The sequence below is a fragment of the Tursiops truncatus genome, chromosome 21 (genome assembly GCF_011762595.2).
Source record: "Tursiops truncatus isolate mTurTru1 chromosome 21, mTurTru1.mat.Y, whole genome shotgun sequence".
Classification (NCBI taxonomy): domain Eukaryota; kingdom Metazoa; phylum Chordata; class Mammalia; order Artiodactyla; family Delphinidae; genus Tursiops; species Tursiops truncatus.
The window spans coordinates 10,672,020-10,816,198 of NC_047054.1; the positions used below are offsets into that span (position 1 = coordinate 10,672,020).

Here is a 144,179-nt window from a genome sequence, read left to right on the forward strand (position 1 = left end):
CGTGGAAACATCTAGAAGCGCTTGCCATCAAAGCCAGAAGACATGGAGAAAGGCCCCCGGTAGTTCTCCATTTCCAGGCCTTCACGGAGCTCCTGGCAGCCTCCCGCCGAGCCCAGACAGCCCTCTCAGGAGGGGACCGCTGCGTCTGGTGGTCCTGACCATCTCTGAGATGCTCAGGAAGTGACTTGACCTCCGCAAGCATCCGCCACACAGAAGGGGGCCGTGGGCATGGGCTTTATCAAGAACAGACACTTTCACACCTGATTCCAAGGAGCTCGGAGGACGTGAATGTCATCAGTCTTCACAAAATGTCTGTGAGGGCGACGGGGATGGGAGAAAACTGAGACGCGGGGTCAAGAGAAGTTGCGGCTGATGTAGGAACAGAAGCCGGGCTTCTCATTCGACTCCAGAACCCTCTGCAGCCACTCTGTGCTAAAGGGCGTTTCCTTAAACTGTAAAAGGGCACCTTTCCCAGCATTGCGTCCACTGCCCACACTTACTACAACTGTCAACTTAGTAAAGGGACCAGGTGGACCCTTGCTGTGAAGGCACAGGGCTCTGACGGGACCTGATGCCGCGAGCTTTATGACAAATGGTGCAGGGGGTGCTGACGAAGCCGCTTCCACGGCTCCAGCCTGGTGGTGAAACGTACCTACTACCAGCAGCTGCTACAGTCTTGGTTACTTACGCTTGAGGTTTTCTATTTTATTTTCAAATTCTGGAACCCTGTATTCAACCAAAACTTTCAAACGAGTGTAAGCAAGTATGCAGATAAAAACAAAGGAGGACCTCAGGGGCTAGTGTATGAAACCACTGTCTTCAACTACCTGATTAGTATGTTAAATTTGCAGTAAAAGGAAAAAAAAAATCAGCGGTTCAGGCTCTGAGAAGCAAGGAGGTGCCTGGGAAACGTGCACAGGTGAAAGATGCGGGATGGAGCCATTGGGTCCATCTGGGAGACGCGACAGGAATGTCCCACTTTTCAGAAAGGCAGGGAGATGCGGCATCCACGTGCCCTCCCCAGGCTGAACCGTTGGGGCTGCCCTTCTCCATCCGAGGTGGGCACGTCCCTGCCTCACTGGCCGAAGTTCTTGGAGGCCTCCACTGCCCTGGACCAGGTGCTGGTGACTCTGGCCAGCCTGGGGGCCCACACGTTCCCCAGCTGATTCCAGATGAGGCACGTGGGACCTTCTGGGAACCCGACAGAACCCTGAAGGAGGCTGATGGCTCTGCCAGCAAAAAGCAGCTCAGGCCTTGGCCACGTCTCCCTTGAGATGCCCCAGTGGCCTCCAGATCCTCAGGGCGCTCGAGGTCTGTGCGATTTGACCCAGTTACTGCCGACGGGAAAAGGCTTTCTGATGAGGACCGTTCCTCCTTTCTTCTGCTCCCTACTCGCCACTGAAAGCTTTGGCCCAAATCAGGCAGCTGCTTTGAAGAGTCCACATTCAGAGTCACTCCAGGCACTTGGACCAAACGTCTGCAACATGACTTTTCTTTCCAGGCAGAGTCCATCCCGGATCGGGCCGTGGATTTGAGTGAATATGCGACGCGGGATCTTTGAACTAAAGTGACGGATACAGTGGTTGCTCCACATGGTATTGGGAAAGGCAAACGGGAGCACAGACCCCAAAAGAAATGTTCAAAGCCCATGCATCTGTGGAATCGTGTTGTCTTCTGGTCATAAATTTGGCCACTTCTACAGGATCTAGCAGGGAGAGTCCCTCTACTTTTAGGGCCACTGACTTGCTGGTTACTTTTTTTTAAGAGGGAATCTTAAATGTAATCTGTTATTTTCCCTAATACACTTTTCTACTATTTACTGCTGGAAGTCTTTAGTATCGATCTTGAGGTGCAAACATCAACAACATTTCCTTTTAAACAAAAACGTAATTTTTTGGTATCACACAACAGTTCGATTCTCCATACCCCATTCTAGGATGGTTCTATAAATTTGCTGAGAAAAAAATGGTAATGATGGTCACTGAGAACAACTACTTTTAAGTTAAAGACAACAATAACAAATGAAGATGTATGAGATGACTTACATCGAAAGCGCACTTGTGAACAAGTGACATTTGCCTTGTTTGGGTTTTGTTAAACTTTAGGACCCTGTTTATCATACTTGTGTTCTGATTTGGAAAGTTAAGTAGGGCCTTCAGCATGGCAACATCAACTTGTTGGCTGTGAGGAAAATGATTTCTAATGGGGTACCTGGGTTATAACGGTTATGGGCTGTATCTTCAGGGAATACAAGTCTGTGATCACAGAGAACATGGCGCTTCCCAGCACAATGTTCCTAGAACATCGTGCACTATCATTTTCAACCATATTCTCAAATTTACGTATCATCTTTCAGTAAAGTTATATCCACGACGTGGTGAAACGATCACAGGATAGTTCTGTGTCTGTAGAAGTGACTGCAATAAGTTAGTGTGAGGGACTAACACAGTATTATAAACAGTTTTATTTTTCTTTACAGGTACAATGTGTAAACATGGCTTATCGTCTGCATTTCATGATGGGATGTCACCATGAGAACGGATATATTGCACTTGGTCGTGTCACACAAACGGGTACCATTCCATCAGACCCAGCTGCAAGCATCCCCCCTGCCCCCCGTCACACGACCTTCTTTGGAACAACGTGGACCAAACAGGGGTTCGTACACGTTCCCCACTTCGCATCAACAACTGATGTCAAATTTAGTTGTAGGTGAATTTGCTCACCAAGGGATGGTTTAGGCCAAGACTTTTGGGGATTTTAAGATAAAAATAAGACTACAAAACAAAGAAAATTAATCCAAATCCAGTGAGTACTTTGGTTTAAGTCAGCATCAGAGAATCTGGGATCTAAAATCATTATTGTCTAATTTTATAATTTGTTGGTATATGTTTTGTACAGGTTCAAGGAAATGAGATAAAACCCATCAGCTTCCAGGCGAGGCACACGTGAGTAGGTTGGCAAACACGTATGCAGTTTACATTTCCCCATGTGAATGAGTGCACACCGAGTTTTCCGTGGTTATTCCTAAAGAACTGTTCGTCTTAATAATACATCATGTTTAGAGTCTAAAATGCCAATGCTTGCAGATACATTTGTCTTTAACATAGTATACTGACTATAGGAAGAAGCATCATTATCGTATGCTACTCAGGATTTAGGTATTTATTTAGGTAGAAAAAATGTTTAGAATACTCTGGGGGAAATAGGATTCATTTATAGAAGAATATTTCAGGGGATTTTTTTTTTTTGCATTTTTCAAGGATATACATTCGTACTGATTTTTGCTTCCAAATATATTTTAAGGCTGTTTGGTAAAATATATACCAGATATGAGGTTCCATGTACAGGGTTTTGTCCTTACAGGGAATTCTTAACTACTCCACTTTAAAAAAGTAAAACTTTGAAGCTAAACATGCTTTAATATCATCTGTGCTCCTACGAACCCCATGCTTCGTGAAATGTAGAATACGAGGAAAAAGAGAAGCTGCAGGCGTTAAGGCGCGCCCCAGCTGTGCAAGGACCTCACCAAAGGCTCTCGTACATTATCAGGCTGCAGGGAGAGCTGGGTGCGTCTTAAAGTGCGAGTCAAGGTAGGAATACAAAGTGCTATGGGGGAGGGTCTGTGCTGCTGGGCTGGGGGCACAGCACTCGGGGGGCCACAGGGGACCCGGCGTTCGGGCGGAAACGCCGCGTCACCTGCTTTTACCTGGAGTCACAGCGAGGACTCTAGTATGGGCTCAAATGGATCAATCCACAGGCGCTTCCTCTGAAGTGATGTCTGAACAGACACACACACCGTCGGATTGGAACAACGGTCACGGCATCTAAATTTCATGAGACGAATGGGAAACCTTCCGTTAGAGACCTTCCTATTTTTCTCTGGTGCCAATCAGAACCACGAAAACGAAGGACTTTTGCTGAAGTGCACAGGTGGAAATCACAATGTGCCCTTTTTCTTTTTGTCTAAAACAGGCAAGAAATGTATTCTTGACTTTAGCCATACTGCATAGGACAAACGAACTCTGGAAAGATACAAATGTAAACTACGTTTCTTCTTTACCATTTAAATTGAGAGACACTTACCACTCACATTCATGTTTCTTAAACTTTTTACAACATCACGACTGTCATTTTAAACAAGCAAACGTTTTGTTTTGTTTTGTTCTGTTTTTTAAGGATACCCTGGAAAGTCAACTGACAGAGCATTTGAGAATATATATACATCTATAAAGAAAAAAATCACATGGTGCCTAAAGGGTGAAACTTAAAGACAGAACCATGTGTGACATTTTAAGTGACAAAGGAATAAAAAATAAATGACTCTTCTATCTGAGTGAGGACAACTCTTTGCTCCTTTCTACTCCTGCTACAGGACTGCCAGCCTTTCTTAAGACTCTGCTCTGTTTCCGTCTGTCTCTCCCTGCGTGAATGAACATTCAGCTGACTTTCTGACTGTGGAGATGCTGCGCTGAATATCTGTGGCGGGGGCGGACTTCTCACCCCCCAGGTTTCTGGAGAAGCACACGGCGGGGAGATTGGTGGCTGGAGAGATGACTTCTCATCACCATAGACTCGGCACAGAGAACCACGTGAGGGGTCAGCTGGGTTCAGGGCGCGGTGACCCCAGGCCACGGTGGGGTCTTTCTTTCCCGCACTCAAGCTGTAGCACCTTCCTCTTGGGTGTCTAATGCCTCGAGTGAGTGGGGAGATGCACCCATTCATAGTTTTTTTTGTTATTCTTGCCTCTAATATCACACAATTTATAAAAATATAAATAACAAAGTGTGAACTGGGTTCCATCTCGAGAGGTGTTCCTCGTACCCCTCTGAGAACAGAGTGGGTATGTCAGGTGTCCCCACGCCTCTCCCTCCCTGCTGACGGGAAGCCAGGCCATCCGGGGAGAAGTCGTCGTGGCCGTGAGCTCGCAAACGTGGACGTCAGGGTGTTCCAGGGTGTTTACGGCACAAACACAGCAGCCGGGGCGAGCTCGCTGGAGGAGTGACACAGGAGTGACCAGGGATGGGATGCGCGGCGCGGGTGATGGGAAGCAGGGGAGGGAGGGGCGGGCCCGGAGCCCTAGAGCCGGGTCTGGGCCTCGGGGATGTAGATCTCGATGCTGTCGGCCCGCTCGCTGGCCGAGCTCTGGCGGAAGGACGCTGCCCTCTTGGCGGCCGCCAGACGCCTCCGGGCCTCCTGGCGCTGTCTGTCCGGCAGGTCCAGAGACTTCTCTCTGGTGATGGGAAGTTTCCCTTTGGGGGGCTTCTTTGGTATTGGAGGGGGGACCTTTCTTTCTTCCTGAAAAGCATCACAAGTCAAAATTGGGGCAGTCAGAGGAGCCCGGCCGCCCCTCCAGCTCACAGCCCCGCGCCCACCCGATGCCGCGTGACCCTGCCCGGGGTGGGCCTGCTGTGCCTGCCCCCAGATCCCCGGGGGGGGGGGGAAGTGTTTACACACGAGGACATCCATCCTGCATGTGTGCGTGGGACGCCGCCCTAGTCTTAGAGTTATTTTGACCCTGTTGCTGGGCGAACACTTGACAAGTGCTCACAGGCTCACGTTCTTGAGTTTCCCAGGGGTCTCGGAAGATGCCGCCTGACAGCCCTGTCCTACGCGACAGTCTTTTCAACAGACTCCAAGGTCCAAGGACATGGAAACCTTCTCGCAGGGTGTCCCAGGGAACCGATGTCCAGATTCTCTACTATGGGCCTTAAGCCCTTTGACATGAACTACATATGATGTTTCGCTTCCTTGGTAAAAGGATGCAAACAACTATTTCTGACCCTTAGCTCGTGTTCTCAAACAAGTCACCCCAAGATACGTGTATGCCTCTTCCAGAAAGAGAAATGGCACAATTCTGCAGCAAAGGAACACACAATGCTTGCAAGGGTCCTGTTGGAAGGCCTGTGTCCCACACTGTGTTCTCTATTTGCTGTGGCCCCTCGCTAACAAGGCCGGACCTTCCCAGTGGATGGAGGGCGGGAACTCCGCAACCAGTATCCTTGTCAGGAAAGGGGATGTTACATACGGGGCCCGGATGCTGCCTTTTCTGAGAAGATAGTTGTTGAGGGGGGGCACCCACTCCTCTCTTTCCCTTCAGCCTCCAAAAGAATCCGAAGGGCACGAGATGGGCCCGGGCTTGGCCATTAGCACAGGTTCAGGTGAACACATGGCAGAATCTTGATGTTGTGTGCTATTGTTTTTGGCAGGAAGATCGTTTTGGTGTCTGAAACTTTGTTCCCATGACTTATTTTAAAATGACTTGGACCAGAAGCAACGTCCCTCCCGGCTTTTTGGCAGGGGTACAATCAGGGGTAATTAATTTGTGAAGACTTGCAGCTGTTTCAAAATTTAACCCCTGCCTTACGTGCTGGACTGTGATTATCTCTCTCCTCTCCTTTCGCAGCCTCTGAACTATGGGACTGTAAGAAATCAACCATTCTTGTGAGTCTCCGTTTTCAAGAGGCTCACAGCCTTCCTGCAGTGGAAGCGGGGGGGGCAGGTGGCCGAGCAGATCTATGAGGCAGAGCGTCAGGACTTGTGTCCCGAGTGCAGGACACAGAGCCTCGGCCGCGTTCAAGGGCTGCTCGCCTTCTGGACGGGGTGCTGTACCCTCAGCAGGAACCGTGTTCATTTTGAGGACTACTCTCTGTGTACAGTTGAGGTGGAAGGGATTATATTAGCTGTCAATTACCGAAGAATGCAAAATAGGGAGGATTTTTGCATATCATCGGACTAGTTTAATAAGTTGTATTTTTAGTGATTTCTTTGAAGAACTTTTTCATTTGGAATCATTACTTATGATTTCCTTCACTTCAAAACCAAACCATAGATTTCCTGGACTTGCTTATGTACAACCCGATGGTTTGCGGGCCCCTCAGCCCCGTTATCTGCGGTGAGGACTTTTTCAGCCGCCCGCAATGGAGCGATGGCCTCCAGCCTGGAGCCCCACAACGATGGTGGCAGCACGTTTCTGGGAAAATGGACGATGATGCTTTCATTCTAACTATCTAGATATACACCCTGAACTACATATTAAACACCACTGTCCCAAGTATGTTGGATTAATTTTCTTTATCACTTTAATTGATAATGTCTGTCCAGAAACATCAGATTATGATTACGTAGAACTTCTCTAAAATGTGTTAGGAAGTCAATGTCTTTATGGCTAATTCACACTTATCTATCAGCCCCAGTAAAGATGATCTCTAGAGTGAAGAGGTGAAACCATAGGTTCAAACTTAATGGACATTTTCAGCCTATTTCAGGGCCAGGAAGTTTACATCCTCAAATTGTTCAGGGAAGTTTCAAGGGTTCCCTGTCTTCAACTGCAGATGCGCAACTGGAAAGTTTATCTCCACAGGAGGCATTGTAACTGAACTGAAACTTCCCCGGTGGGAAACCGTCTCAGTACAATCCAAACAGAGGTTTGATGGCGATAACACAGGGGACAGACCCTACCGGAAACGAGACCGCGGCAGACAACGTGAGTTTTGTTGGTGTCTTCCGGGAATTGTCAGCAAGAAAGGGTCTCATTACACATGCTGACGACTTTAGCTCCACCCCGATCACGCACACATGGGTTTATCCCTGAAAATCGGATCCCATACTGTTAATCAAAGACCGAGACACACATAATAACGTGGCATTTGAAGCACGTGGCCTGAACGCCGGGAGGTGGCAGCGGCAGGTGGGGGGTTACCTTCATCTCCGGGGACGCCAACTCCTTCCAGTCACTGAGCTTCAGCTGGTGCAGCTCGTCAAACTTCATGCTGACGTCCTGGACGGACAGCTGCAGCATGTCCCAGTACCCGGCCAGGTCCTGCGAGGTGGGCCTGGGCATGGCGCTGGGGTCCTGCCGACACATAGGCGCAGTTAGAGCTGCTGAGAACTCGGAGGGCGGGGGCGGGGCTGCTCTTCCCAAGGAAGCGGGTTAGGGAGAAGCCCCACGAGTTCAGAATCGGGTGCAGATATTCCCAAGGGCCCACGAGGATTCAGGAAGAGTTCCCTTAAGTATCTGCTGACAGTTAAAAAGTCTGAAGAGGCTACATTCTGTATGGTTCCAACTCTAGGACCTGCTGGAAAAGGCAAAACTATGGAGACAGTAAAAGACCAGCGGCCATGGGGGTTGGGGGGAGGAGGGGTGACCAGGTGGAGCACAGAGGATTTTTAGGGCAGTGAACCTACTCTGTGGGATGCTGTAATGGTGGATAGGTGTCATGATAACTTTGTCCAAACCCGCAGAATGTCCAACACTGAGAGTGAGCTCTGATGGGAACCACGGACCCTGGGTGGTGACGTGTCACTGGAGGTCCATCAGTTGTAATAAAGGACCACCTGGTGGGGATGCTCATGGTGGGGAAGCTGTGGTGTGTGCGGGCAGGGGGTGTATGGGAATTTTCTCTGTATTTTTCTGTATTTTCACTCAATTCTGTTGTGAACCTAAAACTGCTCTAAAAAATAAAGTCTATTAACCTGATTAAGAAAATGGGCAGAGGATCTGTCTTCCAAGGAAGACATACAGATGGCCAACAGGTGCATGAAAAGATGCCCAACATCACTAATCATCAGGGAAGTGCAAACTGAAACCACAATGAGCTGTCACCTCACACCTGTCAGAATGGCTACCAACGAAAAGATAAGAGATGACAAGGTTAGTGAGAACGTGGAGAAAAGGAAGCCCTCGTGCACCGCTGGTGGGAATGTAAATTTGTGCAGCCGTGATGGAAAACAGTATGGAGTTTCCTCAAAAAATTAAAAATAGAACTAGCACACAATCCAGCAGTTCCACGTCTGGGTATTATGTGAAGAAAACAAGAACACTAATTCTAAAAGATATATGCACCCCAACATTCATAGCAGCATTATTTATCAATACAATAGCCAAGACGTGGAAACAACCTAAATGTCCATCAACAGATGAATGGATAAAGGAGATAGATATATATATACACACAATGGAATACTACTCAGCTGTAAAAAAGAATGAAATCTTGCCATTTGAAACAACATGTCAGTCAGTCAGAAAAAGAAAGATACTGTATGATTTAACTGATATGTGGAATCTAAAAATCAAAACGAGTGAACAAAAATCAAATGAGTGAAATAGAGTCATAGATACAGAGAAGAAACGGCTGGTTGCAGAGGGAAGGGGGTGGGCGGAAGAGAGAAATAGGTGAGGGAGATTAAGGGCTACGAGCTTCCAGTTGCAAAATAAATGAAATGTACAGTGTGGGGGATACAGTCAATAATTAGTAATGCCTTTGTGTGATGACATACCGTGACTAGACTGACTGTGGTGATCAGCTTGAAACATCAAATCACTATGTTGTTAACAGGAACTAACAGTGTTGTAGGTCAGTTGTATTTCAAAAACAAAGAAACAAACTCTTAGAAAAAGAGATGAGACTTGTGGTTACTGGAGATGGGGTGGGGAGTGGCAGAAGGGGGTCAAAAGGTACAAACTTCCAGTTACAGGATAAACAGGTGCTAGGGACACGATACCCAACACGATAAATACCACCAACGCTGCTGTGTGTCGTACAGGTAAGCGGTTAGGACAGTAAATCCTAAAAGTTCTCACTGCAAGGGAAAATATATTTTTTCTATTTCTTTACCTTTGTACCCATAGGAGATGATGGACGTTCACTAAGCTTATAGTGATAATTATTTCATGATGTATGTAAGTCACATCGTTATGTGGTACCCCTCACATTTATTCAGTGCTGTATGTTAATTATATCACAACACAACTGGAGGAAATGAGAAGAAGAAAAATAAAGTCTACTGAAGAATACACGTGTAGTTACATTGCTTCACTGTTTCATTTTGAAAACGCTTTCTTGGAACCTGGGATGGTGGTACATGTTAAGGCTCCAGCCGCTTGACAGTTCATTCAGGCCCCAGGGTTCTGGTCGCCTGTGGGGTTACTGGGAAGCTGGTGCCCAGGAAGGGTCTGCAGTGGTGCTGGTGGTCATAGGCGCTGGGGAGATGGGCCTGGAGCCACGGCCATTTCTGTTTGTTCTCTGAGCAGTCTCAGCCCTGCTTCTGAAGGTCAGGGACGCCCTACAAATGTACCATGTATATTTCGTCGCTCCCACGTGGAGGGAGGGCAGGCATGTCGATCTCCTGAAGGGTCAGAACTGTCTCGGGGACAGGTCCTCGCCCTTGGAACATGCAGGTGATGTCACGGAGCGGCACACGGGCAGCCATGGGCGCATGTGGTCCCAAGGTGGGTTTGCTTCTGCACACGGCGCCTGATGTATGTGTAGTTTCAGTGAGTTGTCTCTACTTAAAGCTGGGTGACTCCACAGGAGCAGAGGGGGGCCCTACAGTGGCCTGGCCACGCCCCTGGCGCCCAGCGCTGGCTGGTGACCATGGCCTCGAGTTCCCCGGGCCGCGTGACCTGCCTGCAGGCACCTGAGTTTGCCACCCTCGGGTTAAGGGTGTGAATTTTTCTGGTGTGGTTCCCTTGATTCAGTGTGGGGCTATCTCAGGTTAAACAGACAGAGAAATTTCTGATAGGTAAACATTTATCTGAATTTGCTTAAAATGTGCCATTTCCCGCTTGTTCATAAGTCCTTCCCATGAAGCACATCAGGAACTTCTATTTGGTTGGCTTTAAACTTCCTTTAACCTTTGTCTTAGTCCATCTGGGCTGAGAGAACAAGAAAACCACAGACTGGGGGCTTATGAACAGCACAGTCTACTTCTCCCAGTGCTGGAGGCTGGACGTCCAAGGTCAAGGTGCTGGCAGATCCTGTGTCGGGTGAGGACCCCCTTCCTGGTTCACAGACGGCATCTTCTCTCTTGTGTCCTCACGTGGAGGAAGGGCTGGGGGCTCTCTGGGGTCTCTGTTATGAGGGCACTGATCCCAGCATGGGGGCCCCACCCTCATGACCTCGTCATGTGAACGTTTGGGGACACAGACATTCAGTCCTGGTTCCACACCCACATCCACTAGGTCACTCTTTGAGCCCCGTCTGTTCTGCCGATGCAGCCAGATGGCAGCTGTGCTGACCTGAGGGCAGACGGTAAGAACCACTGTCCAAGCGACTTGCACAAAACGCCCTTGTTTTCTCCTTCTCTGTCTGGAGTGAAAGTTGCAACCTAGGGCCATTGTCTGCGGTTTGAAGCTCGTTCTCCATTGAGCCACCAGGAGGCGAACTGGGCATGTGGATGGAGGAGACCAATGGGCAGGTGCAGGGTCAGGTGCAGGGTCAGGGTCAGGTGCAGGGTCAGGGTCAGGTGTAGTAGGGTCAGGTTCAGGGTCAGGTTCAGGATCAGGTGCAGGGTCAGGATCAGGGTCAGGGTCAGAGTCAGGGGCAGGTTCACGGTCAGGGTCAGGGTCAGGGTCAGCGTCAGGGGAAGGTTCAGGGGCAGGTGCAGGTTCAGGTGCAAGGTCAGGTGCAGGCTCAGGGGCAGGGGCTGGGGCAGGAGGTTCCTCCAGTCGCCTGGGTTGTCATGTACTTGCCTGTCTGAGCTCAGCCACTGCTTGTGAAGAAAAGCAGAGCAAAGGTCTTGCCTCTGGGCCGTGCTCTGCAGGTGACGGGGGTGCACAGGGGCTCCCTGGACAGTCGGGGCTGGGGGGACTCCTCCCCGCAAAGGCGGGTCCTCAGCTGCTCTTCCGGAAGATGACACAAGTACAACGTCCTCTCCCACAGGTGCAGGCGTGATGGGGCCTGAACGTGTCCGGGGGATGGAACGGCTCCCCAAGTGGGACTTCGGGCCCTGGTCCTGCCCCACGGCTGTGCTGAGGCTCATGTCGCCCGAGAGTGGACTCTGTGGTCACCTGCCCTCCCCACTGGACCGGCGAAACCTTTGTCCTCTGGGCTACCAGGGAGCAGAGGCCGTGGCGTCGGTGGAACTGGGCACGGCCAGGGTCTGGCTCTGCACGGGAGGCGGCTGCATCTGCGTCCACTGGACATTCAGACGCCCGATCTGTTTGTAAGTCTGGACATTCAGACGCCCGATCTGTTTGTAAGTCTGGACATTCAGACGCCCGATCTGTTTGTAAGTCTCATTTTTTCATGTCAGTGGTGAGCCAGGCCGGTCCCCTACCCCAGCAACGTGTACAGGGCCATCCGTCCTTGCTAACCGCAGGCCGTGGGGTCCAGGTGGGATGTGGGCTCTGAGGCTCCATGTTCTGGAACATTCTCTGGGAGCTGTGTGTCCTGAGAAGGGCTGAGAAGAGACCGTGGGTCGTGTTCAAGTACACTGTTAGACCGGCCGGGCTGAGCGTGACTCCATTTCTCCCTGCTCCGGGGTGCTGAGCCGCTGACCCGAGAGGTACCGGTATCGACCCGCCAGCTTCAAGGGTGGGTCCTGCCCGGTATCGTCCATCCTAAATAGCTGGTGGGCTCTTGACGCATCTCCTTGACTGAAAACTAGTCACCGGTCTAAAGTTGCAAAGTGTGGACAGTGTGGCTTTGCTGAGCAAGGCCCCTGCTTATACTGTCAGCATTTCAGCATTTCTGCTGACAGGCCTGCTGAGGGCCCCAGCCTGACCTCCTCCAACACATGCTCCAGACTCTTTTGGTCTAATCCTAGACGGAGGTCAAAAGAAATGGAAGCAGTCACGCCAGACTTTTGGAGGTTAACAGAAAACGCAATCTGACATGTACAAGAGGGATCAAAACTATAAGAGGGTGGATAATTTTTAAGTCTAGTATCAGCCGCTCTGGCAGAGAAGACATGCAGATTTTATAAGCTTGAATAATGTGTCTCTGCTGAGTGTAGGGTGCTGCAGATGGGGACGACCCTCCCCACCAGACTCGGTGGAATACGGACCATGCTCTCCAACGGCCTAAATCAATTCCTTAAAGATGATCCATTAAATACACACGACGGAGAACGCTAGAACATGCCCAGTAAACATAAAAACTGAATGTTTCCGCAGCGGTATGTTTCTTTCAGGGACTCGAAACCTGCCTGTTTCCCCTTTTAAATGTTGATTATAACTTCACGTCATAGGCAACCAGGCGGTAACTCTTTAAATTTCATGATGAACTTGAATGGGATTAATTGGAAAATATTAGAGAAAACATACTTTTTAATGATCCTGATTAAAAGGGATAAATTGGCAACTCTGACGTGCTCTGCTGCCTTTGATGTGGAAGAACGTTCTGTAAATCCACACGCCTCCTTGTACATTTAAAAGCCAAACAAAACGAAATCAAATCACCTTGAACCATTGCTATGGGAGACCCTGCAGAGACCTACTTGTGTTTCAATGAAAATGTTTGGTCTGAAAGAAGTCAGTGTATGGATTATAAATAAAAGAACCTGTAAAGTAATGTGATTACTATTTAGTTATTTCTCCAAATAATATCAAGTGAATATTTTCTTTAGTCAGATAATGTGTGTGTAACAATATATATTTATATTTATTTAAACATAGTATAGTATACATATAAGCATACACATAGGTAAGAGTGTCCCCTTGATCTTTTCAGGAAGATCAGAACCAAGTTTAATGCCAACCGTATCACCTAATTTAGTCCATGGTATTTCTGTTCACTCCTGACTGTAAACATATAAAGCGCAAATTATTTCTAAAATCTCTTCCTAATCTCTTGCACTGTGGTTGTTTACGTGTTTCTATTCAAGCCACCTCCTAGCACTGTCCTCACTGTGACACCCACCGTGACAGTGATTTACGCTTCCCCTCCATCCTGGGGTCCCCTGGGGGACAGCCAGGTGGCAGAGGACACCCCTCACGGCTGGGGAAACACCTGACTCCTTCCCACCCCTGCCTCTCCCCTGCCCATACCCCCATGGCCTCTCTGCTTTGGCTGCACTTTTAAATCCCCCCCAAAGCTGGGAGTGTCCCCCTACTCATTCACCAGGCTGCACAGGTGCAGGGATCTTTTAACAGGCGGGAACGCGGTGAGCACAGAAAGAACGGACGTTCAGCTTGGTTACAAGGGGCCGAGGTTACCTGGGGATCCACTTACCATGTTCTGTTGGCAAAGCCAGTAAAACTGTTGGAATTTCTGCGACATCAGAAGCTGGGCACTGCCAACAGCGCTCCTGATTTTCCCGAGAACTGTTAAAAAAAAAACAAGGTCAATTAAAAAACAAAAGCAAAAGCATTACACAAAGGGGGTATGACCCAAAGAGCAAAAGCTATTATTCTATCATCTCTGTTACTGGAGGTGAAACTGTTCAGTTAATTATGGCCACGGGCTGAACTGTCTTTCCGTCTGCTCCATTCCTGAGCAGGAAGGAAATTCAAAGACGACCTGTCCTACGGAGAGAAGCAAGTCAGAAAGAGAAAGACAAATACCGTGTGGTAACACATACATATGGAATCTAAGAAAAAAAAAAAAAGGTCATGAAGAACCTAGGGGCAAGACGGGAATAAAGACACAGACCTACTAGAGAATGGACTTGAGGACATGGGGAGGGGGAAGGGTAAGCTGGGATGAAGTGAGAGAGAGGCATGGACATATATACACTACCAAACGTAAAATCGATAGCTAGTGGGAAGCAGCCGCATAGCACAGGGAGATCAGCTCGGTGCTTTGTGACCACGTAGAGGGGTGGGATAGGGAGGCTGGGAGGGAGGGAGACGCAAGAGGGAGGAGATATGGGGACATATGTATATGTATAAGTGATTCACTTTGTTATAAAGCAGAAACTAACACACCATTGTAAAGCAATTATACTCCAATAAAGATGTTAAAAAAAAAAAAAAGACGATCAAATGCCAGCTACTAGGATACTTCAGTGTTGGGGGAAATTTAGCTTAGAAAGGTACTGCTAACACCACCAAGCCCTTCTGGGGTCAGCAGGGTGACCAGTTCCCCCGACCTCTTCACATCACCATCCGCTGACCCGTGGAAGCACCACGTTCGGTGCTAGTGAGAACATCCCGCTTCGGGGCACCCTGTGGGCCAGCTCAGCTTTCAGGGGGTTGGAAGTGTCAGTTTAATCCAGAAACGATTTCTAAGTTGTAAGACTTTAATCAAATAGCACTTAAAAATGTAAATAATATAGTTTTGTCAGTGGAAAGGATTTAACCAATTACCCGAGAGCTGTGACAGCTCTGGGGTTTTCACTGGGCATGAAATTTGTGGGAAAACCCCACACCTGCTACCTCCAGGGGCCTCCATACTTCCCATCTTTCTGCCCCAATCCTTCCTTAGCCTGTGTAAACGTCGTCATTATTTTGGAAATAATAGCTTTGGTGGATCCCAGCTCCCACGATCCTCAAAAGCACGTAGCAATCTGTAGGAGAACATTTCTGGCGACTATACCCAGGCCCACTTATCTCTGATGTTTCGTCTGTAAGCAACAGTTCCCAGCTATTTCACTGAGCTTACACAGCATCCTCCTCTGATGGCCAGAAGCATCTTCTCTTCTGGGTCCCCCTCGAGACTCTGTGCAGAACACAGATAACACAGCCACACGGAACCCCTGAAACTCAAAGTCGGGCCAGTTTGCTAGGCTGGCCATTCCCTCAGGCTTTCAGGAGAGCAGCGCAAGCTTGTCTCCAGTGCCCTGCGGGCAAGCCTTCAGGAAAAAGGGGGTTTTAGCCTGGAGGCTCGTCCGTCGTGAAGCAGAGACACAGCCGTCACCACTAACAGGCTAGTTAAGTACTTACTCTGGACAGAATGCTTACGTCCTTGCGGTTTTATCTGGAGAAGAGCCCACAGAAGCCAACCCTATCAGCACGTGAGTCACCTGGGGGTCTGGTTCCAGGCAGATTCTGACTCAGGGGGTCTGGGGTGGCGCCTGAGACCTGGCATTTCCACAGAGGTGGAGCCTGAGTCCAGAGAAGTAAACTCAATTTCGTTCCCTTTCTCCCCAATTTCCCAAACATGAGTAATTTTGACAGGCAGCCTTCAATAAAATGACTTGAGACGTCTAACGTGCGTTAGAAAGTGGCATCAAGGACTGATCCCTGAGCCTGGCCACACAGCTGCTGAGACCCTGTTCCTCGGCCTCCCTCGAAGGGAACGGAGTCGCAGACACCGTTGGGAAGGGCCTCGATCCCACGTAACCAAGTGTCACATGTTGGAACTGATGTCCCAGAAATAGACCCATTGCTGTGAGGGGTGCTGAGGACACATCGTAATGTAACAGAAATCAGCCACACAACAGAAGGGACAGCACAGCCTTCATTTTTACAGGGTGAGGATGTGGTCCCACAGACGACGTGTTCGTAACACGATGCTCTCCTGGGGAAGTTAATGGACTGCAACACTTCTTAGTTTGCCTGTGTTTTCTTACTTGTCCAGATTGTTGCTCTCCAAAGTTTTATTATGGCAAATTTCACACGCAGAAAACTTGAAAGAAAGTATCACAAGCAAGCTACTCCACCCCATCCCTTAGAAGCACCAATCTCGGGGCGGGTTTATCTTCCTGACCCACTTGGATAAGCCGTGGCCAGAGCCCCATCTGCCGTCACCCTGTACGACCACAGCGCCATGACCGCTCCTAAGAAATGAATAGTTCCCTAATATCATCCAGTTCTAGCTTGCTCCTAAAATATGAAGAAGAATTAAAACTGTAACTTTTAATACAAGTGAGTTAGCTGGATAACACTCTGGCATCCTTTCAGGCTTAAAAAAAATATATTGTCTTGTCAGCATCTTGACACCTGGGCCCTCGTGTCTCCTACCAATCCACTGCGAGAGGGGCTTACGCCCCCAGACCCCCCCATCCCGCCCACCTCCTCTGTCTGCTTTGCCTGCAGCCTTGCACGAGGGCAGTGGGGTTGGAGCACCTCCTGGAAGGGCCGAAAATGCTTCCTACTTTGTTCCCAGTTTGATTCCCCAAACTGAATATGTTTCTGCAGCTCTGGTCCCACTGCTGCTGAGTGGAAGAGTTAGCTTTGTTTTTGAAAAGTTGAATTTTCACTTGTAAACCCCTATAACTTGCATGACTGATGAAAACCTTCCAGGAGACTTGTTTTAATCAAGCTGTCACTGCAGGAATATACAGAAGTGACTCATGGATAAGTGCACTTCTTTTCACTGACTCTGTGCTTCCTGAAATGGTATTTATTTATTTATTGTTAATTTCTCTAAAGCCTCAGTTTCTTTTTTTTTTAAATTTATTTTTTTATACAGCAGGTTCTTATTAGCTATCCATTTTATACATATTAGTGTATATATGTCAATCCTAATTTAAAAAGTCATTTAAAAAGTCAATCAGTTTTACCCATTTTGAGGTTTTAATCCCCAATCTTCATCTTCTTCTTTAAACGTACTTCCACGGAAGTGTTAATGTAAAGTACTTCCGTTTATCGTCTTTAGCACAACATGGACAGGTGGGTGATATGTGGGTGTTGAGTTAACGCAGTGGAGACTTATAAAGGGTGTAAATTGATTATTGCTAGAGAGAGATAATGGCTGTGAGAGTGTAGCTAATGACCTGATGGCAAATGGCAGGAGAATTTGCTGCTCAGTGAATGGGGATGATTCTATCTGATACCTATAATGTAAATAGCTTCCCATAATTGCAAGGAATTTGAGGCGAAAATCCAATTTATTATTTTCCACCATCCTTCCCTAATTTCGTCACAGTTTAGACACTTTCTTTCAAGAGCAACAGATTAGGACGTATGCTCATCAGAATGCAAACCTACAACGAACCTGAGACAACCCTGGCCTTTGATGTACAAAGAAATTGGATGAACTGACTTTGCTCCTTTAATTTATCTTTCACGCGTGTTCCACAATTTTCCATTCTATCTAAATTTGCTGTGAAATGCCAGGACAACATTTACACTATTCTTTTCTTTCAAAATTCGAGGTGGGTTTTTCTAAAATCGGCAGACTGTTTGAAACAATCATTTGAAGACGTATTACTCCGGGATCTCTTGGGATTCCCGCCTGACTCATTTCATAGAGCAGGCTGGGGGACACGGCTGCTTCCACAAACCCCCTCGCTTCCGGACCTCTGGCTTGATCATTTTCGTTTCGTTTTGCGTTTCTTGAGCACACGTTTCTTTTTATGCTCCAGTCTGCCTGCGGCCACTGGGTGGCTGGCTGTGTGGGGACATCTCCGTCGGGCACTCACCACATCCTTAGCACGAGCCGGGACACACCAGGCTTGTGTGTCCTGGCAGGGGTCTGGAAGCAGTGGCTGTACGTTCCCTGGAGGACTAGTCAGATCTCAGAGGCAGTAGCAGCTGTGCTGCCCTTAGCTCTGGTCTTCAGTGTGCCGTCTTTGCTGATGGGGACTCCTGGGCAAACTGCAGACCCAGGGGCAGTTTCTCTGTGGCCCATGTCCTCCTCGTCCCCTGCATTGCCACGTGGCCCACGAGTCCTCAGGGTCACTCTACTTGTTGTCTGCTCTTCCCTGGGCACAGCGACGGAGCCACGCCCCCTGCCACCGCCGCCATCCAGGGAGCATCGCCCCTCCGCACGGGAGGACTGGGGGACCCATGCTGGACACCGAACCCAGACTAGTCACGTTAACGTGACTAGTGAAGCCGGGGTCCCTTAGATGAGGAAGGAAATCATCAAAGCCCCCAGCTCTGTGAGTCTGTGGGTCCATGCATCAGACTTGGTGATGTTCAGATTATTAGCTTTGGGGCAGAGCTGTTTTGGGGGCGAGAGAACGTCCCAACACCTCTCGAGAGACCCCATTGTTGAGTTCCTTATACCATTCATATTTCTACAGACCTGCTGAGTAAGATCTTTGTGGTTCTGGAACCATTTCTTTTATTTCAGAAAACATCCTATTGTTTTTATGCCACTTACCCGTTTGGTTTAACATAATTAACACAAAAATCCCAAAACACTAGTCTAGTGATGGTTTACAATCCCTCCAGAATATATAAATATATATAATATAAATATATTATAAATATATATATTTATATAATATAAATATATATATTTATACATTTATATAATATAAATATATTATAAATATATATTTGTATATATAAATAAAAATAAATATATAAAAATATATTTATTATATCTATATATAATATAAATATATTATACATATATGTGAATATATATTATAAATATATATTTATATAATATAAATATATTATAAATATATATAATATTTATGTATTAACAATAGGAAGCCTGCTTTAACATGACTTAACTTAAACCAGTATTTAACTGGGCTCACGACGTTTTTATTAACCACAGAGGCTGAATGAATCTACATTCGTTCAATCGATTCAGTGAGCTGTGATTATAAAATTACAGCTTGGGAGAAAAGTTATCTCATGTAATGGAAATTTCAATATTCCAAGCTCAGGGTTTTGGTTCAACAGCCATGTAATTTAAGCTTCGCTTTTTGAAAGGGCCATAACCAATAACCCTGTATCTGTTCTTAAAACGAGGACTGGACTTGAAGGCGATCTGACCTTTAAACATTACTAGGGAAACAGCTAAATGTGACTGGTACGGTGCTAGCTTAATGGGCAAAGCATACAGTTCAGGTTCAAAACAACTGTTCTGTCATCCTTGTCCACAAAAAAATAAAGCCAGGCAAATAAGAGAAGAAATTAAGAAAATCATAAAAAGGACCCAGCAGATCTGTTCTCTGTTCTTTGCCTCCGAGCCTCATAGAAATGCAGTCGCACGTAGTTATTAAACGGTGGTAGGAAAACCCACGCAGAGTCACGATTATTGAGCTGGTGCCTGAGGAACGGGGTCTTCCCCAGCCTGGCCGAGGGTGACTGCAGGATGCGCGGGGTTTCGATGCTACGCTTTAAGAAGGCGTGAGCAGGGCTGCGACCCACCCCGGGTGTGAAGGCCGCACCTCTTCCCGCCTTCTTCCTCTCTCTGACTCTCAGCTGCACAGGGCTTCTGCCACGCACTGCTGGTGGATAATCGATGTACCAAGTGCGAGGCTTCCAGGAGCCTAAGATGTCAAATGACAGCGGGGCCCGGGCGGTAAGAGCTCTGGGAAAACGCAGAGCCGTCCCCACCTTTGAGCAGCATGTCCCCAAGGCAGTGGAGGACGACAGAGCCCAGGGACTCGAGAGGTAGGGGCTCAGCCTTCCCCTCGGTCAGGTGCAGAGTCCACGTCTAAGGGAAGGTCTTCCTGGAGGGTCTCCCAGCCAGTTCTCTGCCTCTGCTTGTGCCCCTGATCCTGCTCTCTCATCACCATCCCCCCCGCCACCTGCTTGACCAAACCCAACTCCCCGCAAGGTCCAGCTCAGATGCCACCGTCACCAGGAAGCCTTCTCGGACTTTCCCTGCCGGCAGCATCTCTCAGGCTCCTGAGAGAGTCTTTTAAAAGCACTGGATCTGCACTGCTCTTGCTACACTTTATATTTCTCACTCGCCATGAGCAGCTCTGCCTGGTCTTACTTCACCCCTTCTTAGGTCACTGCAGCTTCCGTGCTATACACTCCTTTTCGTATCCACCTGCAGTCTATCGAACGACTCATAGTATGGGTTCAGCAAATATCTGCTGGGTGTTTACAAGATGCAGAGAGTCCAGAAGAAGGTCCCAAAAAGATAGAAAAAAACTTGTGTATGGAAATACAATTGAGGGACGGCAGAAACTCCCTTTCCTCTCTGCCTTGTTGAAGGAAAAGTGTGTTCTCCAGATGTCCAGTAATAAGGCGACTGAACATCCTAAATGATGGACTGTTACTGTTGATGTGGGTCACTGCAGATCATCAAATCGTATTTTAGACACAGTACACTTATGGCATTACTCCCAGAATTTTCTTGAACGCCCCAGTGGCAAGAAAATCATAACTTAGGACAATGCTTCAGCGCTGAAGCCTTTTAATTTCACCTCTTAACTTCCAAGGGCTGAGGCACAACCCAAGTATGTATTTTAAGGCTCAGGGATTCTCTCTGGACCACAAATGGGTGTCACAGATTCAGAGAATCAGAATGAAGTAAACGGCCAGGGATAGGGGCTCCACATTTTCTAAAAGAGCAGAAGAAGACAGTGTCAGGATACAAAGGACAAGTTCCCAGGAATGGAACATCTGGACTGAAGAATGTCGGGCAGCGTGGTGGGAAAGCACAGCTTTTGACAAAAGACAGCTCTGACTTCGAGCCTGGATTCCACTGCTCTACTCTGTGGAATGTGAGGCAAGATTTTAACCTCTCTGAACCTCAGTTTCTTTACGTCCATAAAGGTGACAGTATTTTCTAGGTATCATGATATGCTGAGCCCTTGAAGATGTAAGTGATGCAGTTAGCGTAGCCCTTGGCACTGTGTTCAGTACATGACGGCTTAGAGATTTCTTTTAAAAAACATATCTTTAAAAAAAACTATAATCCTTGATCAAATCATAACTGAATTAACGGTACACACTAAATATGGAAAATCATGACACGGCAGGTTTTGCTCTGTGTTGTCTCACAAACACAGCAAGGACTCAAGGCCTCCATCTCTTCCACGCACAGAGGGAGACCAGAATCTTGTGGATGTGTCCTAACTGGTGTAAATCCACATGGTTCTAGAATAAAATGCTACCGACATACTGTGGGGTAAGCCCTGACAAGGGTTGCCTCTTGCTGAACTGTCCCCCCATCTCCTCCCCTTCAAAGGCATTTCATGGAGGAACCACAGGGTGTAGGAAACACATCCCGACTCATCAACCTCAGGCTCATGTCTCACAAGCCCCGAGGACCGCTCACCAAGCCCGGGCTGAACGCGGGGGTGTGCACAGAGCGGGAGCTGACGGTCTCCTTCAAATCCCGGGTCAACTCTGGGTAAAGAGGATAAATCCCTGATACAATTCAAACGGTGTCGCCCCGTTGAAGCACATACTGACAAGTGAAGAAAGGCTGCGGGAAACGAGGGATTTTTAAACATCAGATTGAGCGCGGTCACCGTCGTCTGTGCCCTCGACAGGTGACACGTGTGGACAAACGCATGGGGGCGGTGTGACTTCGGCAGCTACGTGCAGCGATGCCGCATGGCCGGGGCACAGGCTATACTTCCTCCAAAACCCTCAGCGTCTAGTACCCACTCCGGTGAAGGAGGTGTGGGGTGTGATGACTGACAGAGGGATGTGGGAGAAGAGAACTGGGGACCGGAAGGCATGGCGCTCTTCCCCTTTCTTCCTAAGTTAACAGTGTACATGTTAACAACTCAGGATCAAAACACCAACCATTTTCTTGGACTCCTCAGCGGCCAGGGCCACTGTGTCTATAAGTTACCGTCCTGAAACTTTCATCCTTATGCCTCCACTGTCAGGATTATTGACATATTCTCCTACAGCAGATTTCTGGACATGCAATGTCAGGGCGACATTTCCAAGGACGTCAGGTGTGCTTTTGAACTTCAGGATTTATAGTGATCTAGCAATTGTACAAAGGACTTCATGGAAAAAGAAAAAATTAAAAAGAGCACGCTTTGTCGAGGTAAGACATTCAGAAACGCCTCTGTGAAACTGTATTTGGTAAAGACAAAATGTGTTAGTTGTATGTACGTTGCAATCATTCTTGTGGTATTCTTGGTCTATAAACAAAAGTCAGGAGGTATCTGTTTCGAAATCAACACAGCAATTCATAAAGGATGCTGCTTCCGGACAACCCTGACAATAAGTTTCTTCAGGGAAAGGGGAGGCTGGTGCCTTTCTGCGCAAGAGCCGGAGACCCACCTGGCGTAAAGGGTTGGGAGCGGATCTGCGCTGCCCACACGAGGTCGGGGAACTTAGATCCCCACCCGCCCGGGGATGGGGAACCGGGAGCCGCCACCACCAGCTGGCTGGTTAATCGTCTACCGTAGCCAACGTTTCTTTGGCATAAAGCCAATGCAATTTCTTATAAACACGGGACAGTCATGATTCTAGAAAACAGCTGAACTGCTCCATATCAAGTCATTGCCAGAATTCAAGAGAACCGGCACGTGGAACATGAGATAAACTACCTCCCTGTGAGCACAAGCCATCCTGTTATCCAACAAACAAAACAAAACAAAAGGATGCCCTTGAATACTTCAGCGATTGCTTTTCTGCTCGGTTACTGTGTCTGAGAATCGGTGGGAGGCAGCAGGAAGCCCACTCACTTAAATGTACTCAGGGACCCAGGGACTCTGCCTGGGAATTCTACCGTTTGTGTTACGGCAACATCACGAGCGTCTACAAGCCTCAGAGGAGACCTGGGCCCTTACTTTCCTCCGCGAGGTCGTTCTCCTCCGCTTCCCTCTCCATCTCTTTGCACCAGCCTTCCATCCTCTTCGTCTCGCTGTGCAGCAGCTTCAGAAACCAAGCGCCGTCCCTGTGGCACGGAGACACGCGGCCGCCATCCACCGCGTCCATGGACGGCTCCAGCCAGGGGTCGGGAGGGGGCAGGTCGGCAGTGTCCACGGGGGTCCGATAGTCCTCTCGGTAGCTGAAGAGCCCCTGGGTCCGGACGGTCCGCACCGCCCCGTACTGGGTCGGGGTGCTGGGCTCCGAGTGCCTCTGGAAGGAGGACCCGAACTGTAGGCCCTTGTCCTCCGTGGCGACATGTCCTGGGAAGCCCTCCAGCTCCAGGTCCGCCTGCACTGCGGCCGTCACGCTGTTGGAACGCTTAAAGCGTCCGCACCTGCAAGGGAGGCAAGGGGGACAAGTGGGGCCTTTGCGAGGTGGCCTTGTGTAGCAAAACCTAGATGCACTCATCAGGAGTGCGCCTGGGCCACAAGCCGGCACCTCGCGGGGAAGAAGAGTGTTTTCATCTCTATTACAAGCACTCTGGTGCTTCACCTATGGCAGACCACCATTCGGCTTTGCAAACAATGAACCTCTAGCTTCTACCTAAGTTTCAGTGTCTAAATAATGCCCACTTAAGACTTAAGTTTATTGCACGACACAAGGAGGCTTGGTGTATCCCGTGAAACCACTACCTTGGAGTGGTCACTTGCCTTTCAGAAAGACGCTACAAGTTTACACTCTTCTGTTTGTGGCATACACGTAAAACGAATCCCTGCTGCTTCTTTTATGTCTACAATTCTTTTAAGTAATTACATCTGTGTCCTACTGAGTTTTGGTGGCTATTCCTATCACAGCTTAGGACATGAGTTTCTTCTCCTATCTGAATAATGTAATATCATCCCGATGTTGTCTTTTATGCAAAACAATGAATCCAAATTCTGACCTCAGCAGGTGTTTAAAAAACATTTTCATTGTATGTATTTAAACGTCAGTCATTCCACACAGCCAGTTACTGAAATGACTGGCAGAAGTGAACATAATAGGAGTGCAGATTTTGCTGGTGAGAACTGTGTGTGTGTGTGTGTGTGTGTGTGTGTGTGCGTACGCGCGTGCATGTGTGTCTGCACATCCAAACTTTGCCCATGCTACATGTTTTGGCTCCGCAGCAACTGGCCCCCCAGATGGCACACAGCTGTGAGTACAGCTGGTTAATGGACCTGCCACCATCTCCTGCCCTGGAGGCAAAGGAGCTGAGAACAAGCCACCGCGGGGGATGGAGACAGCCAGCCCAGGTCCCCAGGTACAGACAATGACGTGCGGGTTCTGAGAGCTTGGTGTCCTGGGGAAGCCATCAGTTTGTGTTCTGAATTCCTTGGCAATCAAAATCTTTGCGGGTTGGTCCTAAAGCCCTCCACCGTGAGCGAATCACTGGGGCTTCACGATGTAATGCGCTCATCAAAATTTGTGCTTATGAAATTTACAAGATATGCTATTTTAAATATAAAATAAAATAGTCATCCTGTTTTTGTTACAAAAACAACAGTCCTGTAATGGACTTCTCTGTGTTTGACAGTTTGAGGGGTTCCTTTGAAGTGTCACAATCCCAGCACAGCTAAGGTCTTAAACATCTTTCAATCTCCCTCCCTCTCTCTCTGTCTTTCCTTTTACTTTTAACATGATAAGGTGAGAAAACCTGTGTTTGTTTCACCCTCAGCCTGTTTTTTCCCTTTGGATAAAGGACTGTAACATTCAGAGCTGCCAGCCCCCCTGCTTTCGTAGGTGGTAAATTACTTTAGAAGAAGCGGGTCCCCTGCCGCTTGCAGAAACAAGGCATAGGAGGATGTTAATTCACACTTACAATGATATACGTTGAAAAGTATAAAGATATGACCCTGTTTCCTGGCCTGAATTATTGATGGTCAAATGGCCTGCATTATTGATGGTCAGTGTGGTCTAGACACTTGAAGTCAGGTTACAAACCAAGAGCCCCGCTTGGGAGATGGCGGGTATCTGGGGGGCTGGTTACCGTTTCTCGTTCTCCACCTGCACGCCAACAGACTGGTACTCCCGCAGGCCACGGCTCTCCGTGTCAGAGTCGGTAGCTGTTTCCACCTAATTCAACACAGAACACCTTATTTTAGAACCAAGACAAGGGACCTGGGTCAGGGACTATTTGTGTGTGTGTATTCATTTGTGGTAATTAATTATGTATCTGTTTAATTAATGCAGAGATGCACTTGACCCAGGAAAATGACAGAGAGGGAAATGCACTCATCGTGGTGTACGTCGCTACTGCGTTCCGTCAAATTCTGTGTCACCACTTGAACTCAACAGGGCATCTCAGTCTTTTAAATGTATGCAAATGAAATGGCTTTGTTTCGCTCCCGGCAAAAAAATAGGCTTTGTTAGATCCCGTTTTGAGAGGACTTGAAAGCTCTTATCACACCCTACAGGTACAGCATGAACCAGAGAGAGCTAACAAAACACACACGCGATTTAATAGGACTGCGCTGACGGCTGCATCCACATACAAGAACACACGGAAGGAGTTTAAGCATTTACCAGGAGCACCGGGGCAACCTCTCCATCTGCGCCTACACAGAGCTGTCTCTCTTTTTGCTAATGATGTGCCCAGAGCAGGGCGATGTCAGAACAGAACAGAAATTGTACATTCTACACACAATCCTTATGGTGGTTGCGCTTGCCAAAAAGTCTCCCCAAACCCAAAGAAGCATTTATGATCGTCACTGGTATAAAGTTAACTCATGAGAGAATTCTAGTAGCGCAGGTTTTCTAAACAAACAAACAAGTAAACAAACAACCCCCCACCTGCCCCGCAAACTCTCAGTATGAAAAGTCTGCAAAACCAAAGGTTAGTTTAGTCAAATATTATCCCAGCTACTACACTGTCCCTTTTCCTTTTCACAAAGAATATTGCCTATTGTCTCAAAAGGACTTTTGACCCCAATCCACAAATGTCATAACTAAACTGTCAAACACATCTTTTCTTAAAAATATTAATGATCGCTGCAAAGGTAAGATACAAACCATTAAACGAATAATCAGGACGCTCTCCTGTGAGTTATGAGAAAAAAGATGTACTTAACAATCGTGCCTGTAACTTGGGATGCCCCTCGGCTAAGCCTTTGTCACTGGGGGCTGACTCATTTTGTGGTGAGTAGAAGTGGTACTAAGAGCGAGCCGGCATTTGTTTTCCGCTGACCCCGCACCGGGTACCATGCTAAGAGCAGACAAGTGTTACTACACCTGGTGCACATGATACCCTGTGTCGTTTCCAGCCACATCGAACACTGAGGAATCAGAGAAGGTGAGTAACTTGCCCAGGGGTGCACAGCTTGTCGGGGGCAGAGCCATGCTCTGCACGGATCCGCTGTGGCCAGAATCAGCGTGGCCACATGGAGACCCTGCAGCTCCCGGTGGGCTGCGGAGCTGGGGACAGCAGCCGGGGGCTGCCCACTGTTTATTGGTGTAATTCTGAAAACATGCACAGAAGTCATCTCTCATTTGTGTTGCATATTTTGGCGGCTGGAACAGGAAATAGGTTGACTGCAGGGGGAAACGCGCTTGAATAAAATTCCTAACCTTGCTATTAATCACCACGTCTTTTGAGTTTCAAGTGGGTCACGGCTCACATAAATGTTACCTTGCTGGGTGGGGAGACTGTTATTGTTTTACACAAAAAGATTGCAATAAAAGTTAATATATTAAAAATGTTACCCCATGTCAGCGCAAAAGGACCTGCCTTGTGCTTTAAGTGCTATTGCACTCTAGGGCTATAACCTGATTTATTTCATCAGTCTTCAATGGAGGGATAATTTGGTTATTACTAGTTTTCTGACATTGTCAATGACGCCGCTATGAATACATGTCTGCACGTGCATGTACTTCGGTGACTATACTCCCAGCCCACGTGGTGGCTGAGGCAAAGGTATCCCATTTTACAATGTGGGTAGGTATTGTCGAATTTGATAGATACATAATATGGGTGAAATTGCTTCATTCGTATAGTTTTAGAGAGGTATTTGTAATGGAAAGAGCATTAGCTTTTCATCATAAAAATGTTCCAAGTATTTGCCTTACTTTTTCCAGTCTTGGGATTCTGGTCTAAAGAAGTTACCTCGAATTCTAACAAATTATAAGGTGACACGTGGGAAAAATAGGAGGCTAGGAAAGTAGGATAATAGTAACATATGGTAAGTTTTCATTTCTCATGACACAGAAGAGCTGTGCAGCTATGAAAATGATGGTTTAAGGATGACACCGTGAAAGATGCTTACGATACAATGTCCCCTAAGGAATGTAGACTAGCAGGTGGCGTGAGCGGTCAGATCACAAGACGTGTGTGCACACGTACAACATACACATCTTCACAGATACATAAACATGCCATAAAGTGACGAAAAAATACGACCAAGGTATCACAAAATGCTTTTTTCTTCCTTTCTCTAGTGTGTACGTTTTCTCTTATAATTCTCTTATTTTTACAGTGAATGAGGAAAAGCAGCTTTGGAGGCAGTCAAATCCCGCCACTTGCCGGCCGTGTGGTACTTGGGTAAATCTCTTAAATTCAGTGGAGTCTTTTCTTCCTACTCTCAAAAGCGAGGGAAGCGCTGGGCACCTGGTCTGATCGACGTAAGACTCTTTGGGTGGAGCCAGATTCAGCTCAGTTTCTCCACAGCACATCTAACGCTCTGGCCTCTCACGCCCGCTTTTAGGATCATCAGCTACATTAACAATAAGGTACTAAATTCAAGGAGTTTATATTGAATGACTTTTAGATTTTACAGTGTTTGTCATATGAAGCCTTTGTAAGAAAAACATGAAGATACAGCTCTTCAGAAGGTAAAGGTGAAGGGGGATATGATTCAGTGGTACAAGGTCAGGATGAGCTAAGTATCTATCATTTCAGAAATCCTGGGACAGCTTTATGTAGACGGGGAAAAGAAGTAAATTTGGGACAAAGAAAAGGAATTACTGTTTTGCACGGTGGAAAGGAAATCAAAGGGATCTTTTCCCGAGAGAAAATTCTGCCTAGGAGGGTAAAAGGATTGTAAAGGTTTGGAGAAATATACGCGTACGTTCATTTTTTTTTTTTACAAGATCCACGGTGTTCCAGGCATTGAGAAGAAAGATGAAATCAGCAAAATCCCTGTATTTTAAGCGAACTCTCTGTGAAGCAAACGCTGTACTGGAGGTGCTCACTGATGAAAGGGGAAAGGACCAGCCCATCGCTGCAGTGAGTGGTGGGCGCCGGGATCCGGAAGCCCCCGCCTCACTCTCCCCGGGCCTCAGTGGAGGGACGGATGCCGAGCCTCGGGCCAGGAGGAGCAGTGGGAAGGGCGGTCCCACACAGACCAGTTAGGGAACAAGGAGTTTGGTGTGGCCGGTGTGTGTGTGAGTGCACACGTGTGTGTGTGTGTATATGCCTGTACGGACGTGTGCACGTGCATGTGTGCAGCACACGTGTGCACACGTGAGCACACACGTGGGACTGTGCATGTGTGTGCGTGGCCCGTGTTTTCGGGAGGTGAAGTCTGATTGCCCGTGGTTGGAAGCACCAGAGAGGAGCAAGCCGTTCCCAGGATATTTGCTGGAGCTCCAATCTCAAGTTTTTGCTCTAAACTGAGCTCATTTTAGGCTCTGCCTTCGAAACTTCACACATAGCAAAGCGGGTACATTGCTTCCCATACAAAGTCCCCGCAGTTCCCTCAGGGACTTATTACAAGTCCAACAGTTAAATATGATTTGCCAGCCCTGCTCTGTGAGATGCTCGCAGCCCCAGCAGAAGCAGTTAGGAAGGTGGGGTGGGGAGGGAAGGCTTGCTGGAAACATGAAAAGGCTGGGACTCCGAGGGCGTCCTGGGTCAGGGTAAATCAGCATCACCACAGAGAGGATGTTTAAACCCAGTAACCAGCTGGTGACACCGCAGAGTGGGAATCGCTCCCATTTTAGAGATGGGGTGACTGAGGCAGACGGGATTGAATGATCCCTGACATTAAACCACATCACAGGGTATGGGAACAGTAAACATGTTCTACAGAGTTTCACATGCACACACACACACACACACACACACACACACACACACACACACATACAAGTAGAAACTGCAATAACAGACAAACCACAGATAAAAACAAAAGTGAGCACAAAGAAAATAGCTAAATGTCACCACCATCGTGAAGAAAAGTGAAGTAGGGTCAGGTGTGGGCTCCAAGTGAGAAGACAGGTGTGCTGGCTGGGATATGTCACCAGGAGGGACCCAGGTGTAGCGCACACCTGCAGGGCCTGGGGCAGGATGTCACGGGAGGAGCCCTGAGCTGAGCCCCTGAGGACCCCACACATCAGTGCTCATCCTGGGCCCGGGCTCCAGGGAAGGTGCAGGCAGGAGGGCACACTCTGCTCGGTGGGAAGGACAGTGTCTGTACAATGAAAAGACTCTGCACTTTCTAAGTTTCCCCAACAGCTGTGGTTCTGGGAACCCGTCAGGTCCTGGTTCTGGCAGGCCAGGCGGGAACCCGTCCCCCCAGTGCTGGACGGGCTCGCAGAACACCAGCTACCCTGCCCTGCAAGCTGAGGACAGTGTGATGGGGCTGGGGGCGTTGCCGCCCTCCACGAGGGGTCATGGGGTGAGAACCACAGCAGGCTCCCGGGGGAGTGTCAACGCAGGACCCTCATTCCTTCCCCTTCCGTGTGCGGCAGGAGACTGCAGGCTGGGGTCCCATCCTCCCCCTGTGGCTGTCGACCTGTAGGCAAGTCACTCACCCCCAGCCTCGGGCTCCCCGTCCCTGACGGGGATGTGGCTCCAGCTGGCCCGTGGGGCTACCGTGAGGATAAGGGCAGCCCGGGGCGGGGCTGGGACGCAGACTCAGCAGATCCACACGTGGCCCCAAGCCAGCCCCGTTCTTCGCCCTCAGCGTCACCTCTACTTTGTGCCCTGCCCACCCTGACGCCCTCGAGCATTCTTCTAGAGCTTTCTAGGCATCTAGGGGTGGTCCTCCCATCGGCTCGGTCTTCACTTCATCCCTCTTCCCCCCTGTGCCCTCGAGCTGGCGCCCCACACCCATCTGTCTCCCAATTATCCTGACACTCGAGTTTCTTGGACGACATCTTCTTTGGCTTCCAGCTCACTTCCCTTGGCCACCGCGAGGTGACAAGCTCACATCGTGCTGTGACATGCCACCAGGAGGAAAGCGGAACCCCTGCATTCGCACGCTCGCCCACACTCGCCCACCGACACTGACCGAGAGCTCGCTATGTGCCAGGCGCTGTGCTAGGCGCTGGGTACCAAGAGGCGGCAGGTGCGCCCGGCCGGCACGCGATGCGCAGCTGGGGGCGGGTCCGGTGAGGCTGGTAGGGAGGGTGGCCTGGGCAGAGCGGGGGACCCTCTGGGGAGAGGCACTGCGGCCGGAAGCAGAATGGGGCGTGGGGGGGTGGCTCCTGGGGTGACTTGCAGGCAGGAAGTGGTGGCCGGATAAACTCGCTTTATGGGCGTCTGGAATTCCCTGAAATTATCTGAATTACCTGGAAATTCCCGCTATTTTCGGGTAAGTCAGCAACTCCTCGTGTTTGGAAGTCGACCCTCCAGCCTTGTTTGTGGCTGGGTGGGCCGTGCCCCTGTGGGAGGGGGCGGGTGGGCAGACCGGGGGGCACACGCGCCCAGGAAGGTGACCTCGGCCTCCTGAGCTTGGGGGCCTCACAAGTCTCGTCTGGAGACGTGAGTCTAATGGCAGAGCGACCCCCGAGTGAACGCCAGCTGCCCCCGTACCAGTACCCCCCGCCTGGCCAGGCCTCGTCTGCAGCGAGTCGCCTGCCCGTTTGAGCCCCAGTTTCGTCCTCATCAGAGTGGGGCTGATTCTGTGTCATCAGGGGATGCAAGGGTTCCCTGCAGTAATCTGGGAGCACCTAGCATAGAGCCTGGCATATAGAATCAGGACAGAGAGAGGTGACATGAGCAGTTGTATGGATAATCCAAAAAGGGAGAAAAAGAAAATTCATGCGTACTTGGCTTTGGAGTTATTTCGGTACTTACATCTGACCTTGGGTATGGCTGGTGCTCTGGGAATTCAGAGTCCTAAACAAAACAACGAAGCCACAGTGTGGAGACCGGGTTCAGAGGACCCAGACCAGCGGGCAGTCTCCCCAGTCTGCGGCCCCCGGCCCCCGACGCCCAGGACACGGCTCCCCTCTCACACAAGCTGAGCTCGCAGGCCCTCCTCCCTGGCGCCAGGGAAGCCCTCGGCTGGACTCGGGCTGGTGGAGGCGCCCGTGCTCGCCGAGGACGCCACGGGGAACCTGCCTGGCTGGCCGACACCACCTCTTGCAGGGAGTCACGGCAGAAATCCTGGGAAACGTGGTCCGCGCGAGGCCTGTCCTGGGCCGTCCCCGGGTTGGGGCAGGAGCTGGGTGGTGCTCTTCCTAGCTAGGCGCCTTCCCCGCCCCTGCGCCCGAGTGGACGCGGTGGTGGGAGCTGGCGTAGGGGCGGCCTCTGCGGCCTGAGCGGAGGTGGCTTGGCCCTCAGTGCTCAGAACACAGTGAACCAGAGCTAACCCACCAGCGTCCTGGGGTCGGCGCGGGGACTTTCGGGCTCACCTCGAGTAGCTGTGAGCCCCTTTTTCGTACAAGCAGCCCTTCCCTGTCATTCACCTTCGGTCCCAATGCCCTTCCTCCCCTCTCTACTGTTCGGCCACAAGACTAAAAATCAGGTTTCAACCACAAAACCTCCTTCTTAAGTGTCAGCATAACCTATTTCCATACTCTCCAAGCAGCTGGCAGCCCCTGGAAATGCCTGGGGGGGGCCCTCCGGGTGGCGGGTGGGCCTGGCCGGGGCATCCCGCCCGCTGCACCCACAGGCCGGCCTCCCCTGAAGGCCGGGCCCAGGCTCTGAATCCTCTGGCCCCGCGGGGTCCCTGCGAGGGCCCGGGCCAAGGCCAGCAGTGCTTGGTCTGTGTCACCGTGGGGGGCACGCGGGAGGTACCTGGACCCCGATGGAGGAGCGCCGGCTCTGGAGGAAGCTCTCGGCCTTGGACACGAGGGTGGCCTTGTCACCGGTCCGCACCGAGCCGCCCTGGCCCTCGGCGGCATGGCGCTGGGCCGCGGCCGTCTCCAGGGCCAGGCTCATGGCCTTGTTGCTGTCCAGACTGTCCGTGGAGTTGTAGAGGCCGCGGCCGTCCTGGGGCCACGGGGCCATCCTCTGGGCGCGGCTGTCCTGGTAGGCGTCCTGCGTGGACTCGGTGCTGCTCTGCGCCGTCACCGAGATCAGAGGCTTGGAGGTGGCGCGGGGGGGTACGGGTGGTGGTGTCTTTTTGTAGTTGGTGTAGGACACGGCTGGAAGAGAGACAGAGGTCCGTCAGCGGGGCCGGGTCCCCGCCGCCCGCAGGGAATCTGGTCCACGACCGAGCCCTCCCTTGGCCACTGGGCAGGTTTCTCCCCGACGTCTAGCCTAGCAAAATGAGGCAGAGTGTGGGGAAAACCCTTTATGCTCAGAGAGAGTCGACAGGGATGTGTGTATAACAGCGAAAAACTATAAAAAACACCCCCAAATCCAGCAGAATAAGTAACGTCTGACTCAGCAGGGCAGAAGGAAGCCACACCATCGTCTACACGCCGGTCATGGTAGCAGGTGAGATGCTTATAACTCCAAGTTAAAAAAGCAGGGCCTACTCGACTATCCAGCCTAAGATGGAATCTATTGTAAAGAAAATCTGTGAATGAAGAAAGATGAGAAGTACATTTTAACCACGGGCATCATTCAGTGACGGTGTGGCTGACAGTTCTCTGTATATCCTACTAACGCTTCTGATGAATAGGTATTCTTTTAATCATGGAGAAAAACACACAGTATCAGAAAGCTCTTTGCTCCCCATAAGTACACGCTCCCTGGGTACAAGCCGTAGGAGGCGACTGAGAAGGAACCCGGGTCTCCACGTCTACCCGGTTCATAACCACCACTTCGCCTCCTCTGAGCCCCGCACACACTGGAGTTCTACACATGACGCTGACAGTAAACCCCCCAAAGAAAATAAGTGCAATTCGACATGAAATGATATTAACTGCCTCTTAGAAGGCACCCCAAATTCATCAGGTATATTTGCTGGGCTCTGGGTGTTACCAATTTTCACAGCAGGAATATATCACATCTGCTCTGAAGGAATGGGTTTTCCATAGGTGCTGGTCGTGTTTCTTTACCTGGAAGGAAGGATTGGCAGAAGTGTTTCCGAGAGGGACCCGGGCACCCTCATCACCACGCAAAGCACGCGCACCCAGGCAGCGTGCAGGCGTCGGGGGCTGTTGGCCTGGGGACCAGACGTGCCCAGGAGGACGGCCTGGGAGGGCCGAGCCTCGTCCGTGAGGACAGACGGAGCAGCTGTTTCCTTTCAGGGCCTCCAGACACCGTGCCCGGGGATCACCATCCTGCTGCTGTGTGGAAATGCACCATTTCCTCTCCTGTGTGTGGGGACTTCAACCAACATTCCTAACCTTTACCCTCTGCGCCAGTGATTTTTAAATCTGCGTGAATGGATTTTCCCAAGAAATAAAGCCTCAAATGTCATCCCAGATGAACACAGGCAAATAAAACAAAATGAGTTTGTCATGTCAGGATGATCTTAAGACATAACAACTTCGCATGAAAATTTATGAAATGCACACATTTTCGAAAGGATGAATGGGAAAGAGGGGCTGAAGGGTAGGAAACACAGGGGGGCACAGGATTATTGGAAGAATGGGCTTTGAATATGGTTTACACCCGAGAAACCTCGGAAAGCATTCTCTTTAAAGACACCCACCAAGCTCTAGAGGAAGACTGTGGAAAGCTGACTTTATTCAGGGCTTTACTGTGGGAGATTCCGGTGTTTAAGGAAAGGCTCCCAACCTCCAGCACTTACCACTAGCTGCTGTTCTAAATAAGCCCGAGTCCGGAGGCTGTGTCGCCAGCCGAAGGAAGTGGCCCTCCCGGACGTGGGGCTGCGAGCGGCTCTTCCTGTTTCCCCCGGAACGTCATCCACACCCCAGGGTCCTTGTGCCTCAAGTCTGCTTCTTAAGGGCACCTTCAACATCCTCAGCAGGCCTGTCCGCCTGTGCTGTCCTAGTGGCTAAAACACTTTGGTTTAAGGAGACCTCTGTCCATCCGGGTTCAGTCAATCACGAGGCATCCACCACCGACCCTGCGGTCCCTCCTGCCCTGGTCCCGCCCTCTGTCCTGTCCTCTACAGCCTGCAAAGCCTCGGGACCGCCAGACCTGCTAGACGCAGCCTTTTAACCTCCCTCGCACACCTACCGTCGCGGCCCTGCCAGGCCCCCCTCAGAGCACACCCAGGACTGAACGGGCTTGCTGAAAGCCCAGCATCGTTCCCATGGGGCCCAGGTCACTAGGACACAAGGTCCTAGGAGTCAGGGAGCCCGGCCCCATCACCAGGCTAAGGAACTGCTCCAAGAGAGGAAAACTGCAAAGCAAAGAATACCTGCCTCTTCAAGAACGTTAACTGGTGAATGTTTTATAAAAACATGCTGTCACAGACATAGAGAATGGACTTGAGACACGGGGAGGGGGAAGGGTAAGCTGGGACGACGTGAGAGAGTGGCATGGACGTATATACACTACCAAACGTAAAATCGATAGCTAGTGGGAAGCAGCCGCATAGCACAGGGAGATCAGCTCGGTGCTCTGTGACCACCTAGAGGGGTGGGATAGGGAGGGTGGGAGGGAGACGCCAGAGGGAGGGGATATGGGGACATATGTATACGTATAGCTGATTCACTTTGTTGTACAGCAGAAACTAACACACCATTGCAAAGAAATTCTACTCCAATAAAGATGGTAAAAAAAAAAAAAACCAAACACGCCGTCAACCTGTGGATGCGCTGACTCCGGAGCTTGGAGTTTGCAGCTTCTTCCCCGTGGGCACGAAAGTCACCGGCTGGAGAGCGCGTGGAGAACAGGGAACCCGCCTGCACTGTTGGTGGGAATGTCAACTGGTGCAGTCACTATGGAGAACAGTGTGGAGGTTCCTTAAAAACTAAAAATAGAGCTACCATATGATCCTGCAATCCCACTGCTGGACATATACCCAGAAAAGACAAAAGCTCTAATTTGAAAAGATACACGCATCCCTATGTCCGGAGCCAGGACATGGAAACAACCTAAATGCCCATCGACAGAGGAATGGGTAAAGATGTGGTACATACATACAATGGAATATTACTCAGCCATAAAAAACAATGAAATCTTGCCACCTAGAGATTATCATGCTAAATGAAGTAAGCCAGACAGAGAAAGACTAATGTCATATGGTATCACTTATACATGGAATCTAAAATATGATACCGTGAACTTATTTACAAAACAAAAACAGAGCCAGACATAGAAAACAAACTCATGGTTAACAAAGGGGAAGGGATAGATTAGGAGTTTGGGATTAGCAGATACACACTACTCTATATAAACTAGATAAACAACAGGTCCTCCTGCATAGCACAGGGAACTATATTCAATATCTTGTAATAAACTATAATGGAAAAGAATATGAAAACGAATATATATATGTATATATTATCTGAATCACTCTGCTGCACACATGAAACTAACACAACATTGTAAATTAATTATACTTCCATAAAAAATAAATAAATTTTTAAAAAAGAAAGGGAAATCTCCCATATTTCCATTCTGGTTCTTTTAGAGCTACAGTAAATCTTCCTTGCTTCAGACATAAAGTGATGTAAGCGTGCGTGTGATCTGGGAGAAGCTGCCTTCTCTCAGCCTCAGTTTGCTCATCTGTAAAAGGGAAGCAGCCACAACGTCACTTATCTGCTGTCGCGAGGATGACGGGGAACAAAGCTCACGCAGGGGCGGCGGAGCGCGGTCTCGGGGAGGGCGGCCCTGACAGCGGAGGTCGCTTACAGCGGCTCATGGCTCCTCCCCCAATGGATAGAAAGACAAACACCAACAGCAACCAGCACCCGGCGCCACCTCATTTCTTCGGAGGCTGTTACCGGGTCACCGTAGGGGTGTTTAGGAGACACAGTCTCGGGGAAGAACAATCAGCGTGCACCCCGCCAGGAGCACACCCAAGGGCACGGCTACAACTGGGAGAGCGTCTCTGTGGCCATCTGAGCTCTCCATCCTTCAGCCTCATGGAAGCTGCAGAACAACCTTGCCGGTTGATAGCACTTGTTCTTCTATTTCCCACATGAGAAAACGGAGGTTCCAGTATCTTTGAACATTTTCCTGAGGGCAGCCAGAGAGTCAGCGGCAGGACGGGACCCAACGCCCCCGCAGCTGCCGACTAGAGAGACTCCTTCCTCCCTTCCCTGACCTCGACCCGGCTCAGCCTGCTCTAATCCCTGGGGTATTCTGGATGGGACCCCTGCATCGAATCCCCCGCCATCCTCTGAGGCAGTTGTCCTCAGGTAGGCAGTGTAGACTCGGGTCCCGGCAGCCTTGCCGGCTGGTTTGCACCACTGGCTGTGGAGTTCCAGGGCTGCCACGCTTCCACGAGCTGTTCCAGGGGACGACCACGTGACGTCCCCCCAGAACCTGGGGCTCCCCTGAAGACACGTGGGCCGACGTTTAGCTAAGCGGCCCAGGGAACGTTCTGGCTGAACACGTGAGGATTTCCCACCCTCTGGGAGCCAATCACCATCTTCTCAATGGGGGAAGTATGTGCAAGGGTGGGACAGTTTTAAGCCCCTGAATGTCTTTATCACTTGTCACTTGATTCCCCTTGAAATGGCTCCAGTGAAAATCCAACACATACATTTATAATGAAATAAGTAGGCGCTACCTAATGTTTTGAGAGTAAATTTACACAAGTTAAAGAAACACATTCAGAAAACACAGATAAAGATTTCCAGGCACCCAGATATCAGATCCATTAGTACACGTTAGTACAGAAGTCCAAACGGGATTTGTAGTTTCAGACGTAAGACAGGCGTTTAACACACATTTTGAATGTCCCTTTTGCCACCCTCTCAGGCCCTATATGCACACGATGTGATCCCTCGTGTGACTTTGAATGAGGCTGTTTACTGCTTTTATATTCTTGGTCAACTGTATGCTTTTGAATTGGATCATTTAAAAATTAAGTGTCAGTTGTCAGCCTTGGGTAAATAAAAATTAATGTATACGAACTACTTTAGATTAGTAAAATAACACTGTGACAGAATTTTTGAAAAATAAAGTATATCAAGGTACTCATTCATAAGTCCATTCTTTTGACAAATACATGTCGGTACCTATAATCTCACGGAGTAGAATTGTATATTCTTAAACGCCTCCTTAGAATTAGAATTAGAAGCTGGGAAATATAGTAAAGAAAGGACAAAAAATGCTCATTTGAGCATGTTAATTTGCTGCCACGGATTAAAATAAACCATGACAGGTAACGTTTTACACATTCAAGAAAAATATTCGATTATTCAGTTGAACAGTTTAGGTAATAATGAGTGAGCTCATTGTTAGTTACAGGCTGTATCATCTATCATTTTCTACATGTAGGTCAGACAAACATTATATACGAATGAAAATTTGAATTTTAACTTAGCAATGTAATTCTGTCAAAGTGTATACAGCTTCAAAAAGCAGATGAATCAACAGAGAGATTTCGAAACATCCCAAGATTTGTTTCAATAAAAGTGATCAAAGATAAATTTTAAAGTAAAAAATGAAATGATTACTTAACATCTTTAGGTGTCTGACAGCCTGACTACTATATTTTTATTTTTTAATTGAGTCCAGGCAGGAACATTCTTTTGGGTTTAAAAGCCTGTCATCGATTTCTTTCACCATGTGTCTAATGCTGTGAAAATCCCTGGAGATTTTCAAGTGGCTTCCTGATTCTAGGGAGAGAGATTAAAAGGCACTTGTGTTTTAATCCATTTCCTGAGTTAGTCTGGACTCTGCTTATGTCTTGGGGATCAGATGAGTTGGTGAGACTCACCCTGAAAATAATGGGGGTGACAGAAAGCAGCGGCTCTGTGACGTGCCTTCTCTCCTGAGTCTATTGATACCAATGTGAGACTTTGCGCCACCAAGAAAAGGTTAATTACACTATTTAAGATGGAAGGAGCCATGCATATAATACATTTTAGGGAGATTACTATGAAAGTTGTACTAAACCAATAGTAGTGATACTTAAGGGACATGTTTCTCTTCCCTGTTAGAGCGGAATGAGAACCACGGCAGAGGCAGGTGAAAACCGTACTTTCCCAGATATATGCGGTTTATATATGCGGGATTGAGTTAATCTCATTGGGACCCTTTCTGAAGAAATGGCTCAAAGCCCTGGTCAGAAGGGTGTGAGCTGGGCAGATGGGGAGAGGCTGCAGCTGCTGACCCTGCTGGCCAGGTGAACTGTGCCCAAAACCTCGTAGATGATTTATCCTGATTGCGTGAGAAGGGCCGCATTCCAGACGGCTTTGTCCAATAGCATAGCCCGGAGCCAAGTTTAAATGACCTAAACTTCTGAAATATCTAAACATCTCAGCTCCACTTAAACATCAGTTCCTCCGCATTTGAGCTGCATTGCAACTGCTCAATAGTCACGAACAGCCAATGGGGACAGTACTGGACAGAGGCCAGAGAACATTCTCATTGCTGGACGGTGCTGGTCTAGAGGTTTTCTCCAGGCAAAGTTGAATCAGTATGAGCAGCCCCCATCTGTTCAACAGATGACATAAAGCAGAGGACATCGGTCATAAGGACTTCCCTTTAGGTCTTCAAAGTGTTGGGTTAGCAAATCTACTGAAGGAGAATTTGGAGAAACACATCTCACTGGAGGTAGACTAACTTGAATGGGATGAAATACACTGCTGCTCAGTCTCTACTTCCACGTGGCTCTGAGTAATCTCAAATGTGAATACATCGTTACTTTAAATGCATGCCCAGTTATCCCTCCACACCTGGAATTCTGGACACATTTCTGAATTCAGTCCTTACAAGTCATTTGCAAGCCAAATAGGAAATTTAAAAATTAGCATTCTGTCATATAAATACGTAATCAAGATAAAATATTTTTCGAAAGTCAGGCATCGCCGTTCTATTTGAATGTAACAGCGACACTTAAATTCACTGCACTCTTAATTAGAACTTCAAAGATAACAGCATAAAAGGAATTACAGTCATCAAGCCCATGAATGTCTAATGAGAGTTTGGATATTGGAGAAAACCAAACCAAAGACAAAGATTCGACATAAAAGATTAAAGCTATTTTGACACTTTAATTAATGTCAGTCTCAAAACATAAGTGTAAATCAAACAGGACACAGAAGTCTTATCCCACCAGCGTGCACACAGTGATTTCCCTAAAGTTACAAAAACTTGTCTGGGTCCCCCAAGTTCTGGGGCAACATTGATGGGCTGGTGGCACAGACATCTACCTCGGATGTGTTAATTAGCAAGAAATTATAGTCTAACCAGCATCTAACATCTTGCAGACAGTAAAATGAAGTGATGACAGCTGTTTCACGGTTTGAGACACTTCCTGTTTTCATTTTAAATATTTAAAACTCACTTTGCACAAGAAGAACTTGGATTTTCTGAAAAAAAAAACTGAGAATGAGCCAACTTTTAAGGATGTGAAGAATCAGATAAGTTTCTAAGTACAGAATTCTGAGTGTTCAAGGGCCCAGGCAGTAAACAAAATGATAACACAACAGGGAATTGATTATAATGACGGTAAGCGCTGAGCTTACAGAGATCAGATAACAAGACAAAACGATGAAAACGTACGGGCAGCAGAGGGTGTCTCTCCCCCCCCCCCCGCCCAAATCAAGTGTCCAGTGTGACACAACTGTGTCCCGCATCTTTTGAGAATGGGAGGCTTTAAACTTAGATGAAAAAATTTTTTGAAAAGAATGATTTATTTCAGTGGAAAAGCTGACAGACCCATCACAGGGACACAACTGGGTGACTTGGGTCAATCTGTTCGTGGAGAATTTGCAGATCAAGTAGTGGAAGGCGCTGTCCTGTCCTCACAAGCAATATGTGGGCTGCTCTTTGTTTCACTTGGGACGTTTAATCGTGAATAAAGTCTACATTAAAGTTGTGCCAGAATTGTATTTTTACCACCAAGATGTGGGAGGGGGTCATTCTTGGGTGGGGTTTTGTTTGATGGTGAAATCATCGATTTTCATGTCTGCTCATGGCAAATAAGGAGTACGTAGCTGTGACCCACTGGAGTTAAAGTATCCAGAGTTACTACACTACTGTCTCTTGACTCAAGGAAAGAAAACGACCTTCCAACGAAAAAATAAATAAAATGATAAAGCTGATGCTACTTGCAAGGGTAAAATCAACCCATAACTTCTGAGCTATTGACACCTACTGATGCTCAGCGTCTAACGAATGCATCCTAAATATTGTCTACTTCTCCCGGAAAGTTCCATAAGGTTGGAAGACCCCCCAAACCTCTCATACGGACAACATAGTCACAATCTCCAGGTGACTGCAGTAGAAACAGACACACAGTCATCGATCCTGACGCACAGGACAAGCGCCAGAGGCACCTTCTGTGTGTGCCGTGTTGAGATCAAGCAGTCAGCTGTGCCAATAAATCAGAGCTCCCGGCTGGGGGCTTCCCGGTGACCTTTCTGGGCCTGCTTGAGTCAGTAACCACTAACAGTTTGAGCACGAACAGCTCGTGCGGCCAGGATGCTGGCGGCCACTAGGGGCGTGGGATGGGGTGTAGCGGCTCTGCCTGGACGCAGTGAGACCCTGGCCCTATCCTGGCACCGCCGTCAGCGGCCATGGGGCTGCAGGTCCCGCTCACCTTCTGCAAAGGATGGATCCAACTCCCTTACAAAGCTCGCAGACCCAGCACAAGGACAAATACTGTGCAAACACAATGTGTCTGTGAACTCCTGCTTCGTCCTGGCCATGGAACTATATCTGCTCTGAATTCCCCATTAATAATGGGACCCTGAAAACCAGGGGCCTCTAACAGCGTGAAGGGCTCACTGCAGCCTCCGATCTCCAGGAAATCGTGTCCCTCCCTGGCCTGCAGGAGAGGGTGCATTGAGAGGAGAGGTTGGCACGGAGACTGCACAGTGAGTCATCCCCGAGCGGGGCCCTGAGATAAAACAGGGAGGAGATGAGACATGGACCAAAGTGGCCATTTACTGTGCTTTTCAGACACTGCTGGCAACGTGTCGGTCTGCCAGCTGCCTGCCATTCCTGGGCTCCACCTCCCACCATATTCTTTATTAAAAAGAAAACCTGGCCCTGACACCTGGAGCTGGAAAACAGATGACGCAGAGTCTGTAACGAAGCACAAAGAGGTTCTAAATGAGTCCCCACAAAGGGCTGGTTTGCTGATCCACGCGTCCCTGCATGTTTGCTGGCGACTGCAGTGTGCTGTCAACGTCACATGAAAAGTTTTATTCTCTGCTCTAAACTCGTAACATCAATCACAGAGTGAAAACCACCTGCACTGGGAACAGCGCTACCACCTGAGGGCAGCTCAGAGAGAAAAACATCCCTTACTAATTAACCCGTTTGTTCATTGTTTTCATTAAAAACTCAGCAACTATTTCTTCAATGTTTAGCACATTCCAGGCCATGGGGACCCAAGAGTGAGGAAATCCTGGCTTTCCTGGTCTTTTGTCCCGGGAGAGGAGACGCTGAGCCAGACGCATCATTAAAACACACAGGATGCTCGAGGTGACAGACTCCAAGTGCAACTTCATGACATGTTTGTGAAAAGTACCACGATGTGTGTAAAACCCAATTGACTTTTCTAGTTTAATATTCAGTTAGCACCAGGTTCATGGAATTATTTTCTTAAAGGAGAGAGAGAAAAACACAAACATCTCTAAATTCCACACCTGCATGTTAATGAATGCATGACTAGAAAAAACGCCAACTTAACTGAAGGGAAAAGAGGAATCATTCAAATGGGGCTTCAGAAAAGGAACTCCCTGATCTCCAGTCACGGGCAGGGCCTCTAAGTGCCTGGAGTGTGGGCGGGGCTTGCCGTGGGCGTCCACACCTGCAGGACAGCATCCATCTTTCTTCTCCCTAACCTTTCAGATTTGGCTCTGATGAGCACAAATCCAGACTGAGAGTAGAAACAGAAGCTTTTCTGCAGCCTGGAAGGTGCCCAGTCAATCAGGCATTTTCCTGCGTCTAACTCCCAGTGGGGAGAAGACTCCACCTGCCCCGGTGGTTCTGCGGATTCGCGCAGTGAACAAAGACATCAGGGCTGCGTGTGAGGCGTCTGGTGGCCGAGCACTGCAGGCAGGAGCTGAAGGGCCACGCAGACCACCCTCGGGAGGGATGGAGGTCCAGTTGCCCACAGCTGCCTCTGTGGCCTCCACCCTCTGGGCACACTGGGGCTTTGGGCCTCCCTGACGATGGAGCTGACGCCTGACTGAGGACCAGGACAGCTGGGGTCGCTGATCAAGAGCTGAGCTGAGCTGAGCTGGAAGACGCTCTCGGCTTGACGCTGAGGACCCTGGACTCCCAGGGGACTTTCCCGCTGCTGTGACAGGTCTCGCTCATTTCTGCCAGCCTCAGAGCTGCCCACTGAACACATGGAACCTAGCGGGTTCCCCGTTTCAGCCACGCAGGACACCTGTCCATCCTACTGGCTTCAGCACCTGGACCTTGGGTTGTAGGTTTGAGAGAGTGAACGGGTTTCTCTGTTAGCACTGCTCCCCAGATGCTTGCCGTGTGATGCCAGAATTATGCTGATGGGGATTTTCTTGGCGGAAGTAGGCGTGGAGACCTAGACTTGGAGCAATAGCAATGGAGCCTGTATCTGTCCTTTCCCAAGTACCTCTGCTTCAGAGACTCTGTCCCCATGCTCCTGTCATCTACATACAAGGGATGCAGATGTAGGCTCCGAGCATCCCTTGAGAAGCACACGGCACCTGCCTCTTCAATAACCCCAAGTGCCAAAGTAACTCATTTCCTTTTGCCACCGTCTGCCACCTAGTACAAGCCTTTCAGAAAATTCCCTCACCGTGACAACTAAGCCTCAGTCTGCAGGAAAGAGTATGTGGGAGGAGACTTCTCTGTCCCACGGTTAGGATCTAAGTCCATGCCGTAAATATTCGGAAGAGAAGAGAACTTTGAGCATTTCGTGAATCATAGCCCACTGTGTAATAACTCACCATAGGGATCAAATGTTAACTACCAAGTATTAGCAGAGAAAATTTGAGCACGGTGACTATCTATTTGCAGAGTGTCCAGAGCTTCTAAATCTATTGCAAATTCTGTTTCCCTTCATTTCATGAAGCATCTCTTTAGTACTTTAGAGACATTAGACAAAATAAATATCTGTGGATTTGATTCCGTTGATTGTGTGACTGATCAAAATGGCAGTGCAGGAAAGACCTGCTATAAACCCATAAACCGATAAAGAAAACACCAACTGTCCATTAGAGAAAGCGATCACAGCACACACAGACAATTTAAAGAACTGGAAAGGTGGCCTTGCCCCCTATTTGCCGTATGGGTTTTTCTCCAGGAATTCAGCAGACCTACACCTGTTCATGCCAGAAACGAGCACTGTTCCTTAGCTGGCGAACCTTTCCCTTCTTATGTCTTACACTCATGGTAACACTGGATATGATCAATCAGTTCATTCTTCCTTATCCCTCTCCTTCTTGGCTTCCAAAAAGTAATAAACCGATAAACAGAAGTATAAATGTTCTTTACGATAAATCCGCTGGGAATTTCAAAGCTCTCCCATTATTTGTGTTTAAAAAGCACAGCATGGCTCTGCATCTTAGTGGCTATGTTAGGATGAAATAAATCCAATGTAATTACTTATTTTATAAAGGAATGCTTTACACATATGAATATGTGTTTCCTATGGTCCATAGAACGATTTCCTTACAATGTTTCACTGCCACCTATCTGTCATCTGAAAGGAATCCAGGCAGATATAACCCAAATCCCTAAAGCCATAAACCAAGCCCGCCATGTATATGTGGGTACCATTCTACTTTTCTTGGCTTCTGAAAAGGGGTTGAAAGATTAACCTCAACCTCATTCAATCTCTTCCTCCAAACCTGGGAATGTTAAAATGGCCTAAACGAATTGTTTTGGCCTAACACCTCTACTGAAAATAAATGATAACCAGGCAGCACTAACGATAAGGTCGAGTTTTGAACAGCTCCAGTATCTTTGTAAAGGCAAAAGGAAGTTAGCGGTGGAACTTTTTCATCACTTAAAAAATATTTTGAGCTATCTGTATTTGGCTTTTGGACATCCTCAATGTTAGAGAAAGGCAGTTCCCTCCAATTCAGTTTCTATGCCTGAATAATTCTTACCTTTTCAGGGAATCAACATCAAAATTGGAAGGATCACCTGAAATGATGTTGCAATTAGTGGGCCACTAAGGACCTCTTTTCAGAAGTTCTCAGATGTCATCTGAGGAGTAATTAACAGGCACGGGTTGCTGCCATTCTGGGAAAACCTCTGCACTTGACCTACATCGCAGGATAAAACTTCGCGGATATTATTTGTATGTTTTTTCCCACAATCCTTCCCGTTGCAAGCAGCTCTGGGGTCCCTCTCTGCAAAGATTTTGTTGGGGGAAGGTAACTCCAGCTTAACCTTGTCTTGACTTTGGTAAAAACCTAGACTCAACAGAGGTTGCCCAGGGGTCAGCGGGGAGAGGGCAGAGAGCAGAGTTCTGCAGAGAATGGCGGCAGGAGGAGAACCTGTGCGTCTCTGAGAAGCTGAGTCCTGACCATGCAGTGGAGGCCCAAGAACCCTGAGGCCACGCGGAAAGGGACACGGAGACCTTAGGGCAGCGGGTGTCCGTGACCGGGGGCCTCCAGATGCCTTGATGCTACATGGGAGTCCTGGCCTTGTAATGCCCTGGGTTCACCCCAAAATGACCAAGGCAGGAGGGGTGGGACACTCAGAATTGGTATTGAACTGATTTAAAGAAAAATAAACTACTGTTTATTCTTGCACAGCTAAGTTGCAGGTGATCCACTCACATGTCACACTGAATATCTGATAAAGAAGTTGGTGGGTACCATGAGTTGGTACCGTCCAAAGAAAAACATCGAGAGAAAAAGCGGAACGGGAGGCCTGAGCGAAGGGCTTAGCAGAGGGGGAGTTTAAATACTGAATTTTAAATATTAAGTGAGTGCAAACTGTTAGTGTAAATAGATTTAAATATTTCATACACTGTAAATTCTCAAGTCAACCATTCTTACATTCAACAAATATTTACCGAGTCCTGTACAGCCCAGGTGTACAGAGCAGGAGACTGGGCACATCGAAACTCAGCTGCAGCAAATCCCAAAGTGCCCAAGTGTGGTCCTGACCTTGGCTAATACTAGGGAATACAGTAACCAAAGATCAACGACGCCCCAGAACCATGGGTTTGTGCACTGTCTTGGGCGGGATGTGACAGCCTGTGAGTAACAGCCTTGCTTAGTAGTGACAGTGGCATTTGTGATCTCCAGCTGCTTTCACCAGAGCCTGGTGGGGTAAGACTGGTCACGTAGCTGCAGGTGCCCGTGTGGCCAGCGCACCACGAAAGACCCCACCCCGAGCACACCTTGGGCCTCCTCGCCCTGCGGTGTTTGCACACATGCTGCTGCTGCTATCAGAAGGCATGTTCTGTGTGACTAGCAGTGAGAGGACAAAGAAACCCTGGGCCTCTCTGGATGCATATCGTCCCCCTGTTGTGTACTGTGTCCTTTGATGCAAACTGAACACTCGTGGGTGGTAAACTCCAGCCCCTGCTCTAGAAGTTTCTGATACAGTGTTTAACAGCCCCTAAAGGTGCCTGCTCTCGTGGCAGTGGAGGAAAGACAGTCAACAGTAAGAGTTAAAATAATTTCTGATATCGATTATCTATAAGGAAACCCAATACTGCAAATACTGAAAACTGCGCAAATCGAGCAGAGAAATCCTACTGTGACACCTGCCGCTGGGCTGTGACCCGTCAGCAGCTCGGTCAGGCCGACACCCTCCTTCTCAAGACAACGTTTTAGATTCAAAAACGAAAATGCAGAGGATTAAAAAGTTACATAAAATATAATCATCAAAATGTTAAAAATGTTTGTCATATGGTCCTGTCCATTAATGCAGTACATGATGAGATCCGGCAACGGGACTAATAACTACTGTAATTTCAAAGCCTGAGGAGCGTAAACGGTGTTTTCAAGATCCCTGCGGGAATTGTAGGGCGACTCTGAACTGACACTCCCGCGCTCTGAGTCAGACGCACTGCTAACGTGAGCGTGTTCCGTAGCATTCCTCACCCAGGGCGTTGTGAGTTACAGTTAGACGTCAGAAAAAATAGAGATCCGCTTTTTATCCCAGCTCAGTTCATGTGGCCCCGAATTCCTGGATATATTAGGGACCCCAGGGGCCCATGGATTCCAGGTTGGGGACCTCAATTCTGGAGCCCGTGGCCTCTGTGGGGAGACTGTTGCCAGCTTCCTTGTTACAGTTTCCTGCAGGGCGTCAGCTGCAGACCCGCCAGGTGAGGATGGGAACCTTCTCCCTGGAACTACATGCCCTTAACCCAGCAGTCAGGATGAGCTCCGGGCCCTGCAGCTCTGTTTCTGCTGAGTCCTGGGCCCTCCCTCAGCCAGTTGACTGTCTCTTGGTTGCTTCTGATGCTGGGCCTCTCACTCCCTCCTTTATGGTGATGGACACTGGCTTCCCTGGCTGCCACCCTCGGTTCTCTTCCTGGACCAGAATTTCACTTGCCCTCCGGCTCAGGCACGCTGACGGCCCTGGTTCACGAGTCACCCATCCAGTGCCAACCCAGTCCCGGCAGCGGGGACACTCTCAGGGACTCACCTGAACCGCCGAATGGGACTTCTTTTCTCTGATGTCCCCGGGCCCCAGGGGAGGGTGTGGCCCCCAGAAGGTAGCATTTGCTGCCTTGGGTGTGAGCCTGGGCCACGCATGTCCACAGGGAGCACACTGTCCTGTAGGCCAGCTCCCTGGACGTGCCTAAAACCTGTCACGTGATTGTTGGTAACCGCCGGCTTTCTGAAACGAATAGTGTTTTCATACTTTTAGATCTACCTGATTGATCATTTTCAAACGTAGCTTATCGACATCTGTGAAAACACCTTTCATCTTAATGAACCCTCCCCCTGCCCCGTCCCCCCAGCCACAAGGACAGAAGATTCTGATCCATCTCGTTAAAGTCCAGGTTTTTGCCAGAGAGAGAGAAGGCCTGCCGGTGAAAATTCTCTGTGTAAATACTCTGACCGTTTAAAATACAGAACCTGAAGAAATATTCTTTGGAGATACCGTATTAGTCACGTCTGTCCAGAGAAACGGACCAAGAGAATGTATCCATACATAGAGAAAGAGGTTTATTGTGAGGAATCGGCTCATGTGACTATGGGGGCTGTCAGGACCGGAGGTCTGGGGGGCCTGTCAGCCAGCTGGGAGAGACAGCTGATGGGTAAGTTAAAGTCCGAAGGCCGGCAGGCCCAAGACCCAGGAAAAGCTGATGTTTCAGTTCAAGTTCTAAGGTAGGAAAAAGCAGATTTCCTACAGTCGGGCAGGGGGAATCCTCTCCTACTCCGGGGAAGGTCAGCTTTTTGTTCTGTTCGGGCCTTCAACTGATTGGGCACGGCCCACCCACATTAGGGAGGGCAATCTGCTTCACTCAGTCTATTCACTCAAAAGTTAACTTGTCAAAGAAACACCCTCACGGAAACACCCGGAATAACGTTTGACTAAACATGCAAGCCTGGCAAGTTGACACATAAGCTTAACCATCACCGGTATCACACATAGAATTTTCCAACGTTCCTCAGTTGGAAACGCCTTAGTCCTCGACCACTAGTCCAAAGCAAACATCAACCAACCACTAGCAAACAGAATGGGAAAGACAGTGATGGCATAAGACAAACAGGCTTCAGGCAGTCTCCTCTTCCCTTTCTGAGCGATGCTTCAAAGGATAATTTTTCTTAAAGGCGAATTCTCCAGAAAATAGAAATACCTAACAGGAAACCATTCTGTGTAAGTCCAAATACACCACATTACATTGTCAAAGTGTTTCTTGGAAACCATAAGCAAAGAAGAAAAATCTGAAGTTGCAAAAGTAACAAGTGCCTTATATTTTTTAGTGCATTTTAAAGATAATGTATGGAAAATTATTAAGTCCAGATAATCAATAAACTCTGTGTACATACGGGACTTCATGGACACATTTCTCTGATTTCCAATGTTAATTCTTTTCTACCTCATCGCAAGGAAAGAAAACTAGATCCTGACGGTGAGTGATTTGATTGAAAAGCATTGCTACACTCTTTCTTCCTGAGAGCAAAATTATTTTCTTTTCGAAGTTCTTAGAATATTTTATAATTTTGTGAATTTAAATAACTTGCTTTAATTTAACGCTTTTTTAACTAACATATTGTAAGAAATAAAAGCCATAGTATCGATGCTTTCTAAACATATTTATGAGAGGATGTAAGTATACGCAAATAGTGAATATAATTTGCTACCGTAGCCTAAATGTCTTGCCATCTCATATCTCTATATCTTTAAAAGGGAAGTACATTTTTTTAATTTTTAATTTTTTTGTGGCCAAGCTCACGGCTTGTGGGATCTTAGTTCCCCGACCAGGCATTGAACCCGGGCCCTCGGCAGTGAAAGTGTGGAGTCCTAACCACTGGACTGCCAGGGAATTCCCAGTACATTTTAAACATAAATGAAAGTTAGGATTTTTTTGTTTTAGTAAATATGTACTTTTGTTGGAATGCATCTGATAGGGGGATAGGAGGGAAGGAATTAGATGAAGAGCAAATCAGCGAAGGCTTCCTGGAGGAAATGATTCCTGGGTTGACTCTGAAAGTATAGCTAAGAATTAGGCAAAAAAAAAAAAAAAAAATCCGAAAAAGCAAATTCTGGTCTCAGCAAATAGGATATGCCAAAGCCCAGAAGTGAGAGACTGTGAGGAGGGGTGAGTGCCAGGCGAGGGGGTGAGAGGGCAGCTGGGGGCCGGGCCGGGTCATCCAGGTCACACACTGAGTGCAGACACTGTCGCCTCGGCTCATGGAAACCACGAAACCATGGGGGTACCAGGTGGGCAGTGCTGGACCAGGATGAATTTTCAGAAAGTTGGGTGGAGGGTGGGTGAGAAGGCACTTAGGGGACCAGCTGGAGGGCTAAGCAGAGCTCCAGGTAAGCACGGCCAGGTGCGCAGCAAAGAGGGGGACGCAGGTGCAGGGGGCGGGCTGCCTGGGAGGCCTGAGGGGTCGGCCCCACAGCGCTTGGATCTCTGCAGGATCCTAAAATCTAGCTGAATGATTCATTCATCCATCCGTTTCTTTATGCAAGCATGAATTCATTTATTGAATCACTGATTATTCAGGGCGTAGGATGTTAAATGTTAAATCTGACTAGTTCACTTCTCCACAAGTTAAACAGTTATTTCTTATAGTGACTGATCACTCCTGCTGTCGTGATGGCCCCATGGAATCCCCAAGGGTCCTGGCTCGAGGAAGGAAGGAGGGTGGGAGTTGGAGGGGACATCACGGGGGAACAGGCTGGAGTCACGTGGCCAGAGCTTAGGAAGGTGCCTGACTGCACACGATGGAGACTGTCTTGGGAACTGGAAATCATGATGTGTGCTTCAGGGACAAGGTACCATAGAAACAAACAACCAAATAAAACAAGGTTTATGGCTGTTTCCTCTGTCATGCTTTGAATGGATTTTCCCTTCCTTGTAACGACTTCTGGAATCAGTTCTGACATATGTTGAGACAATTTTTGACCCAGAGGAAAATCAGTATAATCTAATTTTATAGAATTTTCCTCCATGATATCAATAACCTTCTCTCCCTAGGAAAATCGGATGAAATGCATATTGAGACAAGTAAATCTATCTGATAAATCATTTCACAGATGAGAAAGAAACCATGTGTGAAATGAAAGTAGATGTTTTCAAAGCCACTTCATTTAGCGAGAGGACCCTAATCAGTAAGTGGGTTTTTTCGTAACAAGAGAAATAGTGGGATGGAGATACGCCCACGGTTGCAGGTCCCAGGGCTGAGCAGTGGATTCTGGTCCTATTTCAGCTCCCTGGAGATTAGATCGCAAGCGTCCGTTTCAGCTGAATCACCACCGCCTTGAAGAGTTGAGGGAAAAACCGGTGAACTCAAGCCCCCCCAAACAAGCAAAACATTTACTAGCAGCATGAACCTGGCAGGGCTGAAAATAGAATGCCTAGCATCAGAAGATCTACAAACAACAAACGCTGGAGAGGGTGTGGAGGAAAGGGAACCCTCTTGCACTGTTGGTGGGAGTGTAGATTGACACAGCCACTATGGAGAACAGTATGGAGGTTCCTTAAAGAACTAAAAATAGAGCAACCACATGACCCAGCAATCCCACTACGGGGTATATACCCTGAGAAAACCATAATTCAAAAAGACACATGCGCCCCCCCAATGTTCATTGCAGCATGATTTGCAATAGCCAGGTCATGGAAGCAACCTAAATGCCCATTGACAGACGAATGGATAAAGAAGATGTGGTACATATATACAATGGAATATTACTCAGCCATAAAAAGGAACGAAATTGGGTCATTTGTAGAGACGTGGATGGACCTAGAGTCTGTCATACAGAGTGAAGTAAGTCAGAAAGAGAAAAATAAATACCATATATTAACGCATATATGTGGAAACTAGAAAAATGGTACAGATGAACCAGTTTGCAAGGCAGAAATAGAGACACAGATGTAGAGAAAAAATGTATGGACACCAAGGGGGGAAAGTGGCAGGGGTATAGTGGTGGTGGGATGAATTGGGAGATTGGGATTGACATGTATACACTAATATGTATAAAATAGATAACTAATAAGAACCTGCTGTATAAAAAAATTTAAAAAATAAAGAAAATAGAACGCCTAGTACATATCCTAAAGCTCTTAATGAGGCTTTCATGCATATGGTTGGTATTCAATTATTATTAGAAGAATATTAATACTACATGTTTGCATTCATATAGGTGAGACAACAAAAGAACACCAATTTTCATGTTTCAAGCTCAAAAAGAAACATTTAAATAAATCTTATTCTTCAAAATAATCACCGGGAATGTCTTTGCAAATAATGTTTTTTGGGAATTATTTTCAAAAGCTAATTTTAGAAGTATAAAAGAAAATCAATGTGTCAGAATAATCTCTCTCTCTCTCCACACATACGCACACGTCAACCAAGGATAGCTATTAAATGTTATACGATCTTCCAAGCAGTATTTTAACACAAAACCATTGAAACCCTGTTTTTGCCTCTCTGACAGGAGACTCTGAATCTAACTGGAAGTTCAGCTTTAATAGAAAGTGGGCATTTACATTCTGCTCACTTGCATGCTTTTGTTTTTCTACGTTTTTCCAGACAGAGGTTTCTCATTTCTTTGGTATTTTTCACAGTCTTATTAAGTAGGCTACTGTTGCATGCCATCTCAATTCTATTTAGGAAAGAAATATAAATATTCAGTTTACAATGCTTAGAGTAAAACAGGGAAGGGAGGAATTAAGGATTCATCTGCACCTACATTTCTTCAAAAAGGCAACTTGTAATTCGATATCTCAATTATTTCAAGGCAACTCGATATTTCTCCTAAGGTTTTCCATCTCTTCTCTTACTTCCCAGACCATTCCCTAACTCTGGAAGGCACGCCTGCTCTCTGGCTCTACCACAGTCTTGAGGAAACTGTGACTCCATTACTAGGCCAAGATCCAGGAGAAACTTTGAAGAGAAGCATTATGGGTTTTTTTTTTGGTGCATACATGTTGGGAATACAAAAATGTACTTGGTAAAATGATATGTACATAAATCAGAATTGTAGTCTGAGCTCTGCACTGGTTCTTGTATTACCTCTATGAAACCTGTTTTATTTTTATTCTCCCTGGAATGACAGCTCTATAAACAATAAAGTCATTTCCCACTAGGTAATTATTGTTTCAAAGCATTTCTGAAGGCCAGGAGAGCTTAATTGTCACTTGCTCACAGGAGACACTCAGCGAATACGGGTGACTATATCAGTAATTACCCCTTAAGTGTGTTTTTATAAACTGCAAGGACGGTAAGGCTCGTTGCTTCCCTAAGTTTGCTCATTTTCCACATTTTTTTCCACCCCTACGAGGGGCGGTCCCCGACTTCATGGACAACAGGGTCCCCAAGGGGTGCAGTCCTGCCACCCGCAAGCCCCTGACAGCCCCGCGTGGCTCCCGCAGGGCCGGGCTTCCTGAACAGCACCCGCGGTGACTCCCGGCGTTTCTTCGGAAGGAAGGCCCGGGGCTCAGCCGTCGGAGGGCATCACCACCTCCACCCCGGGCCACAGGACAACATAAAACGGTCACCGAGGCCCACAGCACTCTGCTCACTAATCCTCGGGCTGACTAATCAGTTACTCAGAGCTACCACTTCTCTTGGACACCACGGACAGCCGAGAATCTGACAAGCTAACCTGCCCAAGGTCTTAGAGGGATGATGGAGCGGGTTTGAATCTGGTTCGCCGTGCGTCCCACCTACAGGTGCTGCGTGGGGCAGCAGAGGTTTACGGCAGCGGCCTGAGGCCTGCACTTGTCATTACCCGCAGTCGCCCCAAAGTCGCGCTCACTGTCTTGGCTTCAGACACACCCAGCTCCGTCCGTGGCGTGGTGACACGGGCCCTCCCCCGCTCTGGTCCCCAGTGCTGTCACCTGAGCCGGCTTCTCTCCAGTCCTTCCCAGAACTGCCCCTGTTCCCCCTACCCCACACGACTGCAGGTCCAGATCTCACGCTCTTCGCATCACTGCTTGTGCCTGGGCTGCTCGGCTCGGCCTTTCTACACGGCTCGACAACTCTGATGCTGACTGTTTTAGGGGTGTCCCAGGCCATGCTTATTCACTGTGTTGTATAAATAACCATAGTGCAGTGATATTTAGTTTAGGTGGTAAATTTTCAAAGGGGTGGACGTGGTTTTCCCTAAGAACTGAAGGAAACTGTGACCTTGAACCTGCACAGCCCCGAGAAGAGTGAATTTACATTAACAATCGATTTGCTCTGCGGCACTGAATCGTGGTTATGGATTTCCTCACCAGGCCACAGAGACTCAGGCTGTACCCGCGCCGAAGGACCCTAAGAGTCATCACACGTCAGCTGAGGCTTTCCTGCGATCTGTTAATCTTTGGTATTTGAAACACAATCACCATCCAAATTTTCCTATATAAAACTTTATGAAGACTCTCCTTGAGGATTGTAAAGTGCCCTGACAAGCAACAGATTTCATCCTAAGAAGAAGAAAGGTTATCTATGAAAGAAATGTTTCGACACACCATTGCAAACAGGACCATGTCACAAGCGTAACTGGGAAGTGTCCAAATATTTGCAGGGTGACTTACACCCACTCCTCGCAGGACAGAGGTAGCACATGCCTGTACGTGTTCCCGGAAGGTCAGAGGGTGTGCCTTACCTGCCGAGGGTCTAGCAGTTGAGCTGACGTCAGAGGGAATCACCATGGGGATACGTTCATCGTCTTGGGAGTAACCAGCTTGAATGGCTCGGAGGTAACTGTGACTCCGTGTGCGGAAGCCTCCCGGGAGGTCCAGGGCGTCCATGGCCTGAGACTCCACTTCACTGAAGACGGATTCACACACCGACTCGAGCTGCCCATTGACGTCCGCCTCGCTCATCTGCAACGACCGACAGCCCGGGTGACGGCGAGACCCAGCCAAGGTCATCACGGCCACGTCGCAGAAGAAAAGAGAGCACAGGTCACCCCCACCTTCACTTACCATCTTCCATTTTCAGCATAATTAATGTGAAATCAGCACTGGGAATCGTTACGCTTGGGAAACAGCTTACTGTGTTATTTCTTACAAAACACTAAGGAAAACCGCCAACTCCCAAGATGTCCTTGAAAGCCTGTGGACCCCGAGGCAGAACTTTAAAGCATGGCTGGTAGTTACTACCAGCGCAAGAGAGACGGGGAGCTTAAGAGTTTCGCACGCTGTTCACAACGTTAGTCTTCCCTCTTTCTCCGTTTCCAGGTGATGCCTTCGCATCCTGGACTGTTTACAGCTCAGACAACCCCAGGCGTGGAGGCCGTACCCGCGACACTCATGGAAACGGCTCAAGCTATCTCAGCTGCTTCCTCTCAGCGTCCTGGAAACTAGCGCCCAGCTCGGCAATGTGCTCACATCCTTGTCCCAGGAGAGCAGCACAGGCCCGTGTCCGGGACGGTGCCGCTGGGTACACACAGCACGGGTATCACCTAAACTCCGGCGATGCCGTTTCCTTCCTTCAGTCTGGGATGGTAGTGCCTGTGCTTTGTTTGATGGTTCCGCAGGTAAAGTCATTATTTTCAAGCCTGAGATTTAATTTCCAGGTAGAGAGTCACCCTGGGAACCTAAACGTTCCAACTGTATTTCAAAAAGAAATGATCAGGCTTTGGCTAATGGAGGGGTCATAGGAGGTGTGCATGCGGGGGCCCGACCGTCGGGTGAGCTGAGGGCCTGTGTGTGTGCAGCTGATGGCGGGACACGCCTTCTGAGGTTTCTAGGTGGTAACACTTTGTGTGTTTCCCAGGAGCCAAGTCTAGAGGTTTTAAATGGAAACCCAACAAAGTGACATAGAACACTAAGGAAAGGTTAAAGAGCACGGGGTGGGGGAGAGATGGGAATTTTAAGAACGAAAAGCCCCAGTTGGGCAGGTGACGTGCAGCTGCTCCCAGGTCCAGGGTTCGTGGGCAGAGGCGGGGGTGGGCCTGGGTGGCTGGTGTTCGCCCCGTGGTTGGAGGGGACTTGGATGGACGGCCCCGCCCTCACTGCTCCTGTATTTAGGGCCCACCCCCCGGGGGGCACGTACATGTTAACACGGAAGTGTGTGTGGGGATGCTTGCGGTGACCCTGACACGGGAGGGCTGAGGCTCTGGGGGGCGTGGGAAGGTGTGAGTGGAATCAGGGCTCAGGCAGAGGCCACAGACGGGGCTCGTGGAGGGGCCTGGAAACCTGGGCTGGTCTCCCTGCGCAGGCAGACTCTGCCCTCCGACCCCCTCTGCTCCCCAGCACCCAGTCACTCCTCCCAGCCTTGTCCTTACAGCTGCCACGACCTGGTCACCGTCTCAGCCCAGCACGTCCATTAGTCATTCATTCCACTGCTTGAAATGTCACCCACAACTTCCTGAACACCCCCGGTTATGTTGACAGGTAAATAAAAAAGTATTGTTTTAAACACCAAATTAATCCTTTTCCTCTAATTGTTCACAGAGTAAAAGCAGGTAAAAGCATCAGATTTCCCCTTCAATAGGGAAGACACCTTCTGCCCACCTCTAACTGCAGACTTGGGTATGTGTCCTGGCTTCTACCTGAGATGCTCTATTCAGGAGCTAGAATAATGGCTCCTTTCCTTTCACTGGACAAATCCCAATGAGAACAGCCCATGGAGGAAGGCGCTGAGGGGGATTTAAAGGTGGGACTGCTGGCCCGAAGCCCAGGGTAAGAAAGAGCATCTTCAGGTTGTTCAGTCAGAAAAGACCAGAGAAAAATTAATGGGCGACTGCATCACCCGAATGGTCTGAGGGTGTCTGACGTCGGAAAGAGACACACAAATTCAGGGCAAAGACAAATGACGACACCCCACCACGATCGCCTTGGGTGCCTAGTGAGGGAAATGCATCTGAAACACTCGCACTGGTCTGAAATATGACATTTTCTGGAGTACAACTTCCTTTCAATCTAAGTTTTCCCTTATGTGGAATTATATCAAAAAGGCTCAGATTGTGTTATGTCATTTACGTCAAAGATCCACATTAGACAACCTGAAAAAGCCAGAAACAGTCATGCTGCCAGCGTCCATCAGCTCCAGGACGCAGGATTTCGGTGGATCCCTCCCTTTCTGCAAACCCGCCTGCGCCCAGGAGCTTCTCCATCGGGAAGAGACACTATCAACCTTGCACGTGCATTCCACAAACGAGTGATGGACATTTCCGTGAGGACCGTTCGGCCACTGCTTCCAGCTATAAAACTGATCAATGAGGTTCTAGAAATGAAGGGGACTTTTTTTTCACCCAAACAAGTAGTTGAGAAGGATCTCAAACTGGTCTAGACAGGAATTGAAATGACCTGTTCTCTGAGAGCTGATTCGTTCACTAGCTTGAGGGAGATTTGGAAAAGTGGGTGTTTTGCTTGGCAACTCAAACCACAGCTCGGGCCCGCTGGAAATGTCCCAGGAGGACGTTAAGCCAGTGTGGTAAATAACCAGTGTGGGCTGAAGCAACCAATTTCTTTTGTGAACTATAAACGCAGAAAAGCACTTAAAGTGCTTCTGGAGAATGTGGGCACCGAGAAACCAAAGAAGAGAAAATTGGGAAGATGGTGAGAAAGGTGACTGTCCCGTTGGTAGCAGAGAGGTCGACACACAGCTGGGGGCGGGCTCCTCGGGCGTCAGGATGGATGACAATTCCAGAGCAAGCATGATGGTGAGGGTATGGGGGCCCTGGGACCGTGCGCACAGCTGCTAGGGGTGAAAAATGGGGCAGCCGCTGTGACAAACCATATAGAGTTTCCTCAGAAGGTTGAAACTAGAACTCCTGTCTGATGCAGCAATGCCACTTTAGGGTATACGTGCACGAGAACTGAAAGCAGGGACGTGAACAGACACTTGTACACCCGTGTTCACAGCCGTGTTACTCACAGTAGCCAAGAGGGGGAAGCAACCCAAGTGTCTGTTGATGGACAAAACACAATGTGGTCCATTCACACAATGGAACATAATTCAACCTTAAAAAGGAAGCAAATTCTGAAACAGGCTACCGCATGGATGGACCTGGGGGAAAGTGAAATAAACTAGACACAGAAGGACACATACTGTATGAGTCACTCATGGGTCCCTGGAGGACTCAGATCCACAGAGACAGAAAGTAGACGGTGGGGCAGGGGCTGGGGGAGGGGAAAGGGGAGTCAGTGTTCAGTGGGGACAGTGTCAGTTTGGGAAGATGAGAAAGTTCTGCAGATGATGGTGGTGTTTGCCCAACAATGTGAATGTACTTGATGCCACTGAACTGGACACTGAAGGGCGGTTAAGATGGTAAATTTCATGTTATGTGTATTTTACCATAATTTTTTTTAAAAAAGGATGCATGACAGAGAGGAGCTACGATCACACGGAAACAGCTTTTCAAAGATGAGAAAAAGATAAGAGACGACGGCAGGACCTGACACGGAGGAAGACAAACGTCCTTCCTTCAGTGAGTGAGGATGCAGGGGGCCCCCCTGCCCCCGTGCGGGTCTCGTGACATCCCCCTACCCCGGCACCCGTGCTGATGTGCAACAAAGCATCCGCCGCAGCCCTGAGCCTCCCGGGTTCCTGGGAAAAGGGAGCATCGGCAGAATTATCCGAATGGTGGACGAGCAGAAACAAAGTAAACGCAGACTGTCTAGGGACCGTGACCTCAGGAGATTCGGTCAGGCGGAGCCTCAGCACAGATGCCGCCCCAGGGGCAACAGGAGCAGCTCAGAGCCTCCCTCACGCCCTCGGCCTCGGGACCTTTTTTTTTTTTTTTTGGCGGTACACGGGCCTCTCACTGCTGTGGCCTCTCCCGTTGCGGAGCACAGGCTCCGGACGCGCAGGCTCAGCGGCCATGGCTCACGGGCCCAGCTGCTCCGCGGCATGTGGGATCCTCCCGGACCGGGGCACGAACCCGTGTCTCCTGCACCGGCAGGCGGACTCCCAACCACTGCGCCACCAGGGAAGCCCCTCGGGACCGTTTTGTCTTCCCGCCCAGGGAGTGGGCGTAGCTGTCCCGTCCCCAGAGCTTGCCCGCTCCCATGACAATGGCCACATTGTGAATCCCAGGGCGAGACTGAAAATATTCCATCGCACTAGCCATACGTTGGGTCATAGGCACACTGAGAAGCAGGCAGCGGCGTGTATGAAGCGGCGACTAGGATGTGAGGGGTGAGGAGGGCCGAGTCCAGTGGGGAAGAGGGAGAAGATCTGTAGGGACGCGGCGAGGCCCCCCGGGAGGTCCTCCTCTTCTATCTGGGGCCTCCGTCTCACTCAAGCAGTAAGAGCCAAGGGGAAGGTTTGGACACACCTGCCACCTGGCATCTTCAAAGCATAAGGGAGGGTGTGACCTTGCCGGCTTTCCTGGAGCTGAGAGGGTGTCTGTCCCCAGAAACACCAGCAAACTTGGGCAGCTGGCGCTGGGAGACCCTGCGTGTCCCCTCGGGGTGGGACCCAGACCCTCCACATGGGGGGCGTGACGCAGGGAAGGAGGCTGCTCAGCACAGAGGGGACGGAGGGGACGGAGGCCAAGACGGCCAGCTAGTCAGCCACCCCGGCTCAGAGCAGGTGGGAGAAAGAATGACAGAGCCATAAATGCAGCCCCTGCCCCCCGCAATTAACCTTATAATGTTCCCGGGGGTGCAACCAGGCCAGGATGACTCCAGGCTGGAATGTGCGTCTGCTCGCGGCCCGAGACCCTGGCAGGGGCCGACTCAGGGCGGGGTGGGAGGGCGGAGGGACCCCACCTGGCTGACGCAGCTGGCCTGGCTGAGGGTGCTGACGGCCCGCATGTAGCTCTGGTTCCGGGAGCGGAATTTCGGGGAGCTGTAGTTGGCAGAGGGGTCCAGGCTGTGGCCGGCAGGCCCGTCACTGGCAGCTTGCAGGTAGCTCTGGCTACAGGAAAGACACGGAGAGAAGAGAAGAGGCTTCCGTGAGCATCGCCGCAGGGCCTGTGCGAGCATCGCCCGGAGGCTGTTACCAAACTTCGTCCTGCGGTGGACACACCTTTGCCGCACGTAAACATGCCCGACAGACACTCGCACAGACGCGATTTCCTCCAAAGCAATAGGGGAGCCTATGTGCAAAGTTGCTTTGAAGCCTGACTTTTCATGATCAGGTAGTGACGTTAGGATCGCTCCACATAGAATAAAAAAGGGCTGAAAGCACAGGTAACTCACACACCACAAGAGCGAACTGGGGCCAAAAAACCACGAGAGTCTCATAAAAATCATGGTACACACTCAGAAAAATAAAAGAAAAAAAAATCGAAGGCTTGCCTTCAGTTTTAACGTATGAGAAGTTGTGCAGATCACGCAATACAGGCAGAGAGCAGACTGAGAAATCACATCCGTATTTTGTTATCATAATGATCATTTTCTCCCAAACAGCTTTAAAAATCTATTTCCTCTGGGATCCCTTCTCGTTATTTTGCAAAATGTCAGACGTACGGGAAAACCTTGAGGGTGTCTGGTATGTAGAAGGTGCGGCTTAGCTTACGTTTCTGACTAACCGAACTCCTTTCAGGTTTTGGTGACAGACTTTCCACAATATAGTAGGAATTCCTCTTATTTGACCCCAACCTGGAATAATGTGGACACAGATAATGAGTTTATTCTTCCTTCGTATTGCAGATCACAATGGGAACATGAAATAGGATCAGGGCACAGGCCTGTGTATAAAGATGTGTATAAATGTCAGGTTGCTAATTCTGACTCTGTATTCGGCTGAAGAAGGTTCCCTTGTTTTTCACAGTAAATTCTTGATGTAAATTGTTTTCTCTGTGCCTTACTTCTTTAGAAATGGGGCAGAAGAGAAAAAAATGGGCTCAATGAAAAGTTCTGATTAAGCAAAGCCCATTTCTTATAAAGTCATTACTTTGGGTAAAATTAATAATATGTATTTTTAGATATTAATAGAATACAATTTATATCATAACTTATAATAATAATAATTTTTGTTTTAAAACCAGGTGTATAACATATTCCAGCTCCTACCTTCCTTCTCTCTACTCAAAACAAAAAAACAAAGGAAAAAAAAAGAAAAGAAAGGAAAGGGAATGGGAGAGAAGTGAGTGTGGAGCCAGCGCTGACCTTGGCTCATAAAGGGTGCAAGCCCCGCCCACGTCCTCGTCAGCCCCGCTGCTCCGGGCCGGGGTCTGCACCAGCACGGCTGCAGGTCCCTTTGCGCCTCCGTGGGCCCGCAGCTGGAAGGGTGTGCGACCACCCACAGCGCCCACGGCCGCCACGTGGGGCGCAGGCTAGCTTGGACGTGACCTCGTCAGCCTCACCTGCACTGTGTTTAGTCCAAGGTCACCTGCAGGGGCCTAAGCATCGCGGCCTCGGTGGTGTGTGTGGAGGTGTGCTGCCCGGACCCTCAGGCTCTCGGCCTCATGTTTGTGTTTGCAAAAATGAAACCTTTCTGGGTTCCCCTCTCCTTCTGTTTCCTTGAATCGCTGACCTCACGCTACGATTTCTACCTGTTAGCACTTTTAGCTTCCTTCCTTCCGATAGAAGAGCTTTCCCTGCTGATTAACACCGCTCTTCACCGTTTCAACATTCTCAAATTGAAGTTCTGAGAATCTTTAAGAGAAGGGCTGTGTCTTCTTGATCTCTGTATCCAGATTTCCAGCCCACAGCCTGGCGCCGTGAGCCGGGGGCTGACTCAGAACTACAGCAAATGCCCCTTCGGTGGTGGCTGGGTGGGACCCACACACGATTCCATGTATTTGTGAGTCTACGTTTCAAATACATTTTAAAAACCTCCCAACCATCTCCTTATTCCAACACAGGGTAGCCCCTTAAAGAAGAGCTTCCGCTATAGAAAGCTAATCAGGTGGTTTTTACAGACTCACAACAGTTAACGTTTGCTATACACTGTTATGCTGGATCCCTGCAAGCTTCTGACCCGGCACCAACCCATTCAGCGCTCGCGGGAACCCCACACAGTAGGGCCTCATTGTGCAAACAGGCAGACCGAGGCGCACCTTGCCCAGGTGCCCCCGGGGCGAACGCAGAGCTACACTCCGGGGCCGGGCAGCCTGGCTCCGAAACTCACGCGTTTAGCCCCAAGATGGCGGCTGCTGGGTCACAGGAGCAGACGGCCCAGGAGGTCTGGTCCTCTATCACCAAATGTTTTACACGTTAAAAATAAACCCAACGGTGCCTCATTAGGGTTCATAGCACGTTCAACATTTTAATAGCTTGGCATCTTCTAATACTGCCCAGGAAGGCCAGCGAGCCTCAGGAATCCCAGACCCCAGATAGATCAGGAGCTGAGACGGGGAGGAGAGTCGACGGTGGAGGGGCAGGGCTGCCGGGACCCACTGGAACCGGGGCCGGGACCCCAGGACCTGTCCCTCTCCCTCAATTCCTGACGACGGAGTTCTGCTCTTCAGAAATCCGTCTTCGGGAGTTGATACCACTTTGAAGCTCCCTTAAAGCCCCTCAGTTATTCCCTCCTACTGCGACATCCCAGTTGTCAGGCGTGGAAATACATCTTCATGTATAGACTTTCCGGTGGCTCAGAAATTCTTAAGAGGAAACCATAGAACGTTTTCTAAACTAACATGAAACATTTTTTTCCAGTTTTTTTCCCTTTCAAATGATGCCCACGTTAGACAGTCATATGTGCGTAAATGAGATTGGAAACCTATTTTGGAAAGCTGTAAGGGTGAAAAGGAGTCGTATAAAAGAGGTTTCCTAGTTTTCTACTTCTTCTTTTCCCTCTGCAAACTGTGTCAGAGTGGTTTGCTGGATCACAGGCTCACAAACCTCTTCTGTGACTCCGGATCACTGTAAAAACAAATTCACGTAACAAAATACACGCCAGGCCTCTGTATTCAGCTATTCAGATCCACGTGGGTATGCTTGAATATTTAGACAAAATAAACAATTCTCTTTTTGTCACCTTAGAAAAACAGTAAAGACTCTAAGTAGGTTGTATGAAGGAGAAATAAAAGAAAACAATTTTTTTCAAACTAAATGTGTTTATTCTAGATACAGAGGGCAACTTTACATCTTTATAAATGGAATCTGACTGGAATGGCGTGCATATATGACCACTGTCTTCACTGCATTACATGGAGAATGGAACATTCTAAACATCATTACAGATAGGGGTGTGAGAAAGTGTGTGTGTGTGTGTGTGTGTGTGTGTGTGTGATATAGATGTGTGTGTGCTACTCCTCCTACAAAATGGAAATTATTCTAATGTCTTTCATCACACATGTCACATAAGCTTGCAATTAAGTGATTTCAGAAAATTTTTTTCCAGATTATTTCCATATTTAGACTAAAAGGGTCCTTTAAGCTTTAATTGCAGTCGCAGGAGATGAAGGTGTGCTTGTGCCCTAATTACACCATGCTGGGCCGGGGTGTCTGTTGGTGACAACGCAAGCGCTCAGACCCTAAAAGTGACACTGGAGGACCTGGCACGCGGGGCCTGGGGACAGCTGAGACCTTCCCACCTCTATGGAGGCTTCTGAAACGGGTCAGGAAACAGGCTCAGAATCAGGTTCCTTCACCTGACTTGAAGGCTGGCGGGGCTCACGGAGGAATGGCTCACGTCACGTGGCTGGAAACGCACCCGGAGAGGAGGTGGCTGACGTCCGGGGTTCATTTGCAGCCCGGAGTCCGTGAACTTCCTATACTCTGCGGAGGCTGCCCTCGCGTCCTGCACTTTCCCCTCGTGCCTCGCTCGACCATTTGCACCTGCCGCTCTGATTCTGCTCCTCTGTTCCTCACGTGTATTATTATACTGGCCGGCACCCCCTGCGGGGTAAGGCCTTTGTACCTTCCCACTAAATTCTGCAGATTTCCTCGAGCGGGTGCTAGGAAAAGCGTCAGGCACGGAAGACAGCAAAGATGGAGGAATAACTGCCGGATAAAAATGCAGGGCACCCAGTTGAGTTCGAAGTTCAGAGGAACAGCAAGTACCTCTTAATATCAGTATGTTCCAAACGTGTCTCAAATGGGATATCCCTGTACTAAAAAAATGCACTGTTGACCTGAAACTCAAATTTCACTGTTTGTCTTTCTTACATCTGGTAGTGCTACAACGGAGGTGTGCTCAGGGTCGTGGTGTCGGGGACGCAGACGGGAGCGTAGGTGTCCCTAATGCACAATGTCTGGGAGTTTGGTAGAAACGTCTTAGGACACACCTGGGGGAGCTGACGGGGGGGGTGGGGGCTGCTCAGATGGGGCCCTCATTTTTCCGGGTCAGATTTTGTCCGAACGAAACATTTCAACCGTTTGATTTTTTTGAAAAGAACAAACCTAGGTGAAGTCATCAAAAGAACATCATTTTTTCTAAAATAGAAATCAAGGAATAGAAAAATAAATACCACTACATTGTGATAAACTGAGACAAATTGATACACGTGAAATGCGCAGATCTCATATTCAGGACTCAGGGAACGCTGACAGTTTCCTTTCTGTAACCCTCACCCACACGCTCATCGGCATTCTGGGTTGTCACTGTTCTCAAGCTGAACCATTGTACTGAAAGTGAAGTGGTGTCTCGTTAAAGTTTACTCCTCATTTCCTGGATGACTAATGATGTGATGGTTGGTTATTTGTACATCTCCTTTTGTGAAGTGACTTTTCAACTTTTGACCCCCATTTTTAATGGGGTTATTTGTCTTTATAGCTTTGTTTTGTGGGAGTTCTTTATGCATTCTGTATTCAAATCCTTTGTCAGATATGCATTTTAAACGTTTTCCTTCACTTTGTGGCTTGCCTTGTCCCCTTCTTATTGGAGTCTCTTGGTGGGCAGAAGTTTTAAATTGTGATGGTTAGACTCACTCTTCTGTCACATTGATATATTCTGTCTTTTTGAGTTTTCCTTATCCTGAGAGATTTCACCTCCCGCGGGACAACTGGAAATGCCTGGAGATATTCTGCTGTCACAACTTGGGGGGCAGGGTGCTGGGCAGAGGCAGAGATGCTACCAAAACTCTATGGTGCACAGATAGTCGTCAACTGAAAAGAGTCGTCTGGCCCCAAATATCACTAGTGCTGAGGTTGAGAAACCCCGGTCTATTCTGACACCGACAGCTCTCTGTCTTAAGGGCAGATGGTCTCCAACCCACAACAGCGTCATCCGTATTCTTCTCAAGTGAGTGCACGTCGGGCATTCATGAAAATAGACTATATTATAAAACAAACCTTAACAAATTTGAAAGAACAGAAATCATACAAAGTATGTTCTTGGACCAAAATAAATTAAACTAGAAATCAATAACAGAAAGATTTCTGGAAAATGCCCAGATATTTGAAAGTTAGGTCTGCAGTGACTCAATTTTGATATGAAAACAGGTTCTGAAAAGCGACCTGTTTGGTCCATCTGATTAGACTATTTGATGTCCATGTGATGAGTATTTGTTCATCTTTATTAGCAAGGATTGAAAGATGAGCAGATTATCAAGACTCCTACATCTTTTGGTCAGACTCTGTATTTTGGCAGAGTATGTGAAGCAGAGACTCAGTTTCTAAATGAAGGAACTCTACCTTTTCTCCGTCATGCTGAAAAGCTGATATATAATACTATGTAGGTAATATTCCTCCCCTTAACTATGCCTTCTTTGTAGTTACTTCCTTGTAGTAACCCCCATTTTTAATGGGGTTATTTGTCTGAAAGAGATAATATCTTTTGAGGAACTTTGGCATGGATTTGGTTTCGGTTGTTTTAAGGATTAATCAATGAAATGCCTTTATCAACTTTGCAAACTTTTTTTTAATATATGAATAAAACAGACCCAGAAGCTGGATCTCCTGCTATACTCACATGCCTGCTATCTATCAACTAAAGCTATCATTACTGTCTTGGACAAAGTGGCAAAAGATAAAATAAAACCTTTATGTGAATTAGTCAGTAGGGTCTGACACATGCTAACAATGTTGCTCACTAGCATAGCACCTCAGTACAATAAATTTCAATCAGTCAACCATAAAGTGAGTGTTTCAACTAGAAAAAACAAAGACAAAACAAAACAACATCAGTCTTCTGAATTGGTTCAAAGAGGAAGTCTCAATGGAAATTTAAACCTGTCCTGTACAGATAAGCAAGGGGAGGGAGAAAAGCTAGAATGAACCATGTTGGATCAGATTACAGTCAGAGACATCGGTATGAATTCATGTTCGGCTTGATACAGACGCAGATGGGTAGACTAAGTAAATAATTATAGATATAAGCGTGTATACCAGCTCTGCCTGCTAAGGAAACCAGAGCACATCCAGTGCCCAGATCTTGGTTTCTAAACACCATTCTCCTGAAAGGCAACAGGGATCCTTGAAGAGACAGCTGGTTCCCGGGCTGGAAAAAATCAGATAGTGCGAGTTGTCTAACTTTGTTCTTCTTTGTCAAGATTGTTTTGGCTCTTCCAAGGTCCTTTGCATTTTCACACACATTTTAGAACCTTCCTGTCCGTTTCTCTAAAAAGTGAGGCTGCTTTGAATGGCATCGGCTTTGACTGAGGTTGCACTGAAATGATACCTCAATCTGCGGAGAATTAACATCTTAGCAACGTTGCAGTTTCCATCACAATTTCTCTCTCCATTTGTGTTGGTCTAATTACATGTATACATGCTACACGTGCACATCTCATACATATACAGTGAATTCACAGATAAATGTCTCGCACAGATATCTAGCACATACATAACGCACTCCAGAGTGTACGGCTGCTTTCTGTAGCAGAGTTAGTTCTCCGGAGCTCCTACCTGGGGCGTTTTATTTTTACATTATGTGGTGGTGGTCTTTGTCATCTGTTTGGCTCACAGACGTCTCAGTCCTTTTGTTGTTGTTTGTTTAGAGAATTCGCCACTGTGACAGGCAGAGGTGGGCTCCTCTTGCAGGACTACACACGTTAACTAGTTCCTTTCTCAGACTCCCCTGGAGCCGGGGGAAGGGCACATGACCTACGCTCCTCTGATGATGCATTCCCCCAGACCTGGGTGAAAGCCAGGATCATGAAGCAGAGTCCACGCTAACGGTGGTATCTCGTTTACAAGGTCATGTGGCTGGGGTTCAGCCTGGGGGTGTCAAACCGAGAGGTGTCTGCACAATGGGGCTGGCAGGCACTGGCTTCACTATGGCAGTTCCCAGTGAGGCTCTTTCCCTGCTGGAGATCCTCCCTTATTTTCTCATACATGTCCTTTCTGCTTATTTAAAGAGCCCGCTGTTGCGTTTATGACCCTCTAAGCCCTCTGTGTGATGATGAAACTGTGTTTCATGGATGCCAAGTATTCCAAGTGGCAGCTGAAGCCACACCTGGATTTTTACAGAGAACAGCGTCCCCCAGGGTCCCTCTGGCTCCACTGAAAGGCTCCTCGGGTCCATTTTACTGAAAACACTGTTGATCCCAAGACCCTCTAAGGCACATATCACAAAACTGGCCTTACTACCCATATTTGTATTAGAAATTGCTGAGTGTAACCAGAATAGAAGGTATCCACTTAAACCTTTGACATTCAGCATTTCTGAGGTTTATTCTTTGAAATTCAATTTGCTAGCATCTTTCACTACAATTTATTTTTCCAAAGAGACACAAAATAGAGGTCAATATTAGTGAATTGTGTACGCAGAGTCCGTATAAACAGAGAGGAACCCAGAGGCCTGCAGACCAACATCATCAGTAAGGACCACAGCAGAACGACCTCCCTTAGGAGATGTTTTTCGGTGTCAAAATGCTCTCCCCAAATATGTTTACCCAGCAAAATGAGTCATTCATCTAACACACATTTATGGGGCGCCAAGGACAGAAACAAGATGACTGAATACTCGCCCTTGTTCTCAAGGAGCTTGCTGGGTGGCACATAAATTTTAATAAAATTCGATTTTCCAAAGGATATATTTAAAGAGACCCAATGTCTTTCGAAAAATCCTCTTCTTCTCCATTCAAATTGCCTTATAGTTCAACTTATGAAATGTATTTTAAGGAAAAGGTGGCACTATTGCTCAAAGGATTATGAACTAGATTCCACTGTAAGGAAAGCAGAGAGATTAAAAAATCAGGAAGAACGACGAGGATTAAGGAAAAGTTCCAATTATTTATCTTCCATGTTATGACACTCTAGCAGCACCAATGGATGTAAATGTATCAAGGTTCCTGAAAAAATCTGCTCTTGTTACAAAATGATGTGCCTGTAAGCCTTCAGAGATGAAAGCATAAATGGATATAAATAAGAAAATTAAAAAGGTAAAATGAGGGATACATTTTATACAAACATATTTATATTTATACATACAGCACAATATGGTATAGAATACATTGAAAATTTACATTATTAAGAAGATGAGGTTCAGCCAGTTTAAAAACTGTCTGGGAGCACAATAGCCAGGACATGGAGGCAACCTAAGTGTCCATTGACAGACGAATGGATAAAGAAGATGTGGCACACATATACAATGGAATATTACGCAGCCATAAAAAGGAATGAAACTGAGTTATTTGTAGTGAGGTGGATGGACCTAGAGTCTGTCATACAGAGTGAAGTAAGTCAGAAAGAGAAAAACAAATACCGTATGCTAACACATATATATGGAATCTAAAAAAAAAAATGTTCTGAAGAATCTAGGGGCAGGACAGGAATAAAGACGCAGACGTAGAGAATGGACCTGAGGACATGGGGAGGGGGAAGGGTAAGCTGGGATGAAGTGAGAGAGTGCCGTGGACATATATACACTACCAAATGTAATACAGATAGCTAGCGGGAAGCAGCCGCATAGCACAGGGAGATCAGCTCGTTGCTCTGTGACCACCTAGAGGGGTGGGATAGGGAGGGTGGGAGGGAGACGCAAGAGGGAGGGGATATGGGGACATATGTATACGTATAGCTGATTCACTTTGTTATAAAGCTGAACTAACACACCATTGTAAAGCAATTATACTCCAATAAAGAGGTTAAAAAACAGAAAACAAGCAAACAAACAAAAAAAACAGTCCGGAAGCTCCTCAAAAGGATACATCTGACGTTCCCAAATGACCCTGCAGCTCCACCCCCAGGAACGAGAGAATGAAGATAAGCGTCCATATAAAAACCTGTGCAAGAATGTTCACAGCAGAATTATTCATAAGAGCCCCAAAGTGGACACAACTTAAATGTTCATCAAGGGACGGATGGATAAATAAACGGTGACGTAGCCACGTGACGGAATATCATTCAGCCAGAAAAAGAGAGGAAGAACTGACACCCACCACAAAGTGAGGAACCTTAGAAACATGCTGAGGGAAGGAAGCTGGACACACAGGGCACGTACTGTAGGATTCCACGTCCATGAAACATCCAGAACTGGCAAACCCGCGGAGACACAAAGCACATTGGTGGCTGTGGCTGGGGAGGGATCTGGGGAGTGACTGCCGGTGGGTGCGGGGCTCCTTCCGTGTGAAGACATGTCCTGACGTTGATCACAAGGACCTCTGTGAATACACTACACGCCACTGAACTGTATACGCCAAATGGGTGAATGGCACGATCTATAAACTGTATCTTAGTAAAGCTGTTAGGAATCAGACGAGAAAAGGACAATATTTCGTTTTCTGTCACTTGTCAATTGAAGTGAAATGTATGTTCACGTGGATGATTTGGGAGGAATTTTCCAAAGGAAGCTGAGGCCCCACCCACCAGTTCACAGTGTGTTCACGGGCCCTGGGCATCACCGAGAGGGGAGGGGAGGCCCCAAGGCCGCACAGGTGACCACAAAACGGTTTCATTGTGCTCACCGCCTTTGAGGCTGTCTACGATTCTCTGGGGAAGGGACGACAACCCACTTACTTCATGAAGGCAAGGGGATCCTTCCTGAGAGGGGACCCAGGCCCCAAAGGTCCCAGAGCAGGCGCTACAGATTCTGCACAAAGATCGCTACCTCCAAAGCCTGCACGTGTTACTTTAGTATGATACATATATTTAAAAACATTTGCAATGCATTATTACAACTGTGTGATAAAATAATATTTCAGAAGAATACAAAACCGTGCAACGGTTTCTCTCCAGAGCAGAGAGCTGCCAGCTTTGGTTCTGGCGCCGTCACTGACCCAGGGCCTCAGAGCCAGCACAGGGCCTCGTGCTTTGTTTCCTCCCTTAGATGAGAGAACTTTAAGTCACGGGGCTGGGGGTGGTCGCTGAAATGGAGCAGAGCGCAAGGTCTCAGATTGCTAAGTGGAAAAATCCTACCCTGAAGCGGCATCTTAGGCAAACAAGGATGCAGAAAGTTTGTAAAGCTAATGGAAAAAGTACAGGCTGGTCTCACTAGACGGTCCGATTGGTGCAATCAGGAGAAATTCTTGCCACCATCCGCTTTCTGAGCTGTGAACAAAAAGACCTCAGGAGAATATGGAAATGGGCTTCCTTCTCCGGGCTGTGATAAACCTTCTACTCTGAAAGGACCTGCACGTCACCATCCACGTGACCGGAGACAAACGCAAAAGGAGGGCTTTCAGCTTCACCTTAACGTGCGCCCCCCAACCAACCCCTGCAAAGAGGGAGGGGCTGCGGGCCGAGAAGAGCAGAGGTTTGCAGCCAGGGGACCTGGGTCCGGGGTCTGAATTTCCCTCTATCCACCCTCGCAGTGTGAGGCTGAGTGCGTCGCTAACGTGCTTGACCCAGACTTTCTCCCTGTGACAACGACCAGCCCAGCCCCACGCACTTCAGGGTCGTGTACGCGGTTCAGTGACTCAGGCCGCGGCAAAGGTTCAGAGAAGCTCGCTGCCGAGTCATGACCTCAATCCCACTTCTCTTACCAGGGCTTCAGAGACAGAGGCGACCGCAGTATGTACCTCGTCACACCACGAGCCCCGTACAGAGCGTCAGACTTCCATCCGGCAGTGCTGGGCAAGGGCTCCGCTCAGCGACTATTCTCGAGACCATCGCAGGGGAATCTTCCTCTGGTCTGAGATCCTTTCATTGCTAATTACATCCACACCTTCTTCTATGTTTGAGATGGTTTTTTAAGCAAGTACAGAGCTTTTTTCTTTATTAAAATCTCTGACAGTTGCCGGTTTATATTAAAGGCTAGTGTCGGGGCAGCAGGAAAACATTCATTTAATGGTCTCAGAAGTGCTAACCTGTATCACAATCCCCTGGGGGCTTGCCAATAATGCAGATTCCTAGGCCACGTTCCCAAGATGGATTTAAGGGTGGGGTCAGCCCCAAATCCAAATTTTAATGAACATTCTAGGTGATTCTATGTCAGGTGGTCTACGGACAAGCCCACACTTTGAGAAACGCAGGTCTACTTGGATAGAAGAAGAGGGGACCCCACTGAGGGACCTTTTGGAGAATCTAGATGTTTATTTCATCCACAAACAATAATAAACACACTCTTGAAAAGTCTTTCCGCTGGTGCTGGGAGACAAGGTTTGTATCTGTGAGACGGGCAACCACCGAGCACTTAGAGCTGGGCCCCCAGGGCACAGTTCACTCAGCCCTGCTTCCTGGAGAGAAAGCCTGAATCCACACAGATGCTGACCACCTCCGGTCAGAGTCCAGAGCGTCTGGTCACCGGTGTGGTGGTTGTTTAAACATCTCGGGCACCCCTGTGCCAACTTTGCTCTGAGCGCTGAGAGTGGTGACGTGTGACTGTGGAATCCCTGACACAGGGCAGGTGGGGATGCAGAAATGGGGCCCTGAGGTCCTTGTAGGGCGGGGAGGCAGGGTCGGGAACTCTTCTCTCGGAGGAGACTCGAGTGTAATCATTGCCCTGGAGCTCATCAAACATTAAACGGTCACGTATTGACTGGTGTATCCTGCCCGGAGAACAACGAGGGAACGTGCAGCCTGGCTTAGAAGCATCCTAACCCTTTCCCAGGCCTGGTCCCTTAGACAGATAATCACCAAGACAGGACGTATTGACTGTTCAGCCCCGAGCTGGGCTCGGTGCCTCATCCGAGGGCGGGGAAACAGGACACCCGATCCGTGACGTGACGCTCATACTGATGTCATCGCCCGGCCCAACGGTTTTACCAACGGCCAGGATATTAGGGGTGGGGGTCAGACAGACCTGCGCCTTCAGGAAAGGCACTCTCGGGGCCCGTCCGAGGTGGCGTGCGGTCCAGTGACCAGCTTTCCGAGTCCCTGCTACGTAAACAATCAGAAGAAGCCGACCAAATGGGACAAAACGAGCACTGCTGGTCGGGCTAACCAACCTGTATGGCTTATAGGTAATGGCGGTCCCGTAGGGAGTTAATTCCATTAACAGGCTAACTGGTACACTGGATGAATACCTGACCATTGATTAACTTGTTACCTATGTATTTAACCACTATACCTCTTGGGTGCCACCGCGCTGGGCACAGACGCGAAACACAGAACTCGCCTGCATGTGCACGGAGCTCACGCTCTCAGGGGGAAGAGACTGCACACAGACGATGATAATCGACGCTAACTGAATACCTTTGGATCGTGGTGATCAAAGAAAAGTTAGAGTCCACATTCAATGACTCCAACGTACAGTTGGCAAAAGGAAGCAAGATAATGGCAGTGTGGAAGAAAATGGAAAACCCAGAGAATTTGAGAGTGATGGGTGAAATCAGCCAGCCGTGGAAACAGCTGGCCGCCCCGGGAAGCACTGCTACGGGTCCAGCACCCGGATCGTAATCGTTTCTGGATTACCCAGCACAGTTACTGCGAGGACGGTGACTTTCTCAGAAATTCTGCTGTGTCACACCCAGAATCTGACTGTTTCTTGCTGTGGCTTTTTCTGCCCTGCTGTGGCCTCCATCACTTGAATCAGGAAGGCTGGTTACTGCAGCATGACTGGTCTCCCTGCCTCTGTCCTTGCAGCTTCTCCAGGCCAACTTCCACCCTGGAGCCACGTTCCTGCTGACAAAGAACTTCTCCTTGACAGGCTTCAGCTGGGCCCCTCCGAGCCCCGGCCTCCTGACTCTGCCCCCAAAGAGCCCAATTTTAGGGAGAACCCTGCCAAGTCGGCGTAGCCAGAATCCCTCACCCGATATCTGCTCACTCCCGGTTCCGATGGGGCTCCCTGTGCCCCACTCTCCTCCAGATGAGGTCTGATCACCTGCCCGCCTGCAGCAAGAATCCTGTAAGGTGGGTTTGGCCAGAATCCCTGAGCCCTGATGCTTCCTCTTGGAGACTTTCCGTCCGTGACCCCACCCTGCTCCCGGGCTGGAACCCCTGCTTGTCCTTGTGTGTTCACAGTTGAGCCTGGTCCCTCTACCCCTGTAACACCCATCGCAGTGGTGGCCACACCCACCGTGATGGCTCTGGACAAAGTTGGCCTCACCCTTCTAATCAGGGTCATGGGTGACTTTTCTCCTTAAGGCTGTTAAGACATGAATTAGATGACTTCACCTGTCTGCTCAAACCACTGGCTCCCTCTGTCCCCCAAAGTAACGCGGCAATGGATTTATGATCGTGTGGATGGTGGGGCCCCGCTAACCTGCCCTCCCACCCAACCCATCGCCTCTCGCCTCTCTGACGACGTTTCCCCTCCTGGCGACTTATTCCAGCCTCACCGGACCCTGCTTCTCCCGTGACTCTGCAGCACGCCCCACTCCCCACCAGGAACTCAGACATCCCCTCAGAGGTCCTCATGCCAACACCTGCGCCTGGCTGTCACCTTCCCGGAAGCCCACCCTGACCAGGCCACTTCAACTGCAACCCCCTCCCCAAGCCACCCACATACCCACACTCGCAGGCCTACCAGAGCCCCAGACTCGGATCATTGTTCCCTGAGGCACTCCCCGCCTCTAATACGCGAGGCCCTTCGCTCCTTTATTACTGATTAGTTATCACGTGAATGGCGTGTCTTCCTCTGTCGCACACTAAGAACCACGAGGCCTGGGATTTCTGTCTGTTTTGTTCATTATGTTTCTAAAGCACCTAAGCGGCGCCTGACACCTCACAGGAGCTCGGTCAGTATCTGCTTGACGGCAAATGAACAGATGCCCTGAACTGGACTGGGCAGTGCCAGCCTGCATGGGCCGTGGCCATCCCTCCCTGGCTTGGGAGGGTCTGGGTGCAGCAAACACACAGCAAAGCAGGAGTGAGTCTGCAGGGTTGCTGCCTGGACCTCTGCGGATGCAGGCCTCAGGGTGTCTCCAGCCCTGGACACTTTCGTTTTATCAGTCAGCACATTCCCCACTTTGCTTGAGCCTTTCCCCTTCAGAGCTAAAGATCCTGGATCAGCCATGACCTCCAAGCAGTGATGTGTAAACGGATGGCGGAATTGCTGAAGAAAGACCCGATTTCAGTGACATTTACCAGCCACAGCATATCATTAACTACAAACAACGTTTTGCAATAATTTTGCAGAATGTTTCCATACACCCTTCCCCCACCTCTCCTTAATGTTCACATCTTACATAATTGTAGTATAGTCAGAAACACCAGGAAATTGGAACTTATTAGAATTTGACCAGCTTTCCCACGAGTGATCTGTTCATGGTCCAGGATCCATCCCAGGCTGCATTTGGTTGTCCCGGCTCCTGAATCTCCTCCAACCTGTGACGACTCGCCTGTCCGCCCTTGTCTGTCATGACGGACGCTCTGGAAGAGTGTTCATCACTTATTATGTAACTATCCCCTCACCTGGGGTGTGGACTTTTTCCATCATCAGGCGGAGGTGATGCATTTCTGGTGAGAACCCCTCAGAAGCTTGCTCTGTGCATCGTATCCAGGGCGTATGATGTCTTTGCATCTCAGAGGGTTGATTGCAACCCTAATTACCTGGTTAAGTGGGGGAGGGTCCTTCTGGTTCTCCACTGTGACATTTCTACTGTTCCCTTGATAACTAATACACGTCTCGTAGGCAGATATCTTGAGGCCAAGCAGACATGAGCCTTCGCTCGCCCATCGGTCGCTCTTGCTGCGTCAGTTAACGTGGTGGTGCCGGCCCAGGCGTGCTTTTCTTTCCCCTAATCCTCCTATGTTAAAAATTCTACTGCAAGAAAGCACTATCCTGCTTCCCCATCATTTATGTATTCAGTGCTTTGCAAATATTAGTATGGACTCACGGGCGCTTCTTTTGTGGATGACAATCCAATACCTTTATTATTATTTCTTCTGTGGCTCAAACTGTCCAGTTTTGGCCACTGGGGCTCCTTCAGTTCAGTCTGTGTCTTTCTGACATGTCCCCACCGTGCCCACCCCTCCACCAGGCCCAGAAGGCAGAGAGAGCGGGCACTCGGCAGGCAGGCAGCACCGGGTCTGGGAGGTCTGGTCTCTTACCTGGTCACCAGGACCGCGGGGGCCACTCCTCTCCGCCACTGTAGACTCAGTGTGTCCAGGCTGGACTCAGCACCTTCCCGACGTCTGCTTCTCCTGCCAGCCTCCCCCTGTCACTGACTCACACCCCCAGCCCCGCCCAAGTCGCAGCCTTGGGGGTGCGCCTGTGCCTGCTCCCGTGTCCGGCTCTGTCCCTAACATGTGTACCTCCCAAAACATTTTCTCCACCCCGACTGCCATCACTAAGGCAGCCCCTGACAAGTCATCTGGATTTCCTGATAGACACCTAACTGTGTCCGCCCAGACAGACTGATCTCTCTAGAATAGAAACCTGCTAGCCTCCTTGAAATCTTCAGTGGCTCTGTATGACCTTCATTTTTTTTTAAAGAGAATTATTTTTTTTAAAGAGAATTTTAAAATTTTAAAAAATTTTTAAAGAGAATTATTAGCCTCACAAAGGAGCTGCATGGGACACAAAGTTACAGTAAAAATCATCTCTAATAACCACACATAATTGGCCCCAGCTAAAACTTCCTTATAAGCAATTCCATCCATCAAATATCATTAAGCACCTACTCTGTGTCAGGATAACGAAGACGTGTTCTGTGCTCTCAGGAGACTTAGAGGGAAGTCTGGTAACGGAGACCACATCGAATAAATAAATTCCACGTCAGCTGGTGTGCGCAGAGGACGGGGTATGTAGGGAGAACACATTCTGTTCTACCCTGCAATTGCCACCTTTGTTCCAGTATTTTCCCTATTAGCACCTGAGATTAAATACCACGGAGGCAGTTAAATACGTATTTCCATTTTTCTCACTCCATTATATTTTCTGACTCTTGATTTTATAGGTTAAATATTTGATTACCTACCACTGTATAAAATAAGAGGTACACGCTACTTAAGAGGAAAGAGTTCTTTGACTATTGCAACGTTTAATGACAAATGCTGAATTTAATAACTATTTGATACTCACTGTACAAACGTAAGAATCAATGGTAGAATCTACTACCCTGTCGTGATAGGAGATAATCACTAAATGTACCTCCATTTGAAATAAAAATCAGATTGTAACTGTACCACAAAGAGTTCATAAATGGGGTCCCAGTCAGCTGGCAATGTTTGTTGAACATTCACTGGATGACAATTACAGGGATAATAAAAAGAAATGAGCATACACTGTCATTCAATTTAATCAAGAAGTAGAGAAAAACACAGAAGATAAAAAAGAAGAATTATGACATCAACTGTGCAGGAAAATGACAGATGGAAAACTCTCAGTATGGGAACTCTGCAACAGTTGAAAGTCACCCAATATCGGGAGGGGGCCCGATGCTGAGAGGGGCATCCGTGCTGGGAAAGCCCTTGACTGTCTGGACCAGGGGTATGTTGGAGGCTCCTTTTCCAAGTACTCCTTGTGGTGTTGGACTTAGAAGTGATTTTAGAGAGACTCCAGGTAAGTAACCCTCAAATGCTCATCCCTTTCACTCCATCAAGGAAGAGGTTCCCTGGTGGCAACACCAAGCCACAACTACTCCCAATGACACGCATCTCTCCACCAGCATCTCTTACTGTAAGTCTCATGTAACATGAGCCTTGGAGACACAAAATGTGGGAATACTACTGGGAATAAATTTCATTTTATGGCTTTAAAATCCACATAAAATTATAATTCCACTTGCAGCTGAAAAGTCTCATGAAGTCACTGAGCATAAATTCATTACTATTGTAACTTTACAACACAAGAAGATTCATTTAAATGCAGTGTTATTATTGGAGAGACAGTAATTACAGGTTACGAGGGGGCTTAGAAGACAATACAACTGATTTTCAATATCTTCTCTTCTTTTAACGTTAATATACGCTTTTGGAAAAAGTTGAAAAATATTAAAAAAAATAAAATTCAGCTACAAATCCACCACCCAAAGATAACCATTACTAATATTTTAGTGACTTCCTTTTGTTTTTGGCTGTGCCACTGGTTTTCAGGATCTTAGTTTCCTCACCAGGGATTGAACCTGGTCCGGTGGCAGTGAAAGCGTGGAGTCCTAACCACTGGAGTGCCAGGAAGTTCCCTAGTGACTTCCTGTATTAGTTTTCTACTGCTGTGTCTGATGGTTCATCTTATGTATCAACTCGGCTACACTGTGGGACCCATATATTTGGTCAAACAGTATTCTAGATAGTGCTGCGATGGTTTATTTATTTATTTTTGGGGCTCCAATTAATATTTAAATTGGTGGACTTTGAGTAAGCAGATTGCCCTCCATTATATGGGTGGGCCTCATCTAATCAGTTGAAAGTCTTAAGAGGAAAGACTGACCTCCTCGGGAAGAGAAATTGTGCCTCCAGACTGTCTTCAGACTTGAGCTACAGCCTAAATTCTTCCTTGACCCTCTAGCCTGTCAGTCTGCCCTGCAGAATTTGAACTTGTCAGCCTACACAATCATGAGAGCCAGTTCCTTACAGTTAGTCTCTCTGTCTCTGTCTCTCTACACACACACACACACACACACACACACACACACCCCCTATGTTTCTGGAGAACCCTGACTAATACACTGCATAACACATTACCATAAATTCACTGGCTTAAGGCAACACTCAAGGGTTAGCTCACATCAGAACTGTAGGTCACAGTCTGGCCCATCATGACCGGGTCCTCTGCTCACGGTATCACAGACGGACCCCCAGCCTCCAGTCAGACTGAGTTCTCACTGGAGGCTCTGGGAAGAATGAACGTAAGTGTTTTTTGGATACATATTGCCAAATTTCGCAGTAAGAGAGATTTTAAAAACACTTTTAACCATGATAAAATGATTATTTCAAAAGCAGTTTAGCTCATCAAAACCTCACTTTTAAACTCTGTGAAAATGATTTCTGTCATTTAAAATTAATTGTTTAGTTTTAGATGCCTAGTTAATATCCTGGCACTCTGTACACTTATTCATTTATTTACTTGATATCTTATTTACACACCCAGCCCTTAACATACACTTACTTATTGGATGACCAAATAAATGGAGAATTCATATATTAATTATCACACACCAAGGAAGACGATGATTTCAATAGACTAAATCACCTTTACTACATTCGGGAGAATTGCATATAATGTGACTTAGTAAAAGTCACTGCTGCTTCAGCCATTTGGCTTAATTTTATTTAATTTTGCACCCACATCTTACAGATTTGCCTCTCTTTGCTCTAATCTCTTTATTCAGTGCATTCTCTGGAAACAGTCAGTGCTTTGACAGCCACTGGCTTCTGGTTTATTAACAGAAAGCCCTGTCTGACCTCTCACAAGTGCTCAGCTGATCCATCTGTGTGTCACTGTTAGACGTTTGAAGTCCACAGAGGTAAAGACAGTGACTTGTGTTTAAAGAGTGATTGCTTTCAACACTCTTCACTGTTCAAGTGTGACAAATTCTTTGTCCATTATGCTATCTGAACTCCGGCAGTTCAGCATGAGGTGAACTGAGGAAACGTCCTCAGCTCTGTGCTGGAAAGCACATGTCACGCTTAGATGAACGGGAGCACAAAGGCCAAAAGCTCTGCGGTAGACTGAAGAGCGAGTGAATGCATAGGCAGCCGTGAGAGTGACCGGGAATGACGACTTTTGGGGGAATCGAGAGCTCATACAATGAGAAATGGGAAAACGTTGGAAAAAAGAACAATATTTTATCTGTTTCTCTAAAATCAAGTTCCCTGCCCAAAGGGCTGGAAAGAAAAGGTGGTCAGTATTAAAAACTCTACACAATACTGAAGTTTCAAAAAGTAATTAAAAGGAAGAAAAATAGTTACTAGTGGCTACTACATTTATCCCAGTAAGTTGATCTTTCCTTCATTTAATTCATTCAAACCCCTGATCAAGGTGAAAATCAAAACAAAATTGCAGACTATCCAGAAAGTAGGGACAACAAAAGCATCACCTATCAGGGTATGTGTGAGGCAGGTATAGGTACACCCTTAGGAATAGTCATCATAGTCATAAACACTTTCACTACTAAATAAGCATTCAGCTGAAGAATGAGAGAAATAAATTAGATCTAAGGAAATACAAAGAAAAAATTAACAATAAGACATAATCACTGAATTAGAAAACAAGAAAACAGTAGAGAATAATAACTCAACACAGAGCTGATTCCATAGTCTGAGAATCAAAAGCTGAGGATTTACTAGAGAAACAATCAAAATAAATGAAGAGGTATGAGGGTGAGATCCTGGTGACATCCATGAATAGAGACAGAAAAAGGCCACAGTGCTGAACAGGTCCACCTTCCTTCGCAGACAGACGCCTGCGGAGTCTGCAAAGCCCGCAGTGGGACTGCTTCGCCAGTGAGTGGAGACCTGAGGGGCACAGCGCCAGGTGTCCCTCGGTCCCTACCTCCTGTTCAGTCTCTGATGAGAGACATTTTCAGCTACCTGGGAAGCCAGGAGGTCGCACTCTTCAGAGCTGCAAATACACACTCGCAGTGCTGGCAACAGCTCTAACGTGACCTGGCACAGAAGAAACCCCCGTGGTTTCTTCCAGCTGAAATGGAGGGTGTGGAAGTCACCAGACCATGGGTAGCAGTGGAAACTGTGAAGGAGAATACTTCTCCATGGAGCAAACGGTTCCCTATTGGTTGAAGATTTGCACACTTAAGGTGTGTGATATTTTCAAGGAGGCTAGCATCTGGTCCTTTTGGGACTAATTATTAGAGAGTTTAAGGAGTTGAGTGAATGTGAATGGGCTTTCACACATCTTTTCAACTTATAAGTTTTACTTTTAGAAACTTTAAAAATGATGATTTTACTGGTGCCCTTAATAGCAGTTCACTTATTAAGCTGATTAACAATGATCCCTGACTAGGGATTCATAAGAAGTCAGTTTTCTTCATTCATTCAGTGTGTATGGGGCCCGTATAAAATGCCACACAGTGAAGATACGATGGTTGTTATAGACAGGACGTCTCTCTGTTAGGGAAAGCAGACACGTGTATGGTAGAGGCAAGGGCAGAGGACTCAGGAAACGCCCGGCGGGGCACTGACTCAGGAAGACCCCCAGAAGGAGGGAACCCTGAGCGGGTACTGAAGGGTGAACAGGAGCGCGGAAGTGTGAGCCGACGGTGCAGTCAGGAGACTGCAGGGAGTTCAGCAGGGCTGGAAGGCAGATTGCCAGGAGCCTTGGGAAGGGTGAGAAGAAAGGCTTGCCAAGCTGCGAGGGGCTGGAGGGTGAGGGATCTGCCCTGGGGCTCAGCCAGGTGCCCGGGGTGCGAGGATGCTCAGAAACGGGATGCTGAGGGGAGACGAGCCTGCGATACACTGGGCCTGGGGTCGGGATGTGAGAGATGCTAGGAGCTGGGGTGGGGGGGCTGCCAAATTCAAAAGGGAGCTGCACATCAGGAAAGAGCAGAAAAGTCAAGATTGATGGCCCTAGAAATGGGGAAAGTGGCCTTGCGGGATGCTCAGTGAGCCGTTCTAGATGGATCCTGCACGCCCTGTGCCTTTCGGGGTTTCTCGGGTTGACCCCACTGTGGCCCCGAAGCAGACCTGACCCCTCCCCAGCAGCCAAGGGGCACGACCAGCTGCTACCGGCCAGTGAATTCCAGGAGAGTCACAGGGCAGGTGTCTAGGTCATCGAGACGACCAAGTCAGTGTACATCTGGAGAAAAGGAAGCTCCCTTCTCCGAGCGCACGTGAGGAGCCAGAGGGACCATCTGAGCGCAGCTTCCCGGCTCTTCTCCGGCGCTCACCTCCCAGCCGGGGTTCTCTCCTGTGACTCGTTCGATCTCCTCTCCAACCAGCGGCCAAGGGGCATGTCTATGCTGCCTGATGTGAATCAGCAAAAAGGGGGTGAGGCTGCAGGGCTCTCCCCTCCTCCTGTCCCGGATCAATGTTTATGCCTCGCCACAGAGGAGCTGCTGGCACACACTCCATTTTCCGCCCTCTGTTTTTGATTTCGCAGGATTGGGTTTTCCAGTTCTGGTTCAGTTGCCCACTGTCAGCATCCCTCCCTTTCCGCACAGCTCCGGGCATGGTGGCGGGCGCATGGTCCTGTAGCTATCATCACAACGCAGATATGGAACGGTCCTTTTCCTGCACAGCCCCAGATGTCTCTGTCCTCGTATTATCCCATATTCGTGCCTGAAGAACTTCCTTTAATATTTCTCCTAGTACAGGTCTGATGGCAATGTTTTCCTCTGCTTTTGTTTTTGTGAAAAAAGTCTTTATTTCACTTTCATTTTTGAAAGATACTTTCTCTAAGTCTAGAATTCTGGGTTAATAGGTTGCTCTCTTAATACTTTAAAGATGTTACTTCATTATTTTCTGGCTTGAATACTTTATGACAAAAAGTCTGTGAAAATTTTTTGTTCCTCTGTATGTAATGTGTCTTTTTCTCCAGCTTTCTTTAAGATTGTCTCTTTATCCTTGGTTTCTGGTAGTTTGAAAATGATGTGTGTGGCTTTTGTTTTGTTTCTGGTACTTATCTTTCTTGAGATTTTCTGAGAGGCTTCAATCTGTGATTTAATGTCTTTCATTATTTTTATGAATTCTTGGGCGTTATGTCTTCAAATGTTTCTTCTATTGACTGCTTCCCCTTCTCTTTTCCTCCCAGGATTCTGGTGTGTTGGACAGTTTGATATTTTCCCACAGTTCTTGAATGCTCGTTTCCACTTTTTATTTCTTACATTTTTTTCTTTGCGTTTCAGTTTTGTGATCTCTGTGGACCTATCTTCAAGCTCACTGATAATCACTCAGTTATGCTGAGTCTGCTGAAGAGCTCAGCAGCAAAATTCCTTACTTCTAACACCATGATTTTCATCTGTAGTATTTCTAGCCGCCTCTTTCTTCTAATTTTTCTCTCTCTGCCAACTTCCCTTCTGTGTACGTGAGTAGTCCACGTTTTCCCTTAGATTCTTTGGCATTAATTCGTTATTTTTAGGTTCTCTCTGATAGTTCTGTCAGCGGTTATCTCTAAATCTCCTCTTGGCTGCTCTGTTTTTTGAGTGGCTTTTATTTTCTTTTATTGTGTCTTCTAAGTTCTGATATTCCTGAATAGATGGCACATTTGCATAAATGAAGGTTAACACTATATACAGAAAAGGGACATATTGAGATGTCCTGGTCCCAGCCCTATTGCACCTACTTTCTCTTTACTCCTTAGAGGTAAACATTTTTATTAGTTTCTATTTATCCTTCTATTGTTTCTTTATGTAATATAAATGATTATTTATATTTATATAAATATTTATACTATAATTTATAATTTATAAAAATTTATAATATAAATATGATATGAGTTTTAATCGTATCTTCCCATTTTATTATAGAAAAGTGGCAGCTATATACTAATGTCCTATGCTTTGCTTTTTAAAGGTGATGTAACCTGGATCGCTCCAAATCGGTACATAGAAATCTTCCTCATCTTTTATAGCTGCCTAATATTCTAGTATATTCTATGAATAATATCCTACCGTTTTAATGCTTGTATATCTATTATTCAATCAGTACTACAGTGGTGAACTCTGGATTGTCTTAAACTTCTGCTATTACTGATGATGTTGCAATGAACATCGTCTTACTTGTGTCACCGCTTACAGGTGTATCCAGAGGCTAGACTGCCCCAAGCGGGACCCAAGGCCTACGGATGGGCGCATAGGCAGTTTACAATTCCTTACAGTGATATACAATGGAATTGTGCGCATGCTTGACAGCAACTCCTTTAGAATAAGATTTTACATTTTTAGTTTTAAGTGGAATGCTAAAATACTCTCTAAGTTTCAATTATCGATAAGGTATGTAAACAGTCTTTTTAAAAAATTAAATTTATTTTTGCCTGCATTGGGTCTTCGTTGCTGTACGCGGGCTTTCTCTGCTTGCGGTGCACGGGCTTCTCATTGCAGTGGCTTCTCTTGTTGAGGAGCACGGGCTCTAGGTGCGTGGGCTTCAGTAGTTGTGGCACCTGGGCTCAGTAGTTGTGGCATGCAGGCTCAGTAGTTGTGGCACATGGGCTTAGTTGCTCTGCGGCATGTGGGATCTTCCCGGACCAGGGCTCGAACCTGTGTCCCCTGCATTGGCAGGCAGATTCTTAACCACTGTGCCACCAGGGAAGTCCCATAAATAGTCTTTTCTGGCCTTTGTCCATTTTTACAGCTACAGTGCTCACTTTTTCCTTACTGATTTGTAAGGCATCTCTTCGTATTAAGGGTATGAAAACGTGTCACCTGTATTACGGAACATTTTCCCAGGTTTTTATGGTTGTTTTACTTTGGCGACAGTACTTTTAGCTTGTTGATTTGTTTGTTGGCTTTTACCATGAGTACATTTTCAGTTTTATGAATCAAAATCTGTCAGTGTCTTGGAGTTTCTCACTGTGGAATAAGGTTTGGATATGCCTTCTCCAACCCAAGATTGTAAAATATTCATATACACACATTCATGTATATATATACACATATACATACACACGTATATACACATACGTGTATACACACACGTATATATATACACACACACACACATACCTGTATATACTCACACGTACAAATATGATTCTTATATCTGTAACCCACCTGAGTTTATCTTTACATATGAAGTAGTTCTTAAAATAAGCTCTCCTTTCTCTATAAATTTAAAATGCTACCTTCTTGAGAGAATGACTCAGAGATGTTCAAAATTATTAGAGCTTTGACTTCTCAATTCAACTAAGCAGAAAAAAATACCCCGAATTAAATTAGTTGGTCTACCTTTCATAATTATAAAAAGTGAATTCTCCAGATACTAATACATAAGCTAATTTAAAAATCTAGTAAATCAGATTCAGTAGCATCTTGAAATTTGCACTTCATTTAAAATAATTCTAAATGGTGTCTGCCTACGGGCAGGGTCTGACCCACAGAGAGACAGGGTCTGTCCCCAGCCTGGGGGTCTGATTTTCCTGATCAGTCAACACAACTGTTGAGAATTCTGAGCAGTAAGACAGCTGTGACAGGTCTTTGCGTGTCTTTTTTTGTTTCATTTTTCTTTCGAGAGTGAAAAGACTTTCTCTCACCTTGCACTCTATAGAGAACACAGCAAGGTGAAAGCGAAAATCCTTATATGTGTAATAAGGACATGCACTCAATTATTAATGAGAAGACTGACTTTTTTCTCGGTTTAACAGCAGGAAGACAAGACAGTGTTCAACAGAATCACTGTTCCCAGAGGTCAAGCATTCTGAGTACGTGCAGCCTTCACAGAAGGGGTTTTATATTACACGGCTCAAAAGGGCTGGTAACAGGCAGCTAAACAGCCAATCTCGTTTCAGGTCTTAGCTGCGCAGATTGAAGAAGGGCTGCTGGGAAAGTCCATTTTATACCAGTGTTTACTGTGACTTGGGAGGCTCGTAAAATTCCTAAGGTTTCAGTGTGCCCATATGATAATTCAACGATAAGAACATCAATCCATCAAATTAAAACTAAAGTATAATTACTAGGTTCATCTGACTAGTTCATCTGCATTCTTAAATACCATCATGAGTGTGAATAGAATTAATGGTGCATACTGAGAATAAAACCTAAAGGAGGTTGGCAGACACCAATTCTTATGTTTATCACTTGACTCTTAAACCGTTCTGTCAGCTCCTGCTGGTGAAGTTCTGTGGTGTCAGAGGGAAAACATGCAGTGCACTGCTAAATCTGAGGGCTTTCAGTCATATTTTAAACACCCTTTAGAACTACCACTTCCCTTCCCTCAGAGATCATGTTGGGCCCCTGGCACACGACCCTGCTATTTGGGTGAAATACTTTCCTCGGACATGGGATTAAAAGAACTTTTCATTTCAAACCCCTGGTCCCTTCCGTGGCCTTCAGTACCTTGCTCCTCTGACTCAGGGTTCTGTTCCATAAAATGGGCACAGCTTTTATTTCCCTGGGTAAAGAGTTGAGTTTTCATGATGCCATTTAGGACGAAAATAAGTGAAATTATATTGAAACCTATAAAATGCGAAGATGTGCTAAGAGCCTAGCAGGCAATAATAACAACTTACTTGCTATACCTCCCAGTAATATATTTTAAAGAGAAATTTCATATGTTAACACAAAGAGCGACTTGTTATGGGAGTTTCACGGACTTTGCAAATTAGCAGAGGAGTCCTGCAGGGCACGGTGTCGTCTGGACATGTCACAGGGTGCTGCCCCCTCCCCTTCACATCTCCATCGCAGTGTCAGATTTGGGGGAAAAGAATAATCCACACACGTGTAAGGAGAACTTAGCACAGTGCCCGGCACGTGTCGGAGGGATGAACGGAGTGATAGACACAGAATAACGGGAAGAAGGGCCCGACCGAGGGCTTATCTCTGCAGACAGAGTGGGCAGTGTTTGCAAGGCCAACGCAGACGTAAGTGAGCTGAGAACAGGAGCAGGTGTTAGGCAGCATCTTCTATTCATTTTCCCCCAGGTTTCCCGAGGTATGAAGTGCAGCGGGTGTGCTGGGGCTAGAAGCCTCTGTGGATGAACCCCCGGCTCCACTTCCACACGCGGTTGGTGAATGGTTACTCTGTCCAGTGGCCTTGCCTCTCCATCACTCTCTTGGGTTTTTGAGGGAATTTTTACTATGGTGGGTAATGACGCGGGCTTTACGAATGTAAGCTCCTAACAATATCTTCTGAACATCGTCAGCACTGGCGCCTGGTACAGATGAGGGGAGGGACGAGAGGCAGGTGCTGACCGCTGAAGAAGGGAATCGTGGTCCCGCGGGGAGGACTCAAGGGTTGGGGACAGGGCTCCAGGGAGCACGACCAGTCTGGGGTCAGCAGACAGGGATGAGGGACTTTGTCAATAGGAAAACAAAGTGCGTAATTCTTTTTTTTTTTTTTTTTTTGCGGTACGTGGGCCTCTCACTGTTGTGGCCTCTCCCGTTGCGGAGCACAGGCTCCGGATGCGCAGGCTCAGCGGCCATGGCTCATAGGCCCAGCCGCTCCGCGGCATGTAGGATCTTCCCGGACCGGGGCACGAACCCGTGTCCCCTGCATTGGCAGGCGGACTCTCAACCACTGCGCCACCAGGGAAGCCCCAAAGTGCGTAATTCTTTTTTTTTTTTTTTTTTTTTTTGCGGTGCGCGGGCCTCTCACCGCTGCGGCCTCTCCCGCTGCGGAGCACAGGCTCCGGACGCGCAGGCCCAGCGGCCATGGCCCACAGGCCCAGCCGCTCCGCGGCACGTGGGATCCTCCGGGACCGGGGCACAAACCCGCATCCCCCGCATCGGCAGGCGGACTCCCAACCACTGCGCCACCAGGGAAGCCCCCGTAATTCTTAAAAGGTCTGATCCCTGCTCACAGTTCAAACACTGCTTGCTTTTGTTTCTTTTTCATGGTTCGCTTTCAAAGTGCACAATCATGAAATGAATCACGAACTTTTAAAATGAGGAGTTAAGTCGGTGACCCTACCCAGCGGACCAGAACCTCAAGACCTGCTAAGCACAACTGCTGCCCGGGGGGTGGGGTTTTCAGATAACCCAGAGTTCTCAGATGTGTCTTCAGGCACCCCCAAATGAAGCTGGGGAGACCAGTGCCTGGTCCAGCCCTCGACGACTGCGTGCCTGGGTCAGGTGATGCCTCTGGTTCCCCACCCCTAAACCCTCACTTCTTTTTTTTTTTAGATGTTGGGGGTAGGAGTTTATTAATTAATTAATTTATTTTTTGCTGTGTTGGGTCTTCATTTCTGTGTGAGGGCTTTCTCTAGTTGTGGCAAGCGGGGGCCACTCTTCATCGCTGTGCGCGGGCCTCTCACTATCGTGGCCTCTCTTGTTGCGGAGCACAGGCTCCAGACGCGCAGGCTCAGTAGTTGTGGCTCACGGGCCTAGTTGCTCCGTGGCATGTGGGATCCTCCCAGACCAGGGCTCGAACCGGTGTCCCCTGCATTAGCAGGCAGACTCTCAACCACTGCGCCACCAGGGAAGCCCAACCCTCACTTCTTAAGTTCCCAGCACAACCTTCCACTGACAACCTCTTGCAACGGTTTGCTTTCTTTGCTTACACGCCCCCTTCCTGTTATCCCTCTGTCAGCTCCACAGGGCGAGCCTCTGGCTTGGCTCCTAGGCACTGACTCACAAACCTCCCCTGACCACCTCCTCTGTGTAAGGCAGCGCCTTACCTTAGGGGACCCGTAAGGGACGAGACAGGCGTCGCTGCCTCCCTCATCTGTTCGTGCCTGGCATCCCCAACACAACTGCCGAGGGATTTAAGTGAACGAGGTCATAAAGGTACCGTTCACGTTTGTCAAATGTAGGATACAGGTCAATTCAAAATTTAAATTTTTCATCCTGTGAGGTAACATTTAACGGATGACTGGGTTTATCAGGAGAAATCACACCATTGTTTCACATGTCGCCATGTGCACGGGGCACGGGTGGGGGATGACACAAAGGTGACACCCCGGTCACAGCCTCATCCTCTCACTACGTCACAAGAACAACTCTGGATGCAACACTGGCAAAGCACTGAGCTGCTGTTTCACCCTCTTGCTGAACCTTCACACCAGAGAAGCCACAGCTCGTGGTGGGAAAAGCAGACAGTTCTTTGCACTTACATCCAGACTTAGCTGGAAGGACCAAAAACACACAAGGTGACTGCTAAGAATTACAGGCATATTTTCATAGTTCAAAGGAATAGCCGAGTTCCTAGTTTCCTGTTTATATTTTGGAAATTAGTTAAATTTATCAACAGTGTGTCTTTGCACGCACCCCTATGTTCATTGCATCACTGTTCACGACAGCCAAAACATGGAAACAACCTAAATGTCCATCGACAGAGGAATGGATAAAGAAGACGTGGCACATATATACAATGGAATACTACTGAGCCATAAAAAAGAATGAAATAATGCCATTTACAGCAACATGGATGGACCTAGAGCCTATCATACTACGTGAAGTAAGTCAGAGAAAGACAAATACCGTATGATATATCACTTACATGTGGAATCTAAACTATGGCACAGACGAACCTATCTATGAAACAGAAACAGACTCACAGATACAGAGATCAGACTTGTGGTTGCCAAGGGGGAGGGAGAGGGATGGAGTGGGAGTTTGGGATTAGCAGATGCAACTAGTGTATATACACTGGATAAACAACAAGGTCCTACTGTAGAGCACAGGGAACTATATCCAGTCTCCTGGGATAAAACATAATGGAAAAGAATATCAAAAAAGAATGTCTCTGTGTGTATAACTGAGCCACTTTGCTGTACAGCAGAGACTGGTACACCATTGTAAGTCAACTACACTTCAGTTAAAGAAAAAACAAAAAAAAACCCAATGTATTTTTGGACAAATATATAAAGCACATGCTATGATATTTGTAAAATTAATCCAGTTCCTGCCCCTACCCTGCAAAAAACTTGTTGCCTACATGTGCACTTGTAAAGTTATAGTAAACAAAAAATTCCCCATTGTGATTTTCACACACACACACACACACACACACTCACACAGATGTGCTCCTGATCAATTGCTGGAATGATCTGAGAAGACACGGATGGGTCATCGGCTATGATAGGTACTTGAAAATTAATATTTGACATAGAAACTGCCCAAGGGTATTTCCTTAATTACTATGCAATGAGTAAATAACCGAAGGTCTGATGACTTGAAAATTGACAGCCATTGAGCCTAATATTTTCAACCCAGGACTTTTTCTAGGGTGTTTGGACAACCGGCCGCGGTCGGCGTGAGAAGAGCCCTGGGCTGGGGTGAGGGAGGCGCGTGGGGGGCTTACGTTTGGAGGTCCCCCGGCGGCCTCTGTCCGATGGACTTGAGCAGGGGCTCTGGCCGGAGCGCCACCTTGGGGGGCATTTTGGGGCTGGAGTCCGACTCCCCGCTTTCCTCGTCACCCATGGCTTTGATGTAACTGCCACTCCTCGTCCTTCTGCAGGGAATTTCCTCGTCTTTGCCCCCCGTGGGGTACCCTCCCCACTCGTCCTGGGGCACCTAGGAGAGAACAGACAGGGCGTGCGTCAGCCTTGGCGTCAGAATCCCGTTACTGCCTCTCTGGGAACAAATCCTCGGAGCTCGTGAAGACACAGCTTGTTATGGTCACTCAGCAGTGAAAGTCACACGCTTCTTAGGGGTCTGTCATTCAAATCCCCAAAGGACATTAATATACAATTATTGTTTTCTCCCCTGTTATAAAAGTAATAAATGTTATGGGAAAAGTGAGACAATGTTAGAAAGAAAAACCCGTTTGTAGTCTCAAAACCCGGAAAAAAGCACCACTAACATTTAGATTTATTTCCTTCTGGTAGGAAAGCAGTTGAAACTTGAGAAAAGTGGAAAAAGAGGTCCCCAGTGTGGAGAACAAGAAATAAGAGGAAGAAGGAGACCAAAGGAGGACACCCTGCTGCGTGGCGAGGGCTGACAGGGGCGCACCCCACCGTCGGGCCCCCACGCCAGGGCCCTGCACGCCCGGGAAGCACACACTGCGCTGGGTGGGGACTCAGACCCCGAACGCTGTCCACGGCGTGGGTCCCAGCAGAGCGACGCCCCCTCAGCGCTTCTGTGTCACTTCCGGGGTGCATGGGCTACGCCGCGAAGAGGATGAAGCAGGCCTGCACTCCGTGTCCACCCCCCATCTGGGAAACCCGGTGTGCTCACACAGCACACACAAGTCTCAGGGTGTCTACACCGCACGCGCCTGCCCCGTGCAGCTCACCTTCCACCAAGCCGTGACCCTTACAAAGACCCAAACCACGCCAAGCAGCGGCCGAGGGTAGAGGGCTGCACGATTCCGCACGTGCCCGCGCCGTCACACGGAGTTACGCAGTCCAAGGACCTAACATGTGCTCTCCGTGCTGCAGGACGCGATCTCCCGGAGTACTCTTCACCGAGACAGAGGACGGCGCAAGTCTGTACTGACAGTCTTTGGAGACAGGGTTCTTCCTGTGGTGACTATTCAGAGACTTACAGACACTCAGGTCATCCTAAGAGGAGTCCTGCCATTTTTCCAGGGTTTTTAAAAAATTTGATTGAAGTCTAGTTGGTTTACAATGCTGTGTTAATTTCTGCTGTACAGCAAAGCGACTCAGTTATAGACGTATATATCTATTTTTCATATTCTTCTCCCTTATGGTCTATCACAGGAGACTGAATAGAGTTCCCTGTGCTATACAGTAGGACCCCGTTGTGTATCCATCCTATATATAATAGTTTGCACCTGCTAACCCCAAGCTCCCAATCCACCGCTCCCCCAGCCCCCCTTCGCAACCGCAGTCTGTTCTCTGTGTCTGTGAGTCTGTTTCTGTTTCGTAGATATGTTCCTTTGTCACCTTTCCAGTTTTGATGGTGCCAGTGGGCCCATTTGTCACCATCCCCGCCAGGGACGCACATGCCTGGATGGAAAGGCAGAGTTTTCAGCTGAAGGCACCTTTTCTCCATTTTCTTAAAACATATCTTCAGACATCTCGCATGTTACAGCCCAGGAGGGGAAACCGGGGATGGGACTGGATGTACCTTCTGCGGTTCCGGCCAAGACAAGTAGGGACAGGGCGGCCCCTCACTGAGAGGTGAGGGGGTGGGCATCAAGCCCGTCCAGGCCCCGTGGTGACACGTCGTGGGTCCTGCCTGCAGTTTGTGTTTTAAAACAGCTCTCCCTCCACCCACCCCAAGCTGGCGTAGGTCCACGGGAAGCGCGTGGAGACATCGCAGCCACACACAGGAAGAGGAGGGGGCTTAACAGGGTGGAGATTCCAGGTCCTCAGTGGACCGTGACCCCCAGGGCTGTGTGGCCCTGGGGGGTCCGCAGCCGAGTCCCTGCAGCTGCAGAGCAGGGGCCGCGTGGGTGGCATTTCCAAGCTCCGTGTTGCCGGGTGCTGAGTGCCCGTCTCCAGGGGGTTTCAAGAGGACAGTGACCCTGGGGGTGGTCCAGAGTGGGCGGGCGGGCACGAGGCCACAGACGGCAGTGCAGAACCGCCAGAGACACGGTGGGAGGAGAGAAAGGCCCGGGGACGGAGCAAGCAATCAGCCCCCCGGGGAACGGGCGTAGATTTACGCACATAGAAGGTATCTCCTGACTCTCAGGATTTGGGGCACAAGGAAGAAGGAAGACTGAGCTTCTCTGGGCATTTAGGTCCTCATCCATGGGTTTTCTTACCAAAAGTCAGTTTTCCACCATCAGAACAAATTACCAGGATGGAGACAGGTGTGGGCACAGACATTTCCACGCCATTTCACGCCAGGTGGTAATGTGGGTCCAACATTTACAGCCACGTATCAGAAGACTTCAGACTGTGGGTGCCTCTGACCCAGCAATGTCCCCAGGCAACAGGATTCATGCCAGGGACTGTGAACCATTCATTAGGGTCAAAGGAGGAAAACTGATAATATCTCACGGGGTGGCGGGAAATATTTACTACAAGCATGCCATGGATACTGTGCAGAAGAATTGCTATTTAGCCGACGAAGGGTGTTCATGGGCGTGAGCATTTTAGCGTATGCACTCCGTGTTCTTATACTTTAACGACAGATATGCCTGCAACATGCATAGACACGTAGCCGGAAGGATGTGGAACCATCCCTGGGAGATACTGACCACGGGTTTCTCAATGATTTTTCCTTACACTTATGTCTTCTAAGTTTTCTACATGGACCATATATCTTGCTAGTGTAATAAGAAGTAAACTTTAGAAAATTTAGTCCCTAATGACAGTACATTTCAGTAGGAAGGCAGGCATAAAAGAAAGTGAATTATGGTTTAATTAGGGCTACAGAAGCAGGTGTGGAGGGAAAACAGGGAAGCAGCCAGTGGAAGCTGTGGACAGAGAGGAAATGATCTGGGAAGGCCTCCTGGAGGAGGGGTCTGGGCTCTAACTTCCTGGGATTTGAGCAGCAGGCAGATAGCCAGGACATGGAAGCAACCTAAGTGTCCATCAACAGATGAATGGATAAAGAAGATGTGGCACATATATACAATGGAATATTACTCAGCCATAAACAGGAACGAAATTGAGTTATCTGTAGTGAGGTGGATGGACCTAGATTCTGTCCTACAGAGTGAAGTAAGTCAGAAAGAGAAAAACAAATACCATATGCTAATACATATATATGGAATCTAAGACAAAAAAAAAGGTCATGAAGAACCTAGGGGTAAAGACGGGAATAAAGACACAGACCTACTAGAGAATGGACTTGAGGATATGGGGAGGGGGAAGGGTGAGCTGTGACAAAGTGAGAGAGTGGCATGGACATATATACACTACCAAACGTAAAATAAATAGCTAGTGGGAAGCAGCCGCATAGCACAGGGAGATCAGCTCGGTGCTTTGTGACCACCTAGAGGGGTGGGATAGGGAGGGTGGGAGGGAGGGAGACACAAGAGGGAGGAGATATGGGAACATATGTATATGTATAACTGATTCACTTTGTTATAAAGCAGAAACTAACACACCATTGTAAAGCAATTATACTCCAATAAAGATGTTAAAAAAAAAAAAAATGAAGAGGGAGGCACCAAAGGCCCAGGAAGGAGGAGGCCGGGGGTTCCTCTATGGGCCGGGCGCTCCCGGGAGGAGGCTGCAGACGGCAGGAGACAGATGGAGAGGAGCCGGGAAACATGCATCCCCACTGGCAGCTTTATGGAGTTTTTGTGAATTAAAAACATGTTTCCGTAAAAAAAACAAAGATTTTCTCCCCAGCAGCTTGTGAATTAACTAACAAATGAGAGCAGCTTGTATTTTTTTGTTTCTGATGTAAGCCGCCAATTTCGCAGTCTCTGACAGGAGAGATTTCAATACAGAAGGAGGGTAAACCAGAGTCAAGCGTGGGCTCTGAATACCGCTTCCAAAGCACATGTCTCCAGGCTGTCAAAAGAACAAGGGAGTGACACGAAAATGCCACCGTGTCTCAGTCAATAACTCTTTCTTGGGTACATTACAGCGTCAAAAGCCTGCAATGGCAGGTAAGGGTGGCCAGGGTTGGCCCCAAACCCACAAGTGCTTTAATGAACGAACAAATGAACTTCCTTTCACAGTGACCACTGACCTCTGCAAATCCATGCGTGATCTTTGCTGCATTAGGCGATACTTATTACTTTAGTTCCTACTTGCATAGAGTGATATTTATGATGTTTAAATAGGCATTTTCCTAAGGTTGAGTTGAGTGTACAGTTCAGTGTCTCCTGCTCCTTGCTTGAAGGAAACTTCAACGCGGCAGGTTAAAATGTCCTTTCTTCCTTTCAAGCAGCAAGGCACGGGTGACAAGGGCCGGGGTTTCGTAATAATATTCTCTTTCAGGTGTTGAAACCAAGGAAAAAAATGTCATCAAACGCTGTGTGTCCCTGTAGGGAAATGTCTTCTCCATTCATTCCAGAAAGTTTTTGTGTTTTGTTTTAAATGCATGACAGGCACGCTCGCCACTGGGAATATAATTGACAGCAAGACAGCTGGGCTTCTCAGTTGCAGGTTGTTACAATAAACAACAACGGTTCCAAGTGGGGACACCCTCTAGGGCCACCCAAGACATCCATCGGGGGAAGCCGTGAGTGCCACATACTTGGGGGACACGACCAGCATCCTGGGGGCCAGAGATGCTCGTTCGCAGGAAAGCATGACGCAATCCCACCCCCGTGAAGAACTGGCTTGTGTGCTGTATGCTTTTCTGTCTATAATGACCTGAGCCTTGAATCTAACTCTTCTTTGTATGTAAGCTAAAGTTGTTTTGCTTTTTTCATTTGCATGGTCTTAATGAACAGTGGATTTTTCAGGAATGCAACTAACCATGTAAATCAAGGGAAGAGAGAACTTTGTTTGGTGTGATCCTTCCCCAAGAAATGTGGACCATTGCCGAAAATCCCATCTGGTGGGTGAATCTGCTGGTGGTGCGTGAATCATGACTATTCCCTCCACAGGTCTAAATTACTGTGTCTTCATCCAGAAACAAGCGTCCGAATACTTCCTTCTGTACATGTTTGTCATGTGCCCAGACATTTTTATATTAAAATTCATGTTCTTAGTTAAAAGTGACCCTCCTTTTATTTCTGTTTTATTAGCGTTTGGGCACATTATACACGTAAACAAACCTATACAGCTGACCCTTGAACAATGCAGGTGTTGGGGCGCTGACCCTCCACGCAGCCAAAAATCCGAGGATAACTTGTAGTCAGTCCTCCACGTGCTTCGCTCAGCATCTGAGGAGTCAACCAGCCGTGGATCACGTAGTGCTGAGCATTTACTACTGAAAAATTCCACCTACAAGTGGACCCACGCAGCTCCAACCTGTGTCGTTCAAGGGTCAAATCTATACTCAGAATAGTGTGTGTAGGTCGGTTACACATGAATTTCATTTTAGAATAGTCCAGGAGACACCGTGAAATATTTGCTATAAACAGGATACTTGGTTTGACATGTTTAGGAGCCATGGTTACGGGCAGGAAAGTTGTTTAAACAATCGCACAATGGGTATAAATGCATGGACTTTGGAGAGGGCGTGGGTTAGCTATCAACAAGCCTCCTAGGACCTGAGAAGGCGTTTCACAAGAAGGTGTCGCACATGTTCCAGAACCACTGCGTACAAAAACAACTGAGGTTACCAACTTAAACAAGGGATCAAGGTTAGCATTACCCCTGTTACGACATATAAACATCACGTACCCCTTGATATGATGCACTGAACAGGACACGATATCACTTCTGGGTAGTCTTGCCAAAAATGCATAACTTTCATCATGAAAACATCTGAGAAACCCAAACTGAGGGACACTCTACAGAATAACTATTATTCTTCGAGAGTGTCAAGGTCATTAAGGTAAGGAAAGATTGGGGAACCACCATGTATTGGAGGAGATTAAGGAGACACGATAACTAAAAGATTGTGGGAACAGAAAGAGGACATCGGGGAAAACTGGTGAAATTCCCATGAGATCTGTTTTTAAGTTAGTAATATTATAACGTTGTTAATTTCCTGATTTTGATAACGGTGCTATGTTTATCTAAGTTGTTAACACAGGAGAAATGGGGTGAAGGGTATATCTCAGTTTTCTATTATTGCAACTTTTATGTAAATCTAAAATTATATCAAAATAAAAAGAAAAAAATTAAAAAAAAAAAAAAAAGGAAGGCGTCTCATAAAAAGGCTTCCCAGCTGAGCTCGGACACCTGAGAGGTGGGTGGTGCTGGGAGGGATGCTGAGGGTGGGGAGGCAGCGCCCGGGGGGAGGAGGTGCAGGCAGAGGGGTCCCTGCCCCCAGCCCAGGAGAGTCGGCTTCTGATGAACCCAAGTCCACCTAGTTCTAACTCTCACGCTCTTGGGACAACCCCAGTGGTTCTCAGCTGGGGGTAATTCTGTCTCCCGGGGACACTTGGTGACGTCCGGAGACAAGTTTGGTCATCTCCAAGGTGGGGAGACTGCCTCCTGGCCGCTGGAGGCTTGAGGCCAGGGATGCCGCTAACATCCTTCCCTGACCCCCGTGCACAAGAGAGAACCGCCAGCCCAAGCGTCAGCTCTCCTTTGATTTCTACCGTGCACATTCACAGTCACACACAGCCCTCGTCCTTCTTGACTGGTAAACGTGGACAGAGTAGAATATTCACCCACACGATATTATTATAGGTTTATATAATGACTGATGATTTTCCAAGCGCCTTTCTTACACTGTGTTGAGTCTCACCACAAAGGGTGATGTACACAAGATCAATGAGGCAGAAAGGTTGACCGGGCTCACGGCTGGCAAATACTCGAACCCCAGCATCCTTCAGTGAAGAATTTATCTCAACAATATTTCCCAAATGCCTGTCACAGGCCTGAGACCATATGAGGGACTCAACACGATGCACTGAGCGGGCCGCGGCCTGCTGGAGGTGATCCTGTGTGCTGGTCATACATGAGTCCCCTGTCGGCACCGTCCATATGTGCCGGGCACTGTCCCCATGTGCTGGGCACCGTCCATATGTGCCGGGCACCGTCCATATGTGCTGGTCACTCTCCTATGTGCCGGGGACTGTCCCCATGTGCTGGGCACCGTCCATATGTGCTGGTCACTCTCCTATGTGCTGGGCACTGTCCCCATGTGCTGGGCACCGTCCATATGTGCTGGTCACTCTCCTATGTGCTGGGCACTGTCCCCATGTGCCGGGCACTGTCCCCATGTACTGGGCACCGTCCATATGTGCCGGGCACTGTCCCCATGTGCTGGGCACCGTCCATATGTGCTGGGCACTGTCCCCATGTGCTGGGCACCGTCCATATGTGCCGGGCACTGTCCCCATGTGCTGGGCACCGTCCATACGTGCTGGTCACTCTATGTGCTGGGCGCCGTCCCTACGGGCTGGTCACTCTCCTACGTGCTGGTCCCTGTCCCCGTGTGCTGGGCACTGTCCATACGTGCTGGTCATGCCCCCCATGCCTCTCCTGTCCCCTCTGGTCCCCGGTCTCCTCCCCCCACACCCTTCTCTGTGCCCTGACACTGAGGGAGCCTCTCGCCAGTCCGGGTCCCTTAGCCTCTGGTTCTGGTTGGCTCTGCCGGGGCCTGCACTGCGGGGGGAGTGGAGGGGGTTGCAGAGCGCCTTCCAGAGCTCTCTCCAGCTTCGGGCCCACGGTCTGCCAGGAGCTGCCTCAACCAGGCTTCCGAATGCTGGGGGTCCTGCTTCCACGGGCCCCCTCTCTCCGGACCCTGCCCACAGGCCTAGGATGGTAATGGTTTCCCCTGTGCTCTGGGAATGGCTCCTTTCAAACCCTTCCCAGGGGATCCCACTGCTCTCCAGGACCCACCCATCCACTGTCACGAAAGAACAGAGACGGCAAAATGACCCATGATGTGAGCGTGTCTTATGTGCTGATGAAATCGGCCAAGACGTGCACGTGGAAACACAAGAGACCGATTGTGAGAAGCGCCTGGAAGAGGGACGAGGGTTTCCATGGGGACTCCGGGGGAAGGGACCCGCCACCTCAGCAGGTTTGGGGAGTAACCCAACCCACAGAGGGGCCAGAGAAATCTAGTGGCCGTGATGCCAGCCATTCCCGGCGGGGACAGCCCCGGGGCTCCGGGGGTCTGGGAACTGGGTGAAACAATTAAGTTTGTGAGAAGCTTATCAGAATGACTGGTTTTCTGGAGTTGGATGGTCTTTATGAGCCCTAATTCCAACCATCCTGAAGAGTCATGAATCCCGTGAGAGCAGAAGAGGCTGGGGGCGCATCCATCCTCCTGATCGCCCCGATTCCAGAACCACCCAGACGCCTCCAGTGCCTGGAAAGACGCTGGCTTTGTTGAACCGACATCTGAGCATCTTTTCACTGCTTCCAGGTGTCCTGCGGCATCACAGGACAAATGAGCCTCCTCGTTCCTTCATTCGGGGCTTTACTACGAGTCCGACCCCACCAGACGCAGGGATAATGCGGTGACGGGGGTGCGGAGTCCTGTTGGGGAGACAGATCGTCGTAGACCGGCGAGCAGAGCAATGCAGGCGGAGGGAGGGACGGGGACACGAGACACACTCAGGACAGTTGGGGCGGCCACGTCAGCCAGGGTGTGGGAGGTGGTCAGCGTCAGAGCTCAGCTCTTAGTCAGAAGTCAGCTTTCACTTCTGATCACGTGGAAGCACACGTCCAGGGCTCTGGAAGCCTGAGGCCCCTTGAAGTGCTTACTGCAGAAACCAGAAGAGGCCCCCTTTGGTAAAGGTGGATGTTTTTTCTAAAGCACAAACAGAACCCACTGAACGAATGTCGCTGGGAAATGCAGTGTTTGTAGGATGTACTTCTGTGCGCGCGCCGCGTACTTCATCAACTTGATGACCAGCTTCCGCTCTGGGATGGAGGATGCTCACGACTCACGGAGCGTTTGGAGCCCTTTCCCGTGAAGGACGGTGGGGCAGGATCGGTGCCCAGGTCTGGGGGCGTGCGGACCTCGGTGGGATAGAGGTTGGGAGCGGGGCTGAAATACTCTGCAAGTGTGGGAAGATTTTCACGCTTCCCAGTGGCTCTCGCCGCTCCACGGTCCTTCTGCCCCTCCCCTCTGGCGGCTCCCTGGAGTGTCATGTTGGGACGGGAACTCTTCCTGAATTAAACACCAAACAAGATGCTGCCTTCAGAACAGCAGCATCATTAGCACAGACACCGGGGTAAGACCCCTCGTCGCCCGGAGACCCTGCGGGTCTGGACCACCAGTCGGGCAGAGACAATCAAGAGAGGAAGGGGGGAGGGAGAGTGAAGGAGGCCTGCGGAGAGGCCAGGAGACCAGGACGGGAGAAGGGGGTACCGAGCTGGTGCTGGCCCTGGGTGACGTGGCGCTGCAGTGCGATGTGATGGGGGCCAAGGCCTGTGTTCCTGGCATGTTCCCACGTGTCCCCGCCGTGTTCTCTAGACGACGCAGTTGCCCTCACCTGTCCTCCCATCAGGGCCAGGAGGGCACCTCCTGCCTTCGTGTCCCTAGAACCCGGGGCAGCACATGACAAGGGGGCCACCTGTTCCCTGAGCTAACCCCCCGCAGGTCACCCGCCCAATTAACGTGACATTCATTAACACTCTGACCTTAGACGCTTTGTCTGCTGATGGAGAAACTACCAAAACAAGCTCTTTCAAAGAATAATAGGGACCATAATTTTCTTTCAATTCTGCCTATTGTCTGCTTTGACCTACTTAAAAACATAAAGACTCTTGCTCTAATGTTAACTATGTATTCTGTACAAACCAAAGGTAAAAGTGAAAAGCAATCCTTTGTTCAGCTCCAAATCTCTCTAGCTTTTGGTGGAAAAAGAAAAGCGTACGAGCATTTATTTCTCCCTTCTGTTCTTGTAAATCTTATTCCTACGGTAGCATCTACAGAGAAATTCTTCCGATCCCCCTACCTTCCGGCTGTGAAATAAATCTGCGCGGGCGAGGATCCAGAGTTTTGTATCCTTCCCCAGAAAGCGTAACGCAGTCAGCACGGTGAAGCCCTGTAGCACAAGGTCCTGGAAGTCCTAGGCCAACAGGACAAAGGAGCCTGGGAAGGAGGCGGAGCTCGCGATGCTCCTGGCCTCAAATCTCCCCCCGCACCCATCCCCCCGTGATCCAGCGGGGCCCCGGGGAGGGGGGCGCTTGGTGGGAACCCGTCTCCTGAGTGAGCGCCTCACCCGCGTTTCTCTGGGGCCCCGTGGTGCCGCCCTGCCTGCGACGTGGCTCCCACCGCGGGCGACCGTGGTCCAGACTGTTCTGAGGCTGCATCGTGAGTGGCCCCCAGAGTGTCCCTTCACGAGGACCACGCGGCTGGGTCTACGACTGCCCACTCCGAGTGAGGCCCTGGGGGGTTTGCGGGCCTGCGTGATGTCATTTAACACCGGGGCTTGTCCCACCGAATCACAACTTTTCACGGGACCCAGTCACGTGTCATTTCTCACACATTCTCATACGAGGACGAATGTTCCGACGTCTGGAGACGGGGTTTTGCTGGAGCCGCGGCTGGACGGACGACCCTCTCGCTCCAGCAGGCGAGGTCCTTAGTGACTCTCACGCTAGCAGTGGGGGACCACGGGCGGGGGGGCTGATGGTGGAGGCCCGACCACCGCTTGACAAACACGACGGCCCGAGATGAGGCTGTGTGACCCCTCGAGACCCCACAGTTGGAGCCCAGACTGCGGGGAACGTCAGACAAATGGGTTCCTAACCACCCCCCAAAATAAAATCCCTGGGGAGGACAGTGGTGGCAAGAGAGAGCAAAGAGAAGGAGACAGAGGAGAAACCAACAGATTTTTCATGGACAGGTGACCCCACCCCGCACAGGCCCCTGATCTGGACGCCGATGCCAACACACTGTGAGAGAGAACTGCGGGCAGACAGGGAACCCTGGACATTGACCAGATATTGACACTCTGAAGAACTGTGATTCCGTAATGTCTTAACGGCATCGCAGTTGTGCTTCCAAAGGAAGAGCCCTTACCTTCCAGTGTGGGTCTTTTAGAGATAAATACAGAAACACCTACCTAGGCTGTGTGGGCTTTGTTTCAACTTAACCTGGACAGGAAGGCAGGTGAGGTACCGATGGGACAAAACTGGCCCTGAATCGATCATTCCCGAGGCTGGGTGATGAGTGTTTGGGGTTCATTATGTTGCACTCTTGCCTTTATATCGGATTACTAGTTTCCATGATTAGCAGATGTTCGGTAAGTGGAGAGGGGACAGAAAACATTTAAGAGAGAGGCCCTGAGGGGTAAGAGGTGCCCCAAGAAGTGTTGTGGAAAAGTCAGGTCACTGAGTCAGGCACCCAGGGGCCCCATACCCCAGCTGCAGGTCCATCCTGATGTGCTCAGGGGACACTGCATTGGAGATTTCCCAGGTCCAAACACGTACACAAACAGGAGAGTTTTGCTTCTCTCACAATGACTAGACTGGGCCCTGGATGCACTTGTCATATTTCTTTAGAGATGTACAGGTAAAATGTTCATATTTATATATCACTGGCATTTGCTAACTACAAGCAAAATTTAAGTCTCTCCCATTGCTACAAAAATAATATTTTATCCATCTGCCAATTTGTCTCCTTGAATAAATCTTCCTATAAAAGCAATTTGGTTAGCATTTCCTTTGCAAACAGAACCCCTGGGCTTTGGACCATGTTCCAGGACGGCAATTGGAGTTGCTAGAATGATTTGCAGCCACCTGACGCCCGAAAAGATTCACAGTTGTTTATCTGTTCCATTAATTGACCGTCTGATGACTCAGCCAGCATTTAGCGCTATTACTCATTATTCCGTGAGGATTTCTCTAACCCAGAGCACAGCCTACAGCAACTGCTGTCGGCCAAGTCGAAGGGATTGTGAATTGGAATACAAATTATACATACACTGGAGGAAAACTTCAGACTTTCCAGCTTTGCTAACAGCACTGTTAGCTGACAGAAGTAATTGCAGAGGCCTCTTAAAAGGGGTGGGTGCCTCTCAGTGGGTGGCGCTCCCCTAGCTCCCTCGGGGGTGGCATGGTTAGGAGGCCCAGAGGAGAAGGGAATGATCTAAAACAGAGAATTCACAATATGCCACCTCCAGCCAGCCACTGCCTTTAATCTGTCTTTGCCTTTGGTGAATGTAGTTCACCCACACCCCAGGGGAACGCATGTGGCTTCCATAATCATGCTCCTGGGCTTAAAGATGCTGCTGTCGAGTAAGACCTGCGAACTCGCTCAAGCTCACCCCTGGACCAAACCAGCCACTTTCAAATGGGAAAGCACGACCACGGGCCGACACACGTTTGTGGCCGGTGCTACATCCTGGCCCGTCGTACCCAGGGCTACGGTCTGGAGGAAGGACGGGGCGTCCTCCAGGGCGCTCCCCACTCGGCCTGCCGAGACGGCGCGCAGTGCCCTCCCTTACCTGCAGGTAGTGGCAGGGCCGCAGTGGCGGCTTCAGCTCCGGGGGCCCCAGCGGCTTGTCCAGGTGCAGGGAGCTCTTGCGGTAGGCCTCCTTGGCCTGGCTCACCGTGAGCGTGGACCAGGAGCTGCGCTTCATGTACTTGGCTTCCGGCGCCAGGGCCAGGCCCTCACAGGCTGAGCACTTGACGTCGCTGTTGCTCTTGGAAATCCTCAGGGAGAGGTCCCCGAAGGGGCTGGCCAGGGCGTCGGGGTAGCAGTGGGCCGTGGGGTCGGCGGGGTGACGGCTGAGCACGCTGGAGGCTCGGTAGGTGCTGTCACTGTCCAGGTTGTCGTCCGAGCTCCACCAGCTGCTGAGTCCCGAGCGGTGCCGGCCCTCGGCCTTGCGCTCCCGGCTCTTACTCCGTTTGCTGTGCTTGGAGTGGTGGCCGTGGGCGTGCTCGTCCGCCCGGCCGTCCCCCTTGGTGCCGTTGACGTGGCCCTTGGACGAGCCCTCCAGGGAGTGGGACTTGGTGAAGAGCTTCTGCACGGAGTGGACCAGGTGGCGGATGCGGCCAGGGCTCTCGCTGCGCTGTTCGGCAGCCGCGGAGGTGCGCTGGTACTGCAGCGTGTGGAAGCCGTCCCTGTGCAGGGGCAGCTGCTTCTCGAACTGGTCCAGCAGGTTGGCCGGGATCCGGTTGGTCTTGGCGCCAGCGTGGGCCACGGCACAGTCGTCCCTGGTGTCGTAGTGGGAGCTGTAGTGCATCCGGGGAAAGGTGCTGCTGGACACGTGGTCTCCCAGCGCCACCGGCAGCATCACGCAGTCAGAGTGGACGGAGGCCCGCGGGGAGCAGCGGTGACGCTCCATCGGGCAGCTCTCGGCCGGGCTGAGCAGGTAGGGCTGCCGCGCCTCCGGGCCACGGTGCAGGTAGCTGTGGCTGTGCTCGCAGTCCTCGGGGGGCGTCAAGCCACAGGTGTGGCCGGAGCACAGCGGGGGCTGGTTCCGACTCCCGGGTAAGCCTTTCATAGCCCTCAGTGCAGGGGAGTACCTGTCTTCATTGAAGTGCTGAGTCGGGGACCATGAGTGCGGCTGGTCTGTCGAGAGAACACAGAAGCACCGTGTCAGACTCGGTGGGAACACGGACGGGAGCCCTCGCTTGACACCCTTCCCTCTACACGTGGACTATGTGTAGCCCGTGGCCACTCCTGGTCTGGACGCTCAAGTGAACGATCATTGTTTTATACCACATCGCCCGCTCCAAAGTGTAAGAGCATTAAAAGTAACTTCGATACTCCCCGGTGTAGTTTGACAACTACGAATACTTAATGCCTAATACATTCATCAGGTCTCCTGACAGCAAGATTTTGTGGCGTTAAACAGATGAACAATTTGGGGGAAAAAACCAAGTTACATTTCAACTAGACTTGCGTGTTGTGGTTCAGTTTAAGAAGTCTGAGAAATCACACCTGGTATTTCATCAGCGATACTGCCTGGTGGGCTGGCGCACCACACGCTAGGGTGCTGGTCACGAACCACTTACTGAAGCTGTGTCCTCGCTATGCAGGCGAGCAGCGGGGGTGACTTTCTCAAGGCCACCGTCCGCGTCAACGTGAGGATGGAACCAGGATGTCCTGACTTCCTATTTCAGATGGTTGACTTTGAGCTGTACGATTCTACTCAGAAACGTCGGGGAAGAAAGGTCTGATTTTGTGAGCTGCACTACTAGACACAGATCCCCGAACCACCAGAGCCGACCTCTGCAGGATGCTGGGTTTGCCGCTGCTGGGGGTCCCGGTAGGAAGACAGCTGAGCTCAGTGGTCGAAACGGGGGCCTCCGGGCATGGACTAGTTAGGGTTAGGGTCCCCGTTCTGCCAGCACTAGCGTGGGACTCCCGGCAGGTTTCTGGCACCTCAACTGCGCGCTGGCAACAAGCAGAGGTCCAGGAGGAGGACCCACTCAATGATTATCTTTAGCTACATTATGATGACTGTAATTGTTACCATTTTCAATTCTCTTGGGTCAGCATGTATAAAGTCCAGGGTTTACTGGATTCCAGGCTTTGCTAGAGAAGCCCCTCGCTCCACTTCTGCTTCCTGATGCTCCAGCGTCTCTGCTTCTGTTGCTTCCAACTGGTCATCAAACAGATGCAGGAGACACAGACTCTATTATAGTATATGATATGCCTATATACTATGTATGCAAAATGCACATATCCATATAGAATATGCAAACCTAGTACATAATATGCATATAATATAATCTATACAGGAAATACAGACTCTATTATAGCATATGATACGCCTATATACCATGTATGCATAATGTTTAGGTCCATATAGGATATGTATACATAGTATGTTATTTGCATATAATATATAAAGGAAATAGACTCTATTATAGCATATGATATACATATATAGTATGTACACATAATGCATATATCATATATAATATGCATACATTGTACATAGTATGCATATAATATATACAGGAAATACAGACTATTATAGTATATAGCAGGGGTCCCCAACCCCTGGGCCACAGACAGCTACCGGTCCACGGCCTGTTAAGAACTGGGTGGTACAGCAGGAGGTGAGCGGCAGGTGATCCACGGAAGCTCCATCTGTATTTACAGCCGCTCCCCATCGATCGCATTACCGCCTGAGCTCCTCCTACTGTCAGGTCAGGAGCGGCATTAGATTCTCATAGGAGCGCGAACCCTACCGTGAACTGCGCACGTGAGGGGTCTAGGTGGCATACTCTATGAGGATCTAATGCCTGATGACCTGAGGTGGAGCTGAGGCGCTGATGCTAGCGCTGGGGAGCGGCTGCAAATACAGATTATCATCAGCAGAGAGGTTTGACTGTACAGAGACCGTAATAAATCAATTGCTTGCAGACTCAAATCAAAACCCCATCAGTGAGTGGCAAGTGAAAACAAGCTCAGGGCCCCCACTGATTCTGCATTATGGTGAGTGGTATAATTATTTCATCATCTATTACAATGTAATAATAATAGAAATAAAGTACACAATAAATGTAATGCACTTGAATCATCCTGAAACTATCCCCACCCCCCCTCCCCCATCCGTGGAAAAACTGTCTTCTACAAAACTGGTCCCACGTGCCAAAAAGGTTGGGGACCACTGGTATATAGTATACATATACAGTACGTAATATGCACATATGGCATGTAATGTAATGTATACCGGAAATACAGTCTATTATAGTATATACTATGCATTTATAGCATGTATATATAGTGCATATGTCCATATATAAAATGCATATATAGTATGTGTCTAATATATAGAGGAAATAGATCCTATTAGAGTGTGTAATATGCACATATAGCATGTATGTATAATGCATATATCTGTATATAACATGCATGTATAGTATATAGCATGCATGTAATATATAGAGGAAATAGATCCTACTATAGTGTATAATGTGCACATATAACATATATACGTAGTGCATATACTCACATATAATATGCATATATAGTATATAGCATGCATATAATATACACACGAAATAGCTTCTATATTATAGTATATGATAGGCACACATAACATGTATACTTAATGCATATATTTGTGTATAATATGCATACACTGTCTATAGCATGTGCAGGAAACACAGACTCAGGATGGCAGGCTCCCTGAGGCTACCGGCTGGCCCCAGCCCTGTGCCAGGCCCAGAGCGGATGCTCCGAGCTGCGTGGTGACCAGATACGCTGGCAGAGCCCCTCCCTCTAGGTTCATCTCTCAGCTCTCCTGGGAAGTATCCTGTGCTTCGTCGCATCAAACTGCTGCTCCTTCTGAAAATTCCTCCGCAGGTCCTCTCCACGCTCTGCTCCCCAGCCTGGGGTGCTTCCTCCAGGATTTGCTCTCCGAGACTCGGCTCCAGCACCACCCACCGCAATTCAGACCATGCCTGGGCCCCCTGCGCGCTGTCCTCAGGCTGAGGGTCCCGAAAGGGACGATAAGGGGACCTTCTCAACGCGTGAGAGCCTCGTCTCCTCAGGAAGGAAGCTGTCTGAGCCCCGACGCACCGCGGTGTCCAACACCCTCTCTGCAGGGCCACTGCCTGCCTCGGCACCACTGTCCTCCTCCAAGAGTGTCCCCCACTCACCCTTAACTCACAGAGCCTCGCCTGAGACACGCACAGAGCCACCCACCCTGACCCCCAAAGTGGCCTCCAAGGGCCACTGTGCGAAACAGGGAAGAAAGTTGAGAGACATGAGGCTTCTCCCTGATGACCACCCACCCAGCTCTCCCGGTGACCCACGCAAGGGAAACGTCACCCCCTGCCAAGGACACTGGCCCAGCGACTGGTCCAAGGTGTGGAAATGGAGCAGGACCCCATGGGGCCCCCCAGGTACACAGGCCCTGCTGTGTCCCCCGTTTCTTGCTGGTAGAAAAAGGCTTTCGTTTCCTAGGCCTTCCACGAGTCCCAAAGAGCAGACTCAATCAGTTACTAGTTAGGGAAGTGAGGGAATTGCAGAAATAAAGGAAAATCAGTCAAGCAAGAAAGGTAATGAGAGATTAAACAATAGTTCAGTGATAAAACAGAGTCCTAGTTCCTCCTCAAGGCATGTACCTACCATCTGACACATAGCTTGGGGCTGCTCTGCAGAAACTAGGACCCCTGCCCGGGTGGAAGAGGGTGACTACAGGCTGAGACCCCAGACGGGTCGGAACCAGGAGGTTGAGGACTGAGATTTCTGGAGCATCACCCTCTTGCCTCACCACCGACCAGAAAGTCACGGTCCCTGCAGCCCTCACCCCAGAGGTTGCCTTTAAAAACCTCATGCTCAGGCCAGCCAGTAACACGCATCAGACAAACCTACGTCTCCCATCTTCTTGGTTGTCGCCTCTGGACCAATGAACCTTCTCTGCTCCAAACTCTGACCTTTCGATTTGTTTGGCCTCACTGTGCATCTGACACACGGACTTGGGTTCGACACCAGTGTGGGTTCCAAAGGTCCCCTTTTCAGGCTCCAGAACTGCCACCTGTCAGGCCAGCTCAGATGTGGGAACGCGTTAGAAGAAAGGGACCCGGTTTCACGGATCCCTGAGAAGTTAGGGGCAACCTGGGAGCAACTGACAGCAGGAGAGAAAGTAAACCTTTTCTGAGGATCCCAGGGGGCTGTCTCTCACTCTCTCCTGCATGTTCAGAGCAAACGGTCCCCAACTCCAGGGTCCGTGGGCCCTTTATCTCCAAACAGAGCTTTGCTTCATCCCAGTGTGAGGTGCTTCTCTGTCTCATGGGAGTGGCCATCCCATAATAGCTACACAGTGTCTGTCCTTCTCCACAGCCAAGTTATAACTGGAGCGCTTCAATATATCAGGAAAGGATATTTCTGATTATATTTTAATATAATTAAAAGCAAGTTTTCAAAGGAAATTCAGTATTCAATTGATAAACAGCACAAACTGTGCTCTGTCATCTAGACTTTACAGCAGCGTAAAGTTGGCATCCTATTATCTTTTGCTTTATTTTTCCATTAACATGTAATTTAATACAATTCTAATCTTCCTCCATACTAAAAAGCCAGCCCATTATTGCTCCACTCACGTATCCCGTTTCTACCTAATGTTTAGCCTGCAAGCTACACTATGAATGCGGCCCCATAAAAGAACAGCATCAAAGAGAAAAGTTTAACTGAAATGAATTAAATTTGATTATGCCACATGTCGATAATATTCTCATTTCCCCTGAATTCCCTGACATAGGCGTGGAAGCTTACACATTACCTCTCAAAAATAAAACAGGGACAACACACAGGATAATAGTCCGCCGTAAATAATGGTGATACCAAAACATATAATGAGGGCTTGTACTCTGTAGGTTTTTTAATAAGTCTACATAACGTATAACAAATACCTTAGGGGCTGGTCATTTCCCTTTGTGAAAGTGAGGTAACAAACACAAAATGCGGAAGGCGTCTTAGCTTCCTGACTTACAGCTATTCACTGAACCCTTTTTTGTTATTAAGCAAAAGAAAAGAGCAATTATCATCGTCATTAACTGTCTCCCCGAATTCAAGCTAGGATGTAAATGCACATTCTACTGCTGGATTTCATGCGACTGTTGCCATACCCAGTCTAAAAAATATATTTTGAGTGGTGGAATGAAACCTTTTAAAATACAGCTAATGTGATGCAGTGCTCACTGTGTGTGAACCGTGTCACAGGCTTTACCCTCCTGGCGGCCCCCTGGGAGCAGTGCCTGTCCCCAGTGCAGGCTGAGGGGGCCAAGGCTAGCAGGGCAGTTGGGCAAGGCTCCCCAGGTGGTACCACACGCAGACACACACACGCACAGGTACACTCTCATATCAGAGCTGCAGCGGAACCCCAGCATCCCAGCTCTGGGCTGCTGATGGATAGGGAGGATGGAGGGGGCCCCTGTGCCCTTTCTGGTTAAACCAGGCTCGTGGTTCCAACACCAAGCCCAGCCTGAGCCACCCAGGCTGGACACACACTGCAGCAAGGGGCCCAGGCCCAGGTGTTTGGGGAAAGCGTGGAGGCCCCTGCCTCCGGGTACAGACAGGCATGGCCAGGCCCTCCCCAACCCCACTGTAGGTGCTTGGAGGTCCTTCCCCCGAGGAAACCAGCTTTGTCTCCCTCTGCCGGAAGCTCACTTACACCCAAGCTGCCTGCCTGCCTGCATCTGCCTCTGATTTTATCCCCCATCGGGGGGGGGGGGGTGGGAGGGAAAGACCTTCCACTGCGTCACTTGCCCCTGCCCTCACTTGGGAAGGAAAATCCTGTAGGAGGGAGAGGGCCGCTGAACTAAATGGAAAGAACAACCCAAGGAAGACAAAATGAAGGGGCAAAAACTTTATCCAGTGGACCACGGTGTTGCCTGCTAAATAAAGAAGGATATATTTTCCCCAAACTAGTGGAACTTATCAACATTTCCTCAGAAATTTCAGCTGGGTCTTGTGCAAAGCCGTGAGGCCTCCCTGGTGGTCCCTGGAACCGCCACTCCCTTTGCCTGCTGACTTGTCCTCCTCGCCACTCCTGTGTCCTCCACGCTGGCCCCAGCAGCACTGGCTCAGCCCACTTCCCTTCACGACTCCTCAGGAGCCGCAGCCCACCTGGCCATCTTGCCAGGACCTTGCGACACAAGTGCAGGTCAGGGAACCCAGAAAGCAAGAGCCGAGTGGACCTGTTCCCGTATGTAACGTGTGAAGGTATGAAAGGTGGGGCCCACCATGTCAAAAGGAGCCTATCTGAAGCTCCTTTAAAAAAGGAGCTTTAATTTTTTCCTCAAAAATTAAACAGAAAAGTTCAAGATTTGTATCCTGACAGCTACAAAATATTGCTGAAAGAAATTAATGCTGCTCTAAGCAAATGGAAAAATATACCCAAAAACGAATGTATAACTGAATCACTTTGCTGTACAGCAGAAATTAACACAACATTATAAATTAACTATAGTTCAATAAAAAATAAAGATATCCTATGTTCATAAATTGGAAGAATTAAAATGGTTAACGTGGGAATATTCCCCCAAATGACCTACAGATTCAACAATCCCCATCAAACCCCCAACTGGCTTCTCTGTCAAAATTCAAAACCTGATCTTCAAATTCATATAGATAGAAAATGAAAACTAAATCTAAAGCTAGCAGGAGGAAGGAAATAATAAAGCTCAGAGTGGGGATAAATGAAATAAGAAACAATAGAGAGAGTCAGTGAAATTTTCAATATACGCAAATCAATCAACATGATAAACCATATTAACAAACTGAAGGAGAAAAATCATATGATCATCTCAATAGATGCAGAGAAAGCTTTTGACAAAATTCAACACCCATTTATGATAAAAACCCTGCAGAAAGTAGGCATAGAGGGAACTTTCCTCAACATAATAAAGGCCATATATGAAAAACCCACAGCCAACATAGTCCTCAATGGTGAAAAACTGAAACCATCTCCACTAAGATCAGGAAAAAGACAAGGTTGCCCACTCTCACCACTCTTATTCAACATAGTTTTGGAATTTTTAGCCACAGCAATCAGAGAAGAAAAGGAAATAAAAGGAATCCAAATCGGAAAAGAAGAAGTAAATCTGTCACTGTTTGCAGATGACATGATACTATACATGGAGAATCCTAAAGATGCTACCAGAAAACTACTAGAGCTAATCAATGAATTTGGTAAAGTAGCAGGATACAAAATTAATGCACAGAAATCTCTGGCATTCCTATACACTAATGATGAAAAATCTGAAAGTGAAATTAAGAAAACACTCCCATTTACCACTGCAACAAAAAGAATAAAATATCTAGGAGTAAACCTACCTAAGGAGACAAAAGACCAGTATGCAGAAAATTATAAGACACTGATGAAAGAAATTAAAGATGATATAAATAGATGGAGAGATATACCATGTTCTTGGATTGGAAGAATCAACATTGTGAAAATGACTCTACTATCCAAAGCAATCTACAGATTCAATGTAATCCCTATCAAACTACCACTGGTATTTTTCACAGAACTAGAACAAAAAATTTCACAATTTGTATGGAAACACAAAAGAGCCTGAATAGCCAAAGCAATCTTGAGAACGAAAAACGGAGCTGGAGGAATCAGGCTCCCTGACTTCAGACTATACTACAAAGCTACAGTAATCAAGACAGTATGGTACTAGCACAAAAACAGAAATATAGATCAATGGAAAAGGATAGAAAGCCCAGAGATAAACCCACGCACATATGGTCACCTTATCTTTGATAAAGGAGGCAGGAATGTACAGTGGAGAAAGGACAGCCTCTTCAATAAGTGGTGCTGGGAAAACTGGACAGGTACATGTAAAAGTATGAGATTAGAACACTCCCTAACACCATACACAAGAATAAGCTCAAAATGGATTAAAGACCTAAATGTAAGGTCAGAAACTATCAAAATCTTAGAGGAAAACATAGGCAGAACAGTCTATGACATAAATCACAGCAAGATCCATTTTGACCCACCTCCTAGAGAAATGGAAATAAAACCAAAAATAAACAAATGGGATCTAATGAAACTTAAAAGCTTTTGCACAGCAAAGGAAACCATAAACAAGACCAAAAGACAACCCTCAGAATGGGAGAAAATATTTGCAAGTGAATCAACTGATAAAGGATTCATCTCCAAAATTTACAAGCAGCTCATGCAGCTGAATAACAAAAAAAACAAACAACCCAATCCAAAAATGGGCAGAAGGCCTAAATAGACATTTCTCCAAAGAAGATATACAGATTGCCAACAAACACATGAAAGAATGCTCAACATCATAAATCATTAGAGAAATGCAAATCAAAACTACAATGAGATATCATCTCACACCGGTCAGAATGGCCATTGTCAAAAAATCTAGAAACGATAAATGCTGGAGAGGGTGTGGAGAAAAGGGAACACTCTTGCACTGCTGGTGGGAATGTGAATTGGTACAGCCACTATGGAGAACAGTATGGAGGTTCCTTAAAAACTACAAATAGAACTACCATATGACCCAGCAATCCCACTCCTGGGCATATACCCTGAGAATACCATAATTCAAAAAGAGTCATGTACCAAAATGTTCATTGCAGCTCTATTTACAATAGCTAGGAGATGGAAGCAACCTAAGTGTTCATCATCAGATGAATGGATAAAGAAGATGTGGCACATATATACAATGGAATATTACTCAGCCATAAAAAGAAACGAAATTGAGTTACTTCTGGTGAGGTGGATGGACCTAGAGTCTGTCATACAGAGTAAAGTAAGTCAGAAAGAGAAAGACAAATACCATATGCTAACACATATATATGGAATCTAAGAAAAAGAAATGTCATGAAGAACCTAGGGGTAAGACAGGAATAAAGACACAGACCTACTAAAGAATGGACTTGAGGATGTGGGGAGGGGGAAGGGTAAGCTGTGACAAAGTGAGAGAGTGGCATGGACATATATACACTACAAAATGTAAAATAGATAGCTAGTGGGAAGCAGCCGCATAGCACAGGGAGATCAGCTCGGTGCTTTGTGACCACCTAGAGGGGTGGGATAGGGAGGGTGGGAGGGAGGGAGACGCAAGAGGGAAGAGATATGGGAACATATGTATATGTATAACTGATTCACTTTGTTATAAAGCAGAAACTAACACACCATTGTAAAGCAATTATACTCCAATAAAGATGTTAAAAAAAAAAGTTGGTTCTTCAGAAAGATCAATAAAACTGACAAACCTTTAGCTAGACTGAAAAGAAAAAAAAGACTTAAATTTCTAAAACCAGAAACCAAAGTGGCGGATTACTACTAACCTTATATAAATAAGAAGGATTATAAGGGAATATGATGAACAATTGTATGCCAGCAAATTAGATAACCTAGATGAAATGGACAAACTCAAAGAAACACACAAATTACTTTGAGAAGAAACAGAAAATCTTGGCAGAACTATAAGACAGAACTATTGGGTTGGCCTAAAAGATCGTTTGGGTTTTTTGTGCAAGCCCAAATTCACAGGATACAAGATCAAAACACAAAAATCAGTTGTGTTTCTACATATGAGCAATTAACAATTTCCAAAAAGGAAATTAGGAAAGCTATTCCATTTACAATAACATCTAAAAGAATAAAATACCTGTGTCTACATTTAACTAAGAAGGTGAAAGGTTTGTACACTGAGCATGAGAAAGCAGTGCTGAAAGAAATTTAAAAAGACCTAAAGAAATGGAAAGACATCCTATATTCATGGATTGGAAGACTTAATATCTTTAAGAATTCAATACTATCAAAAGTGACCCACAGATTCAATGCAATCTCTATGGAAATTCCTGCCGGCGATTTTGCAGAAGTGGAAGAACCAATCCTTAAATTCAGTGGAAATTCAATGGGCCCCAAATAGCTAAAACCATCTTGCAAAAAGAGAACAAAGTTGGGGGACTCACACTTCCCAATTCCAAAACTTGCTAAAAACCTACAGTAACCAAAACAATGTGACTCTGGTATAAGGATAGACATATAGACTAATGGAATAGAATTGGGAGTCCAGAAATAAACCTATACATCTATGGCCAATTCATTTCTGGTACAGGTGCCAAGAGTATTTAGGGAAAGAGTAGTCTTTTCTATAAAACGTGCTGGGACAACCAGATTTCTACCTGCATGAGAATGAAGTCGTAACCCTATCTCACACCGTATGCAAAAATGAACACAAAATGGATCAAAGACCCAAAGAAAGGCACAAAAGTATAAAATTCTTAGAAGAAAACACACATGTACTTCTTTGTGAATGTGGATTAGGCAATGCTTTCTTAGATATGTCATCAAAAGCACAGGAAAAGAAGAAAAAAATAGATAAAATGGACTCCCTAAAATTGAAAACTTTTGAGATTTAAAAGACACCCCCAAGAAAGTGAAAAGACAACCCGGAGAATGCGATTTTGCAAATCAAGTATCTGATAAGGAAATTGTATCTAGAGTATATAAAGATCTCTTACGACGTAATTATAAAAGACAAATAGTTCAAATAAAAATGGGCGAAAAATCTAAACAGACATTTCTCCAAAGAAGATACACAAAGGGCCAATAAGTACAGGAAGAGATGCTCAACCATCACTGGCCATCAGGGAAATGCAACTGAAACCACAATGAGATACCATTTCACATCACTAGGATGTCTAAGTAAGAGACAAAGTAACAAGTGCTGATGAGGATACAGAAGAAATGGAACCTCATTCCCTGCTGGGGGGGTGTCAGATGATGCAGTCGCTTTGGAAAGTTCTTCAGAAGGGTAAACACAGAGTAACCATGTGACCCAGGAATTCAAACATGAGGTACATGCCCCAGAGAAATGAAAGCAGGTGTCCCCACAGAAACTTGTATGTGAATGTTCATAGCAGGGTTATTCGTAATAGTAAAAAAAAGGAAACAACCCAAATGCCCATCAATGGATGTACAAAAGTGGTTATGTTCATCCAAATGGAATATTATTCTCCAATAACAACCAATTAAGTATGGGAACACCGTATAGCATGGATGGACCTTCAAAACATTACGCTAGTGAAAGGAGGTAATCACAAAGGACCACATGTTACATGATTCCACTCATATGAAGTGTGCAGAAGAGGTAAGACCGGAAACCGATTGTTGAATGTCAGGGGCTGGGGCAGGAGGATAGGGGGTGACTGTCAGGGTGTGGGGTGATGAAAAGGTTCTAAAAGTGACTGCAGTGGTGGTCGCACATATCTGTAAATACAAAAAACACTGAATTGTACATTTTAATGGTGAACTGTATGGTAGGTGAACTATATCCCCATAAACGTCTTATAACTGAATAAATATATACGAAGAAGACATAAAAACACAAAATTGAATATATACAAAGTTCGCTTTAAAAATTTTTCCTCATGTGTTTAGAACTCAGTAAAAGACCTGTTTAGTAAAATTTAGGAAAGCAGTATGCTTGCTGGCTTGCTTTTAAACGTCCTCTCTCTCCGTGGTAGGACGGAGGTGATTGAGCTGAGTCCCATTAATTCGACTGCTAGAGAGCTCAGGGCCAATTTGGGGTCCACAGACAGGCACTTGTTTCTCTTTGCTCCTTCATTCTTACTGAAAGTTCTCAGATCATGATTTCAAATTTGCATTTATATTTCATCATGTTTTTGTTATTCACGCATCACATTCTTATAAAATGAGATGAGGAATAAATTAGTGAATAAATTAACTTTAAGTGGTTCGATAATATTAGTTCAAGTTATACAGTAAACGGATGAGAGCTGTTGAGTCATCGGCGGACAACGGCTGGGGAAGCGCGAACGCACTCCGGCGACGCTGGGGGCAGGGTCAGGAATCCAGCGAGCTGGGGGCCAGCGCTTTCCTCACTCCTGTTACCCAAGGTCTGACAGCTCACGCACATTTGAATTTCCTCACCCATTTGTGGTTTTGCCTTTATTTGCCAAACAGTTCAAAGCCCTTCAAACCTGGGCTATGCACCAGTCTCACCCGGGAAGCATTTCAAAGCGCGGTCCCCAGGCATTACCCCGGACACGGTGGGACTCTGTCTCTGGAGCCGTGGCAGCTCCCCAACCCGTAAATGTCAGACGCTGCCCTCGGCTTCACGTGGGGCACTGCTGTCACTGGTCAAGTCTTCCCCTGTGGCTTTGTGTCCCCAACTAGCGCCTTTCACCTCTGAGTCACTGTGTACCTGGGGGCGGGGGTGGGGGGGGGCCTTGAACGACTGTCACGTCTCCATCATGGCTGGTAACTGAATGAATATGTAAACAAGCAAAATTAATAAAGAGCATTTGTGCCCCGGGCTTTGCCAGGGGCAGGACTCGCGGGGAGGGCTCCAAGGTTCTTAGGCAAAATTTAGATCCTCTACCAGCTTCTAGGCTGGAGTTGCTGGAATCACAGAACTACTTTCCAGCAGCTGGAGCCTTTTGAAGGGAAGGTTCTGTATGAAACGCTCGCCGCTTCCAAACTGTGAAGCACTGGGGGCAGTACTGTTGAAACGGCTCCGCTGCCGAGCTTTTCTGGCCCTTCTCTCTGCTTGTTCTTTAACTCTTTTTTTAAATTCTGCTTTTGTAAAATCACGGCCCCCAAGGGAAAAAACGCTCAAAGCTTGTGCGCTTTCAACCCGTTTTCAGAGGCACAGCCGCGTACCCCCGGGCGCTAACGCTGCCACGGTTCTTAAGCTGAGGGTCTTCGGGCCTGCGGGGCTCAAGACCCTCCCCTGTGTTACAGATGCAGGTCAGCTCCCTGGGCCCCTGGTACTGTCCGTCTCAGCTGCTCCCTGACCTGAGACGGGACAGGCCCGGAGGAGGTGCGTCTGGGCCGTGATCCAGGTGTTTTTCTTTTTCTCGTGGGGTCACAGATGCCCGGACGGAGCGGCCCAGGGGGAGAGGCCGAGGCAGGGAGTCCGCGGTGAGAGCCTCTGTCGTCCCCCTCCTCTCGTGCTGACCTGACCTCATGGTTCAGTCACCAGTCCACCCTGCATGTCCCAGAACCTGCCCAGATGCAGGCGGTGACAGGTGACAGAAACCAGGGGCACGCCGCAGGCCAGGGACGGAGGGAAACGCAGACGAACCAACCCGGGAGGGGTGACAGTGTGTGTGTGAGCCTCTCCCCTCTCGTGGGCCTCGGGGTCTGGGAGGGGTCGGGCCTGGGCCGGGGAGGGGCCTGGCGGGGATTCACGCACAGGGTGGAACCTGCGGGCAGAGCAGCTTGGAGGCTGCACGGACTTGGTCTACTCCCCGGAGCCGAGCAGCGGCAGAGGGGCGTGTCTGAAGCCTCTGGAGCTGTGAGCACCAGAGGGGATGAGGCCACGCGCTCAGGCCTCCTTCACGCCCCAGCCCAGGGGACGGCTACAGGCAGTGCCCTGCACACGCGTGCCCTGTTCACAGGTCGCAACTCAGACCCCCAGCGAGTCTGGAGACGGGGCCTGTGAGGAGAGCGCTAAAGGTTAAATGAGGTCCCCGCAGGGCCCTGACCCGCAGCACTGGTGTCCTCAGGGGAAGCGGGGAGGACACAGCGAGGAAGGCCCTCTGCCCCCGGGCACCCTGGCCTTGGACTCCTAGCCTCCAGAGCGTGTGAAACAGACGTCTGTGGTTTAAGCCTCCAGCTTGTGGCGTCGGCTGTGGAGGGAGCGGCAGGGGGGTGGGCGGAAATGCCGGCACGTGGGCAGTGTGACCCCCCAATGCCACCCTCCCCCGAAGCTCACCGTCGGCGTGTCCCCGTGAGGAAACGGGGTTCAGAGGGGCAGTGGCAGCCCTGAGCCCGGGCCCCAGCATGGCTCGGAGGCCTCCCCCCTGCCCACCTGTGATGCGGACTCCAGGCTCCGCTCCTGTGGATGCGATTGCTGCCCGCTACCTCCAGGCCCATCCAAAGCGGGGTCCGTAATACCGAGTCACAACCGTGTTGTAACCCCCGTATACAAAGGTGTCCTCCTCTCAGGAGCCTCATGGGGGTGTGAAAACCAACACCGACACGTCCACAAGTCCACCTCTGACCCCCGAGCCAGGGCCCCGCGAACACACGTTGTTTCAGCTTCTTCGGGTCCCTTTGGACACGAACGCTGTTTGTTACGAAAACAAACAAAACCCACGAGCGTCGGATCCCATCCTGGGGAGGCTGAAAGACAGGATGAGGAACCCCTTCCGTGACAGGAGGGTGTGTGCCGGCGCCAGGAAACCTAGGCTCCGTCCTCCGACCCCGCAGGCACGGCCTCCGCGATCGGGCAGCTCGGTCCTTTCAGAAGCTCCGGGGGAACAGCGTGGGCCTCCGTCTCGGACGACAGGGTTTGAATCATGAGGGTAACATCGAATTCCTAGAGGAGGGGTCACAGCACCTGGCAGAATCTCAGTAGACAGGGCAGCGCGAGCCGCCCCCACCCTCAGGAGGAGGAGAGGGTCACAGCATCTCCATCCCCCGCGGCCCCTGCACGGCGAGCACCACCCGGGAAGAACTTTCCTCTCCTTACAAAGAGCTTTACCGGGTCGTACGCTGAGCCTTAAACCGAGAGCAGCACAGGGATCGAAACAAACTTAACATGCTTTCCATTTTCCCTCCATTCAACTCTGGTCTGGTTTCCAGGGAATTTCGGATGGTGGGGGGAGCGCGTTTGGCGGTGAGAAGAAGGCACAGCCTTTCTGAGGCACAATACAGCCTGCGGAGGAAGAAGAGTTCTGCGGCATGAAGTAGTTCCTGAACGCACTGTAGAGCTTTGCGTTAGTGCAGAAGTGTATTTTGGGTGGATTTAGGTGGAGATAAAAGGAAGACAGAATTCAGCATGGACGGCAGGGTAACCAGGAAGGACAGGAAGAAGGGAGGAGAGAGGAGGGGGCAGCCTGCAGGCTGCAAAGAGGTTCCTGGCCGAGGGGGTGCTTTCCCTCTGCCAGAAGCCTGCGTGCCCCGCCCACTCCACGCAGGGCCACGCCCTCCGCAGGGACCTGCATCAGCCTGAATCCATGCTCTCCCGCGAGGCGAACAGCTCTCTTCCCTCCAAGGTCCCCCCTATTCCCAGGGCGGTGCTTCTCTCTGCGTGACCCTCCGCACTTTACTGGACCCCACCCAGCCTTGAAGACCCACTGCACAGGCTTTCTCCTCCCACGGGTGTTTCCCCAGACCCTCCACCTAAACTCACTCATCCCTCCTGTGAACGTAAACAGAGTGTCTCGGCTCTGACAGTTACACATTCATTCACACATTCTTCCATCTACCCATCCTCACCCTCAGCCGCCCAGCATCCACAGGGCACCAGCTCACGGTCAGGTGTTGGGACCGTCCCTGTTCTGAGGCAGCAATGCCTGAGACGCTCATTCCAGCGGAGGAACGAGCATGTGAGCAAACAGAAACCTCTGTGACAGAGAGAGGCACGTGCAGACGGCGGGGAGTTGGGTGAGAGGGACCTGGGCCGGCGAAGAAGGGTCAGGGGGTCATCATCCACAGCTGACACGTGACAAAACCACTGCTCTAAGAACGCGATTTCCCAGGGTCAAACGGCTCAGGGGTCCAAGTTCCGGCTAGACCCCCAGTGCCCTGACTTCAGCTGTCCTCCTTCGGCCTGCTCGCAGCTTTATCCAGGACAGCGCTCACTGGTCCCTCGCCTGCTCCAGGTGCTGGGGGCCCCACGCTGCTTTTTCCTGCTCCCCTCAGCTGACGCTCGCAAAAGGTTTAATCCCGTAGATGGATGAACTGAATGGGGGCGAAGCTGCCCCGTCACCCTTGTTGCATCCCGGCAGGGACACCAGCCTTTTCGGGTCTAGCCGTGCGGGACGGCACGTGTGTTGTCTACAGCCTGCTTCTCTTCCGGCTTCTCCACCTCCTGGAGAAATGGCTCACCTCCCAGCCAAGCCCGGTGCACTCACAGTCTAAGCTCGGGGCCCTGGGGACGGGGACAGAGCTGGCGTGCGCTGCCGCCCACACTTTGCAGGCGTCTGGACTGTGGGTGCTCAAGCGCGGTGCACCCAGGGGGGCTGCGAGAGATTCTCAGAAATACCTCTTCCTGCAGCCCTGCGGCCGCCTTGTTCAGGTGGATAAAAACGGCCGTCTGTACAAGCACGTCAAGGAACAGTGCAACCCCAATTCACTGTTTTTAGTAAAACCAAATCCACTGCCTATTCTTCCAACTATGCACATGTGGACAAGAGGTCAGTGTGCTGCCCCAAGGCACAGCTGCCTGACCACTCATGACCTGCCCACATGTCACACGACCTTCCATAAACCCTGCTTCCCGGCCATCCTTCAGGGGATGAGGGATTGAGGGAGGTTCCTGTTCCATCGTGGCGTGAGGCCAAGCCGGCACATTGCGGGTGCGTTGATGATGGAGAGAATAAATCACACCTTCTTTCTCAGGGCTTTGAAATCCAGACATTTGGAGAGAGAGTTTGTCAGTGCCATAGCAGCAAAGCAGGGGGACATCTCAGTGTGGGATGCCCAGATCCGAGGGCACGATGCCCAGAGCAGCAGTGACCCCATCTGCACGGCCACTCCATCTGGAAGGATGCTCTGGTCCCCTGCAAGCAGCAGCTGGGTACATGCTGACAGGGTCCTGTCTCATTGAACCCTTGCGACCCCTGCAGCAAACTGACCTGAGGCATCTGTTCCCGGCAGCAGAAAGAGCTTCCTAAGGGGACACTTGGGGGACGAAAACTGCACCTCAGGCAAATGGAAGCAAACTGCCAACTTGCAAACCTAACTGACCAAAGGAGGATTTCACCCATTCAAACCAGTCTCAGCTAATACTTAGGGTTTTATTAACTCCTGTCATCTGTTCCATAGTGTGTCCTGCAGTGTTGATTTTGCGCACACACACACACCCTAGTGATTTGACTTGGCTCTTAGATCGGCAGTTTCAATCAATAATTTGTAAGACATGCAAGTAGCTTTCTTTTTTACCCCCGTAAACTCCACACAGATCAAAGTTCTACTTTAAAAGAAAAGTTGCACCTAGATGTCTTTTGAAAGGACAATGTCAACATGCGGAGTTTTGTGATTCTAAACTCAGGTGCCGAACGCTTCAGCTACTTCTCAGAATTTCCTTATATTTTTGATTAAGCATTTATGGTGAGCACGTTGGCAACTTAATTACCAAATGACTTCTTATTTATGGGCTAAATAAATAGCTTTATTTTTTTTTTTTTTTTGCGGTACGTGGGCCTCTCACTGTTGTGGCCTCTCCCGTTGCGGAGCACAGGCTCCAGACGCACAGGCTCAGCGGCCATGGCTCACGGGCCCAGCCGCTCCGCGGCATGTGGGATCTTCCCGGACCGGGGCACGAACCCGTGTCCCCTGCATCGGCAGGTGGACTCTCAACCACTGCGCCACCAGGGAAGCCCAAAAAATAGCTTTTAAACAGATCTTTATTCTGCACTCAAAAACAATGGCTTCCAAAGCACAAAAGAAAATTGCTATCAGTTGTAAACCCAAACCCATTACTCATGAGGCCCAAAGTCATTTCTGACTCTTTATTAGGAAATTTGCCTTGTGAAATACGCGTGTAGCTTCACAAAATTATAACTGTTTTTCCAAGTCTCTTTCTCCCTGAGTTCCTTTGATACAAATCAGTCTCCTTAATTTAAATCAATCTCTCTCTCTCCTTTTACATAGTTTTTGATGATTCTTATATTTCTGCCTTGACAAAAATGTATAAGCTGTCAGCAATGTCTGTTGCCAATTCCCAACGTATATATCCAGTAAAAGAATGCTTGTTTTAAAATATTTGGTTTTTGACAATTACTTCATAAGCAATTTTGAAATAGGAATTCATAGTAAATTTTAAGGTAGTGATGATTACCTTCAATGTCTCAATTTATAAACTTGAAGTTTTATGAAAATGAAATTCATTTTAAGATTTTAGATGATGGAAACTTATAATACAATCCCTGGTGTAAACATTTTAATTTAAAATCCATGCTCTCCGCCGGAAAGGAGTCAAGACAGGATTCATTTAGCGCCAGCGGTGCCCGGCAATTTCCGGCAGCAGAGGGCTCTTTTGCTAAATCAAATGATAAAGGAAGCAACACCAATATGGATTTATGCCATTAGCTCCTTTTCCCCCAGTATCAATGACTACGACTGAAGCTTCATTAATGGGGAACATTGCTTTGGGGAGAATGTCTCACTGGAGAACATTTAGATCAGCCCTATGCATGCGAATGACGCATCTGGAAATAGTTTACATGTGGGAAGAGGAGGGAGAAGTACAGGGGCAGGTGCGCGGGGCCCATCTGCAGCAGGTGTGGTGCTGACGTTTCCTGTTCTCTGTTTGACCATACTTCTCCCTCCTACAAAGATCCGTTTTCAAAACCTCTGAATAGGACTGAACCTTCTTTTACTGCGTTACAAGTCAGAGAGAGAGGTGTGTCTACAAACCAGCCCCTCCCTTCTACTCACGTAAAAAATAAAATTGAAGTCAAAATATATCTGCCCATTGCTATGAATCAAATAGGTATGTTAATAATTAAAACAAGCTGCTGTGGCCAGAAAGTGGCAAAGCGTGACTCCTTCACAACGGGAGGGTGTTTATAAATTAGTATGACCTTCTGGGAAATAAATGAGGCAAAATCTTAGAAGCCATGAGAGTCTTTATACCTCCCAGCCAGGGAAGCATGCGCACAGGCTTCTGCAGAAGGAGCCATCTCAGAAGATGAGGTCACCTCTGCACAAGGATGTTTCCGGTGATCTTAGGAAACCGATCTCCTGTTTGTTTGCTGGTTTATACGCTGACACGTTCCAGTGAGGATTCAGTTTGTTTTTACAAATACAAACGAGAAAGTGAACTAAACTGAAAAAATTTAACTATGAAGCAAGAGAAAGGAGAGTAGGAACGGTGATGGGGCCGGGACCTCCTGTCTTAGGTACGGCTTGATTCTGACGCCCATTCGAGGAGAGAAACACCCGATTCGGTTACCTGCATGCTAGAGACACAAGAGCCACTCAGAAAAATGCAATTTCTAAATCACAGGATTTGAAATCCAGACATTTGGAGAGAGAGTTTGGTTTAGTAAAACCAAATCCATCGCCTATTCTTCCAACTATGCACATGTGGACAAGAGGTCCGTGTGCTGCCCCAAGGCACAGCTGCCTGACCGCTCATGACCTGCCTGTGTCATTTCCTCCTCTGTGTCCCCTTGCAGAATATATTTTCCCAGCTTTGTTGGGACGTAACTGACATATGGCGTTAAGTCTAAGGTATACAGTGTGATAACTTGATACACGAACGTATAGGGAAATGTTTACCACAAGAAGGGTAGTTAACACGTCCTTCCCTTGATGTCTATAATCACCATCTGTTGTTGTTGTCGTTAGGGTGAAAGCAGTAAAACTCTCCCGTCTTAGCAACTCCAAGTATACAATCTAATGTTGCTGACTATAGTCGCCATGCAGTGCATTATGTCCCCCGAACTCGGTCACCTTATAACTGAGAGTTTATAACTGACAAACATCTCCCCATCTCCCCACTTCTTAGGGAATATAAAAATTCTTAGAGAATATTAAAAAGGAAAGAAATATCCCAAATACTAACATTCTCAATGTTTAAAGAAATCATGAAGGTAAGAAAAATAATTCCCTGAAAAAATTAGCAGGTAAAATGGAAATAATTTCATAGACACAAAATACAAATTACTAGCAAAATATTTTAACCTCACTAACAATCAAAGGCCACCAAACCACATGAATAAAATATCTTTCAGAAGCATAGATCCATTTTCCAAACTCTGGCACCTGGGTCTGTCCTAGAAAAATAATAGAACAAAGAGAGAAGGATGGTCTCATTGCACAATCACCTCTTGTGAAATTGGTTCCAAGTCAAGAATACACACACACACACACACACACACACACACTCGCATACACACACAGGGCTGTCTAATCATCTCAGTGTTGAACGGGTCACCATACTTAATTTTAATCAACTGCTCCACTTTTTTTGCAGGGGGAGGGAATTTAAGTTACTTCTAAAAATAGACTTTAAGAAAGTTAAAAAAGAATAAACTTTCAGCATATTGAGGGCAAAGTGAAGTTATAGAATATACTTTTGGGGGATTTGGGGTTTCTCAACATTCGTTAAACACAAAAAGTTGGAGAGAAATTTCAAGTTAAAGAGTGTTAGAGAACAAAAGGAATTGTTGTACCTAGCCAATTATATTTGGAGTCCAAAGATGCTCTTCAAAGTGGGACATTTCCGCTGAGTTCCCCGTGGACCCCTGCCCCGAGCCCTCAAGTGCCCCTTCCCTGAGGGGACGTCGTGTCCACTGAGATCATTGAAACCACGGTCACAGCAACTTTTACGCTGGATGGGCCAATATCGGACACGTTTACTGCCTGTTCAAGGGGCAATTATTCGCCAATTTTTTCATGTTGTACAACATCAGCTTCTGTTATTTTTAGCCACTCACCGTACCGGCACTGGTTTGGAGTTTGTAGCAGCCCCAGTTCTTGGTGACAAGTGTTCCTTGGGTACTGAATATTTTTGGAATTGGTACTTTTTATAAACGTTAATTTATCTCAGCATTAGATGAACACTCCGTTCTCTAAATCGTCACCTTCCTTCCAAAACCCGTGGTCCATCTCACTGACCACCGCTGAGGCAACAAATGAAGGAAATGATAAACATTTCCTGACATCACAATTTGACCAAAATCAGGAAAGTTAAACCACATGAACATTTGAAGAAACACTGGGAAACAATAAGGATGGAAGTGGGATTAAATACATGGATGGACCTAGAGATGATCATACTAAGCGAAGTAAGTCAGACAGAGAAAGACAAAATTATATGATATCACAAATGTGGAATCTAAAATATGATGCAAATGAACTTATCTCCGAAGAGAAACAGACTCACAGGCATAGAGAACAGACTTGTGGTTGCCAAGGGTCGGGGGGTGGGGGGACAGAAGGAATGCGAGTTTGGGATTAGCAGAGGCAAACTAGTACATATAGGAAGGGTAAACAAGGTCCTACTGTGTAGCACAGGGAACTATAGTCACCATCCTGTGATAAACCATACTGGAAAAGAACATGAAAAAGAATGCATATACATGTATAACTGAACCACTTTGCTGTACAGCAGAAACTAACACAACATTGTAAATCAACTATTCTTCAGCAAAATTAAATGATTTTTTTAATGAGGAAAGGTTCTTACTTTTCCCTAGCATCAATATTTACTTGTGGGGAAGTCACTCAGGAAACTGGGGCTTTGGTCTGCGTTCTTCCTAGTCGGGCCCTCTCCTCGGTGACACCGTCCTGTTTCTGTCACCTTTCTTGGCCTTTTCTCCTATTTCTAAACAGGAAACCAGAGATGCTCGTTTCCAGACCCTGGGAGCCCCTGCTGCCCGCAAGATGGGGGAGGCTGGCGGAGGCCTCGGCAGCCCGCGCCCCCGTCCCCTTGCTCCCAGCCCCTGCACACACCCCGTCCCCCATCTGGCCCCCCGTAGGCCTCCTGCTTCTGCCGGGGACTCCGCACGTGCCCCTCCTTGCCCCCTGCGCGCCCCCATCGTCAGTTCTCTCCACCTCCTGCCGCCTCGAGGGTGGGGCAGCCTCTGTGACCCGCCCCTGCCCGTGAGGAAGCCCGCAGACCCTGCCTCGCTTCCCAGTATCTATTTCAGTGCAGAGTTTTGGAAAGAAACAGAACGTTAAGAATGCAGGTACCCCACCTACGACCAGGACCACCGGCCACCGCACTGTCACGTGGATTTAGGTGGTTCTGTGGCGAATGCCCGTCGCCCCTGCTGGACGATAAGCTTCACCAGAACGGGAGGGCCAGGTGACACGGCCCCTCTCCTTCCCGGACCTGGCCAGGCCCCTCTTCTCCCCGAGGCCTCGCCCGGCCTGTAAACACTCGGACAAACACTAACAAAGTTTCTATCAGCTCAAGGCCGCTTCCCTGGGATACCCCAGCCCGAGAAAACAACGTGCTGCAGCCACACCTGAAGACGGGCCCCGTGTCCCAGCCTCTGGGTGCGGGGGAGCCCGACTTCCCTGAGCCCCAGGCAGCAAAGCAGACGGGGTCCCCCCCCGACCAGCCCCCTCCTGGCTTTGTGATGTTCGCTCCCTGACTCTACTGAGTACCCCCCAGCCCCCAGATCCGTCACGCATCCTTTAACCCCTACCCCCTCCGTCACCTCCGCACAAACCAGAGTCGAGTCCAGATCACGCTGGCCTGTCCCCTTTGGCTACAGTTACACTGACCGAAATCCGTCCTTACACCTGCCGGGTGTCAGCCGGTGTTCACGACTGACGCCGGGCAGACGGCACCGGGCGCTCGGCGCGTGCTGTGGGATTCCTGTGCCTCGTGGGTCCTGCTGTTTCCTGACATGTGCTTATGTGATGCTCCCTCAGGCCCTCTTTGATGGATGGGGATGGAGAGAGAGGGACTGAGGGCCAGTCAGACACGGCCCCCAGAGGTGGGAGGGATGCAGTCGGGATGGGCTGATGGTGGTGGCGCTGGGGTCCGGACCGTGGCTCGGTCGCGGCCTGTCTTCCCTTGCGGAGGGGCTGGGAGACGGAGAAGGCTGGTGGGGGGCTGCGGGGGACGCTCCGAGGCTACAGCTGTGTGCAGGACCGATGGACGATGGTCTGGTTACTACGATGTGTGGGGAAAGAAACCGCCTCGTGGGCGAAACACAGGAAGGAATGGCCGTTCCCCCTTCGAACTCCTGTGTCCCCCCAGTTCATATGTAGGAGTCCTACTCCCGTGCCTCCCGACGTGGCTGTATTTGGGGGCGGGGGACACTAGAGAAGCACTTCAGTGATGGGCCCTGATCCAGTGTGACGGGTGTCCTTAGAAGAAGAGACGAGGACCCAGGCACACACAGAGGGGTGACTGCGTGGGGACACGGGGAGGAGGTGGCTGTCCACACCCAGGACAGAGGCCTCGGGGACCAGCCCTGCGACGCCTCCCTCTCAGATTCCAGCCTGCAGGACTGGGGAGTAAACGCAAGCCCAGGGCCCTGTAAAGAGGCTGCCAGCAAGAACACCACGGGTCGCTGGCGGAGGCCAGGCTCCGGCCCAGCCTTGGGACCCAAGACCGACGCCGTCCCATCCCTCAGGGGCCCCCCGGGACAGCCGACTCGGTCCTCTGCTGGGAGGACCCCTGCTCAGCAGAGCACAGACAGCACCTGCTGCACCAGTGAACCTTTCCACAGACGAGAATTAGTTTACTGGAGCTACAGAGCCCGACTTCCTTTCTTCCAAACCCTGCACACGAAGAAACCGCTGAAACCACCGGGTCCTTGGGAGGCCAACGCCTGTGCTCACGCGCCCGCTGGCTTTTCCAACGATGTAGCGACTTCCATGGGCCCTGATCTACCATACGATTCCTCTTGAGCCACGAGAGAAATTCAACTCACTGAATTTGTCATACTGAGTTCTTTTATTCAGTCGATTCATTCAATAGATTTCTTTTGAATCCCTATTAAGTTCCCAAAGTGCTGAGAGAGGCTGGGATGGACGCGCCCTCGGGGGCTGGTCCTACATCAGTGAGAGCAGATGCACTCGAGCGCCTGGATGCCAGGTGTCACTCCTGCTGAAACAGACAAAAATGAAGCGCGGAGGCCCCGAGTACTCAGGGACTGCGGCATCCTGCCCTTCAGGGTCTGGACGCCTCAGCCGTGGTCTGGGCAAAGTCTGGGATCTGCCTTGGGACTGTGGAGAGCTGGGCTCGTACCCAAAAGCCCTTCCCGGTTTCTGAAGGACAGCTCCACAGCCCCATTGCAGATCTGTAGTGGGATTCCCAGGACGGCCCAGAGACCCCGGGGCCGCCTGTGTGGGGTAGGGCAGCAAGTCCCCACAGCTGCATGGAGTCTTAAACTGCAGGCCAGGGATGCTGTTTACAACTGGGCCACAGCCACTGGCCCAACGTACGGCTCTCCCCCTGGAGGCTCCATGGGAGCAGTGGATTCTCCTCTGAATGTTTCACTGAAGGGTCACGTCTTAATGTCATGGTGTCCACTGAGAGCCCAGAGTTGGGGGACGGGGGTCCCGCCCCCAACTTATTTTTTTTTTTATGTTTGCGGTACGCGGGCCTCTCACTGTTGTGGCCTCTCCCGTTGCGGAGCACAGGCTCCGGACGCACAGGCTCAGCAGCCATGGCTCACGGGCCCAGCCGCTCCGTGGCATGTGGGATCTTCCCGGACCGGGGCACGAACCCGTGTCCCCTGCATCGGCAGGCGGACTCTCAACCACTGCACCACCAGGGAAGCACCCCCCCCCCACACACACAACTTATTTTATTTGAGGAGATTCTCGGGACGGACGATGAGGTCGCCCTTCAAGGTCGTCCTGCTGCTGTCTGGCAGAGCCTGGACACCAGTGATGATCGTTCCTTGGACAACGGCCTTTCCGGCACCCCTGCCCACCTTTATTCTCTACAGTTATTGTGAAAGACAGATGAGAAAATGTAGAGCTGTATCCTTCTCAGTCTGCAGAGCTATTCCTTGGTTTTTATTCCAAAATTCACACAAGACTACAGAAAGGATAAATGGCTGCTGTCTGCTAGTTAACGTGATTTATTTGTTTGGGACACATTTAATGTCCTACAACTTGAAAGTTTTTGAATTACTATCCAAAATAGGTAATTTCCGTCCCCTCATTCTGCTTGTTCATTTTTCTTCTCTCTGACAGAACAGAAGCTTCTGCGTTGAGCTCCCACATCTGGCCGGCTGCCTCCCATGGGTTACCTTTGTCCTTCCGACAGCCATGCTCAGAAGGTGTCCGTACCCCCTGTACTGACGAGGAAACCAAGGCATCACAGGTGCCAAACCTGAGCCCAAGATCTGCGGCGGGGCGTTGCCGTGTGTCCTCGGCACCTGGCATGAGCTGCGTACGTGTTTACTGTCTGAACCAAAGGAAGGTCCCCAAGACAACTGCCCTGACGTCCGACCTCTCCTGACCTGCCCCCAGGCCCACCGACGGAACGCGGCCGGCCTTCTCTGTGTCCAGCCGACCCAAGTCGCTCCGGGCGGACCTGGAGCTGCCGAGGCAACAGAGTTTGGTGGGGAAGAGAAACCTCTGTGTTACCGGAGACACCACGCTAGCAAAATGTTTTACAATAGGAGGAGTCGAGAAGGGACATGGTGAGCGACTGTGTCCCATGACCATCGGTTCCATTAAAACGTGCTCTACGTTCACCGCATTTGCAGCTTCCACCGAGCCATCGCTGTGAAATCCGGAGCGTACTGATGGCTCCAGCCGTCCTGTGACTCCCTCTGCAGCCAGCCTGCTTTCCCACCCCCGCCTCTGCCCACCTGCGCGGGGACCCTCCCTCACAGCAGCCCCTTCTGCCCCCCCAGGGGCCCCCCTGCCTACCCCGGCCGTACTGCATCCCTACAGCTTTCTCTTCCAAAAGCACAGCCCCGACACTGCCCCTCCTTGTTAAACAAACAAACAACGCCAAGACCTCTGAATTGCTCAGTATAAAGTCCAAACTGTCCAGACAGGCAAGGTCCTTTGTAGTCTGTCCTCAAAAGGACCCTCCACTTTATTTCTCAGTTTCTCCTTCACATGCTGGTTGCCCACGACCTCCTTCAGTTCAGCCTAAACATCAGCTCTTCTGTGGGCAGGGCCACCGGCGGCTGAAGTTGCCGGCGGGGCTCGCACCCCTCCTTCCGCGTGCAGTGTCCCTCCTTGCTTGTCCCCCAGCCTCACCGCCACCTCGTTTGTACGGCTGAGCCCTTCCCCTGTGTTAGTTTCCTCTGGATGCTGGGACAACTGACTGACTGTCAGGAGCTTAAACAGCACCCGTTGGGCTTCTGGTCTCTGGTCTGGCAGGTACGGAGCTTGAGGTCGCCACCCCCATCCTCACAACGAGTAACAAACTGAACAAACTGAACGTCAGCGACTCTTCTCAGACACAGCAGAGAACCAAGGTCACTGATGTGAGAGTTGAAGATGCACACAGGCGGACACAGAGAATCACAACTTACCGGAGCAGAATCCAGGGCTGGGGCAGAGGAAACTGAGCTGTAATTGACTGTAATTGACTGTAATTGACTGGACTCGCTGGAGGCTCTGTGGGGACAAGTCTGCAAGGGGAACATTCTAGGGACCCAGTCTTGGGGGACCCACGCTTTGTGAGATGTACCTCCAGGAGCCTGCCTGGTTCTCCCAGTGAAGATCTGAGATCCCCTCACTTGCAACAGGGGGAGGGAAAGGAGCCACAATGAAGTACACCAGAGCATGCTGTTCTCCTTAACAAGTTCTTCCTCCTGCAGAAACTCTTTTACCAGAGCTAACTTACTGGGGTTGCTTAGAGCCCGGCTGAGCTGGCGGAAGCCTCCCTAGCCTTCCTGTCTCACCTAAGTGGAGAAAAAATCCAAAACAACAAAACACGAAGTTTTAGCCTCTGACACCTACAGCTACAGCGTCAGTGAGCACAGCCCAACTACTAGAGAGAAAAACATGGCGCCTCACACCAAAGACCTTTCACCAAGTACATCACCTGTAGCTTTTAACCGAAGGTTATAAGGCAAACTAAAGACAACACGGTTTGGAGAGATGCAGAGCACTAGAACCAGAGACAGATATGGCCAGAATGTTGGAATTATCACACCAGGGTTTAAAACAGTTATGATAATTACACTAAGGGTTCCCATGGCAAAAGTGGATGTAATGCAGAAACAAATGAGTAATGGAAGCAGACAGATGGAAACTCTAAGAAAGAATCAAAGGAAATGCTAGAAATCAAAAACACTTTGACAGAAATGAAGAAAGCCTTCAGACTGGACACTGATGCAAAAGGAAGAATCAGTGAGCTTGAAGAAATGTCAATAGAAACTTCCAATACTGAAATGCTAAGACAAAATGATTTAATTAAGAGGCAGGACAGAATATCCAAGAACTGTGGGACAATTAAAAAGGTGTAACACATTCATAGTGGGAATACCAGAAGGAGAGAGAGAAAAAGGAACAGAGGAATATTTGAAGCAACACTGACTGAGAATTTCCCCAAATTAATGACAGACACCAAACCACAGATCCAGGAAGCTAAGGGAACACCAAACAGGATCAATACCAAGAATATACATGTAGGCACATCATATGCAAACATTCAAAATCAGAGACAAAGAGAATATTTGAGAGAAGCCACAGGAAAAAACAGCTTCCCTGCAGAGGAGCTAGGGTAAGAATTACACTGGACTTTTCTTCAGAAACCATGCAAGCCTGAAGAGAGTGGATGAGATATTTAAAATGTTGAAAAAAGAAAAAAGAACCTCACTAATTTGTAGTTCTATATTCAGCAAAATATCCTGCAAAAGTAAAGGAGAAATAAAGACTTTCTCAGACAAACAAAAATTGAGGAAATTTGTTGCCAGTAGATCTGTCTTAAAGGAAATGTTAAAAGAAATCCTTTAGGAAGAAGAAAAATTATATAGGTGAGAAACTCAGCCTATACAACAAGGGAAATCCATTAGAGAAGGCATAAATGACGGTAAAGTAAATTCTCCTTTTTTTCTTATCTAACAGGCAACACTTTGTTCAAAATAAGAACAGTGACCAGTGATTACAGCTCATGGACAAGTAAAAGAAAAGACAGCAATGTTATAAGGGATAAGACAGAAGGATTCAGATGCTCTGTTATAAGGTATTTTCACTACCTATGAAGCAGTATAGTGTTATCTGAAAGAGAACTTGCATTAGCTGTAAACGTATGTTGCAAACCCTTAAAAAAGTAGGAAAAGAACTATAGTTCATGTGCTAAGGAAGGAGAGAAAACATAACCCTATAAAATGTTCAATTAAAACCAGACAAGGCAGAAAAAGAGTGGAAGACAAAAAACAAAACAGAACAAAACAAAAAACCAAAAAACAAGGATAAGGGCAAAACCAGTAACAAATATGGTAGATATTAATCCAACTATATCAATAATCATGTTAAAAATCAATGGTCTAGGGACATCCCTGGTGGTGCAGTGGTGAAGAATCCACCTGCCAATGCAGCGGACACAGGTTCGAGCCCTGGTCCAGGAAGATCTCACATGCCGCAGAGCAACTAAGCCCATGCACCACAGCTACTGAGCCTGCGCTCTAGAGCCCGTGAGCCACAACTACTCAGCCTGTGTGCCACAACTACTGAAGCCTGTGCACCTAGAGACTGTGTTCTGCAACAAGAGAAGCCATTGCAATGAGAAGCCCATGTAGTGTATATATGTCCATGCCACTCTCTCACTTCGTCCCAGCTTACCCTTCCCCCTCCCCCTGTCCTCAAGTCCATTCTCTACGTCTGTGTCTTTACTCCTGTCCTGCCCCTAGGTTTGTCAGACCATTGTTTTTTAAATAAATAAATTTATATATAAAAAAGCAATGGTCTAAATACACCCTTCTAAGAAAGACAGAGACTGTCAGAGTGGATAAAACTGAAACCCAAGTGTACACTGTCTACAAGAAAACCACTTTAAGTATAATGACACAGAAAGATGAAAAGTAAAGGGATGGAGAAAGCTACGCCATGCTCACACTCATCAAAACAAAGCCGGGATGGCCATAGTAATGTCAGACAAGGCAGACTTCAGAGCAAGGAAAACGGTCAGGTGTAATGAGGGGCTTGACATAATGATAAAGTGGTCAATTCTCCCAAAAGACATTACAACCCTTAGTGTATGTGTGTCTAAGAACAGAGCTTTCCAAATACACAGGCAAAAACTGATGGAACTGCAAGAAGAAATAGATAAATCCACAATTATAGCTGATTTCAATACCCCTCTATCAGAATGGGCAGACCCAGCAGGAGAAAATGAGTAGGGATGTGCTGAACTGAGCAGCGCCATCCGTCAAAGGGATCTGACATCTGTAGGTGATTTTGTTCAGCAACAGCAGACGCACCTTCTTCTCAGGGTCACACAGAACATTTACCAAGACAGACCACTGAGCCATAAAACTCACCTTAAAGATTTTTAAAAAACAGAAATCACATAAAACATAAAACCTCAGACAACAATGGAATTAAACTGGAGATCAATAACAGAAAGATACCTGGAAAACCCCCAGATTTGGAGAACAACACATTAAACCTCACACAGGTCAAAAAATGAGTCTCAAAAGACACTTAAAAATATTTCAAACTAAATGAAAATACAACTTATCAAAACTTGTGGGATGCAGCAAAAGCAAGGCTCAGAGGAAAATTTATGATCCTGAAGTGATACATTAGAAAAGATGTAAGACCTGAAATCAATAATCTGAGCTTCCACCTTAGGAAACTAGAAAAGAAAGAGCAAATTAAATCTAACATAAGCTGAAGAAAATAATAAAAATTAGAAATAATAAAAATTAGAGTAATAAGAATAAATGAAAATGAAAACAGGACATCAGAAAAGAAAATCGATGAAACCAAAAGCTGATTCTTTGAAAGATGAATAAAATTGATTAGCCTCTAGCCTATTTAAGAAAAAGAGAGGGAATACACAAATTGCTAACATCAGAAATGAAAGTGGGGCCATCACTAATGATCCCACAGACATTAAAAGGACAGAAAAGGAACATTATGAACAACTCTAAGCCCACAAATTTGATAACCTAGATAAAATGGACCAATTCTTTGAAAGCTATAGCTCCCAAAATTCACACAAAGAGAAACAGGCAATCTGAATAGACCTATACCTGTTATAGGAAATTGAATCAAGAATTAATAACCTTCTAAAACAGAAAGCACCAACCTCAGATGGGTTGAATGGCAAATTCTACCAAATATTTAAGGGAGAAATTATCAATATATCAATTCTCTACAGTCTCATCCAAAAAAATAGAATCAGACGGTATATTTCCTTACTCATTCTATTAGGCCAGCATCATCTTAATATCAAAATCAGACAAAGATATGACAGTAAAGGAAATCTGTAGACCAATATCTCTCAAGAACACAGATCAACAGACTATTAGCAAATCAAATCCAACAGTGTGTCAAAACATTTATATACATCATGACCAAGCGGGATTGATTCCCTCTTGGAATGCAAAGTTGATTCAAAATTTTAAGATCAATTATGTAATCCACACATCAACAGGCTAAAGAAGAAAAATCTATTCAACATAGTATTGGAAGCCCTAGCCCAGCAATCAAACAAGAGAAAGAAATAAAAGGTATCCACATCAGAAGGGAAGAGGTAAAACTGTCATTATATGCAGAAGACTTGATACTCTACATAGAGAACCCTAAAGACTCCACGCAAAAACTATTAGAACTGGGACTTCCCTGGTGGCGCAGTGGTTGAGAATTCGCCTGCCAATGCAGGACACACGGGTTCGAGCCCTGGTCCGGGAAGATCCCAAATGCCGTGGAGCAACTAAGCCCATGTGCCACAACTACTGAGCCTGCGCTCTAGAGCCTGTGAGCCACAACTATGGAAGCCCGCATGCCTAGAGGGTGTGCTCTGCAACAAGAGAAGCCACCGCAATGAGGAGCCCGTGCACTGCTACAAAGAGTAGCCCCTGCTCGCCACAACTAGAGAAAACCCGCATGCAGCAACGAAGACCCAACACAGCCAAATAAATAAATAAATAAAAGTTAAAAAAAAACCCAAACTATTAGAACTAATAAATGAATTCAGCAAGGTAGCAGCATACAAGATTCACATACAGAAATCTGTTGCATTTCTTTACACTAACAATGAAATAATCAGAAAGAGAAAGTGAAAAAAGAATCCCATTAAAAAATACCTAGAAATAACCTAACCAAGGAGGTGAAACACTTATATGCTGAGAACTATAAAACACTGATAAAGGAAATTGAGGATGATTCAAAGAAATGGAAAGCTATCCCATGCTGTTGGATTGGAAGAATTAATATTGTTAAGATGGCCATATTACCCAAAGCACTCTACAGATTTCATGAGATCTCTGTCAAATTACCCATGACATTTTTCACAGAACTAGAACAAATAATCCTAAGTTTTACATGGAATCACGGAAGACCCAGAATTGCCAAAGCAATCCTGAGGAAAAAAGAACAAAGCAGGAGGCATAACCCTCCCAGACTTCAGACAATACTACAAAACTACAGCAATCCAAACAGTGTGATATTGGCACAAGAACAAACAGATCAACGGAACAGGATACAGAGCCCAGAAATAAACCCACACAACTACAGTCAATTAATCTTCAACAAAGGAAGCAAGAATGTCCAATGGAGAAAAGACAGTCTCTTCAGCAAGTGGTGTTGGGAAAGCTGGACAGCCACATGTAAACCAATGCCGTTAGGACACACCCTCATACCACATACAAAGATAAAAAAGTGGCTCAAAGAATTAAATATAAGACATGATACCAAAAAACTCCTAGAAGAGAACATAGGTAAAACATTCTGTGACATAAATCGTACCAATGTTTTCTTAGATCAGTCTACCAAGGCAAAAGAAATAAAAGCAAAAAATAAACAAATGGGACCTAATCAATTTATAGCTTTTGCACAGCAAAGGAAACCATAAACAAAATGAAAAGACAACCTACAGAATGGGAGAAAACATTTGCAAATAATGCTACTGACAAGGGATTAATCTCCAAAATATACAAACAGCTCATACAACTCAATATCAAAAACTAAATAACCCAATCAAAAAATGGGCAGAAGACCTAAATAGGTATTTCTCCAAAGAAGATATACAGATGGCCAACAGACACATGAAAAGATGCTCAACGTTGCAAATTATTAGAGAAATGCAAATCAAAACTACAATGAAGTATCACCTCACACTGGTCAGAATGGCCATCATTAAGAAGTCTGCAAATAATAGTTGCTGGAGAGGGTGTGGAGAAAAAGAAACACTCCTGCACTGTTGGCGGGAATGTATGTTAGTGCAGCCACTATGGAGAACAGTATGGAGGGTTCTTAAAAAACTAAAAATAGAGTTACCACATGATCCAGCAATCCCACTCCAGGGCATATATCCAGACAAAACTATAATTCAAAAAGATACATGCACCCCAGTGTTCATAGCAGCACCATTTACAATAGCCAAGACAACCTAGATGTCCACCGACAGATAAATGGATAAAGAAGTTGTGGCACATATATACAATGGAATACTACTCAGCCATAAAAAGAATGAAATAATGCCATTTATAGCAACATGGATGAACTTGGAGATTATCATACTAAGTGAAGTAAGCCAGACAGAGAAAGACAAATATCATATGATATCACTTATATATGGAATCTAAAAAAAGTGACACAAATGAACTAATTTACAAAACAGAAACAGACCATAGACATAGAAAACAAGTTTATGGTTACCAAAGGGGAAAGGGGTCAGGGAGGGATAAATTAGGAGTATGGGATTAACAGATACACACTACTATATATAAAATAAATAAGCAACAAGGATTTACTGTAGAGCACAGGGGACTATATTCAATATCTTTTAATAACCGATAATGGAAAAGAATCTGAAAAAGAATACATTAGCTACCTGTCTATCGGTCTATCGGTCTATCTATCTACCTATCTATCTGAATCACTTTCCTGTATACTCAAAACTAACACAATATTGTAAACCAACTATACTTCAATAACAAATCAATTATATAACCCACACATCAACAGGCTAAAGAAGAAAAAAAAATCACACGATGATATTGATAGATGCAAACAAAACATTTGACAAAATCCAACACCCATTTACGATAAAAACTCTCAGTGAACTAGGAATAGAAGGGAACTTTTTCAACTTGATAAAGAACATTGACCAAAAACCTACAGTTAATAGCATACTTGGTGGTGAGGGACTAGACATTTTCCAGCTAAGATCAGGAACAGGTAAGGATGACCCCTCTCACCACCTACTCAACATCACACTGAAGTCTCAGCTAATGTAACGAGACAAAAAAGGAAACAAGAAGTATACAGATTGGGAAGGAAGAAATAAAACCATTGTTGTTTGCAAGTGACATGATTTTCCATGTAGAAAATCCCAAAGAATCAATTAAAAAATTCCTAGAAATAATAAGTGTCTATAGCAAGGTTGCAGGATACAAGATTAATATTCATAAGTTAACTGCTTTCTTATATACCAGCAATGAGCAATAGGATTTTGAAATTAAAAACACAAAACCATTTATATTGGCAACAAAAAATGAAATAATGCAGCACAAATCTAATAAAATATATACAAGATCTATATGAGGAAAACTACAAAATGCTGATGAAAGAAATCTAACAGGATCTAAATAAATGAAGAGATATTCCATGTATATTGGAAGACTCAATAGTGCCATGATATCAGTTCTTCACTACTTGGTCTATAGACTCAATGCAATCCCAATCAAAATCCCATCAGGTTATTTTGTGGATAATGACACACCACCAATTATAAAGTTTATAAGGAGAGGCAGAAACGTCAGAGGACTGGCTGCCTGACTTCAATACTCACTACCAAGCTACAGTTATCAAGACGGCACAGTGTTGGTGAAAGAACAGACGAACAGATCAATGGAACAGAACAGAGAGCCCAGAAATAGACCCACACAAATACAGTCATTGATCTCTGACAAAGGAGAATGGGAAATTCAATGGAGAAAGAATAGGTTTTTTTTTTTTAAACAAATGGTGCTGGGGGACTTCCCTGGCAGTCCAGTGGTTAAGACTCCATGCTTCCAATGCAGGGGGTGAGGGTTCGATCCCTGGTCAGGGAACCAAGATCCTGCATGCCACATGGCGCGGCCAAACCCCCCCCCCCCCCCCCCCACAAAACAAGAAAACAAATGGTGCTGGAATAACTAGATAGTCACATGCAAAAAGAAAAAAAGAATCTGGATACAGACCTTACACCTTTCACAAACATTAACTCAAAATAGATTGTAAATGTTCAATGCAGAACTACAAAACTCCTAGAAGATAAGAGAACATAGGAGATAATCTAGGCGACCTTGGGTTAGACAATGAGTTTTTACCAGAAACACCACCCATGAACGAAACAGCTGACAGGGTGGACTTACTTACAATTAGAGACTTATTCGTAATTCCCCAAACTCGGACGCATCCAAGATGTCCTTCAGTAGGTTGATGGAGAAACAAACCACAGGCCATCCAGACAATGGAATATTATTCAGTGATAAAAAGAAATGAGCTACCAAGTCATGAGAAGACATGCAGGAAACGTAAATGCATATTCTTAAGTGAAAGAAGTCAGTATGAAAAAGATACACCCTGTATGATTACTATTATATGACATTTTGGCAAAGGCAAAACTACGGAGACAGTATCAAGATCAGGGGTCGTTAGGGCTTTACGTTTGGGAGGAGGGATGACCAGGTAGAGCACAGAGGGTTTTCAGGGCAGTGAAATTACTCTATGATACTGTAATTGTGGACACGTGACATTGTGCCTTTCACAAACCTACAAAATGTACAACGCCAAGGGTGAGCCCTAATGTAAACCGTGGACTGTAGTTAATAATTATAGTTAATAATCTGTAATAATAATAATGGAACCATACTGGCTCATGTACCACATTAATGCAAGATTTGATAAGAGGGGAAACTGGGGGGGTTGATATATGGCAACTCTGTATTTTCTGCTCAACTTTTCTCTACACTTAAAACTGCTCAAAATAATAAAGTCTATGAATTGAAAACGAACAAAACAGAACCTCCCAAGCGACAACACGTGTTTATCTTAGATTGCTTGGCTCAGAAATCTGAACTAGATTCCAGTGGGCGAAAGTCCAGACAACAGCAGGGCTGGGTCCCCCCGGGGCGGAGGGCAGGGGGCTCCTCAGGGAACCGGCTTCTCGCCTTCTCCAGCTCTAAGGCCCCCCTGCGTGGGCTGGGCCTCCTCCGTCTTCACAGCCGCGGTGAGTCCTTCTAACTAGGCTGTCTTCTCCTGTCCCCTGAGGATGCCGGCGGCTGCACTGGGCACAGGGGGTCCTGCACCGTGTGCGGCCGGGGGCCCAGGATGGTGCTGGCTGTGCAGAAGCCCCCTTCCTTCCATCAGACCCAGCCTGAGCAGGTGGAGACGCCCCAGGGTGACTCATCGTCCCGCCACAGAACGAAACCACGACTTAGAACACAGGCAGGGCGAGGTGGGGATGGGTCAGAACCCCGGGGTCTGGATCTCAAGTCCAGTTCAGCCCCTCCCCAGATCTGCCTGAGTGACCTCCACCATGCCTGGCCAGGAAAGCAGTGGGAAGACCACGGGCCCTGGTGCAAGAATTCATTTTTCAAAGTATTTAGGGATCAGCCAGCACTGTGAAGCACATATGCACAGACACATACTTAACGTGTGTGTGCACATGTGTACGTACATACATAGCATTAAAACATAATTAGTACAGTTGGTTTTTTCAGTGGCCGAAGAAGGTGACTAGAATAGAAATATCTCACCTTGGCCAAGCTTGATTCTCAGAACTCTATAGAATTTACATATTAGTACCACAGTGTCTGGAAACTAAGAAAGGTAAAGCTCAAAGATTCACCATAACTTACTTAAATCCACAGTAAATAGCAAAAGGAGAAATGAAAATTTTTATCTGACTCCACACCCTCCAGAAACACTAAAGCTGCCAGGAGACCTGGGCCCAAACCATCTTGAGGTCATTTCCTAGCTGATCAAGTAACTTGATTCTGAGACTCAATTTCTTTATTGGAAAACTGGATCCTCACAGTAGCTTTGCCGTGAGCTCAATGTTATGTAATTGTCCGCTAGCTCTATTCCACATACCTTACGTCCACACCACCCAGACATGTAGTATGTATTTGCCTTTTCCCTTTATAATGTGCATTTAAAAGTCCGTTTTTCACTTCGACTTGGTCTGCCACAGCCAGAGATTAGACAGTTTGAAGACAAAGCAAACAAAACCCCACAATAGCTAACAGGCTCCGGCCCGGTAAACGAGGATGGAGCAGACAGATCTCATTACGCCCGGAATGCAATTTGGGTGCAGCAGCCAGTCCAGCTGGGGCAGGGCAGCAACAAACTCGATTTTGTGCCTGAGTCCCGTGGACAAGTCACCCAACCGGGGAAGGGAACGCTCAGTGTTCTGGACGGATCTGTGGGCGGCTCCCAGTCAGCACCGTCTGACACACACCAGACTCTGTAATCGAGCGGGGCCATCAGTTTTAATCACTCCTAAATGTTTCTACTGATGTCATTGCAACAAAACAGTCTGCAGATCTGCCTTGAGTGGAATTCAGTTAGGGAGTCGCTGTGACCCCGGGCGTTCCTTCTGGCAATTTCCCAGTTGCGACGCCCACGCCCCCGGACGCTTACTTGGGGCAAAGCCCCCTAATTCCCCACCCATATCCCATCACTACCCGGGGCCGTATTACAACGTGAGGCCTTGTTTTTGAAAAAGAAACACGGATTTGTGGCTCCTGATGCCACGAGTACGTGGGTACCGACTTCTCGCGTTTTCATGGAACCAACAATCCAAGCGTGACAGCAAAGAGGGGCTTGCGAAGGCCACCTCCCGTCCCGACGAGGACAGTCACGTCCAGAGACGGTGCGTCCCTTCTTCTAGCAGGCGCGGCTGCCTCGGGATGGAGGGTCCCCCACCAGGACGTTTACGCAGAGAAGCGCTCCTTACGACTTTGCTAAGAGGAGCGACTCTTTTCCTTTCCTGGAGGTGGCCCAGGCAGTGCTGTCACTCATGTACACGGTGGGGAGAAACGCAGTGGGGACGGGTGTGGAAGTAGGGGGGAAAGGGGGCGTGTGCACCGGGGGTAGGGGACGGGGTGTGGGCCCCTCTACTGTGGCCTCTGCGCTCACCCTGCAGGTCCTGTCTTTCTCCCATCGCTGCAGGTCTGACTGCTCCAAATAGGCCCCAGGATGCCGCAGATGTCCGGCTTCTCCCTGGTCAGGAGGCGGGGGCTTTGGGGGCTGATGTGGTCCTGAGGGTGGAGGCCTCACAAATGGGACCAAAGCCCTGATAAAAGGGACCCCCGAGAGCCCCCAGCCCTTCCCCCATGTGAGGACACAGCACGAAGACGCTGTCTGTGAACCAGGAGAGGCCTCAGCAGACACCAACTCTGCGAGCACCCTGACCTGGGACGTCCAGCCTCCAGAACTGGGAGAAACGAATGTCAGCCGTCTAAGGGGCCCGGCCGACGGTGTCCTACTGTGGAAGCCCAGAGGACCGAGCCTGCCGCCCCCCTTCCTCCACGTGGCTCCCAGAATCCACCCCCAGGCCCCAAGCACGGTTCTTCCAGAGACAAAACCAGACACAACTTCCACGGCTCCGGCACCTTCCGTGCGCAGGAAGCCTATCCAAGCTGCTGGTTGGTCCAGCCTCAAGTGGCCGCCTTGGCCGCCACCCGCTCAGCCCGGCCTCACCCGCGCGGCACTGGGAGGGGGTGAGTGCAGAGGCTGGTGCTGGGGCCCCGCGGGTGCCGTGGGCGTGCGGGCCCGTGGAAACGCTTTCTGGTGGTGCCGGCCCTTACCCTCGCCCTAATGAAGCCAGAAACCTGGACGATGAAGGAAAAGCTTCCCTTCCGTTTGCTGTTTGTTTGTTTACTTGGTTTAAAGAACATCACGTGGGCCCCACAAAATACGTGCAAGGGGCCCTCTGGGGGCTCGCAGGGGCCGCTGTCGCGCGTCTGCCCTGTGCTCAGGGTGAAACACACGCCACCGACCCCTGCAGCACGTGCCCTTCAGCGCGCACATGACGTGCACGCCCCTCCGGGGCCTTGGGGGCTTCCTTCACAGCGCCCCCGGCAATCGCGGCTGCCTCTGCTCCGCACGCCGGGCGCGGCGGCTTCCCCACACCTGCAGCCGCTCCCCCCGGCCCCGGCACGTGCGTGTGCGCGAACGTGATCCTGAGTCTGTGTGCGTGTGTGCACAGCCCGCACGTACACGCATACCGTGCACGTGGTCGTGTGTGCTTGTCTGTGCAGGCATGTGTGTGCACACACACGTGCATGTATGCACGCGCACACGTGTCTGTGCACACGCGTGTGCGTGTACGTATGTATTGTGTGCACATATGTGCGCACATGAGTGTGTGTGCGTGCACTGCCTGCCATGCTTGTCTCTCTCTGGGGAAGGGACAGAGACCTGGTCTCTCCCTTGCCTCCCTGGTGGCCACCCATGCAAGTCTCTCATGCTGGGACCTTCTTCGTATGAAATGGAAGGATGACACCTGAGCCGGGCAGACTTTCACGCCCAAAGTGGGTTCAGCCACCATCCGTACACAAAATAATCCTCTACGGCTTCTGCCCTAGGTGTCCAGCTAGATGCCCTCGTCCCACCCCGATGTGTCACGGTCCCCACGTGATCCAGACTCTGTGTCATCCGTGCGTGGTCCTCGCCCCTGTCCCTCCTCGGGCCCTCACCCAGCTCTTCTCCATCACCTGATTCCCAGGCTGCAGCGCCAGTGCCCACATCCGGGATGCTGCACCTTCTCCCACCCCTGTATCATGAGATGGGAGCCACACCAGCCACGCGGTGGCGGTGGGGATGGGGGGAAGGACAAATAAACCAGTCCTACAAGTGAAGTGCTTTAAGCAGAGCCTGGAACTCCAGACCGGCCCGTTCAGTGTAAACCCAGGGGCCACCCAGTTTCCCCAGACCCACACGTCTACCATTTATTCAGACATGAGCGCTCCTGTCCTGAAGCCCTGTTGCATCCTCCTACCCAGCATAAACTGTTTACACTCTTCTCTTGATACAGTTGCAACCACACTAAATTTTATAACATTTCATTTCATCGAGTTTTAAAAATGGAGTTTCAAATGCACTTGCAGATTCTGTGTGAAGAGTAATAGAAAGCAGAAAACAGGGCTTCCCTGGTGGCGCAGTGGTTAAGAATCCGCCTGCCAATGCAGGGGACACGGGTTCAAGCTCTGGTCCAGGAAGATCCCACATGCCGTGGAGCAACTAAGCCTGTGCGCCACAACTACTGAGCCTGCGCTCTAGAGCCCGTGAGCCACAACTACTGAGCCCGAATGCCACAACAACTGAAGCCCGTGAACCTAGAGCCCATGCTCCACAACAAGAGAAGCCCGTGCACCACAACGAAGAGTAGCCCCCGCTCGCCACAACTAGAGAAAGCCCGTGCAGCAACAAAGACCCAACGCAGCCAAATATAAATAAGTAAATTCATATACATAAAAAAAGCAGAAAACACGTACATGAAATTTAAAAATCCCTGGGCTGCTCGGAATTAACCTCACTTTGTAGGATGTACGTGGCCTTCTGGGAAGATTGGTGTAAGCAAAAAAATGAGGGTTGAATTTAAAATCGGGCAGGGAGAGGACATCTTGTACTGGACAGAGAATCTTATTTCTGACTAATTATGGACACTTGCGTCCCCTCCGATTCCACTTCCTCCCCGCTCACTGTCTAATTCGGCACCAGCCCCACGTCTCCCGCTGCCCGCTCAGCAAAGCCCACAGGATGCCTGCGTAGCCCTTCTCTGCAGGGAGAGAAACGTGCTTGGTGAAAGCAAATCTAACCCCGTGCATGGCCTAAAAGAACCAAAGAATTTGAGAGAATATGTAGAGTTATTTGCATCTTTTGGTTCAACATCTAAACAGCATTTTGTACACAGCGGGGTTTCAATAAACACTTGACTGGGATGCTGGCTGGCTGGACCTCTGAGCTCTGCAGGGTTAGATGCTGTGCTGTTTATCACCATGCGAGCATGGGAGGGTACTGGGAGACGGGGGCCCTGACCTCTCGGCATGGGTTCTGTAACTTCCCCTGGTTCTACGATTATTTACTAAAGAGTGTGCCTTCTAGTTTTGAGGACTGGAGTGTAACTAGGAGCTTTTGCTGAGGAAGGCGGTAGCTCCCAGGCCTTGCTGCAGATGAGGTTGGGAAGTCTTGCCACCATTTTTGGGTTCAGGAACTCTGTCTCGTCAGTCTCCAGCTTGTATCTGTGTCTTGGAGGTGGGTGTACACTGGGTTACGAGAGGCTGGTGCGTACACAGATGGCTGGTGTTGGTGACAGCTAATGTCCCTGTGACAATACAATGCCTTTCTTCCTCTCTCCCTCCTCCTATTGCTGTTGGGCTGGAGGACACAGGGATTGCATCTTTGTAATAACTCTGCACAGGCTGGGGCCTGGGGCCATGTGGACGCTCCTGTCCCCTCCTCTATGCCGCCCCTGAGATGCCAATGTGCACAGTTAGAACAGCACAGCTGCATGCTCACCTCCCAGGCCAGAGCCAGGGTCACTGGGAAGCCAGATTAGAAACTTGGATGTCAGCCCTTCTTTAGAAAATGTTAGTAACATACACACCATTTGTCTAATGAGTCTTCAGATGAATGAGTAAAAGATACTAGAGCTTCCTGGTCTCCCCTTCACGGCCATGGCAGTGAGCTAGTGGGCATGGGTATTTGCAATCAGCTGGTGTGCAGAATTTTCAGCAAGGAGATTGCTTGACAAAACCGATCGCTATGTCGTTTGTTTTTAATTATTAATAACTTTGAATGTGGGTGCTTTGTTGTTTGGTTTGCTGTGAGTTTTGGCTTCACTTAAGAGTATGTGGTGAGGCACGTGGGGGAACCCGAGGGTTTGGGGCTGTAATTTTCTAAAACTAGACGCTAAAGTATCAATGCATTAAGGCTCAAGGAAGAATTCCCATACACCCATGGATACAGCAAATTCCCTTTAACCTCCATCCCTAACCTCTGGTAAGTTAATGACAATTTGCAGGAATAGTGATGTTCTGTTTAGGAAACTGTGTGAAATAAACAACTTTGATTATATTGTCAGGGTAATACAATTCCTGGGTTATTTTTAGTCTATAGGGCATTGTTACAGTTAAAATTTGTGTGTATTGGGTCATATTCCTGTCCTATAATGTAACTAAGTGCCTGCTTTCTGCGACTTGCATATGGAGTTCCACTGCAGTCTCTCCACCCAGGGCTCTCCCGCTGCAGCGTGGGAGCTGCGGGGTGCGGGTGAGTGAGCCCCCAGCCTTCACCCTGCCGCCTGGGTGACACAGAGCAGGGGCAAGGGGCACCGATGCAAGGAGCCTTCTGCAACATTGTTAGTTACAAGTTTAACGTTAGTTACAGCGAGCATTTATTTGAATCAAATCTGTGATGTGGGAGAGCTAAACCTGACACAAAATATGTACGCTCTTTATTCCATTTTGATAAGACGAAGCATAATGTTGTTCTTTTAAATTACTAAACAGACTTTGGGGTTCAAATTTGTCCATGTGGCACATTGTCACAGGCTATACAGCCGTCATCCCAAGGAAGACCCTCACCTGTGAAAACACTTTTCAGCTCCATTTTGTGGTGAAAATGGGGATGCTTGCGTATAACAAAGGTTTTCTGCTGAATTAAGTCATGGTCTGGGGAGCAGTTTCTGGTCGAGAAGCTGGAGCACATACAGACACGCATCCAGTTCCTGAATCCAACCGGTGAAGCAGATAAACACATGCGCTCACATACACCTGTTGTTCTATGTTTATTCCGGGTGCAACTCATTATCAGCCCCATAACAATTCAATTTCAGGTGCCAAATACAACAAACTAGATACACTGGACCGGACACAGGATATTTTGGTTTCTTGGGGAAGGAAGACGTTCCCACCCTGGTTTAGCTCAGAGCCGGAGTGGCCGCTGATTCATCAGGGACCCGGTTCAATCGCTGACCTTTGTGGGCTTCAGGCCCCGCACAGGTGCACTGAGGATGCTGCGGGGTTCAACTCACTGGGCTAGGTGCCCAGCGGGAGCAGGGAGCACCGCAGGGGTCCTCGGAGACACCCAAGTCCCCTTCCCGCTCCTCTCCCACTTGGTCCCCTGCATTGCCAAGGGCCATCTCACTCTTGATGCCAACCATAAACATGGAATATTGGTAAAATTTCTCAAAAGCCCAGGGCATCCACTACCTTTCATTTTTCACAAACTACAGAGTTCCTCTAGAAGCCCAGCACTGGGTCAGATAATTCTGCTCCCTTCCCTGCCAGCTGACCGTTCATTTCCTATATCCCGGATGCCAGACTTCACAGGCTCGAACACCCGAAAAGATCAGCACGCCGCCCCGTTTCTACCTAATGCTGCATCCACTCGACAAGACAAGCGCATCTCCGGATGGCTTCTGACTCACGTTTGAACGCACGTGTGCCTGTGAGTCTCCTGCAGTTGGAGCGGCGAACCCTTACAGGCACACGAATCTTCAGAATCAAAGCGCAGTCTTGGAATCCGTGTTTTCAGCTTTTGCAACCTGCATACAAATTTAGTAGCCATGGACATCGTGTTCTAGACTAACACTGAGGAAACCAGACATCCGGGAGCTGGCGCCCATCTTCCCGGATACGATCTCCGCCTACGCATCCCTCACTCTTTCAGGCTTGGATTAGTGAAGGCGGGCGGGTGACAGCACAGTGGTCATGACGATCACAGGGTGACAGTAAAGATGATGAAAGCTAACGTGCACCAAATGCTAATAAGGCTTGCTAAGGTCTTATACTTTTGGGTTTAATCATCCTAATAATCCCGGGAGGTAGGAAAATCCCCTTAAGGCTTCCCCTTTATTTGTAATAAACAGGGAATCAAAGGCACAGTAAAATCAGGTGGAGGTGAGGTTCCCAGGTGCTGGATCAGGTGGACGCGAGGGCTTCGGGGCTGCCTCGGTGCTTCTGTCCAAACCACACGGCGGGATCCCTCTCATCTCCCGCCCGGTTCTACAGGGGGCAACTCTGCCAGCAGCTTCCCACCCACGCCCATCGTGCCCCACACACGAGATGCCTTGTGCATTGGCACCTAGTCCCCCCACCCCCCCACACATCCGAGGTTTCCTTCAGCGATACTTGCCCTACTATGTGTGATGTGCTTTGATATTTTCTACTCTATACATTCCATACTTTCCTGTTCTTTTTTTATTTAAAAAATTGCTGGTTGCGACCCAGTAACTTGAATTCACGACCCACTGAATGGGTTGCAGCCCACGGTTTTACAATCAGTGTCATGGAAATAGAAACAGGAGAGATAGGAAACGAAATAAAAATTACATGC

The 144,179-nt window shown here is 48.3% G+C and overlaps 1 protein-coding gene across 1 annotated transcript; it reads right to left on the bottom strand.

The window, feature by feature from the left end:
• Nucleotides 1–4,700: 4,700 nt before the first annotated feature.
• Nucleotides 4,701–116,545, bottom strand: DLGAP2 (DLG associated protein 2). Its single transcript, XM_019921235.3, has 12 exons — nt 116,502–116,545; nt 100,308–101,377; nt 87,762–87,973; nt 58,582–58,729; nt 53,523–53,742; nt 32,091–32,440; nt 31,146–31,187; nt 25,119–25,204; nt 23,071–23,486; nt 13,956–14,047; nt 7,703–7,855; nt 4,701–5,298 (listed from the first exon to the last, which is right to left on the bottom strand). The coding sequence occupies exons 2-12, from the start codon at nt 101,307–101,309 to the stop codon at nt 5,080–5,082; spliced, it is 2,940 nt and encodes a 979-aa protein (XP_019776794.1). The 5' UTR covers nt 101,310–101,377; nt 116,502–116,545; the 3' UTR covers nt 4,701–5,079.
• Between the last annotated feature and the right edge of the window lie 27,634 nt (nt 116,546–144,179).

Coding starts and splice junctions, on each gene's coding strand:
- DLGAP2 (XM_019921235.3), bottom strand. CDS start 101,309: ATGAAAGGCTTACCCGGGAGTCGGAACCAGCCCCCGCTGTGCTCCGGC. Junction 14,048..23,070: donor GAACGACCTCGCGGAGGAAA/GTAAGGGCCCAG, acceptor TTTTTTTAACAG/TTCTCGGGAAAATCAGGAGC. Junction 7,856..13,955: donor GGCTTTGCCAACAGAACATG/GTAAGTGGATCC, acceptor ATGTGTCGGCAG/GACCCCAGCGCCATGCCCAG.